At 35.1% G+C, this 144179-nt stretch overlaps 1 protein-coding gene across 1 annotated transcript; it reads right to left on the bottom strand.

Moving 5' to 3' along the window:
• Positions 1 to 32315: 32315 nt before the first annotated feature.
• On the bottom strand, positions 32316 to 141015 carry LOC132370183 (putative heat shock protein HSP 90-beta-3). Its single transcript, XM_059929926.1, is given in 3 exon segments — positions 32316 to 32644; positions 32647 to 32910; positions 140919 to 141015. Coding segments are annotated over 3 exon segments (414 nt in total). The 3' UTR covers positions 32316 to 32591.
• Between the last annotated feature and the right edge of the window lie 3164 nt (positions 141016 to 144179).

Here is a 144179-nt window from a genome sequence, read left to right as displayed (position 1 = left end):
GGCAGGTGGAAACTTCAAGTTTTGCTTTTTGGAACTTTCTGGAATTAAAAAAAAATATTTATGATTCTTTGTTAGTTGAATCCACTGATGCAGAACCCACAGATACAGAGGACCAACTGTGGTATCCTTTCTGTTACCAATTTCTGTATTTGTCAGCTTTGCTGCAGTCACAAAGAATTCCAAAGTCACAGTGGCTTACAACAACAAACATTTGTTTCTCAGTCATGGGTCTTCAGGTTGGCTGTGGCTGTGCTTGATTCTTTTTGGCCACATGTCATTTCAATCTGTGATCCAGGTTGAGGGAGCAGCCCCTATCCGGGACATGCTGTTCTCATAGCAGAGGCCAGGAGTACAAAAGGCTGAACTAAACTATGTAGGTGCAAATAAAGCTTCCCTAAGGATATGGCATATGTCACATCTTCTCATATTGCATTGGCCAAGACACTTGTCCAACCCTGACAATGGGGCAGGAAATACACTCTACCTACTGGGAGGCACTGGAAATCACATGTCAAAAAGTGGGAACAGGTAGTTGGGACCGTAATATAACCATCCACAGTAGGATTTCTACACGTTAGATTTCTTTTGCCTTCAGTACTTCTCTTTCCATTCAGGATTGCTGAGCAGGTATAAAATACAATACATCTGGGAGAGGTAATAGATTAATTTAATTTCACTCGGGGTAGAACTGTTACCTACTTTTCTCAGAGCAGAGTCCAGCTGACGGTACAATGGCAACAACAAAGAATAAAGAAAACAGTTAAGTATCAGGAAGTGTGTTGGATCCATGCAGATTGAATATGGTTCCCAGAAAGCATTGGGGAAAACTTTTTGTCTTGGAAATGTAATTTTATGATGCTGTCAGGTTTCCAGGATTCTAAAATGAAATGGCTGTGGCAGTGACCCTTTCTTTTTGACTAATTGCCTAGGTTGACTTTTTTTTTTTTACCCTCCTCAGTGCTCTAGGAATTTTTATGAGCCTCTTTAAAGTAACTGAGATTCCAGTCAGGATACTTGCAATGAACAGGTGATATCTGTAGTCTAGTTGTTGTCCCTGAGTGAAAAGTCCCTTTGGCTACTGGAGCTTCTTCTTTGGATTGGCATCCACTGTACTTGGGAATGAAAGCTCATTAAAAAAGTGTTTTATCTATTACATAACCTGCCAAAGTTTCCTTTCCCTACATTTATGCATGTCTATGGGGGTCAGAGTATCTTAGAAGGTGTCTGGGGAAAACTTAAACTTAATGCCATATTTAAATCATTCTTTGACCTTAATTTCTCTTCTCTGTCTCTATTTTCTTGTCACTTAAAAAATATCTGAGTCTTATTTTAAGTAAACTTGATATAGGAGAAAATGCATTAACTTTCAGATAAATTAGTACATTTTAAATTTAGTATCATATCATGAAATTTGGAAGAGAAGTTTTCTTTAAGAAGTTTAGCCTATTGAATAGAATGTGGAAGACATGATTTAATGATAAGTTAGGTTTTTTAATCCTACTCACTGAAAATGAAAGCTTATTTATGTTATTTCTCTTCTTTGATCCTCATTTTCTCAAAACCCGGCAAGTGGAGGAGATCGATAGCCCTCCCTCCTTTTCTTACTGGGATATGTACTAGTAGATCTGAAAACATCTTGCCTTCAGAAGAAATGTGCAGGAATTCCCTGGCGGTCCAGTGGTTAGGACTCTGAGTTTCCACTGCAGGGGGCACAGGTTCAATCCCTGGTTGGATCCCACAAGCCGTTTGGTGCGTGCCCCCCCAAAAAAGTAGAAAGGTGCACAAGAATTCCATTAGTGATATAAGTATAAAGGTGAGGTCTGCTTGGATATGAATACATTTTGCCTTCAGTGATGAATTTACTTTCCAGTCCAGCTTTTGAAATATAATGACTTATGTTCATTAATTGAGTTCAAGAAATAGAGAGGGTTTTTTGGAAAGACAGATACACTTCTTTTGCCATGAAACATGATTATTGAAAAAGTTACTGTTGTATTTTTGAAAATAAAGGACATAAGTACAGCTTTTAAAGTTTTTTTTTGTTTATTTTTAAAACAGTTGCCAATAATTGAAGAAGATGAGATATATATTATGATCTGACACACAGTAGCAAATATTTCCCTCGGTTCATCATAGGAATGTGTTTTTATTCTTTCCTTAGCTATGATTTTTTTCTGGGTGAAGTTTGTTTATGTAATGCTTCCATATTTAAATTCAAAAGATATATTACAGAGCTCCTGATACGCAGAGCACTCTTCTAGGCTTTGCATGTAAAATTAAAATGAATGAGACAAGTTTTCTCCCCTTGATGAACTTACAGCCTAGTGAAAGAGACAACAGATATTGCATAAATTATTGCAATATAAAGCAAAACTTATGTGTCCAAGCAAAATATATAGCCAATGACATCAGCATGCTGAGGAATGAGAGATTAACTCCAGTTGGAAAACTTAACTCTCAGGAGGACTTCATGGAGGAAGTAGCATTTGAATTCAACAGGTAGAGGTGGAGGGGAGTGGAATTCCACTTGTTTTGAGGAAAGAATATGAACAAAGGCCTGAAGGTGGGAAAATGCAATTCACTTTGGGAAAGCAGGAAACAATCCTTTTTTAACTGAAGTTTTGCCCGTGCTCAAGATGATGAAGCTGTGAAGGAAATTGGGGCCAGATTTATGAAGGCCTTGAATGGGATAGCAAAGATTTTGGTCTTTATGCTGAGGGGTAAAGTGGAGCCAAATAGATTTTGAGCATAGTAGTGATGTGATCATATCTTTATTTAAGGGAGATAACTGAAAAGATTAGGGATGGAGTAAGCAATGAATTAATAGGAAAAGAGACTGGAATTAGATATCTCAGTTAGGGTGCTTAGAAGTTCAGATGAGAGACAATAAGGACTTAGTCGAGGGCTGTGAGAGAGAGTAGGAAGGAGTTAAAAAAATTAGAGAATCACTTTGGAGATGACATAAATAATGATAAATATTTCATTTGGAAATGAAATAATTTAATGACAGATTAGTTTCCAGACTCAAGATGCATTTTGTAGATAGAATTCCGATGATCTGGTAACCAGTTGTTATTCAGGAATAATTTTAACATGCTTTTTAAAGTTAATTCAGTCACAGTAGCAATTATTTTCTTCAGTCTTCTGTGATCCCTGGGTATCTGATGTGGCCATCAGTTTAAGTTCTAGTACTGCAGGTGTGATCTATCTGGGTGTAAAATCTGTAGGTTACCTACAAGGTCTATTGAAACTGCTTTGCTAGTATGTCTGGCTCTTCCTAAAGTTCATGTGAGAATGAAAGTAAAAGTACTATTCTGAGTGGTTATAACAATATCTTGATTGAAGAACTCTATATTTTTAAAGAATTTTCATTCTTTTATCATATCCCATTCTTTCAACAATGTTGACACAATAAATATTACATATTACACATTTTAGAAGCTTGGGAAAACTGAGAAACAATAAGATTAAGTGACACTTCTAAGATTACACAGAGCTAGTATAGAGAAAGGAAGAGAGTGCCCGACTTTGGACTAATAGCCACTATTATGTGACAATGTTACTCTGCTTTTACTGGTTTCCCTTTTGTGTGACCTAGTTTTAGTAAAATAACTGTGCATAGATATCCCAGATAACTCCTCCATTCCCTCCAATTCAATTAAATAACATGAGTGTATCAATAGTGCACTTTCGGCATTTAAAAAAAAAAACCCACAATTTTTTACCAACAGTTTGCAGTCTTACATTTAGATGGAATTTTGCTTTTACATTAAAAATCTTTGTGTGCTGATTAGGAGATGTGAAACTCTCAATCAGGTTCGAGTCTCATCCTTTTTTATTTGTGGAATAAAGATCATTCCTTCAAACCAATTGACATTGTATTTTGCTATAATGTTCTAGTGACGTTCTTGTTGGAATCACAGTTCTGGGCATTGCCTGGCCTCATCAGAAGTCTATCTTTCCCTGACTTTACATGAGAATTTATAGGTTGTTTTACGTTCGTTATCCTTTTCACTCTGTTGAGAGGATCCTTCCCCTTGCACTGTTATATTTTATCTCTAATGTCCCTCTTTTTTGTGTGTGTGTATGTATTTCAAAGTCCTAGGACTTTGCTTTCTTTCTTTTTTACTTATCTGTTTCTTCCATGACCTCATGTACATTTCCTGGTTACAGGATCAGAAATACTACCAGACACTGCCAGGATACCTCTGAGTGTGACGTTACACAAATGCTTATATCTGTCTCTGTCACTTTCTAACCTAACAACGTAGTTTTTCTAGTGAGTTTTTCTTCTGCTATGTAGAGTGCTTCTGGTTTACTTTTCTCAGGTTGTCTCAGCACTTTCATCTCACATTTTTCCTTTTTGGATTGCATATGTATTTCGAGGCACTGACTTATTTGGCACTGACATTGAGACTATTGATTTTGCTCACAGTAATCTTGGAGTCATTCCCTGCCTGTGGACCAAGTTTATTCAGACACTGGGTGGAAAAGTGCGTTTTCAGATACTTTCATTATTTTCCTTTACTTATCAACAGTGATTTGCTTTTATTTACTTGAGTCATGTGTATTCATAAGTAAGAAGGCTCTAAGGCTCTAAGCCAGAAGTTCTCAAATTTTCTTGGTTCATGGTGTCTTTAGTGTGTCAGTAATTTTTTCAAGATGGCTCTGGTCCAAAAGAAATACCTAACAGTTCTCTTCAGTACTTAGTTTGGATCAAACAGCTTAAGTTTTTATGTACTAAAAACTTAGCAGACTTTTGAAAAAATAATACAGATAAATTGAAAGTAAAAACACTACTTCAATTTCATTTTTAAATGATCACAATTGCTAATGATATGTGTCAATCAACAGATGTCGTGTAGAGCTGTGTTTCTCTTAAAAAGTTAAAATATGTTAGTATTTCTATGAGTTCTCTATGGTGCGTTGGGATACCTTGGTGCATAATGTAGGAACTATATAGCCTTTGGTACTTTTCTTTTGTCTACCATGACAACATGTTTTTCTGGTATATGTTAAAGTGTCTGGAAGGTGGTAGGCACTTATTAAATTTTGGTTGTTTCCATTGTCCTTAGGCAAGCAGTTGTTTCACAGAAGCTGGGACAAAAAAGAACATAGGTACAATCTGAAGTTCTGGTGTAAGACATTTTAAGGCGCAATACTTTGCTGAGTTATGTTTTGCCATGCTTCTTGCTTTCCTCTTGAATGAATTCTGACAACTGTAAGACGCTCATATGGGCTTGTCAGAGGCATAGTTGAAAACCTTAATCTCCTCCCATTTGTTTTTAATGTGAGGAACTCATCTTAGACATCTGTTCTAAGGAAAACAATTAGAGAGAAATTATGATGCAGTGGTCTTATCTTGAATGTTATTTTGCAACTTGGCTAGCTCCTGTGCTTTTAAGTTTTAGTAGCATAATAGCCTTATTTCAAGGTAAACACTAGGAGGCAAGTACAGCTTCAAATTTCTCGTCGTTAGTTGAATGAGTCACCTTGTTCTGATTCACCACTGCAGACAACCAAATTGGGAATAAGAATTTAGATGGAGGATGCAGGGGGTAACATCTGCTTTGCCAGCATTCTACTCACCGAATATACTGTTTGTAGAGTTCAGGTACTGCAATCAAAGAAACAGGTAAATTCTGAGCATATAAAGATATCCTTTCGAGGTTTTGATACATTACAATTCTGTTTTGACTTGGCTGGAATTTTTTTTGCTTAAAAAAATTGGTTTAATCTTCCCTAGAGTGTTAAGTGCTAACTCAATGTTTTACTGATTATGCAGAAGGAACATCAGATGGTTTCTGAGGATGACACTGTATAGGTGGGAGCACTGGTGACTGAAACTGTGGTAAACTTTGTAGCTCCATAGTCATCATCATCCATAGCAACATGTGCTTTTGTGACAGAGGAACAGACATGTAAAATTTTAAGGAAAAAAAATACTTTTAGTTCTGAGGAAAAAGTTTAGGTAGCTTGTAAACTACTACGCAGTAAGGAGGTATCATTTAGAATGAAGCCCCTGTTGTATTATATTCATCAAAGAAATATATTTGTATATATTTCCTTGGAAACTTATTTTTTTTTCCTCTTACCATCCTTTTCCCTGAAAATCATCTCAAACTGTTAATTTATTTTTTTATTCAACGGAAACAGAATCTTAACTGAGATACATTTTTTTTTCTGGGTTTTGTTATATTTTCCTTCAGTTAACCTGCAAGAAGGATTGGTTACTGTCCCCCCCTCCTGATCCGTTTACTTACACTGAAAAATGGAGAAATAAAATTAATTGCTATATCAGAAATATCTCTGTAATGGATCTCAAATCTAAGACAATGGTGATACTAGTCTCCAAGATGTGATGACATATAACAACAATTATGACAACATATAAGTTCAGAATAATCTACCCTATAAGGGTATCTTATTGGAAACAAGAGCCAGGGTGTTAATAATCATTATTTTCCATAAAAAGATGAGTTCTTATTAAAATGAACTTTGATTAGTAGATTGATATATATAAAAATATTTCTTTTCACCAAGTAGGTTAACTAAATTGTCCTTTGCTTTTTACAATGTCGCATAATGAAAAATAAATTATTGAAGACTCGGTACTAAGATAGTGTATAATGTACAAAAGGAAAGAGAAAATACTGGTTTACCCTTAAGAGATTTACAGTCTGAAGAAGTGCATATTAAAACAATTTAAGAGTAGCTCTGTTCATGTAGACCAGGATCAGGTGCTTAATACATGTTGAAGGAAAAAAATAACAGTTGTACATAGGATTAAGATAAATAAGGCCATTGACTCCAACCAGTTCAGAGTAATAGAGCTTTGATTTGAAGAAACAAGTAAATAAGTAACTAACTGTAGGGTTAAATGTGAATTCAGGAGCTTGTAGTCTTTAAAGCTTGTGAGCAAGTGGGTCAGAACCATGCTGCAGTCTACTGATTTGAAAATTAACAACTTCCGAATTTTGAGATTGGCAACTTTTTCCTTTCTCAGACGTCATTCATTCCTATTTGTTCTGATGTGACATGAGATTGGTAAATCTTTCATACTGTCCATGATTGTACTCAAAATGAGGTCTGTAGATAGTTGAATTAGCTTAAAAGACAGACATGAGATAAACTGAAATGAAAGAGACACTCATAAAATACACAATAAAGTTAGATTCAAGAATATTAAAACGAAATGTCCTGTTTAAATGATCTAGGGTGCTGCCATGTTCATTGAGTTGTTTTCACAGAGAAAGGGGTCAAGTTGAAGTGAATGATCTGCTTGAGTCAACCCATTTTACAGCAGTCATTTTACTTTTGCATAAATGGTTAAGTCAGCTGGAAGAAAGAATTATTTCTCAAGTTTGTCCAGTTAATATAAAATAAAAAATTATTAAAAAGAGGGAGTATATATTTAGTGGACCTGTCTGGGCATAGACACAACTTGTTCTCCTGTCATTTATATGATCTTGTTCTATAGTGTTTACTCTGGTATTCATTAGTACAAGACTAAAATACCCCTCATCCTTGCTTTGCTTAACAATATTTTGTAGTATATTTAAAAAGCAGTGTGTAATCTTAAAGGCACTTCCATATGTTGAGATCATTATACCAGGATGATAAATTGCAAAACTTCATTCAGCTGTACTGACTCCAGGGATATAAAAGATGTTTGTAGCTAATATACTAACTGTGCATAAGATAGCATACTTTACAAATAAAGCCTTGCCAGGTAATCTTTATATCTTATTATTAGTCACAAGATTAGACACTTATTATATGTGAGGGACTGTGAGTACTTGTGTGAAATTCAGTTCCAAAATAAATATATTTATTTATTTAAATAGGTCTTCTGTATATATGGTACAAATTTATAAAAGTACATAAGGTGTAGAGTAAAAGGTTGATCTCCTACTTATTTCCTGCAAGTTCCTCAGTTTCTCAGGTTCCCTCCCTGAAAGCCATGTCTATAACCAATTTCCTATGTATCCATCTAGAGATATACTATGAAATGCTTTTTTAACACAAATGGTATTCTTAACACAAGTAGTATTATACATATTTGTCTGTATCTTGCTGTTTTCATTTCCACAATATATATATCAAGACACATAGAGCTTTCTCATTCCTTTTAACTGACTACATAATATTTCAATATATTAGTGTGCTATAACATTTAATCCTTGTCTTAAATGGACTTTTTGGTTGGTTCTAATCTTTTGTAGAGTTAAGTAGATGCAACAGAGATCATATGGCCCTCAAAGCTTAAATTATTTACTCTCTGGCCTTTTATAGAAAAAGTTTGCTGATCCCTGTTAATAAATGCCAAAGAAAATGTTGAGCACTTACTACTTTGTGAGGTCAACATGTTTGTTACATATTTTATATAGGTCATCCCATTTAGTTATTCTAAAAATCTTTTGAGGTAGGTTATATGATTATTATTATTTTACAGATGAGAAAACGAAGCTGCAGAGAAATTAAATAATTGACCATGGTCACACATCTAATAAGTTACAGGGCAAGGTCTGAACCTAGGTCTGCCTCCTAGCCTTCATTCTTTCTCACTATACAAGACTACCTCTGGTTCCTGTTGTTCTAGCGGAGTGTGAATTAATGGAATAAATAGTAAGGAAGGTTAAAAAACTCATACTGTGCAATGATTGTTACTCTGGGAGGTTAGCTATGCAAGAACATGATTTTCTTTTATTTTGAAGTTCTGTGTGCTTACAATTACTTGAGCACAGGAATAGTAAATATATTCTTTTAAAAGTCTACATTTTCAGAATAAGGTTTAAGTAAGTAACTTCCCATATACAAATTTTGTATTTTTCATACACTCTTACTATTTTAAGTTGATTCTGATACTTAAATCTTCATTTTTAATTAAAAAAATATCCTTCTTTCACTCCGATTAGTCTTTCATAGAGTTTATCCTAATAGAAAGGAGAGAGTAAGTAAATATTTTAAGGGCAACCATGCTCATAATAGTAATAATTGCTACCATTTGTTGAGTACAATAAGTGCCAGGAGACTGTACTAATTGATTTACACTTATTATCTCATTTAATGTTAGCAATAAATCCGTGAGGCAGTATAATATTATTATGTGCATTTTATAGATGTGGAAACTGAAGTTACTTATCAAGGAAAAAGTAGTTTATCTTATTCCATACTTCACAGGAATATTACTGATTCAAAGGAAGTTAGAGAATTCTATTGGCTAAATTAAAACTTTATTATACAGTAGAGTGGATGTGTGCCACGTGAGTATTTTCCCATGCTGTTAACTAGGATTCTAAGTGAAAGTTTTAATTAACACATAATATTATGCCTGGTAATTGGCTACATTTAACTTAAACTTTCCCTTATTTTTGGATATAGGATATAGAATTCACATTACTAATTAAGGAGATTTACTTGTATACTAATTACAGTTCAGAAAAAACTCTTTGAAAGTTGGTCAAGATAGTGACATTTGAAGGTGTGAACTCTGTATAAAATAGACTTGTATACTTTTTTCCTGCTTAATTAATTTTTTCCACTTAAAAATGTTGAAAATTTATAAAAGTACAAAAAGTAGAAAGAAAGGAAAGAATTTCCCCTTAGTCCTATACCCAGTGGCAGTCTTTGTTACAGCTTAATATTTCCTCACAGTTGTTTTCTTAAGCGTCGGCTTTTTTTTTTTAGAAGTATGTATATATAATTTTTATTCCTTTTTTTACTTCACGTTATGACATAAGTATTTTCCCGTGCTATTACCCAGGGTTCTAAATAAAAATTTTAAGAACCACATAATGTTATGCCTAGTGAGTGGATGATATCTTACTTAGACATTCTCTTATTTTTAGATATAAGTTGCTTCAAATTATTATTATTATTTTTGCCATTTTATCTCTTTTATTCTTTTGCATTTTAAATGATAAAAGTAATCATGCTCATGACAAAAATTCAAATATGGAAACGTGTAAAGTGAAAAATCAAGATCTTTGTTCCACCATGAAGAATTTTCTGGGTATCCCTTTAGAATTTTACTATGCCTATTATGTAAGCACATTTATATCTATCCTTATTTTACCTAAATAGAATCTATAACCTGCCTCTTTTGTTTTGCTCTTTTAAATAATACTGGAATAAATATATTTGTACAAAAATTATTTTTGTGTTTATGACTAATTCCTTAAGATAGATTTCTAGAAGTGGAGCTGGGTCAAAGTGATGGACATTTTGAAGGAAAGCTCTAACTAAATTTGCCAATTTAAAACACTGCTGTTTTAGGAAGAGTATGCTAATATCACCAAGTAATAGATCATGCTATTGTTATGGATGTAACATATTTACATACATTATTTGTGCATGTAAAATATGTATATATTTACATACACTGAATTTTTTTAACCAGGGTAGATCTAGTCATTTTCCATCTACAGTAGATTTAAACCTACCATTTTAGATTTAGCATTGTTATTCTTACTGGTATTAGTTAGGATTATCTTTTTTTTTTTTAAACATCTTTATTGAAGTATAATTGCCTTACAATGGTGTGTTAGCTTCTGCTTTATAACAAAGTGAATCAGTTATACATATACAATATGTTCCCATATCTCTTCCCTCTTGCATCTCCCTCCCTCCCACCCTCCCCATCCCACAGGATTATCTTTTTCAGCATGGTTTTTTAGGGTTATAGTTTGGTATAAAAAAAAAATTTGTGTTTGAATATTAATTAAATCTTTACCTCATTTTAAATTTATTTAAAAATAAAAATCCTTTCTTTTCTGATTATACAAAAAAAGAATGTCAAGGCATATAAAAAATTCAGAAAATAAGGAAATGAATAGAGAAAAAAAGAAAATTTCAATGATAATCTCAGAATTCATTAATAATCTTTTGCTGCATATCCTTTCTTTTTTAACTTATGCACATATATAAGTATAGATATAGATATGAACACTCATAAATAACATTTTGCTGTATATCCTTTTTTTGTGTCATATGCGTACATACCCATATAATACTTTATATGTTTTTATACAATTGGAAGAAAGTAATGTGCTTCTTCAGCCTTTTTTTCACTCAGTAACAATATGCTGTGGGTATCTTTCTTCTTTATAAATATGCATTTTTGTAATGACTGCATTGTACTCTATTTTGTGGTTATACCCTAGTTATTTGAATATTGATTAATCATTGGTTGTCTCCAGCTCCTTCCTATTATAAACAACACTTCAGCGAACAGTTTTGTACATATGCTCTTTACCCACTTGTCCAATAATTTCCTTAGGATAAAATAGAACTAGAATTCTTGTATCAAAGGACATGTACATTTAAAATTTGGATGCATTGGAAAGAATATCTTTTACTTTTTTCTTATGCTTTTCCATATTGTTTGAATTTTTTCTATAAATGATACAGGGAATGCAGAATTGTCAAACTGCCTTCCAGAAAGGTTGTGCTGTATTACATTCTCACCAGTGAATGAGAGTGCCCAATTCCTCATGCTCATGAACATTACATATTACTAATATTTTAAATCTTTGTTATCTTGTATTGAGATATGAATCAATGTGTTACTTAACGTTTTAAAGATTAATTGTGATATTGAATCATTTTTTAGCTTATTTTCTTTTTCCATTCTCTCATTTGCAAATATTCTATTCTATTTTTTTGTGGCCTATTTTTCTATTTTTTTCTTATTGATTTGATGTTCCCATTTGTCATACCATACCAAAAATATACTTTTTTTTTTTTTTTCTGGTTTGTGGTCTGTCTTCTAACTTTGTTAATGGTCTTTTTTTTTTTTAAATACAGAAGTTTAAAATTTTCAGTGTAGTCAGTTTTACTAATCTTTTCCTTGTTTTAATGTCATTTTTCTTTTTAGTTTTTACATTTAAAAAATCCATCTGGAATTTACTTTAGTGTAAAGTGGAGGTAGAGATTCAATATTATTTTTTCCAGATGTCTACTCATTCCCAGCATCATTTGTTGAATAGTTTATCATTTCTCCACTGATTTGAAGTGTCACTTATATCATAGACTAAATTTTTCTACAAATTGTCATCTATTTCTAGATTTTCTGTTGTTTATTGATCTGCCTATTATTCCTGTGCCAATAATATACTGTTTGAACTCTTGTACTTTACATTACACATTTTGAACCTAAAATTTATTTAGATTATTTTATTATTGGAAAGGAATTGAGCATGTATACTTAATTTTCAAAACCATCTCAAATTTAAATTATTTATTTAATGTACAAAATAGTATCACTGACCTTAGAATATTTCTCTTTCAGTTTTGGAAGTTTCCTTATTGTGTGTGATAGATATGCTAAATATTTCCTTTTTTTTTTTTTTTAGAAGAAAGACTCCTCTGTCCAGTAAAATTGTTCTGGGAAGCTACCCTGGAGTAGAGAATGCAAGAAAGAGGCTTTGAATTATAGGCTGATGTGTGGACTTGGCATAGTGCCTGTCCCAGAGAAATATGGTGGTTGAAGGGCAGGAGTAGGATCAATGTATGGAAATGGTGGGATTTAGAATCTTTTAAACGAAGCTCTTTTAGCATCAGAACCAATAAGTTTTGAAAGGATCTGAAATATTAAGGAATGCTACTTAAATGAAACATGGAAAGTACACTAGCTTTGGAACCAGAGATTGTGAATTTGAGTGCCAACCGTGCCACTTACCACCTTTGTAAATATTTAATCCCAGTGAGTTTCAGTTTTTTCTTTTTTTTAAAATGAGGATAGTAATCCCATCACAAAGTAATTATGATGATTTAATAAGAAAATAAATATCAACTTATTGCTTAATAATGCCTAGTCTTTTTTTATTGTGAATTCTGCAGAAACAGCATTGATAGGGATGAAATTTAGGGCTGGGATTTGAGTATTGGAGAGCGCTGTGCATTTCTTCCATCTTCTCACATTAAAAAGGCAATGGTTTTTGTCCCAGTGGTGGCACGAGAGCAGTAATGTAGGGAAATGAGAATTATGTCTTGTGTAGCAGAGTATTTTTCCTAAGTGTATCTACACACGTGTAGACACAGACACAGACACACATACACACAGTCCCATCAATCTCATTGTGAATCAGAAAAAAAAAAAAAAAAAGGGAAATTAGGAAAATTCCAGGACAAGAAGTATACAGGAACTGGTGGTTTATTGGAGTTGGGGGAAATGGGAAGGTACTAGCACCAGAGAAATATATTTCACCCCAGGTATTTAACCCCTTTCCATTTTATGAAGTGTCTTTTTTCAAATGAGTTAAGTGTGAAGGCAAAGTAGTGAAACTGACATGGTATGAGAGAAGTGAATGCTAACTATCCCATTTTACAGATGAAGTAACAGGAGACATTTATGTTCCTCATAGAATAGACATGAGCTCAGTAATTGGAAACTCTGACTTAAAGTGAAAGCTCTGTCACCAACTTGTCATGTGGTCCTAAGTGAGTTATGTGCCTGTAAACTTGGGTACATCTCATCCTGGTATTCCTATTTTTCACTTAGTAAGTGAGGCACTCTGAGAGATGCCAGGCCAGATCTTGTCTGGACTTCACAGTGAAATCTTTAAATTGTTGTGAAAGACATACAGTAAAAGGATAAGCAGGATCTCTCTACATGATTCTCTTCATTTGTTTCTGTGTTTTTGAAAGTGAGCAAAAGATTTAATTACGTCTGGGAAGGACTAATCCATGGTGTATGACTGAGCTCCCTGAGGACATGCAGTGTGTCCAGTTATTGAGTGTGATGATGGGGTAGCATTGCCAAGGTCATATACCCTTAAGACATTCTTCTTTAAAAAGTGAGTAGTTATATTAGCCACCAGGTCATCTGTGTAAGTTGTGACTTGGGCACATTTCAACGAAATCTCAGGGAAAAAGCAAAAAGGGAAGTACATTTATAGAAGACATACGCCATCTAGGAAGCACTTTCTTATCGCTAATCCTCACAAAAACCTTGGGAGTTAAGTGGCAGCATCCCCATTTTCTACACATATTCTTTATTTCAGAAAATTGGATTACATAGTTTTATAATTTTTCTTCATCTAATGTATTTCACACAAAGCTGTAATTATTTGTCTCTTTTACTAGGTTGTGAACTCCTTGAAGTCACCAACTCTATGTCGTTCATTTTTGTTTTTCCAGTGCTTAACACAGAGCAAACATTCAGTAAATGATGAGCTGTTGATAATGCAGCTGTTATTTTTATAATCTCATCCTAAGTACATATTTGCACAACAGGCGGTGTCAGTTCATCTAAGTAACTTGGTGTTATTTGCCTGATACTTTAAATTACAGAGCTCCATTACTGAAGTCATTATTTGTGGTTAAGAGGGAGTGGTACAGAGAGTGGTAACAAGAAGAGTATCTTAAAATGAGTATCAAAACAGATCCTCTTTAGATGTCTTTAAATTTATCTTGATTTAATTACCTAGAACAAGTATAAAGAACAACCCCATCCTTTTGCCTATCAACTTACCCTATAGAAAATAGTAGATTTATTAAAAAAATTTATGGTCTTAAAAAATCAGTACTTATTTACAAACTTTTGTTAAATGATTGCTTTAAAAATGTTCTGCCACTTTATTTTGTGAGCAGAGTTCAGGGAGAAAAAACTCAGCAGGGATGGAATCCTCTCCTTATTCCAGATATGATAATGCAACTGCAAATGTTGAGACTATTCTAAATATAATATTTATCTCACAGTGAATCCAAATTGTCAGTTGCTGGAGATTTGGGATTGTGCTTTGTTGTTCTGAATCCCCAGAGATTCCAATTCATGTTATGTATCCTGTGGGCTCTCAAAAATGTTAATTGTATTGCTGGAGAATTGCATGTATCATTCTCAAAAAAAAAAAAACCACTCTACAATAACTAAGGCTTAATTTTTAAGTTAAATTCTAGTTTCTAATTCATCCTTACATTAAACAAATATTTTATTAAAAAAATAAGAAATCCAAAAGCATTGAGAATCTTTTTAGTAAGATAAAACATTTTATAGAATTATTAAAAAAATTCTTTTTGCGCAGAATTTTTTGTGAGCTTATCCTCATTTAACACAGTTGCCCTTTAGCCCAGCAGTTATTGAACTTTAGTGTGCACAGGAATCACCTGGGGGCTATGCTTTAAAATAAATTCCTAGGCCATGCTTTTGGAATTACAGAATCAATAGGAATGAGTGGGGCCTCTTTTAAAAATTTTTTGTTTTAATAAGGAACCTGGTACTTCTGAAATAAGGGGTCTGAGGATTATGTTTTGATGATCACTTTTTTCTCCAGTCCTTCTCACACAAGACCTTCTCTAACTTTTGTTATTAAGCTGATATCATATATGTCTGAAATCAGTCAGGCTGCAAGAAAAAAAGGAATATTAAAAAATACATTAATAGGTGTTATTTCCAAGAAGTATGTTTTGCTAAGAAAGCAGGAGAAGAAAGAAGAAATAAAAGAGAACAAGTTTATTGAGTGAAAAGTTACAAAATATATTGCAAATTTTTTTTTGGCCTATTGCTAAATTTTTGTTTGATTCTGGTAAAGTGGACAAGTTGCCTTATGTTGTGTTTATGAAGTATATGAAATTTTTCTGTAATCAAGACCTCAAGATACAAGAGTTTTGGGGATTAAGTCACATGGTAGTAATTCTATAAATAGGTTTTGGAAGTTTGTGATCTATATTTTGGTCTTGGTATATAGCAATAAGCTGCCTTTGTAAAGTGGAAGGCACGTTGTCTTCTCAATAATCTCATTCATTTTTCATGTAGGTACTATTTTTATACTGACCATTCTTTTTTTTTTTATGGGTTTTCTCAGTTATGAATACGTATCAAACTTAGTCAATTCTATCTCTGATTTACTATTCTGCTACATACGCTGGCAGAGGTGAACTCGCAGGCCTAGGAAATGCAACATTAATTCCTCCTCCTCTGACCCAGAAATACCTTGATCCTGACCATCTATAATGTGTTAAAGTAGGCTTAGGAAATGTTACATTAAAGTGTAAGGGTATACTTCCAGTGGGTGTGGATAAAATATAAAATTGTAGAATGTTGAAGTGGTAGTGACTTTAGAGGTGAACTGGTACAGCAGTTCTTGAACACCATCTGAAGCTAGGTGGGCTTTAACAGTCACCTCAGGAGCTTTCAAAAAACTGGAAACTCTCGGCCCACTCAAGGAGATTCCGGTTTAGTAGGTTTTGGGGTGGGGCCTAGAAATTCAAATTTTATAAAAGCTTTCTAAGTGATTATATAATCAGTTAAGTTTTGATACAACTTTAAACTTAGGGTAAGAATTCTTTCTACAGCATCCCTGGCAAAGAGTCATCCAGCCTTAACTTTGACAAACTCCAGGAACAGATCTCTTTTTTGTGAGGCAACTTATTGTATTGCTTTTGAAGATTTGTCTGGACTGAGCTAAAATTCACTACCTTGTAATTCCCACCCACTAGTGTTATTTTTTATTTTGGAAAGAAGAAAGAGTAACTTTCAATCACATTACACTCACTGTGCTAGATATTACCTTTCCTTTGTCGGCTTGAAAATATTAAACTAGATAGTTTCCTTAGCTGCAAAATGGATTATCAGAGTAGATAAGCAGTTATCAAAATGAGGTCTGTATGGGGACCCCTGAGACCCTTTCAAGGGGTCTAAAAAATCAAAACTATTTTCATCATAATACTAAGATGCTATTTGCCTTTTTCAGTGTGTTGCCATTTACACTGAGGATGCAAAGCAATTTTGGGCAGGCCTGCTGGTGCCTTAGCACAGATCAAGGCAATGGCACCAAATTTTGTTAGTAGTCATTGCATTTTTTAAAATAATCACCATTCACAGAAAAAAAATCTAGTTTTGCTTAAGAATGTTGCAGATGAAGCAGTACAAATTATTGATTTTATTAATTCTTGACCCTTAAGTATATTTTTAATAGTCTGTGATGAAATGGGAAGTATGAATAAAGCACTTATGCTACCTACTCAAGTACTGTAGTTACCTTGAGAAAAAATCAGTTGCATGATTGAGTTTCAAGCTGAACTGTTTTTTTCACAGAACGTCACTTTTACTTGAAAGAATGACTAACAGACACACAATGGTTATTCAAACTGTGGATACTTGACAGATATATTCTCAAAAATGAGCAAAGTGAGCCTCCCATTTTAGGAAAATCAACTGACACTATTTGTTGTCAATAATAAAATTTGAGCTTTCAAGAGAAAATAAGTTGTTTGGAAAACTTGTATCCACTACCATGAGCTTGATGGCTTTCCAATATTTAAAAACTTTTCTAAGATTGGTGGTGATATTAACAAATGTGATTTTTTAAAATATTGAATAATGAAATACATCAACGTTTTGAAGATCTGCACAACTCAAGTGAACCAATATTCTCCAAATGAACCAATGTATGATGTTGCAAAAACATGCATGGGTAAAAGATGCATTTAAAGACCAGTGGTTTTTTTTTTTTAATGGTTTAGTGCACTGTAGGTAGCAAGGGATTTTTTAAAAAATTAATTAATTAATTAATTTTTTATGGCTGTGTTGGGTCTTCGTTTCTGCGCGAGGGCTTTCTCTAGTTGCGGCGAGCGGGGGCCACTCTTCATCGCGGTGCGCGGGCCTGTCACTATCGCGGCCTCTCTTGTTGCGGAGCACGGGCTCCAGACGCACAGGCTCCAGACGCGCAGGCTCAGCAATTGTGGCTCACGGGCCCAGTTGCTCCGCGGCATGTGGGATCCTCCTAGACCAGGGCTCGAACCCGTGTCCCCTGCATTGGCAGACAGATTCTCAACCACTGCGCCACCAGGGAAGCCCAGACCAGTGGTTTTTAAAGTAACAGAATATAAAAAGTTCATTGATATTCAGGTTTCAGATTCCATATTGCACTTAACCTTTGAGAAACTATTACTTGTCAAATTTTGATATAGTATTAAAGAAGAATAGCTACAATTATCTTGAAAGGCTGTTAAAAAATCTGCCTCTTTCCAACTTCATATCTGTGTGAAGATGGATATTTTTCACATACTTCTGTCAAACCAACATATCACAACAGATTGAATGCAGTAGCACCTATGAGAATCCAGCTGTCTTTTATTGAACCAGGCATTTGAGATATTTAAAAATGCAAAACAATGCCAGTCTTCTAATTTTTTTGTTTTGTAAAATATGCTTGTATTTTAAAATTATGTTATTTATGTTACCGTGTAATAGGTTCATCACTAAATGATTATTACTTAATCATTTATTTTATTTTATTTTATTTATTTATTTATTTATTTTTGGCTGTGTTGGGTCTTCGTTTCTGTGCGAGGGCTTTCTCTAGTTGCAGCAAGCGGGGACCACTCTTCATCGCGGTGCGCGGGCCTCTCACTATCATGGCCTCTCTTGTTGCAGAGCACAGGCTCCAGACGCGCAGGCTCAGTAGTTGTGGCTCACGGGCCTAGTTGCTCCGTGGCATGTGGGATCTTCCCAGACCAGGGCTCGAACCCGTGTCCCCTGCATTGGCAGGCAGATTCTCAACCACTGCGCCATCAGGGAAGCCCCATTTATTTTATTTTAAATGAATTAATAACTATTTAAATTTTTTCTTAGCTTTAGTTTCAGATATAATAACTATTGATAAATATAGCCATAGCTCTTTGCGACTCTGAATAATTTTTAGAAATGTAAAGGAGTCCTGAGACCAAAGAGTTTGAGGATCACTGGATTAGATGATCTCCAAAGTTCAGTCCAACTAACCACCTTTAGAACATGCAACCATTTTAATGTAACATGTTTCCTCTGAGATTTCTTAGCCATTCTCTTATGAATGCTTGTCAACATCCTTTCTAAACTGTGGCCCTTCATACTGGAATCATATTGAAGATGTAGGTTGAGCAGCATAGAATATATAAGTAGGCAACTAGCAGTATGCCTCAGTAGTAACTATCTTTGGAGATTTTTTAAAATAGGGGAAACTCCTATTTCTTTGAGGAAATAGATTTTTGTTCCAGGAAAGCGGAGTGTTATACTAGGTAGCATCTAAGTTGTCTTCCCTGATACATCAGAAATACTCTTACTTTTGCCTTAGAAGATGTAAATATCAATAAGTGAAACATCATTTTCCCCTTCACTATTGTGATATTCTTAATTATTAGCAATTGCATTTTTAAAAAATTGTGCATTAGCTTAGTATCAGTTCCTTTGCAAGATGAATTTCACATTTCATTTTCACGTTTCATAGTTCAAATTCTACATAATTTAGTATAATTATTAAGAGGAAAAGGAAAGCTAAGAATGATGGAGTTCAAGAAACATGGCTTCAGCCTAGCAATGCTATAAAGAGCAAAAGATAATATTATGGAGGGTTTTGCATTTTTTTAAATTGATGCAACTTGGGAGAGAATAGTTTTAATGCAAAAATCACATCTGCAGGAAAACTCATTTGTATTTGCATACAGGATATTTTTTAATGTCTCTCTAATTTTTATTTTGATGTATGAAAGACCAGGCATTGATATCTTTCCAAAAGTTAGTTGAGAAAATAAATGCTTTAAATGTAGTTGTTTTAACTCAGTGGCTCATTATGTATAACATAACATTATTAAACCAACGAATCAATCCTTGACTTGAGTGTTAAACATGTGATGCTACAATTTAATATAAAGGTGGACAAAATTTTGTTACAGGTGTTTTTGGAAGCATTTTGGTACTTTAAAAAATGCCTTAGGTTATTGACTCTCAGAGTTGGAAGGTCATTTAATCCAACCACCCACTTGAACCTTCTTGCTTAGAAAAAAAAAAAGAAGGGATGGGGATTAAAAAGAGAAATGGGTGTGGTTTAGAGACAGCTTTAAGCAGGATTTAAAATTTTAGCTTGAAAGCTTTTAAAGTCTAATTAAGCAGGATTTAAAATTTTAGCTTGAAAGCTTTTAAAGTCTAATTATACAGGGAGGCGGCAGTGTTTTTATTTGCTGTTTACCTCTGCTCTGTTACCTATTTTTGATAGAGGGGGACATACTTTGTGAAAATCTTTATGGCTTCTTCATTTGATGTCAAGATACTTGTTTGAAGTTGCCTTGTAATTCAGAGGTTTTTCTTTTTGTAACTAATATTAATATTTGGCTTTTGCTGCTAGATTAATAATAGCACGTTAGTCTGGATTTGGTGACTACTTTTGAATGTATAAGTGATATAGTGAATTTTAGAAATAGCTTTTTTGTTTTGGGACAAATTAGACATGTTAAGGATAAAAAAAATCTAAATAACACCAACTCATAAGAATAAAAAAGTAAAAATAAGCCCATATCTCACTCAGTGTTAACATTTTTGTTAAATTGTAGTTTACTGTCTGTGCATGTGTGTATATACACATTTGATTTTCTATAAATTAGCTCTTATTATACATGTTTTTTTTTTATTCAACAATATTTTGTGGCCATCTTTTAATGTCATTCAATATAGATTTATATCATGATTTTTAATGATTACAGAGTAGTGTCATATATAGGTACCATAATTTACTTAGGCAGTTAGTGGGTTATTTCCAATTTTGGGCTGTTAGAAAAATGCTGTAATGAACATGCATATTACATGTATATGTCTTTTAACATTTTTGTGATTAGTTCCTTAGGATAATTTTTGGAAATAGCCTTTCAAGCTCAAAGGATATTGATGTTAAAAATATTAACACTTTCTGTCAAATTACCATTCAGAAAAGTTGTACCCAATTTATAATCCCATGAATGGTAGCTGAAAGTGTTTATTTTTCCACATCCTCATAAATGCTAGTTTTTGTCCAGTTTACAAGATATTTTGCCAATATTTTAGGTGAAAATACTTTATTTACATTTACTTGATTATTAGGGAGACTGTGCATATTTTTGTTATTGGACATTTGTATTTCTTCATTTGTAAATTTACTCTTTATATTCTTTGTGCATTTTTATATTGAAGAGTTTGTAGCAATGCACTTTTTTTTTTAACATCTTTATTGGAGTATAATTGCTTTACAATGGTGTGTTAGTTTCTGCTCTATAGCAAAGTGAATCAGCTATACATATACATATATCCCCATATCTCTTCCCTCTTGCATCTCCCTCCCTACCACCCTCCCTATCCCACCCCTCTAGGTGGTCACAAAGCACCGAGCTGATCTCCCTGTGCTATGTGGCTACTTCCCACTAGCTACAATGCACTTTTTATTAAGAATTAAGAATGTGCAAAAGATTTGATAACCAAATAATATGGAGGATGTCAGCACCATGGTCAGACGTAATAGTCTGTTGTCCAGGTTGGATTATTATTTTTTAAAAACATTTATTATTTATTTATTAATTTTTATTTATTTATTTATTTTTGGCTGCAACAGATCTTAGTTGCGGCATGTGGGATCTTTGTTGAGGCATGTGGGATCTTCGCTGAGGCATGCAGGATCTTTTCATTGCAGCCCGTGGGTTTCTCTGTAGTTGTGGCTTGCCAGTTCCAGAGCTCTGTAGTTTGCTGCAGGCAAGCTCAGTACTTGTGGCACGTGGGCTTAGTTGTCCCATGGCATGTGGGATCTTAGTTCCCTCACCAGGGATTGAACCCGTGTCCCCTGCATTGTAAGGTGGGTCCTCTACTACTGAACCACCAGGGAAGTCCCCACGGTTGGATTACTGATTGTATGAAAAGTCTTTTAGGACAAAGGCCATTATTTTAAAATATTTATTTATTTATAAATTGAGATGTAATTGACATATAGCATTGTATTAGTTTTAGGTGTACAACGTAATGATTTTATTTATTTAAAAAATTTGTGATCATATTGTCCAGTGAAATCTTTAACCCATGATCAATATTTGCTGAATGAATGAATGAACTAGTAGAGGAGTGGAACAATCAATGGTGATTGGGTATTCTGAAGATTCATTTTACTAAACATATTGTGATTTTCCAGATGAGATGGTATTTCCTTCTCTATCTTCTTACTTTTGTGCTGCCCTCAGGACCAAAGTCGCCAATTTTATTTTGGAAATGTTTTCCTCAGGGTAAACTTTTCTGGTTCTTGAAGAAGTAGCTTACTTCAAGTTGTGTTTTAATTCTTGTGAGTTGATTCTTAATTCTTTGCCCATCATAAAATGTTGCTTGTTTATTCCTAAATTCTCTACAGGAGGAAGTATGCATTAAAGACTTTTTTTTTTTAATTTTAATTTTATTGGAGTATAGTTAATTTACAATGTTGTGTTAGTTTCAGGTGTACAGCAAAGTGATTCAGTTATAGATATACATATATTCATTCTTTTTTAGATTCTTTTCTCATATAGGTTATCACAGAATATTGAGTAGAGTTCCCTGTGCTATACAGTAGGTCCTTGTTGGTTATCTGTCTTATACATAGTAGTGTGTGTGTGTTCATCCCAAGCTCCTGATTTATCCCTCCCCCAACCTTTCCCCTTTGGTAGCCCCAAGTTTGTTCTCGATATCTGTAAGTCTGTTTCTGTTTTGTAAATAAGTTCATTTGTATCTTTATTGTTTTTAAATTGGATTCCACATATGAGTGATATCATATGATATTTGTCTTTCTCTGTCTGACTTCACTTAGTGTGATTTTTTGTTTTTTTATAATAGTGAACTGTGATTTTAGAAGCTTATACTTTTAAACTTGTTTGCTGCAAAATTCCCCAATAGTATAAATCAGTTGATAATGAGATTCAGAGTTGCTTTTAAAATATGCAGCAAGACTGGACTTATATGACAAATGAGATTTATTGACTTCATATTGACGAATGTTAAAATACTATTTGCCCTAAATCTCTGGAATCTGACTTATTCTAAATTTAAAATATCTCCAGAGTTAGAGATCTTAACTGAAAAAGATGAGACATACGTCAGTCACAATATTATCTGGATGCCTTTTATTTTGTCCTCCATTGTTTAAATGCAAGTGAAGAAATGGGATGTATTGTATATATTGCATAATTCCAATTCATGCTTTTAAAAGAATAGTTGTTAGAAAGACAAGGTGAGATCTTTCTCTCTCTTTTTTTAAAATTTAAATTCCTGTATTTTTATTTGTTAATTATGGCAACCCTACCTCTTATCTCCCACCACTCCTGTGGCTGGCAGAGTAAGCTTTTTTTTTTTTTTTTTTTTTTTTTTTTAATTTTATTTATTTATTTATTTATTTATGGCTGTGTTAGGTCTTCGTTTCTGTGCGAGGGCTTTCTCTAGTTGTGGCAAGCGGGAGCCACTCTTCATCGCGGTGCGCGGGCCTCTCACTATCGCGGCCTCTCTTGTTGCGGAGCACAGGCTCCAGACGCGCAGGCTCAGTAATTGTGGCTCACGGGCCCAGTTGCTCCGCGGCATGTGGGATCTTCCCAGACCAGGGCTCAAACCCGTGTCCCCTGCATTGGCAGGCAGACTCTCAACCACTGCGCCACCAGGGAAGCCCCAGGTGAGATCCTTTTAAAAGTATGTGAGCACTTAAGAACACTTTTAGATTCTTCCAGACTTTAGGCTTTTGGATGTACAGCATTTTGCTAGAGATTTACTTTATGGATAACTTCAGTTATAATTTTTAATTGAGGGTCAGATAAAATGTGAGAATAGCTTATATCAGAACCAGAATTCTTTTCTGGCTTTGACTAGTACACAGAGTGTGTCCACATTGGGTTGTGTGGTGTCCCAGGTAAAATTGCTCTACTGAATCCCAAAACATCAGAAAGCCATGAGGAGGTAAAGCGTATAATACCAAAAATAAATGACAGAGCTACCTTCCTCAGGGCGGACTCTCTTGTACTTCTCGCATCCATAGAAGTAGCCATTGCAGAGTTGCTAGAAACTGGTGAAATTGGATTGGGGAAGCCTGAGGCACCATTTCCTACAGAGAGAAAGAGGTCTGGTGAGGAAACCTATGGATACTTAAAGCTGTCCAAATGCCCAGGACTTTATTATCTATCAATCCTGACTAGAAAATAGAATAAATTATACGGGTCACTTAGGCAAAAGCATGTTATAGGAGCTGGGGAAGGGCTGAGTTGTATATTTATTTCATATCTCAACTTAATTTCAGAGGCCAATACCTAATCTATTATGGCCATTTGTGCTATAAATGCAATATTGGGAGTAGTAGTTCCTATAAATGATGTTGAACAAGACCTGTTTTTTTCAAAATGAATTTTATTTAAATCTAGTTAGCTAACTAACTAGGTTAGTTAACTAACCTAGATGTTTACTGGCTGTATTTAACATATGTGGATTGAATCAAACCAATCCCCAGAGTCTAGGAAAGTTTCTGACCTAAATTAGGAACCCAAGCTCCATTATTATTTTCACTTGAACACTACTCATAGCCATCCTAACTTTTTGGAAAGAGTACGGCCTTTGCAACAAAGTTTCTTTGTTTTCATGGAACCAAAAATGTGCTGTATTTAGACCAAACAATAAAAATAAACTACCAAACTACTTTCTAATGCATGGGGGTTCTGGAGAGAGGAAACCATAGATATTTAGAGGCATAAAGTGAGTCATTGTGCTAGTCAAAACTTTTTACAAGGCTAGCTCTGTATGTTTGAGTTGCATCTGTTACCTCTTCAGCCAGAACTAAAGTGTGTGCAAGGAAAAGAATTTTGAATTGAATTGTGGCTCATACAGAATGCATTGTATATAGCCTAAGCATCTAAATGGATTCCACATCTTGGGCAGAACTAAAACTGCATCTTTTCATATTTAGTCTACCTTCAAGGTATTCCTGTTGGACATATCCAAGATATTTTCTGTGAAGCTAATTCGTTTTAACTTGCAGACATAAATTAAACAGTTTTTCAAATGTTAACTTGTAAGGCTTTATTCCCTTAAAATTTTTCTTGCTTTTGTTTTACTTATTCATATTTTTAAACACCACTTTATTACTGACAGTATTTTAAAAGCCATAATGGATGGAAATGTTGTATTCTTCGATGAGGAACAATGAACAAATTGTTTTTTTTGGTATTATCATCTTGAAAAAGTTGTTAGACAACTGACCAAGTTAAAATATAGTATAATTTGTAGCCAGAATGTATTCTTTAATAAAGCAAGTAAGTGCAATTTACTAATCCTTTTTCATTTTCTTTTTTGTCTAAACTTTCAGGTCACTTTCATGAATTCAAAGGCAATTTACCAGTGATTTCTGGGTGCTGGAGCTGAATTTTTTGTGCGTATTTGTAAGTATTGGTTTATTTATTACTCTTACTACTCTTCTCATTGTGTGATGAGAACAGTTACAGTGTTTTTAAAGTGTTATTAGTTTTTTGTAAGTGTTTTCTTAAAAGGAATATAGAAAAATATCAGAGGGTGAAAAAAGCCTCTGTTGTGATTTCCAGTGAAATAACACAATGGCAGGGCCAATTACAAGAGGCTGAAACAATAAATATCTTACTTTTTGAAGATGGGGCTCAATTGTAGGAATGGATTACCTTAAAGGGGCTAGTCTATCTGCATATGAATAATTTACCTTGATAACTTCTTATAGTCTTCTGGTTGTCTGGACTTGAAAAGTTCTATGTGCCTGTGCTCATTGAAAAGATGTGAGATGATACAGAATTCAAAGAGCTGTCAGTACTTGAGGAGATTATGTACTAAGGAACCAAAGACTCATTTAGTGAATGTATAATGTATATCAAAATCGGGGTATTCCTGTCTTCTTCACCATCCTCAAAATGCTATTATATTTTAAATGGTATTTTGGAGAACAAAGATAATTTTTCTCAGGAAAGAAGGTCAATTTCAAGAAAAAATATTGAATGAACTTTAATGATCAATGAAAATACTTTAAATTATTATGTATTTATTAATATAAAAGTAGTTTAGAGTATGTGGCAGGTATTAAAAATGTTTGTGTATATATAAGACCATATTTAAGTAACTTGAGTTTAAGATATATTTATATGTGTACATTGTACCAAACCATTGATATCTAAGGTGATCTTTACATTCGATAACCACAAAGACAGAGGTAACTTTTCCTCTGTTAGTGTATTACTATAAAGGAATTTTAGGGAATAAACTTCTAGGAAAGTATTTGAAAAAAAAGTAACATTATAAATTGGAGTTTAAGTGATTCAGTATTTAAACAGAGAGCAGTGAAAATTTATTTAAAACCAGCTTTACCTTTCTTTTAGTAGTAGCATTGATTGGGGCAGGTATTTTGAACCATCTTAAAAAAAGATGTGAATATTTAATATAGCTTAACACATTTCGTATATTTTTTAATGTTTTAAGAATGAATAAGATGTTATTTTTATGAGACTATCAATTCACATTGTATTATTTGAAGACTGAATTCTTATGTAAAACACAAAATATTAAACTCCATGGTTCATTTGGATTAAATATAAGCTTTTAATTTGTGCAAGGTATCACAGTGAGGATTAGGAGGCAAAGAAGATGGAGAAAGAAATGTAAAGTATCTTTGAAGGGCTCTTGAGAAAAAGGATGGTTCCAAGGAGCTGAGCTTATCCTATTAGAAATCTGTGTGAAGGGAAATAATTTTTAACTGTCCAAATCTTGTCTTTGTTGCTTTATCCTTTCTTTTACTTCCTATCTCTCTTCTCGCGTATCATTCAGTCATTCCCTATAGTAAGTTTTTAGGATGATTAATGTTTTTAAACTACAAATACAAGATAATTACCAGCATTTCAACCAAGATGGCCTTAATCAAAATATAGTCTACATTTCTCATCACCCAAAGACTCTGTTTCCTGAATTTTTCTCTTCTCTACCGCCCCCTGCCCCCCAGCAATCCAGCAATACCCCAACCAGATATATACATAGACTAGCTTTGAACAGAGGTGATCCAATTAGCTGAATTTTTTTTCTTGTGACCTGACAAAGAGAGAGGCTAAAAAATAGAAGGGGCACTGTGGGTGTAGTTTTCATAGGGTTATTTCTGGAGTTCAACTTAAAAAAACCCAAAAAGCTCTAGTCAGATTTTGTCTAATCACTTAGGTGGAAGTCATAGTAATCACACAGGCCTAAAGTAATTGTTTTCCAGACTTGAGAATTTCCATATGATAGTTTAGGGTGTGGAGTTTGTTGTTCCTTTGGTCAGTGGTCTCAAGTTTTGTTCCAGCCATCTCCTGACTATGGAACCTTCTTATTAAAGAAATGTAGCAGGATACTATGACTAAGATAAGTCAAATAAAATTAACATGGCATCCAGAATGCTTGCATTCTCACTTCTTTTAATTATTGCAGAAACTGTCTGCCGCTTACACTGAATGATGAGGCAGCTAAAACAGTAGAAATATTCATCTAGTCTAGCCTAAAAACAGGCAAATGAGATCAGTGACAATGGCTTCTTTTAGGAACTTTAATTTCCATGTTTTGGAACTGCTTATTTGCTACATGATCTAAGGCAGAAAGTTATACCTCATGGCCACGGGAAGGTTTCTTAGTAAGGTATGCAGAAGCCGGTCTGTGAGATAAGGAGGTGGGATATTGTTTTGCACATCCATAATGAATAGGCCACACCAAAGGTGTGTGAGAACCGATTGGAATCTTACCTACTTACATCAACTACCTAGGTCAGAGTAGGAAAACACTGTGAAGGAAAATGGTTATCTTTTCAGAAGCTGAAAGCATCTTATTCTAGCTTTTTTTTTTCTTTTTAAAAAATAAAACTACCTTTTTTCTTTTCCCAAAGTAGGCATTGTATAAGAAGACCTTGTTTTGCATGTTAATAGCCCACATTTAATTTTTTATCTCTAATTAAAATGTAATTAATTAATTCTGTCCTTTCAGTTTTACCAGGGCAGTAAATGATTGGTTAAAAACAATGACAATAACAACAACAAAACAGAGAATTAGATAGCCTGCTTTTTCAGGTTCCCAAGCCTTTTTAGAAATTTGATAATGAATTCCCTTTTATAAAATTCTGTCTCTGTTTATGGTCTCTAATAGCAGTTTTTTCTCTGAAAAAGTCCGGAAGTATTTTATTGTCTGGTACAAAAATGATTATTGCTTAGCTCCATGCTTGAGTTAATAATGACAACAATATCTTAATTCAGCATAACACTTGCTTTTGCAGACATTAAACTGGCTGAATTTCATAAAACTCTGTGAGATGAGTAGGAATTATCCTTACTTTTGCAGAGTGGCAGGACTCAAACCAAGGGATTCAAAGTATAAATTCCATGCTCTTTCCATAACACCAATCTGTCTTCTCTCAGAGAATATTTTAGCTCTCTTTCTTTTGTTGTCTGATCACTATCTCAGTCTCTACTTGGTTGCTGTACAAATATTTTTGAAAAGTTTAGGTAGAGTAAGTCAGGCAGGAGATTTTGGAGAACCTTCTACCACTTTATTTCCTCATGTTCCTCGATCATTTGCTCCTCCCTGACATTCTCCTATCCCCCTATTTCCAAACTCCACATGTCATGCTTCAGCTGAAATTTTTTGAATTGCATAGATTTTTAGGAAACAAACAAAAAGAATCATGAAATCATCTCTTTGTGGTATTTTAAAATGGAGAGAAATTTGTTTCAAACTGAGCGTAGCCCAGACCAAAGCTCCCTCAGTGAGAACATCTGTGATTTTAAGGACAAGTAGGTCTAAGTGCATTATCTTTAAAAAATATTATTCCAGGCTAATCTTGACATAGAGCAGGTAAATAAAAAAGATGAGCTGTGAAAATCCACAAATAGGGCTTGAATGCCATTTTCCATGACAACGGGAGCTGCCCCATGAAAGCATTAATGCTGGGAATGTAAGGAATTTAAAATTGTGTCTTCTCAGTTTTACAGTTGTGTGCTCATGTTAATTAGAGATATACTGACATTTGAAGTATCTACATTAATACACACAGCTACTATACATTTGTGAACTGTGGCCAGAAATCTACTTTAATTGAAAGCAGTTTGCTAATCTGAATGTGTATATCCGTTACATTTTAAGCTTTTAAATTTTAATACTAGTGCCCTTAGATACTTGTTCTTTTTGCTCTCTCCACTTTCTGTTTCTAATTTATACCTGAAAGGACAGCCTGGCCTATTTTTAATCTCCTAGTGGTGTTTTGGAGCAATATTGATGGAATTTTGAGAAAAAAAAAATGTTTTTTAATAGTGTCCTTTTATTTGCTGTTTACTCTCTATTTCTTTTTACTCTCTGACTTTCTAAATTGTTGGTTTTTCTTGCAAACCTTTAAGATGGCCTGCCACCGAAATAAGGTAGGGTTTAGGTTTATGGAATTTGCTTCACTGGCTATATTTAAGTACTAAAGAGCTACTCTTCACAGTCATACTATGGTTTTAGCCAGAAAAGCCCAGTATTAGAGACCTTGATGAGATGAGCAGTGAAGAGGCATTCTGATTTTTTTAGTATAGCTGAATTTCAACCTTCCCTCTTGATGTCAAGCCATGTATCTTAATTTTTGATTTGCATATATATTCCCAATAGCTTGATGACTTCTTGAGTCATGTTTAGCCCTAGAGTTTTTGCTTTGCCTGTCTTAAAGGAAGACTTTACATCTATTTTTTGCAAGTTTGTGTTTCTTAAGAATCTGCCTGTCAGGATTTTTAACCTAATTGTTTTGTCCTTTTTTGTCTAATGAAACTCCCACACTTACTTTTTGAACTAATCCCTGTGTATTACACAAGACCAGTTAGAAAGAAGCTTCCTTTTTGTAGCACCAGAATAAACTGCTCTAAAAATTTGTAATATTCTGGACTTATTTCATTAAACCATTTTACTGGCACCATTAAACTACTAAGACCTGGGACCATTAAAACTTACTCAGTACTATTATTATTATGGCCTATTTTACCCTTTATTAATTTTTTTTCACTGTACTAAGTTCCTCTGCTCTTTATTTTTTCATGTTGCTTACTACATATTGTGCCATCACAGCACATTTGGTAATTTCAAGTTAATTGCTCAATTATCAGTGATAGTCATGAAGCACTTGAAACATGCGCAGTGGAGGATTTAAAAAATTTCGAAATAAGTTGGTGTGTCATAATCTTAAATGTGAAACATGCCAATATCTGCAGGCATAAAAATACACTGCCTGAGCTAGGCATTTCAGGGAAGGCAAAAACCTACTCTTAAAATCAGGGCTTTTGTCTGGCACTGAAGTGTTTCATCTTTGCTAATTTCAAACAACGTATCTAAATTTGATCTTGGTTTCCTTTTCAACTCTAAAAACTTGGTCGTGGTAATAAGGGAAAAGGGAAGTAAAACTGTATTGATTCTGTTGGAATGTTTAACCGGAACCTTACAGTCACGATATTCACTGTAAAGTGGAATTTGGTGTGAGGTGGATCCATATTGGATGCCAGTCAAGGAAGTTGACTTACTAAAGAAGCAGAATGGTCTCTTTATAATGTTTCTGCACGCATTAAGGCAATCCTCTAATCAGAGGACAGTGTTTCAGTGAAGATAGTATGTTGATGATTTATTTATATCGAAAAACCTCATGAGAACAATGACACTTTGGGGACTTTTTCTGTATCTTACACAGTAATAGTCTCAGATGCCTTCAAGATAACTTATACATTATGGCAAAATACTTATTGTAACTCTTTTGGCAACTAGGCAAACTATCATTAAATTTTGCATTAGTATTCAGTTTAAGGTTTTTTTCTAAACTAATATAGTGCCAACAGCTCTTTTTTAGATGCTATTATGGTTCTTTCATATTTTTATAGTACTGTAGTAAAGCTGAATTTACTGGCTACATTTGAAGGTGTAGTAGAGCAGCACAAGAGTCAACATTAAAGTGATTCAGTGCCCGTTGGAGAAAAATTCTTCTTGAGATTGGAAACAATGTGGGGCTTGAGGGCAGTTTGCTAAGAACAGCTAATAAATTTGAATATTCCCCCCAAAAGCTGCTCTCTGAACTTGTTTTTAACCAAGAAGATAGGCTTAATCATTTTCCAGTATTCTTACATAAATTTTATTAATATTTAAAGGAATTAAATGCATATAGAGAAGGGGAAATAAAGCCATAATTTGAACTGAGTGGTGGTCTCAAATACAGGGAAATGAGGGAGTGTCCATAAATGTACTAATTATGCACATCTAGCTATTATTTTGTAATATAATAATCTATAAAATGTGAAATATAGTCTGTTTATAATTCAGGAAAAAATAAAGTCATTGATTTACTCAAGCATTTAGATAGAAATATTTTTAGTAACTATTCAGTTTATAAAGATTGTTTGAATAATCAACAAAATCTAGTGCATTTTGTTGTATGCTTGTCTCTACACATCACTTTCAGCACATAGTTTTATCTGAAGTACATATTTTATGTTATCTTGGGGTATGGGTATAAATGCTTATCATTTCACCAAATTTTTGCCATCTCCTAACATTAAAATGTGAGTTAAGTATTTCCAGTAAAGATAAAAACATTTTCTGCATTCTCCTCTTCTTTCTCCCTCTCTTCGTCTCTCCTTCCCTTTTGCCCTACTCTCTCTCTCTCTCTCTCTGTCTGTCTCTCTTCATATTTCATACTGGAGTTTTTCAAAGATGCAGGGCAATTATTGTGTAAAAAGATTAATTTCCTAAGCATTATCTTCCATTGATGACTGGCAAAAAAGGCTTATTTTTAATGTTTAATTAGTCAAAAAGTTTGTCCACATGATGTAATTCCTGTTTTTATTATTATTTGCTTAGCAAGTGCTTGCAAGAGAAAAAAAGATGGTCCCTAACCTAAGGGTTTAAAAATTGATTTGTTACTAGAGAGTTTATGTGGGTGGAGTTTTCTTTGGATACAAGCTGTACTGGAGTTAGCTCTTTCTCTTTCTTTTCAGCTCACACAGTTTCATATAAACTTAAGTGAATGAATTCATTAATCAAAGCAGATTTTCTATTTTTATTTCACCTTTGGGCTCTTTGATACCTTTGGAAAATACAAATACAACAAAAAGGTATGTTTGACAGTTAATTACTATTTTTACCTTTTTGACCCACGTATAGTAGATAATTAAGCAATAGCATCAATGGAATCCAGGTCTGCACCCCTGTAACTGCCTACATTAGGCAGAATATAGATTATTTTTTTTCTTCAAGCTATGGCAGCTGGTAACAAGCCTATGACTTGGTTTTTAATTATTACCACTAGTGTTCTGAGTTTCATTGAACATAGTACAAAAGAAATACAGGTGTTATTCCTCTTGTGAATATTATTTTTCTGCCAATTATTACATATATATGGCATCATCAATTAGAATGGGTTGTTTTAAGGTGAGATTGGTTGCACATAATTTGATATCTGATACAGCATCAAGTGCACTCTCACTGAATGGTTGACAGCTTTAAGGAATGGAAACATTTTGGGCTTTGTCCCTGGTAGTGGCAGTATGTGGAATCCACTGTTGATTTTTTTTTTTTTTTAATAAAAAACCTGCATCATCTTTATTTTGCATACTTTAATTTCAGAACAAAACAAACAAAAAAACACAATACACAACATTCAAACCCCTTGTCAAATGTGGAAAGGAATAGGGCTTGAGGCCCTTATATCCTGCCTTAGACAGAAGGACAGAAATAAAACCACTAGACATCAGCCGAAGGAACCAAGTGGGCCAAGGCCACTGGGGCTGCTGCTGGGGGAGCCATGGGGACACTGTACAGAGGGAACAAAGTCTGCAGGTAGAAATTCCTAATCTACTTCTTCCATGCGAGAGGCATCCTCATCACCCTCAAGGGGGGGATCTCATCAGGAACAGCAGTACTGGGCTCCTCTGCTGTCACTTCATCTTCATCAGTGCCCAAGCCTAGCTTGATCATGCGGTAGATGCGGCTGGAGTGGGTCTGGGGATCCTCAAGCGAGAAGCCGGAAGAGAGCAGTGCAGTTTCGAACAGCAGCACCACCAGGTCCTTGACAGCCTTGTCATTCTTGTCTGCCTCTGCCTTCTGCCGCAGGGTCTCCACAATGGGGTGGTCAGGATTGATCTCCAGGTGCTTTTTGGATTTTGTGACTAGTTACAGAGAATTTTTCCCTGGACTTGCAGTCACAGAATAGATAGCTGCAAGGCAATATCTGGCGGACGGCTGAGAAAGTAAAGCATGAAAAATGTGGGTGTAAACGAGAGAGCTGAGTGTCAGAAAACCTTGAGCACCTGGAGCTTTCTGAGGGGAAGATATGGTTGAACAAATGGAAGAAATACCTGTCCCTCCAATTTCACTGCAGTAATTGAGAAGAGGAGACAAAAAGGAGAGAAATTATTGAAATAGGAAATGACTGAAATAGGAGATTTTTGTAAAATCACAAAATGGATTTGAGGACGGTTTTTTAAGATGTGGAAATACTTGTTTGGGTCTGACAATAGTAATTTAAAAGGAGTTCTATAGTTTTTTTTTTCTTTTTTCCCTAATCTGTTTCAATTTTATTGATTTCAATTCAATGCATTCTAAGGACAACTGTAGGAATTTTAGGAAATGGGTACCTCCCTGGTAAAAAACCAGTGAGAATAATTTTGCTTTATTTGGGTAAAGATTAATATAGAAATATATGAGAATAATCATCTATGTATCACACTCTATATTTTACATGGGATACCTTTAGAAAGGTCTCATTGTAACCGTGACCAAGTAGCATCCTTATATCTTCTAGAACATGGAATCATATGAATTAGGTTTCAATTATGGTATATGATGTTTTTAGTTTTGGAGGTTGGAAAGCTCTTTGAAATCACATTTCTATAAAGTGATTTTTTAGTGTGATGTATCTTCCTTCCTTTCCTTTCTCCCTCTACTTCCCTTTCTTCCTTTCCTTCCTTTCCCTCCATCCTTTCTGTCCTTTCTTTCATTTAGAGATTGTTTTCAATTAGTATGCATGCTGCTTGCCAAGCTGTAAAGTAATACCTAACATGTGTTCCTTAAGTTGTATGCAGGGTCACCTTTTTGATTAAGGACTAAAGAGTCCTCATTGGGTTTCTTATATGAACTAAGAGCACTCTCAGCCATTTTATGCAATCAAAGAAACTGAGGAAATTTGGAATTAGTTTTACTCTTGTGAGGTGATGAAGATAAGATAATTGGAAAGAAATTATAATCTTTATTGACCCAGCAGTTTGCTAAACGTGAATTAGGATTTGTCAAATTTTAAGGCTTGTTGAGTGTTTGCTCACTAAGAACAAGATAGAGGAATAATCATGGTCTAAAAGGAGAACTTTTAAGTTTTCAGAAAGACTTCCTGCAGTGAGATATTCTATGAAACCGTATACTCACAACCTTAAGGGAGGTCCTTAGTTGTGTTCTTCTGGCAAGTCTTCCACATTGAGTGAATTCGTCTCATTTCTTGACGTGGGTTGTTTCTTGAGAATAGTTTGACTTAGCGTTAAAGGGGGTTAATATCCTATGCAACCAAAAGGGGAGAATTTATAAATTAACTCAAGGATACTAAGCAGGAGATGAAACCCAGATATGCCTGAATGAAAGTTGTGGATTGGTCAAGGTTATGATTATATAGAACACTGATAGAACAACAAGCTATGCATCAGTTTGCAGTGTCTGGAGCGAATAGACTGCCGCTCTCCCCCAACAGCACCTACCAGTGCTTTAATACTTCCCAGTTTCTCTGTCAAGAGACGAAGGTGAGGGAATCAAGTGTCTATATTTGGCAGAGAGAAGTTAAATATAGCTGTTGCTTGTGTTGAACACCTGTATGTTCTAGGCATTGGGCAAGGCACTTTTACCTTGTTATTTTTAATCCTTTTAACAAATCCCCCAAATCCCTGGTTATTTTCTATAAATTCTGATTTATTTTTTACCTTCATAGCACTTAAAATGATTAGTAGTTATCCTGTATTTGTATGTTTATGTAATGTCTATTTTCTTCACTAAACTAAAAGCCCTGTCAGGGTAGAGACCAAGACTATTTTGTTCAAACCTATATACCCAGTTTCTAGCACAGTGCATGACATGTACTAAGTTCCTAGTAGATATTTGTTGAATAAATAAACAAATGAACAACAACAAAAACAAAAGATAAAGGAAAGAAGGAAGGAATGCAAAGAAAAAAAAGGCAGAGCTGGGATTCAAACACAGTCTGTTTGATTTCAGATCACATCTCTTCCCACTCTAGAACACCAGCACAGTTTCACTTCATTTAGAGTATTCTTGATTATATACTTAACTGATAAAATTTCCCTAAGTTCAGCTGTCTTAGAGCCCCTCAAATCTGTTTACATCTTATTCTGAGAACTCTTACATCTTACCCTGAGACTGAATGCCATGAAAAAGGCTGTCCCATCTTTTTGTCATCCTGTTGGAATATTGCAACCATTTTATGCTAACAGTTCTCTCCAGAAATACAGATTTCATATTCTAGATTTTGGGGTTTCTGTTTCTCCTACACAAAGAGAGTGTACTTCTTTCTTTCCTTCTCTGAGTTTGACCCTTAATTTAGATCGTTGTGCTGCTAAATTGACTTTCAGTAATGAGCAGAGTGATTGTTGCATGCCCTGCTGAGTTTTTTGCTTGAGGAGATGTGTGTCACTCTTACTTAGAGAGAGCCTGTGGGAGGAGTCAGGCCAACCCAAGGGGCTCTTATCCTGGCAGGTGCCAGGCACTGGGGCTTGGTTTGGTTATTCGGCAGTGACTTCTTTCCATTTACTTCATTTTTACTGCTTGAATTTTTCCTTGACAAATATCATTGTCAAGAAGTTTTTTGTTTTAATATTGGTTTTTGCATGACGCTATCAACCATTTCATTTCCTTTTATTCCTGGTGTCATCTTTTAAAAAAGCCTTACTGTGTTTTTCCATTCTATTTCCCAGGATGGGAGGAAATGTAAGAATGTAGAGAGTAAATGCAAGGTTCATAGTGTGGAAAGGTGTCATTGTAGTTAGGCTTCCAGCGATGCTATGTAGCCTTGAAAGCGTACATTTTTATGGCTGTATAGATGTGGTTAGTTCAAACAGGAATTGTGTATCTCCCAGGTATATTGAATGGATACATATTTAAATCTTGATGTCAACTTAAAAGAGTCCTATTTAAATTCCCAAGAGGGTACAAGAAACAGATTTTTGTGATGTGAAGCAATAACCATCTTTTCTGGACCAAATGACGATTTTGGAAGCTCTGGCCATCTGGGAATCTATCATTTGAAGCAGCCTGGCCTACTTGGAAGTTAGTATCTTAGTGAGGAGTGATCTGAGCCATTAAGGTCTTCACATTGGATGGTGTAATCAGTGGTCAATCTGACCTCCAAGTTGCCCTCTGAAAACTATTTAAAGATGTGTGTATCTGTTTTGCAGTTATGGTAAATCCTTTTTTGGTAGCAAATATTTTCTTCCAAGGAGAGGGCTTAGCATCTGTTGGAAATTAATTCAACTCCACAAATATATACTGGGTGCTGAGTGTATTCACAACAGAACATTAGATGCTGCATTGGAAACAAATGCAAGTGTACAGAGTTCCTGCCATCAAGAACCTTAGAATCTAGACATAATTATTAAACTCTCTTATTCCTTTTTGTGTCCCTGTGTCTAACTCAGTGTGTGGCTCAAAGGAGGGATTAATAAATGTTAATTAAGTTGAATTGATTATTGCAGAGGAGATAAGCAGAGGAGATATGTAATTCCCTATGCAGAATATGTTAAATGCCTTAGTAAAATAAAAAATTGTATCTAGGGAGTTCGTAAGAATTAAAGATACATCCCTTAAGAAGGACCTTAATTTAGGAAGCAGACTTTTTGATATTCTTTGAAAGTTGAATAGAATTTTATCAGTGGAATAGGAGATACAGAGAGAGGTGCATCCTGGTAGTGAGAGGACTAGCACAAGCATGGGTATGGGACAGATGGAAGGAAACAGGGAAGTATGGGATAGAGAACAATGAGAAGTCCAGTTTGACTGAGGTATAGGGTATCTATAAGCTAGAAAACTTAGTGTGATCATATCATTGTGGTCCATAAGGCTAAGCTAAGGTATTTGGTAGATCTTAGGGGGCCATCAAACCAAATAGCTGAGCGGTATAGCAAGAGCTTTGCTTTTGAAAAATTTTTGAAAAATTAGTTCAGCCAGCAGTTTGTAGAGTAGATTAGAGGAAAAACAAAAGACTTTAACTAGAGAAACACCTTGTAAGATACTTCAAGCAGGAGGTAAGAGGTTTAAACAGGAGTGAAGAGTGGGTATTTTGAGAACAGAATGTTAGGAACAGAAAGAAGAGACTTTGCCAGTGTGGCATCAGTAAGACTAGATTATATGTGGTGGGGAGCATGAGGAAAAGAAAGGAGTCAAAATTACTCATTGCTTTTTCCTGTTCCTGTTATTCATCACAGCACTGAATTTTTGAAAAGGCAGAGGGAAAATATCTTGCTAATTATCTCTTGTCAACGCTCAAATCCCTTGCATCTCATTGGTTAGATTCCCACTGAAAATTGAGGATATTTTTTCTTCCCATGGAGGCCTGGAAGGAAGATGTGTTTTTAAAAGAATGAGAATATACTTAAAGATAAAATTACTTTGATGATTTAAAGGCATAACATAAACACAGAAGATATTAACACTAGGAGCTCAATCAAGTGCACAGGCAGGGCCTTGTTGATTTCAGGGGCATAAGGTAAAACTTGGCTACCATGAGTGAGAAAAGTGAAGATACTGGAGATTATGGCATTCCTATCAGGTGGCTTTCACGTAGGGATTAGTACCTGACATCTGTGAGGAATAAAACGGGTATGCACAGATAAAATGATGAGTACAACTCCCTGGTTATATTGCTACATTCTGTCCTCCACAGAAGGTATAGTCACAGCAAATATCATGCTTTGGATATAGGCCCTCTCTACTTGTCTCTTTCAAGGGAAAAGGAAATAGTGCAGGAAAATACACTCATGAGTAAGAAAAGACATTGAAATAAGATTTAAAAAATAGACTTTTTCAAGGAAATGGGATAAAGTCAAGTTGATTTTGAAAAGGATCCTTATCATTCTCATTACCTTATCATTCAGACTAACACTAATATGCAGTAATTAATTTATTCATTCACTCAATAAGAATATGAATTCAGGACTCTTCTGGACATGAGGTGGAATTTAAAATGGTAAACAAAGAATTAGTCATCAGGAATTTATAATCTATTGTAGGAGGAGATGAAATATACATATATGAAAAAGAGCAAAAAAGTAACTGATAAAAAACCTAGTAATTCATCTCTGGGAAGTGCTTTGCCCATTGTTTCTTCTTGGAGACCTATGGTAGCTGTTCCTGTCCATTCAACTGTCTGTACCTTAGCCTGCTGACAAACTGAGCCCCTTGCCAGTACATCATCGAAGGGTGCTCTTTCATAACCTGTGTATGACTTAAATATCTGTCTCATTTGTGCCTAGCAAGTTGTTCATATTTTGTAGCACATAATAGGTTCCAGTAAAATGCTTTTTGAATGAATAACAGAAACTCTACCTCTTCTACATTCTATCAATTAAGATATTTTGGGTTAAAAAATCTTCTTTAAAAATTTATATATCCTATGGGAAAGTTAAAATCTATTACTTTTTCACATCTTAAGCTTTTTATATGCCTTTAAATTTTAAAACTCCAAAACAACTTTTGAGTGCCTTCTGTGAATCAGAACTGTATTAGTTACTTCATATTAGTTTAAAAATATACCATGTGGAATTCCTGCCACCCCTGGATACTGCTGTGTAATAGCTGTGATCTTAGGCAAATCATATAGCCTCTTGGAGCCTTAGCTTCCTCACCTGTAAAGTGAGAATATTACCTACTGCATGTTTTTTTAATCGCTTTCTTGAGATATAATTGGCATATAATAAACTGCATATATTTAAAGTGTTTAATTTGATGTTTTGATGTACATATACACCAGTGAAGCCATTTCCACAGTCAAGGTAATTTACATATCCATAACCCCTAATGGTTTCTTAATGCCCCTTCAGAGTCCCTTACTCCTACCCCTCCTTGATCTGTTTTCAGCCTCATCCCCAGGCAATCACTGATCTGTTGCCACTATAGATTGCATTAAAAGTTTTGGTTTATGTAAGTGGAATCATACATTATGTACTCTTTTTTGTCTAGTTTCTTTCATTCGGCATAATTATTTTGAGATTCACTCATGTGCATGTCAATAACTTATTTTTAAAATTGAGGAGTAGTATTTCATTGTATGGATATACCACAATTTGATTATCCATTTAGGTTCTTTCTAGTTTTTGGCTATTACAAATGAAGCTGCTTTGAACATTTGTCTTTGAATGGACATATGCTTTCTTTTCTTTTGGGTAAATACGTAGAAATGGAATGGCTAGTTTACCTAGGTGCATGTTTAACTTTATAAGAACTGCTGATTTTTCCAAAGTGGTTTACCATTTTACATTCCTACTAGCAATGTGTAAAAGTTCCAGCTGTCCCACATTCTTAACGACACTTTGTATGTTTAGTCTTCAATTTTAGCTATTCAAGTGGTTTGTAGTGGTGGCTCATTGTGGTTTTAATTTTAATTGCCCTAATGGCTGATGATGTTGAGCTCTTTTCATGTGCTTGTTTGTCATCCATGTATCTACTTTGTTGAAGTGCATTTTACATCTTGCTGTTTTTTTAAATTGGGGTTGTCTTCTTTTTTATTGAGTTGTAAGAGTATTTTTTTATATTTTTTTAAAATACAAGTTATTTATCCGATAATGTTTTGTATATATTTTTTACTGGCCTGTGGCTTGCCTTTTAATTTTAAGTGTCCTTTGAGAGCAGTGTTTTAAATTTTGACAAAGTCCAATTTATTGCTTTTCTTTTCTTTTTTTTTTTTAACGTCTTTATTGGAGTATAATTGCTTTACGATGGTGTGTTAGTTTCTGCTTTATAACAAAGTGAATCAGCTATACATATACATATATCCCGATATCTCCTCCCTCTTGCGGCTCCCTCCTACCCTCCCTATCCCACCACTCTAGGTGGTCAAAAAGCACTGAGCTGATCTCTCTGTGCCATATGGCTGCTTCCCGCTAGCTAGCTATTTTACATTTGGTAGTGTATAAATGTCCATGCCACTCTCTCACTTCGTGCCAGCTTACCCTTCCCCCTCCCTGTGTCCTCAAGTCCATTCTCTATGTTTGCATCTTTATTCCTGTCCTGCCCCTAGGTTCTCCAGAACCATTTTTTTTTTTTTTTTTAGATTCCATATATATGTATTAGCATACGGTATTTGTTTTTCCCTTTCTGACTTACTTCACTCTGTATGACAGACTCTAGGTCCATCCACCTCACTACAAATAACTCAATTTCATTTCTTTTTATGGCTGAGTAATATTCCATTGTATATATGTGCCACATCTTCTTTATCCATTCATCTGTTGATGGACACTTAGGTTGCTTCCATGTCCTGGCTATTGTAAATAGAGCTGCAATGAACATTGGGCTATATGACTCTTTTTGAATTATGTTTTTCTTAGGGTATATGCCCAGTAGTGGGATTACTGGGTTGTATGGTAGTTCTATTTTTAGTTTTTTAAGGAACCTCCATACTGTTCTCCATAGTGGCTGTATCAATTTACATTCCCACCAGCAGTGCAAGAGGGTTCCCTTTGCTCCACACCCTCCCCAGCATTTATTGTTTGTAGATTTTGGATGATGGCCATTCTGACTGGTGTGAGGTGATACCTCATTGTAGTTTTGATTTGCATTTCTCTAATGATTAGTGATGTTGAGCATCCTTTCATGTGTTTGTTGGCAATCTGTATATTTTCTTTGGAGAAATGTCTATTTAGGTCTTCTGCCCATGTTTGGATTGGGTTGTATGTTTTTGATATTGAGTTGCATGAGCTGCTTGTAAATTTTGGAGATTAATCCTTTGTCAGTTGCTTCATTTGCAAATATTTTCTCCCATTCTGAGGGTTGTCTTTTCGTCTTGTTTATGTTTTCCTTTGCTGTGCAAAGCTTTTGTTTCATTAGGTCCCATTTGTTTATTTTTGTTTTTATTTCCATTTCTTTAGGAGGTGGGTCAAAAAGGATCTTGTTGTGTTTTACGTCGTAGAGTGTTCTGCCTATGTTTTCCTCTAAGAGTTTTATAGTGTCTAGCCTTACATTTAGGTTTTAACCCACTTTGAGTTTATTTTTGTGCATGGTGTTAGGGAGTGTTCTAATTTCATTCTTCTACATGTAGCTGTCCAGTTTTCCCAGCACCACTTACTGAAGAGGCTGTCTTTTTCCATTGTATATTCTAGCCTCCTTTGCCAAAAATAAGGTGACCATATGTGTGTGGGTTTATCTCTGGGCTTTCTATCCTGTTCCATTGATCTATATTTCTGTTTTTGTGCCAGTACCATACTGTTTTGAGTACTGTAGCTTTGTAGTATAGTCTGAAGTCCAGGAGCCTGATTCCTCCAGCTCTGTTTTTCTTTCTCAAGATTGCTTTGGCTATTCGGGGTCTTTTGTGTTTCCATACAAATTGTGAAAGTTTTTGTTCTAGTTCTGTGAAAAATGCCATTGGTAGTTTGATAAGGATTGCATTGAATCTGTAGATTGCTTTGGGTAGTACAGTCATTTTCACAATGTTAATTTTTCCAATCTAAGAGCGTGGTATATCTTTTCATCTGTTTGTATCATCTTCAATTTCTTTCATCAGTGTCTTATAGTTTTCTGCACACAGTATTTTTGTCTCCTTAGGTAGGTTTATTCCTAGGTATTTTATTCTTTTTGTTACAATGGTAAATGGGAGTGTTTCCTTAATTTCTCTTTCAGATTTTTCATCGTTAGTGTATAGGAATGCAAGAGATTTCTGAGCATTAATTTTGTATCCTGCTACTTTACCAAATTCATTGATTAGCTCTAGTAGTATTCTGGTAGCATCTTTAGGATTCTCTATGTATAGTATCATGTCATCTGCAAACAGTGACAGCTTCACTTCTTCTTTTCCGATTTGGATTCCTTTTATTTCTTTTTCTTCTCTGATTGCTGTGGTTAAAACTTCCAAAACTATGTTGAATAATAGTGGTGAGAGTGGACAACCTTGTCTTCTTCCTGATCTTAGAGGAAATCTTTTCAGTTTTTCACCATTGAGAACAATGTTGGCTGTGGGTTTGTAATATATGGCCTTTATTATGTTGAAGTAAGTTCCCTCTCTGCCTACTTTCCAGAGGTTTTTTTTCATAAATGGGTGTTGAATTTTGTTGAAAGCTTTTTCTGCATCTATTGAGATGATCATATGGTGTTTCTCCTTCAATTTGTTAATATGGTTTATCACATTGGTTGATTTGCATATATTGAAGAATCTTTGCATTCCTGGGATAAACCCCACTTGATCATGGTGTATGATCCTTTTAATGTGCTGTTGGATTCTGTTTGTTAGTATTTTCTAAGGATTTTTGCATCTATGTTCATCAGTAATATTGGCCTGTAGTTTTTGTTCTTTGTGACATCTTTGTCTGGTTTTGGTCTCAGGGTGATGGTGGCCTCATAGAATGAGTTTGGGAGTGTTCCTCCCTCTGCTATATTTTGGAAGAGTTTGAGAAGGATAGGTGTTAGCTCTTCTCTAAATGTTTGATAGAATTCGCCTGTGAAGCCATCTGGTCCTGAGCTTTTGTTTGTTGGAAGATTTTTAATCACAGTTTCAATTTCAGTGCTTCTGATTGGTCTGTTTATATTTTCTATTTCTTCCTGGTTCAGTCTCGGAAGGTTGTGCTTTTCTAAGAATTTGTCCATTTCTTCCAAGTTGTTCATTTTATTGGCATATAGTTGCTTGTAGTAATCTCTCATGATCCTTTGTATTTCTGCAGTGTCAGTTGTTACTTCTCCTTTTTCATTTCTAATTCTATTGATTTGAGTCTTCTCCCTTTTTTTCTTGATGAGTCTGGCTAATGGTTTATCAATTTTGTTTCTCTTCTCAAAGAACCAGCTTTTAGTTTTATTGATCTTTGCTATTGTTTCCTTCATTTCTTTTTCATTTATTTCTGATCTGATCTTTATGATTCGTTTCCTCTGATCTTTATGATTTGTTTCCTCTGCCAACTTTGGGGTTTTTTTGTTCTTCTTTCTCTAATTGCTTTAGGTATCAGGTTAGCTTGTTTATTTGAGGTGTTTTTTGTTTCTTGAGGTAAGATTGTATTGCTATAAACTTCCCTGTTAGAACTGCTTTTGCTGCATCCCATAGGTTTTGGGTCGTCGTGTTTTCATTGTCATTTATTTCTAGGTTTTTTTTGATTTCCTCTTTGATTTCTTCAGTGATCTCTTGGTTATTTAGTAGTGTACTGTTTAGCCTCCATGTGTTTGTATTTTTTACAGATTTTTTCCTGTAATTGATATCTAGTCTCATAGTGCTGTGTTTGGAAAAGAAACTTGATACAATTTAAATTTTCTTAAATTAACCAAGGCTTGATTTGTGACCCAAGATGTGATCTATCCTGGAGAATGTTCCATGAGCACATGAAAAGAAAGTGCATTCTGTTGTTTTGGATGGAATGTCCTATAAATATCGATTAAGTCCAATTTGTTTAATGTGTCATTTAAAGCTTGTGTTTCCTTATTTATTTTCATTTTGGATGACCTGTCCATTGGTGAAAGTGGGGTGTTAAAGTCCCCTACTATTATTGTGTTACTGTTGATTTCCCCTTTTATGGCTGTTAGCATTTGCATTATGTATTGAGGTGCTCCTATGTTGGGTACATAAATATTTACCATTGTCATATCTTCTTCTTGGATTGATCCCTTGATTATTATGTAGTGTCCTTCTTTGTCTCTTGTAATAGTCTTTATTTTAAAGTCTATTTTGTCTAATATGAGAATTGCTACTCCAGCTTTCTTTTGATTTTCATTTGCATGGAATATCTTTTTCCATCCCCTCACTTTCAGTCTGTATGTGTCCCTAAGTCTGAAGTGGGTCTCTTGTAGACAGCATAGATACGGGTCTTGTTTTTGTATCCATTCAGCCAGTCTGTGTCTTTTGGTTGTAGTATTTAATCCAATTACATTTAAGGTGGTTATCAATATGTATGTTCCTATTACCATTTTTTAAATTGTTTTGGGCTTGTTATTTTAGGTCTTCTCCTTCTCTTGTGCTTCCTGCCTAGAGTAGTTATTTTAGCATTTGTTGTAATGCTGGTTTGGTGATGCTGAATTCTCTTAGCTTTTGCTTGCCTGTAAAGGTTTTAATTTCTCTGTCGAATCTGAATGAGATCCTTGCTGGGTAGAGTAATCTTGGTTGTAGTTTTTTTACCTTTCATCACTTTAAATATGTCCTGCTACTCCCTTCCGGCTTGCAGAGTTTCTGCTGAAAGGTCACCCATTAACCTTATGGAGATTCCCTTGTATGTTATTTGTTGTTTTTCCCTTGCTGCTTTTAATATTTTTTTCTTTGTATTTAATTTTTGATAGTTTGATTAATATGTGTCTTGGTGTGTTTTTCCTTGGATTTATCTTGTATGGGACTCTCTGCTCTTCCTGGACTTGATTGACTATTTCCTTTCCCATATTAGGGAAGGTTTCAACTATAATCTCTTCAAATATTTTCTCAGTCCGTTGTTTTTTTTTTTTCTCTTCTTCTTCTGGGACCCCTATAATTCGAATGTTGGTGCATTTAGTGTTGTCCCAGAGGTCTCTGAGACTGTCCTCAATTCTTTTCATTCTTTATTCTGCTCTGCAGTAGTTATTTCCACTATTTTATCTTCCAGGTCACTTATCCGTTCTTCTGCCTCAGTTATTCTGCTATTGATCCCTTCTAGAGAATTTTTCATTTATTGTGTTGGTCATCATTGTTTGCTCTTTAGTTCTTCTAGGTTCTTGTTAAACATTTCTTGTATTTTCTCTATTCTATTTCCAAGATTTTGGATCATCTTTACTATCATTATTCTGAATTCTTTTTCAGGTAGACTGCCTATTTCCTCTTCATTTGTTAGGTCTGGTGGGTTTTTACCTTGCTCCTTCATCTGCTGTGTGCTTCTCTGTCTTCTCATTTTGCTTAACTTACTGTGTTTGGGGTCTCCTTTTCACAGGCTACAGGTTCATAGTTCCTGTTGTTTTTGGTATCTGCGACCAGTAGGTAAGGTTGATTCAGTGGGTTGTGCAGGCTTCCTGGTGGAGGGGACTGGTGCCTGTGTTCTGGTGGATGAGGCTGGATCTCGTCTTTCTGGAGGGCAGGACCACATCCAGTGGTGTGTTTTGGGGTGTCTGTGACCTTATTATGATTTTAGGCAGCCTCTCTGCTAATGGGTGGGGTTGTGTTCTTGTCTTGCTAGTTGTTTGGCATAGGGTGTCCAGCAGTGTAGCTTGCTGGTCGTTGAATGGAGCTGGGTCTTAGCGTTGAGATGGAGATCTCTTGGAGAACTTTCGCCATTTGATATTATGTGGAGCCAGGAGGTCTCTGGTGGTCCAATGTCCTGAACTCTGCTCTCCCAACTTAGAGGCTTAGGCCTGACACCCGGCCGGAGCACCAAGACCCTGTCAGCCCCATGGCTCAGAAGAAAAGGGAGAAAAAAAGAAGAAAAGAAAAGAAAAGAAAGAAAGAAGGAAAGAAAGAAAGAAAGAGTTATTAAAATAAAAAAAATAAAAGGAAATTATTAAAAATAAAAAATTAAAAAGTAATAAAAAAAAAGAAAAAATACGAAAGAAGAGAGCAACCAAACAAAAAAACAGATCCACCAGTGATAATAAGCGCTGAAAACTATACTAAAACCAAAATACAAAGAACAAAAAACGGACAGACAAAACCCTAGGACAAATGGTAAAAGCAAAGCTACACAGACAAACTCACACAAAAAAGCATACACATACACACTCACAAAAAGAGAAAAAGGAAAAAATATATATATCTATATATAAAAAAAAGTAAGAGAGCAACCAAATCAATAAACAAATCGACCGATGATAATATACTCTAAATACTAAACTAAGATAAACATAAAACCAGAATCAAATTAGATGCAGAAAGCAAACCCCAAGTCTACATTTGCTCCCAAAGTCCACTGCCTCAATTTTGGGATGAGTTGTTGTCTATTCAGTTATTCCACAGATGCAGGGTACATCAAGTTGATTGTGGAGATTTAATCCACTGCTCCTGAGGCTGCTGGGAGAGATTTCCCTTTCTCTTCTTTGTTCGCACAGCTCCTGGGGTTCAGCTGTGGATTTGGCCCCACATCTGCGTGTAGGTCGCCTGAGGGCGTCTGTTCTTCGCCCAGACAGGACGGGGTTAAAGTAGCAGCTGATTAGGGGGCTCTGGCTCCCTCAGGCCCGGGGGAGGGAGGGGTACAGAATGCAGGGTGAGCTTGTGGTGGCAGAGGCCGGCGTGACGTTGCAACAGGCTGAGGCGCGCCGTGTGTTGTCCCAAGGAAGTTGTCCCTGGATCATGGGACCCTGGCAGTGGCGGGCTGCACAGGCTCCCATGAGGGGCGGTGTGGATAGTGACCTGTGCCTGCACACAGGCTTCTTGGTGGTGGCAGCAGCAGCCTTAGCGTTTCATGCTCGTCTCTGGTGTCCACGCTGATAGCCGTGGCTCACGCCCGTCTCTGGAGCTTGTTTAGGCGGTGCTCTGAATCCCCTCTCCTCGTGCACCCAGAAACAATGGTCTCTTGCCTCTTAGGCAGTTCCAGACTTTTTCCCGGACTCCCTCCCGGCTAGCTGTGGTGCATTAGCCCCCTTCAGGCTGTGTTCACACAGCCAACCCCAGTCCTCTCCCTGGGATCTCACCTCCGAAGCCCGAGCCTCAGCTCCCAGCCCCAACCCGCTCGGGCTGGTGAGCAGGCAAACATCTCAGGCTGGTGAGTGCTGGTCGGCGCTGATCCTCTGTGCAGGAATCTCTCCGCTTTGCCCTCTGCACCCCCGTTGCTGTGCTCTCCTCTGTGGCTCCGAAGCTTCCCCCACCGCCACCCCCTGTCTCCACAAGTGAAGGGGCTTCCTAGTGTGTGGAAACTTTTCCTCCTTCACAGCTCCCTCCCAGATGTGCAGGTCCTGTCCCTATTCTTTTGTCTCTGTTTCTTTTTTTTTCTTTTGCCCTACCCAGGTATGTGGGGAGTTTCTTGCCTTTTGGGAAGTCTGGGGTCTTCTGCCAGTGTTCAGTAGGTGTTCTGTAGGAGTTGTTCTACATGTAGATGTATTTCTGATGTATTTGTGGGGAGGATGGTGATCTCCACGTCTTACTCCTCCATCATCTTTAAGGTCTCCCCCTCTTGCTTTTGTTTTATATTTCATGCTTTTTATGTTACATTCAAGAAATTTTTGCAAAACCAAATGTTACTAAGATTTTTTTCTATGCATTCCATTAGAAGTTTTATAGTTTTAGCTTTTAATTTAGATGTATGATTCGTTTTGAGGTAATTTTTGTAATAGGGTGAGGTGAAGTTTGTGGTATATATTTTGGCTTATGGCTCTCCAATTGTTCTAGTGCCATTGTCTGAAAAGATTATCTTTTTCCCCATTAAATTGCCTTGGCACTTTTGTTGAAAATAAGTTGACCATATATATATAGGTTTATTTCTGCAGTCTGTATTCTGTTCCATTGATCTATTTGTCTATTTTTTGATGCCATTATCTTGATTACTTGATTACTGTAGCCTTATATTGATACAATGAGTTGTGAAGTATTACCTTCTATACAATTTTCTGGAAGAATTTGTGTACAGTAGGTATTATTACTTTTTATTTTATTTTACTTTATTTTATTTTATTTTTTTTTTTACTGTGAGCAAGGACTTTTATTCAGAATAACCCTTTAAAATACTCAAAAATATTGACATGCAGAGCTGTGATTTATTACTTTTTAAATACTTGAAAGACTTCACTAATGAAACCATCTGAACTTGGAGTTTTCTTTTGGGGAAGGTTTTTAACTACAAAAACAGTTTTAAAAAATAGATATAGGGCTATTGAGGTTAGCTATTTCATCTAAGTTATGTGGTTTATTTAAGTGCATTTTATCTAAATTTTTTAATCTATTGGCATAGATTTGTTCATAATACATATCTTTTAATATTTGTAGAATATTTATTGATGTCGCCTCTCATTTATGCTATCTGAATGTAAATACATCAAATTTAATATTGCTTTCCTTTTTTCTATTTTATTGATTTCTGCTTTTAATCTTATTATTTCATTTTTTCCTGTATATTTTGGGTTTATGTTGCCCTTCTTTTTCTAGTTTCTTAAGGTGAAAGCTGAGATCATTGATTTGAGACCCCCTTTTTCAATATAGGTTTTAGTGCTATAAAATTTACTTCTAAATACTGCTTTAGCTGTGTTCCATAAATTTTAATATGTGGTGTTTACATTTTTATTCAATTCAAAATACTTTCTAATTTCCCTTTTGATTTCTTCTTTGATCCGTGTGTCATTTAGAAGTGTTATTTCCTAATATTTACAGATTTTCAAGATATCTTTCTGTTATTGAATTACTAGTTCTTTTGTTGGTTGGCAAGTTCTATCAATGTAAACTAGGTAAAGTTTGTTGACAGTGCTGTCCAGGTCTTCAATATCCTTACTGATTTTTTTGGTTTACGTGTTCTACCCTTAATTGAGGGAGAGAGATTTTGAGAACTCTGATTAAAATTCTTCCTGAAATTTTATTAGTTTTTCTGTATTTTGAAGCTCTATTAGGTGGATACATGTTTAAGGTCATTATGTCCTCCTACTGAGTTGACACCCTTATCATTGTATAAAAATCCCTTTATCCATAGTAATATTCTTGGCTTTGAAATCTACTTTGTCTGGTAGCCCTGCAGGTTTCTTTTTATTAGTGGTACCATGGTATATATTTTCCATCCTTTCACTTTTAAAGTATTGTGTCTTCATTTAAAAGTGGATTTCTTGTAGCCAGCATGCAGTTGAGTCTTGCTTTTTTATCCAGTATGACAATCTCTCCCTTTTAATTTGGGTGTTTAGACCATCTACATTTAATGTGATTATTGACATGGTTGAGTTTAAATATATGATATGCTCTTTGTTTCTTGTTTGTACCATCTGTTCATCATCCTGTTTCCCCTTTTTCTTGTTTTCCTTTTAATTTATTGAGAATTTTTATGATTTCATTTAAAATCCCATATTGGCTTCTTAATTTTTTTGTTTTAATATATTTTAGTGGTTGCTTTAGTAGTTATAGCAACCCTATACAACTTATCACAGTCGTACTTCAAGTAATATTATCCCACATCACACATGGGATGAGAATCTTACAATAGCATACTTCCGTCTCTCCCTCCTAGCCTCTGTGCTATTGTCATACACATTACTTCTACATATGTTAAATCTAAAGATAATTTTTATTATTTTTGCTTTGAATAGTCAATATTTTAAAGATATTTAAAAAATAAAAATAGTCTTTCATACTTACCCACATATTTACCATTTTCAATGTACTTTATTTCTTTGTGTATATTCAGATTTCCATTTGGTAAATTACCTTCTGCTTGAAGGACCTCTTTAATATTTCTTGTAGATTATGTCTGCTGGTGAGATGGTGATACTTCCATCACCTTTTATATTTCTGAAAAATCTTTATTTTGCTAGGTATAGCCTTTTAGATTAACTTTTCGTGGTTCAGTAATTTAAAAAATTGATCCATTGTCTTTTGGCTTGCATTGTTTTCAGAAAGAAGTCTGCCTTAATTTTTATTATGTTTCTCTGTGTATGATGTGTCATTTTCCTCTGGCTGCTTCTAAGATTTTCTCTTTTTACATTGGTTGTAAGCAACATGATTACTATGTGCCTTAGTGTAGTTTTCATAATGTTTCTTGAGCTTGGGTTTTTTGAGATTCTTGTATCTGTAGGCTTATAGTTTTTGTCACATCTGAAAAATTTTCAGCCATTATTACTTCAGAATTTTTTTTTTAACTCCCATTCTTCGTGGAATCCAATTACACACATATTAGGCAGCTTGAAGTTGTTCTTCAGTTCTCTGATTCTGTTCACATTTTTTCATCTTTTTCCCCCCCATCCTGTTTCATTTTGCATTGTTTCTATTGATAAGCCTTCAAGTTTACTTGTCTTTGTCCTGCAGTGTCAAATCTGCTTTTAATTCCACCCCTGTGATTTTTCATCCCAGACGTATTTTTTATCTCTAGAAGTTATAGTTGGGTCTATATTGTATATTTGATATCTCTACTTAGTATGTTCAGTCTATTTTAGTTTCATGAACAAATAGAATGCAACTAATAACTATTTTAATATCCTTGTCTACTAATTCTATCATCTGTGTCATTTCTGGACAAGTTGCAATTGATTGCTTTTTCTCTTCATAATGAGTGGTATTTTTCTGCTTCTTTGCATGACTGGTGATTTGTTATTAGATGCTAGAAATTGTGTGAATTTTACCTTGTTGAGTGCTGAATCTTTCAGTATTTCTATAAATATTTTTTGATGTTTTTTCTGGTATGTAGTTAAGATACTTGGAAACAGTTTGATCCTTTCAATACTTGCTTTTAAGCACTGTCAGTTGGAACCAGTGCAGCCTATAGTGTAAGGCTAAGTTTCTGCACTGCTGAGGCAATACTCTTTTGAGTATTCTGTCCAGTGCCCCTGGCATTGTGAAGTTTTACACTTTGATGATGGGAAATTGAATTATTCCTGGATTTGTGTGAGCTCTGGGGATTGACTTCTCTGCTCCTTTTTAGGTATATCTTTCCCTAACTTTGGTTAGTTTCCTCACACATGTGTGCTTATCAGTAATTGTGAGGGATTCTCTGCAGACCTCTGGAAGTTTATGTGCAGGTCTTTCTCCTCTGTTACTTTGCCCTACCAACTATATCCACCTTGGCCTCCCTAGACTCCCAGCTTCGTCTTCTTAACTCAGTGAGGCCATTAGGATTTGCCTCTGTACACTGCAGTTGGTAATTTCTTTCTTGAGGCAGTAAGCTGGGACAACTGTAGAGATGACCTCATTTGTTTTTCCTTTCTCAGGAATCACTTCTTCATTGCTTGATGTCCAGTTTCTGAAAACTGTTGTTTTTATATATTTCATCCAGTTTTTTTTAGTTGTTTAACCCAAGAAGAATCCAGTCCCTGTTAGTCCGCCCTGGTCAGGAACAGAAATGTCTACATATGTGAAGAAAATACATGATATATATTAAACATGCAGTATATTGAGTGCTTCACACATAGAAAGTATTCAATAATCAGTCACTATTGCTATTTCTTCACCTGCATCCTGTTCAATAATGAAGCTTTATTTTATATACCACCTTCCATATGAAGGCTTCCAGATGAATTATTACTCTTTATTCTTTGTACTCACATCACTTTTTTTTACATACTTTCATGATGACATGGATCTACATTATAAATTTTGGTTTACTTGTTTGTATTTTGTGGTAGATTGTAAGCTCTTAGACAAATAAGATCTATCTTGTTTATCTATCATTAGTTTCCAGCATATAGTAACTGCTTAGATCTTTGTTGCATAAATGAATAGTTGAGAGTATCTCACACCTTTTATGAAATATTCAAGAGTAGAATTTTTGGTTGGGAAGGAAAGAGAGATGGTTTAGTGGATGAGAATATTTGAGCAGAATGAAAGTGTAGAGGAGTTCCAGAGAGCAGCATGAGAGCAAAAGGTGGTTGGCTGAGGTTGATAATATATAATAATGATAATGATAATGACAATCGTACTAGTAAATACTACTACTACTACTTCTAAAGTTATTGTGAAGCTGAGAGAGGATAGAGGAGTATAGAATGGAGACTAGGAAAGACTTATTGTAGTATGTCAATGCAACCATTTTGTGATACCTTCAGCACCTTGGTGAATATAGATGGTAACGTTGGTAACATTTCATAAATGTATATTGTGTGAATCAGTGTAACTTGAATTGTTGTAAAAGAGGCTTTTAAACAAAGTGCTGAGAGAACACAGTATACTTTTTGGAGTATACTTGTGAACCTTGGAAGGAAGTGATAGGGATGGATTAACTGAGAAGAAGCAGAAAGAAATTCTATATAGTGGAGAATAGCATAAACACAAAAAATACTATAGGCGATAAATAAGCATAATATAACAGAAAGAACAAATGGACCTTGGAGCTGGGTTCAGTAGGGCTTCACTTTTATCTCTGTCACTGGTGTAACTCTGGAAAATTACCTAGCCTGTCTGAGACTCAATTCCCTCATCTGTAAAATGGGTGTGGTTGTTGGGAAGATTATATAATGCATAGAGTAAATTTATTTTATGTTGCAGATAGTGGGTCCAATAACTATTAGTTTCTTCTTTTTAGACATTCTATATCTTCTGATGAGGAAAGAAAAATGCTTCAAGAAGGACTTTGTGACCCCTCATCACTTTGTATAAGAGCCCAGGTATAATATATAATTTATGAGTATAACTAATGTTCCCATTTATTTCCTATTAATAAATGAGGATTTATGGCAAATGAGGATTGCATTGCATTTTTGTGGTCTAATACTAAGACCTAAGTAACTTTAACACCCAGTTGCTTTACATCTTCTAGTTTTAACTTATGTTTATAACTATTAGGATTATTGGCTAAACTTTACATACAAATGAAACAATTTTACTACCACAATTCAATATTTTTCAGAAATGTTTCTATTTATAGGGAATATATCTACTGAATGAAAGATTGGAAAGATGAGTGTCAGAAATCCTAAAATTTTTCAAGTCTGGAAACTACTTGTATTCTTTTAAATTATTTGTTTTATGAATAAAATCAGTTTTGATATTAATTTACCATCATGGAAATCATATAATACAAGGTACAGAGTAAAGTTTAGAAACTTTTGACTTTTAAAAAGTAATCATACTTTAAATTTCCAATTGGTTTATAAAAAAAAATTGTTAATGTGCACTTACAAAAATATTTTGGATACATGGAGATTTTAAAAGGAGTTCTAGCATAACTAAAACAGAGTAATCTTTTATTTTTTTCACTGAAGGAAAAATTCAGGACTCTTCCAGTTAAGTAACTCTGTCCTTGGTTTAGAGAACTGAAGAATTTGCATAGTCAATAGAATAAAAATTGATAAGCCATAGCAGTTTTGGAGCCAATTTTCAGCACTGTTTTTGGTTCTTGAATACTTGCATTGACATGTACAACTCATAGGTATAGTGCATAATGTTGCTGATCCTGCCAAGTGAAGAACCACCTTTAGTCATCTACCTAGTATCTCAACTGCTGGGTGCTGAGTTGGCAAGGATCTGGCATGTGGTAGCACCTGACTTCATCTGCTGTCTTCACTATAGACTGGTTCTTTGCATTTATGAATCTTAGTCTGGCCTTGATGACAGTTTGCTTGGTTGAAAGTCACCTTATTTTTAGTTTAAGACGTGTTGCCTCCATGATACTTGTAAACATGTTGAGAGGCTGAGTTTTGATGAATCTCACAAAACTCCTCAACAGGGCATGAACTGAAACCAAGGAGCTGACAATATTAATAATTCAGCATTTGGCAGTATTGTGGATATTAATGCATTCATAGTTCATCTTGACAAACCTGGGCCCAATCACATGTGAAAATGAGTTTAGTCATCTAATTTTAGTTTCTGGTGAGTATTTTTATACTTTTCTTTCAAACTGTAGATGAAATGAAGAAAATATTAGTCACTTCTTAGAAATGCAAGGTTCATAGCCCACATGACTATGTGTTGTGAAATAAAAAACGCTTTACAATAAATTACCATCTTGATTTAATGAAATAATGCATAAGAATTCTTATAGTGCATTATGGCTGATTTGTGATATTTTAAATTGCCCATTTATTCATAATTTCAGAGTGAAGTACCTGTTTTGGTATTTCAGCTAAACATGTAACTCTTAACTTTAAATAACCAGTAAATTTACGTAATCTATGCAGGTAAACTATATAAAGCATTTATCATAAAATTTAAAACATGCTAATAATAATACATGTAATAGCTAAGTATATTCAGTATTTAGGACTTAAAGTTATTTTACAAATATTGCTTTCATGGGGAAATAAATGTATCTTCTTGTAATCTTCTTGTAATAAAATGCCACAGGAGTGACACAATTTTATTTAATTATTAGTAACTCCAGGACACACCGCATAATATGTGGGGCCTAGAAATAATACGGCAATGACTGAAGTGGAAAGATCTTGCTCCTTAAAATTTGGTGGCTTGTTGAGCTGTCTGAATCATCTATGTCCTTCTCACACATACCCAAATACATTTTATGATCACAAAAGAATTATTTTTAGGTCTCTAAACTAGCCTCTTTCAGGCTAATATAACCACTTTGTTGTAAGATTTCTTCTTTTAAAGGGTATAAATGAAGAATTTAAATTTTCATGTGAAGAAAAAGGATATTATTTGGTCCTTGAAGTATTTGGGTCCATATTTCTACCTAGAAATCCTAACTATTATAGTCAAGTTGAACTACAGGGGAAAAAGCTTATAAATTAAGCTTTTTTTAAAAAAGGGCCATTTATTTATTTATTTATTTTTATTTTATTTTTGGCTGCGTTGGGTCTTTGTTGCTATTTGGTGAAACACATTGACTTAAAACTGGAAGGAAATAAATCAAATGGGCACTATTTTGTTTTGGATGCTTATAAGCTTTTAATAAATTTCAATATAGTCAGGCTTATGTCTCAATATTATATTTTCATTCACATCTTCAAATGGGCAATTATGTCCACATGATAAATATGTGGGGTTAATGATGGTAATTTGCCACCTGTGTCATGAAGCAGCTCCTTTTCATCCTTAGGTAAAAATTTCCATAGTTTTCTTGGTAATTCTTTAGAGTATAAAAAATCTGAATTAAAAGGAAAAAATTTTACACTATAAAAATCTCACTCTTGCCAAGAAATGAATTATACATAAGGTCTGAAAATAAGTAGAGTAGAAAAGAAGTAGAAATATATTTTAGACAGCAGATTGGATCCATTCAAAGAATTTGCAGGAATGCTTTCATTTTGCTATGGTAGTAATAAATGGTATTGTGCTACAAACTTTGTAATAAAAATGGAATAGGTTTTAAACCAAAAGCTTGTTTGGTAACTTTGGCTCAATTTCTTGCCACTTCTGTATCCCTTGCAAAGGAGAATGCACTACATCTTTGTGAACAACCTGAATTTCTCTTGCCCTGGAAAACCATACAGTCCAACTTGGCTTTTGACACAGTCTAAACTACTCCGATTAGGTAAAGCTGATCTTAAGAGAAAAATTGGATACTCAGCAAACCCCAGCAGATATTTTGACACAATCTTGGAGCTGATAAGTCATCATAAATTTGAATATTACCTTTCCTAGCACAGAAACCTCACTAGTAAATGGTTTTGAATATTTTATGAATGACTGAGCACCCTACTTTGCTAATAAGTTCTCTGGAAAGCTATGACTTTTTGGGGATGGTTTTACTTCTGGAGGAAGGAGTGTTGAAGAGAAGGTACTGATGAGGTGTCATATAATTTTACAAGTTGCATAACTGCTTTTAACTACAAAACTATCTCTGATTAAAATAACAATTGAGCTTGTAATTTTTTCTGAACAGCTGCTGCTACAGGGGGTCATTACCTTGGAGAGCTCGAAAATAATCGTACTCTTGGTACATGAGTTATGTAGTCTTGTGTTTTACAGCAAAGCACAAAGTTTAAAGCCTATGGAAGAATGTTATTTGAAAGCTGTCAAACCATGTTAAAAAAGACTGCATCGTCAAAAGGCCCTGGTGGCCACGATTCTGCATGTAGCCTTGTCTTATTCATTACAAAATGCATGTTTATAAAGTTCCACAGAGCATCCAATTCCCAGTTCACTTATATCAGCAAGACTTAACTTGCTCATTAATCTAAATTCTTTTGCAACTTTAATCTACATGTTTAATTAATCATAAAATGAGGCGGTAAGTAATTTCAGCAATGTGTGGCTTGTTATCAGATGCATTTAATCACTCTTCTGTGAGCTCATTTGGAAACACCTGAAGATGTCGAGTGCAGTCTGAATAAGCATAAATTATTCTTTGTCAGTGTACTTCACTCAACTAATAAGACATTAATTTAAAAGGCACTGTTTGTCATTTTTAGATCTTTACCAATATTTTTAGCTTAGCAATATAGCTCTAATTGTATATATGATTCACAACTAGTGCCCGACATAGGAAAGGGTAAGAGTTTAATTCATTTTTCTTATTTACATGTAATTATGTCATGTAATCTTAGTTTTTAATGAGGATTAACCATCTTGTAAGTATTCATATGTTTTTGGAATAAGGTACTAATGAATTATAGTTGGAAAAATTATTTGTTGGTACAAAGGCTTGTGATTTCTTGTTGTTGCCTAGGTTAGGTCTGAAAAGACATGAGGTTTGGGAGAGCGCTTTGATTTGAGGATACAGGTATTGCATAGAGATTATATGATGCAGATGTTAACCTTAAAAAAATTCAAGTAAAACAATTATATTCAGCTATCCCACATAATAACATATGTAATCCTTCATAGGACGAGGTAGCCTAAGATAATGGCAGTCCCATTTTTTCCCCCTAGTGTCTTAAGAGTATTGCACAGTTGATGACAGCATTTTTTAAAAAAAGACAAGAAACAAGAACAACAATAAAAGCAAAAACTCACTCATAGCTTCAGAGCAAAAAAATATTCATGAGGGCTGAATGAGTTATATATCTCAATGCTGACATCGAGATATATTTTTATAGGAATAAAAATTGCATTTTATAGGATGTCATCACCTGTCCTGTTCATGCCATGAGAGCAGTGACACATGGTAAGAATAATTATCTCAGTGGAAACAAATTTATTTACCCGCCGTGGAACATCCCTGTTTATCTTACGAACTTATCTCACTCATATGCTATCTATGGATTGTCAGCAGTGAGCCAGAGGGGATGGTTCCTGAAAAGGGAATATTGGTTTGAGCTGAAATACAGCCATATTCTCCATTTTTATTTGATGTGCACATCTCCTGGGTTTCTTCCCTTTCTTCAGGGATCCTTTACACTTAGCTAACGGTTATTTATATGTCCATTTCTTGCCTTATGCCTTATCACTGTGTAAGAATTCTCCTTCCTGTTTTCCTTTCTAAGGGAAAACAAAATCCCAGGAAATCTCATTTGTACTGTTCAAGTCATATAGGCCATCGCAGCACATTGCAATGAAATGCCACTTACCCTTATTTCACTTAAAGCACTATAAATTGTTTTCTTAGAACCACTGATGAAAACTTCAAATCTTCTTTAGAGTCATTCTTGAGAAACAATATTTCATTTGAACTTAACTTTCTTGGTAAGAATACTTTTCTCATTCCTGTAAAATCTTAGTGGATAGACATATACAGTCTAATATGAAGGCTTGCTGTCAGTTTTTCTTGATAAGAAACCTCAAACTTCCCTAACTCCCCTTCCCTTGGCAAAACCTGAGATAATTTTTTCCAGACAGATTTATTTTCTAACTTGTTGTTTTGGTGCAGAGAAAGAACACAGTGTTCCCCCCTCTCATCCCAACTGATGTGCAAGAGGCCTGCCCTATCGTCCTGTTAAGTTCCTCTACACAAATACAATGATTTATTTTATAAAATGCTATATATTAACTGCAGCTATTTGTCTGTATTATGTACTTCAAGAGGAAAATGATAAATTCAGTTCCATGCAGCTCTATACCCTCAGATGTTTGGATATATGCTGATGCAGCTATATATATATATATATATATATACATACACACACACATATATATATACACATTCACAATGTTACCCAAAACACACATACACTGACACTTTTGCCCAGTCACAAACAACAAGGACATACCACTTAAACATGCTTCTTCAATGGAGACCTCACAGTTGTTTAGAATGCACAGTACCCAGAATGAGGAACTACTCCAGTGGGTGCAACTGAATGAGTGGATCTTCCATATCCAGCTGAACTGACAGAGATGTTTAGCAAGGCTCTGATTTTAATGCACAACTTCTGTGGCTGAAGGACAGCATGCTGGTAAAGAAAGTGATTACTGGTGGCAGAGAGGGGTGGGTGAAGAATGAGTTCGGAGCTTGTTCATTGTGGTGTCCACTAGCAGTGTGCTCAGGGGGAGGGTTTGGAAGTCATGAGTCATCAAAGTCTTCAGCTGCAGTGGGACTTCAGGCTCAGCAGATGAATGAGAATGTCACAGTGCAGTTGGTTACAGGCAATACTTCTGACTTCATACTGCAAGTCTCAATATCTTATTTATGTTAAACGTAAGAGAGCAATGATGTATTCAGTTATGCTTTGTGCTACCTCAGGAGAAGGCCTAATATCTCCCTCTCTCCTCCCTCCCCCCAGTTTCTTAAACAAATAAAATTCCATTCTGATTTTTACCAAAAAATCCATGTGTTATTTCCTATAAACACTTACATAATTTATGCCCACCCATCTTTCCTTTGAATCCAGGTTTTGTCTGTGAACATTGCTTGCATTTTTATAGCAGGCTCGTTTTTCTTACTCATTTGAAATTGGCTTTTATTAGAAGATCATTTAGGCATATCAGTACAATACATTTGGTGGCTTTATAAGAAGTTCTGATGCTAGATGTTCAAAGCTCTGCTCAGATGACATTTTTATGGATCCATACAGCCTTGCTCATATATGAAAAGAAGGTATTGAGTTATACAGATGATTAAGTTATTTCTCTCAAATTTTTATGAGAATGGGTTGACTTGAAGTTGTGTTACTTTCCTAGTGCCCTCAGCTTAGAAACTTTGTGTATTTTTTTAGGCAGCATCTGCATCACTTATATTCAGGAGAACATAATAATACATACAGTTTTAGAAACTGTCTGTATTTTCCCCATTACCCATAATTCATAGGATTGGCATGATTACAGCTCTTGTTGTCATCATATTAACAATGTGTTATAGCCACTAATAATCATTTTTCATGCATACTTCCAAGTACTGTATTTGAAAATCCCAGACTTCATATATAGTAAATGAGGAAGTAATTTATAACTTTCACATTGAATTCTTGCTTTTTCAAATTTGTGCTTACCCTTTTGTAAAGCATATGACCTACTTAAAAAAGGCTAATAGTCAGTTACCTGTTTTTTATTATTTTTAAATCTATATCACAAAAAGACTTCTTTGAAGTATACACAAGGATGTATTTGTAGGCAATTTCCAACTAACTAATGGGAGAAGTTCAGAAAGTTTGTTGTTTGGAATTTGGAATGGATATTTTTATAGAAAATATGTTATAGATGGTGATTTGATTACTTGTGCAACCTACTGAAACCCATTTAACCTTATAATATGGCTGAATTATACTATTGAGAGTACTATAGTAGCTAACTACTGCCTGTTGAGTGGTTTTGGTATGAAATCTCATTTTGAAATCTAACCTCAGTAACATTCCTTTGACCAATTTTTGATGGTGGGATTTGACATTTCCTACTTCCGCTCTGCCAGTGCCCAACAGTGGAAATGAAACACTCCTTGAAACAGAATTTGGGAGGACTTCCTGTTGTCCCTAGCTATGGAAAGAAAGTAACTGGGTATTCTGGCTGAAGTAAGAGGGAATGGATGGCCCTGGCATGAAGATGTGTATCTGTTTACAAATAAAGGGCATCCTACTGGAGGTTTATATATTTTGAGAATGAAGAAGGAGCATTTCCTAATTTTACACTGATGAACCAAAAGGGTGGAGAAGGTCAATACTTCTGCTCATTCACTATGCTTTACAGTGTATTCCAAGTATTTTCATTGTATATCTTCTACTTTCTCCCCCACCCCACTCCCATAATTTTGGCTTTTGGTTTTTAAATGGTAGCACTGGTGATAGTAGTTCAGTTTCTAATATCAGAACAGTTTTGGAATGTATTATTAATTAGGTTTATATAAGATGAAGTGATATATGCATATAGGAAGCAGCTGAGGTTGACTCAAAATTAAATACAGGTGGCTCTCCTTATCCGAGGATTCTGCATCCGCAGATTCAACCAACTGGAGATCGAAAATATTTGGAAAAAGAAATTCCAAAAAGTTCCAAAAAGCAAAACCTGAATTTGCCACGCACTGGCAACTGTTTACATAACATTACTGTTTAACTACATTATGTCCTTTGAGAGTATCCGAAGAAAGTCATATGAAAGTGCAAATAGGTAATGGAAAGTTTATTTGGTCACATGTAAAACATCATCTTGAATCTCAGCAGTTGAATTATATTCATCCCTTTACTTCAAATCTGGCAAACTGTATGTATTTTTTGATTGCCAAGGGGAAAGTATGAAAAAAGGAGAGTAGTGGGGAGGAAATGAGAGAAGTGGTATTTTAAAAGGCTCTAAAGATTTAAGTTGTCAGAGAAAACAGTTTGATGAATTATGGGTAAAATAGAATTTAGTTTCCCAAAGAAATACATGGCTCAAAGTGTAGGGGGAAAGTGCTTGGCAATACAAACCATGTATTTTTCTTAACCTGGGAAGTTTGAAAAAAAAAAAAAAAAGACACATTTGGCAAAGTGAAAACTCAGCTGACTTCATGCCTACTAAGTGAAAAATCTGATTCTTTATCATCCAAGCACATAGTTGGGTAACTCACAAACAGAGCTACCCAGTGTATAGGTTGCAATGGCAAGAAGCCAACAGTGAAATCAAACTCATAAGCACCCTATAGAAAACCCCTCAAATTACTGCTGTGCTGTTGCCAGCTGTATTGCCAGAGAACAAGAGCTGTACAGATTTCTATGGAATGACTGGGTTACTTAACACCGCTTGATTGGCTCTGTTCCTGCCCCTGTTCTCTTTGGCTGACAGCTGACCACCATACTGGTTTGGTCTGAAATAAGACTGAAGTGAACACAACCACTTATATGCACCTTCCTCTTGAACACTTCTCTCCCTTCCTGCCACCCAAAACCCACACATACCCTATATATCTTGCAAAAAGAGAGATAAATATTACTGAGTTTATTTAAGTAAAGTGTACTGGGTGGCACTATGCTGTCCAGTTATTCTACAAATCCATCAGATTTTTAGGAGAAGAGCCATTTCCTCGATCTTTTATTTGTAAGTGCCTGAATTTATCGAATGTGAAAAATATCTTAAATCCTTTAATTTTACTAACTTTTTTTCATTTTACATCATTGCATGCTTCATGAGTCTAGAGCTAGACTGGTTATCCAGAAGCCATATAATCTTACCCTCTTGCCCTTGGCTAATCTCTGATAGGTAGCTACTTCTGTCTATAGTATTTCAAATAAGAAGATATCACAAGATACCCAGAAGGGCACTAGATGGCTTCATTTGCTACACTGCATGAATTAGAGAAACCTTTGAATGAGCAAGGTGGTTGGTTGGCCCTTTTCCTGTTATACAAAAGCTCATGGATTCACATGTCCTAGTTTCCATTAAGTTAGCAGGCTTTTAAACTTTTTTGACTGTGATTCAGAGTAAGAAGTGAATTTCTAATCTGACCCAGTATGCAATCTAATATAACCAAAGTAAAAAGTTTACATGAACAATACTTATCCTTAATATGTGCAATGTGTTTTCTTTTCTCTTTTCTTCCCTATCCTTGCCTCTTTTTCTGTTGCTTCCTCTCTCCTCAGTTCCCTTGTCTCCTTTTTAATAAAAAATGCTGATTCGTACTCAGAAAATTGACTTTATCACTCATTCAATCCATAGTTTGAAAAACATTGCATTAAAGTAAGCACTTTTAAAAAAAGTCTTGATCTGCATGTTCTTTGGTCTAAGATTTTTTTTTTTTAATTGAAGCATAGTTGATGTACAGGTCTACCATTGTAGACCTGCGTCTTCACCTGAGTCTCCTACACAAGATACTAATTCCATTGCCTGTTTATCATTAGAAAGATAAATTTTGTACTCCACAACTACTGAAGCCTGCATGCCTAGAGCCCATGCTCCACAACAAGAGAAGCCACCGCAATGAGAAACCTGTGCACTGAAACGAAGAGTAGCCCTCGCTCGCCGCAACTAGAGAAAGCCCACACGCAGCAACAAAGACCCAACGCAGCCAATAATAAATTAATTAATTAAATAGATTAAAAAAATAAATATCTGCAGAGTGGAAGCAAATTGTGCACATAGTGTCAGCATGGTTCCATAGCAGTCTGCTTTAGGATGTGTTCTCAGAGTTGTAGGTGTTTCAGGGGAGGAGGAACGAAAGAGAAGTAACATTTATTGAGTACCTACAGATATGTTATCTCAATTATTACAGGAACTCTGAGGTGACAATTACATTTAGATAAACTATTTGGAATCAGCAAGCAACCCCGTTAAAAACGCAAAACTGCCAGATTCTTAGTTAAAGGACAATACTTTAAGAAAATGCCAACTTATTGTTGTCATTATAATGGGCTGAAATGAGAAATAAATGAGATATAAAAATACAAGTGAGAAATGTGAATCATGAGATATGAACCGTCACCATTTGCCTCACCTCCATAGTGAATTATTGGAAATAATGCATCTAAAAGAGGAAATGGCTCTGTAATTAGTATGACTTTATAACAAGTATCTCAGAAAAGACAAAGATTCATTCTTCTGCTCAAGTGAGGCAAGGCTTCTTGTTCTAATTTACTTTCATGTGTATTGTCTAGATAGGGGAGTCTCGGTAGAACCACAGGCATCAACTATTTTTAACATGTTCATTTAATTTGACTCTTGGGAAAGGGATCATTTGAGGCAAAGGGTCTTTGATGACAAATGATATCCTAAAATCCTAAAGTTTCTACTTCTTGCTGTCCCACTCCAAGTTTCATTAGATAATCATTACCAATTTTTAAACAAAATACTAGAAAAATAGATGAGGTTACATATTTAAAAATATAGAGGAGCTATCTTTTTTTTAACTTAAAAAATTTGTGGAGATTTCATCAAGCATCTAGCACTGTGGTTGATTTATAACAGATGCTCAATAAATATTATTGAAATGAAATGTGGAAATAAATATGTGCATGTTCATTTATTCATTCTTTGTTTAATCAACAGACATTTACTGAGGGCTTAATATGTCCCAGATAGATATGTTTGAGATTTAAATGTGAATAGCATACTAAAGCCCAGCCGTTAAGTAGCTTAAAAATCTAATGGAGAGACAGGTAAAAAGAGAAATTATAATAACATATTAGACTTAGAATTGAGATATAAATGAAATAAGATAGACAAAAATTTGAAATTTGCCAGGGAGAGTTGGGGGGAGGCTTCATTGAGTAGGCTAACATTTGAGCTGCTTCTTAAAGGCATAATAGGGAGTTACTTAGAGGGGATGTGGAGATAGAATATTCTAAGCTGAGGGCATAGCATTTGTAAAAGCACCTAGACATTGAAAGGGCCTGATATGTTTTAATAATTGTAAGAGTTCAATATCATTGCCACATATGGGGCAGAAGGGATAGGGAAAGGGATTAGGTTGAAAATAAGAGTCTTTGGTGGCGCAGTTGATTATTTGCTGATATAACGTGGAAAATGTTTTATTTCAACTAATTTCAGTAAGATGGGCATTTTTCTAGGAAATTACCCATTTTATTAGACTCTCCATGATATACCTTTTAGTGCCTTTTATATAGCAAATGAGATATTAAGCTATTAAAGTGATGAAGTTGTGCAGAGTGTGATATGATACAAAAGGAGTTTGGAATGATGTATTGAAAAAATTACTAGTCACCTTTCCTTAAAGTAGTCCTTTCTGAGTTGCTTTTTGAACTTACCTATACTTTATCAGCCAGTTAATTTGCTAGACAACTTATAGGTCAGTCAAATAGTTCTAAATCCTAAGAAGTAAAAGCACTGAGTGGTAACGTAAATACACTTTATTTATGGTTAATAGTTTTTATTTCTAATTTTAAGAGAAAAAGAATATGCAAAACATGTGAATGCATATCATCTCTCTAGCTTCAGGAAAATGTTAGCTGGGTATATTTTTGGTTTCCTCATTTCTGTGAGCTACTTATGATGTACACTTTTATGACTTTATTCTAGATGTGGGTTTCATTTTCACATAAGGAGAAGGTCAGGCTTTACAATGTTTGTCATTAAAAAAAAAATTTTTTTTTCTTCCAGAGAAACATCTCAGAGGTTCCAGGCTTCATTTTAGAGAAATTATAGTTCTTTTAACTTTAAATTGCTTCGGTAGGTCACTGCTAGATTATAGAGAGCATGATGTGCTTTACAAGTTGAAAAGTTTTCCACCAAGTAATAGCAGCAGTGAAAATTGTCAGAGAAACAACTAATTAATCTCTGCTCCTTTACAGCTGTTTAATGCAATGCATAACTAAAAGTCCTGTTAAATTAATTAATGATTTCAATTATGAACTTTTCTCCAAAATGTTATGATTCGTATCAGGCTGATAATGCAGTGACCTGAGAGTGTGAAATCTGTGTTATGAAGAGAGTCGCCAGTTAATTGATTCACAAATTATTTAAAGTTTGTTGCACCCAAGGGAGTGCTCAGTTTCATGACAGTCATTTCTTAAAGTGTACAAACTCCTTTTTCACCTTAAGAATGTCTGCAGTTATTAAGCATGATAAAATGCCAACATGTTTCTGGGCCTGTGAGTAATCTTAACATTTATGATTGAGAATCTGTAGGTGAATATGTGGAGATTAAATCTATGTTGGAAGGAGAGAAAAGTTAGCTAAATTATCAATGACTCTTGTGGCAGTTTTTTCATTGCTTTTGATTTAGTAATTTTAAATAGTTTTCTAAACATCACTCCATAATTTTTTTTTTGCATTTGCTATACATGGAGCATATTTTATGTTGAAAGACAATATAGTTATTATTTTAAAGAAATTTTGAATGGGTAAATAACACAGTATAAGTTGTTTTGATGATTGGTGTCTGAAGCATTTGGATTTCTGTTAGGTCTAAAATGCCAGCCTTAAATGTTAGAAAAGGTGCTGACTTCTCAATGCAAGAAAATAAATATCTATAGGGCACCTTGAGTCTTTTTTATAGTATACAGGAAAATAAAGAGAATCATATGTACTTTCTTCTAGTCTGGTTATTTTACCCATAACTTAAATAACAAATAAAAGTGTACATATGTTCAAGGAGAAGGGAGGGAATCAATAATATCATTAATATTTTATAATACATTTATTAAAGTTTTATTGATGTTTGTATACTGGGCTTAGGCTGATTTCAGAGTGGAAGATATGACCATAGTGAGAATCTTTTCTTGACTGCCCATGGTGAGCTAAGGTGGAAGGGGGAGAGAGGTGATACTTGAGGAAAGATTCTTAAGCAGGAGTAGGTAGCAGAGAGGTCTCTGGCCATGAGTAGTAGCTCTCTTATTAGTGGGCTCTACAATCCTTTCTGTTCCATACACATATTTGGGCTTAATGAATAGCTAAAAAGTCTAGTGCTTTTAGAGTGTTTGAACAATATCCTTAGCAGTTTCACTCCAATTTGATAGGCAGTGTAAGAAAGACATTTTTAATTTAACATGAAAAACAAAGATTTCTTTAGAGAAATTTGCCTCTCAGCTCTGAATTGGTAGCTGTATTTACAGTATGGAGCAGGAAGCTTGTATTTTGGACAAACACTATGTTTGTAAATTTCACTTATCCTGGTGACTCTTCTGTTTTACTTTTCTCATTTTTTCTGCCCAAGAAAATTACCCAAAGAAAAGACAAATAGAGAAACAGTATTATTAAAAATAAGTTTATCTCCGTTAAACTTGCTGCAGGGCAAAAAGAAATGGACTTGAAAGGGAAGTAAATTTATACTAATTTTTGCATTGTAGGAAATGTACTATTTCAGACATTGACTGACTGCTTCTGTTTTCTAAAATTAAGGAGCCTATAATCTCAGCACCATTAACAAGTGCTGTCATTCAGATACACAGTGTCTGGCTGATTTAAATAAAATGAAATGAAGATAGTTGTTTCTGGTCCCTTGGCTTCACTCATTGCCATAAACATATGCTCTGCGTCCCGCTTCTTTCCATCTTATTTATGACTTTAATTTGTTGTGTGGGCTGTGCTAGAAATTAAATTTAATATAATTCTCCAAGGGACCCTGTCATATAATAACATGGTAATTTCTGTGTATCCTTTTGAAAAATGAGGAAATTAATTCTTCCTGACATGTTCTAATTATTCCAGTGTGAATGGCAAATCCGTTTTTCCTAGCCCCTGAAGTGTTATAGGCAAGTGGCTGGTGTTCAAAGCTGGGGTGCTAATGCTGACCAGCAGTGCGTTTAATTTGAAACATGAGCAGACACCTTTCAACACACCTTTGTAATATTGGAGTACTTTACAGAAATTAATTCACTACTTATTTGGCAGCTTAGCCTTGGGGTTATGTTTTTTTGTTCATCAATACTATAGTCATGTTAACATAATGTTTCCTGTTTCCTTCAGTGCTTGGTGTCTATGTATGGAACTTAAAGTGTGCCATGGATAGTTCAACTGTATGAATGAAAGAGAATCCACACACTTCAGAAATACCAGTTTGTGTTTACACTTTATAGAGAAGTGTAGTAAAGTCTTGAATGTTAACTTAATTATAGCCTGTGGTTAGCAGCTTTAACTGAAATTACATAGGGTAGGAATTATTGGGACAATCTTGCTGTGAAAAGACTACTATACACTCTGCTGGTCTAAATTTCAGTTGTGAAAATTCAACTTATAATATGGGGAATGATAGCATGAAAAGTCAGTTTGTGAATAAAATTTATGGAATAGGAATCTCACATTCTGAACTCTGCCTGGAAGGAAGTAGCTATACCTTGAGAAATAAAGGATTAAAGCCATTTTTTGGTACTGTTGGCCATGAGAGGTGTGTGACTTACTTATTTGGATCATTTGGACTTATTCATAGAGGGTCTATGTAGTATTTTTTAGAGAATAACAAAAAATAACTTTCTGATAGTTGGTCCTTTATCTGCAATCTTTATTGTAAAACTAGCTATTATATACATTTCTCTAATCAGGGTCAATCATTTGTGTCAGCTCTGATACAGTTCCTTTGTTTCAGTAAGCCGTTGATAAATACCATTATATATTGGACATTTATTGTTATAATTAACAAGAAAAATGAATGCGTGAGATCCTACTTAAAATAGAAGATAGAAATACAATTAAACTTAAATAAAAGAAGTAGAATTGTGTTTGGAGTGGCTGTAATCAAGGCTCTCTGTTTATCTACTTTTGTATCTATTACATTCTCTTTAAATTTTAACTTACATAAGAGAAATGGGAATGGTAGTAAATAATTATTATGATAAATAGCACTAATAATACCCATATTTTTTGCTGACCATTCAGCTGCTAGATAGAATTTTATTCTTTCCATCTATCTACTGGGGCTGCTGTCAGATTTAGATTATGGACAGGAATGAACATACTTAAGACTTCTCTGTCTTAGCTTTTCGTTATACTAGACTGATGGAAAAAGTGGGCTTCTTTTTTCTGGAAACTGGGGAGAAAAGACTTGGTTGTTCTAGCTTAGACCGTAGACTATACAGGTTGCTAAAGATGACTCCAATTTCTGCCTTTATCATCCTGTGGTATTCTCCCTGTGTCTCTGTGTCTTCACATGTCTGTCTACTTGTAAGGACACCAATTATATCTGATTAGGAGCCCACTCTACTCCAGTATGAACTCATCTTCATTTAATTAATTTTTATCTGTAACTATGGTCAAATAAAGTTGCATTCTGAGGTACTGGCGGTTAGGACTTCATATCTTTTTTGGGGGGGGGCACAATTCAACCCAACAGTAAGTATTTTTGGATTACTTTATCTTTTAAGCCTATTACAGCTCTGAGGTACTTTTTAAGCACATTTCTTCTACTATAGTATTATTCATTCACTAATTTTGCAAATGAAACGCTGATAACTTGGAGTCTTTGGTATATCAAACTAACATTTGTCATGCTGTGTCTAGTTGAGGCCTGTCACCTACTTTGTTCACTTAGTCTCCCAATGCAAACAATGTGCTCCATGTGCTATTATTATGTTAATTCAAGAAATATTTGTTGAGTACCTTCAGTAGCCTAGAACCATGATAGGGACTGTGGGACACAGCTTCCTAACTAGTGTGCTGTGCAGAGTTTGTACTTTGGGTTACAAATGTTTCAAGGTATTTATTCCTCTAGGCTTTAGGGTGTCAACAGAGTCTGCGGTACCTGGAGCATGGACCAAGGACCTCTAGCCACCATTATCCTTCAGAGCTTCCTCCAGCATGCCATACAGATATTAATATTTTATCTGTGTGCTATGGAGTATAAAAGATGGGGAGCACTTCTGGGTTTACAGAGAAGCATAAATTGTCCCTGCGTCAAGGAGATGATAATCTGGCTGGAAACTAAGGTCAATATATGAATGATTTAGAATGGAAGCCAGTGTGTGATAAATGCCAAACATGAGATCAAAGGAGACTTTAAGGGATAGGTTGAATTTGATGTGGGCTATGAAGTCTTGGTAAGTTTTTTATAAGGGATGACTAAACATTTTAGGCAGGAAGTAAGGCATGACTAGACTTACGGGCATGCAGAACAGAAATACAAGGTATTCTCACGAGTGTAGAGTAGGGCATTGTTTTTAAGAGAAGAGATTTTATATAGGAAAGTTATGAAGGACTTAGAAAGATGGTTTGGGGTCAGCTACTGCAAATGGCTTAAGGACTGGGATTATGTCTCAAATATTTTTGGTCACCTACAATGCCTAGGGAAGTGCTTGCATGTATTAAGTGTGCCGTAAAATAATTTTGATTGGCTGATTGAAGCTTTAAAACTGGGGAATGGTAAAATCAAAAAAGGAAGGCAAAAATAGCGTATTTTAATTTAGCTCTAGTATGATTAGTGGTTATTTCAATGATCCAGAGGTTGCTTATTACCTGTTGTTTTCATGGTTATTTTAAATATTTTATGGTTCTCTTTCTTATTGTGTGCCTTTGGCTTGTTTAGTTTAGTAATAACAAAAGCTGAGTAATCAATAGATCTTGAACTAGTCTGACAACTAAATTATTTTATTGAGGTATGAGGGAAGAGAACAATGACAAATGTTTTAAAAGACTTTTTTTTTGTTTTTCTGGCAGTGGGGGTTGGGTGGACTCACTGACAACTAAAATGCTAACAAAAATGCTAATTATCTCACCTTTTCAACACCAAATTTCTTCATCATTAAAATGAAGGTGTCGAAAAGATTTCCTGCTTGGGCGCTTCTAGATCTAAAATTCTATGATTCTACAACTAATAGACTGTATTGTTACATAGTTCATATTCTTAAAGGGAAACTTGCATACAGATATTATGCTTTGGCTGTTAGCCTACAAGTTGGTATTTTATGTGTATATCATTATATAAAGACAATTTAAAGATAATTTGGAATTTGCAAAATATATAAAAGCAATCAATTAAAAAAGTGTAAAGCGGGCTTCTAAGTTTAACTTTTCAGTTCTTAAAGCCATAACCCTCTTCAGAAGTAATTAAATTTGATTACATTTAAAATCATGTGATTTTAACAGAAATAAATATTTATACAAATTATTTGTACTCTGCACCATTATTGGTATTCATATGTCTTCATTTTTAATCAATAGTTATTTTTTTTCCTATTGCAATAGAACACTGAAGAAGTAATTCTTGTAATTTCATCAGCTGTGCAGATGAATTCTCAATAATAACTTTAAGTTTCAACTATGATGAATACTGTTTTTTATCTTACATACTGGACAGCGGGGCTCTATAATAGTTATATACTTACGGAAGCTGGTTCAAAAATGTAAGTTAGATTGTTATTGTCTAATGTTTAATGTAATATCTAATATAACCTGAACACTAAAAAGCACCCAGCTAAGATGTAAATGTAACTTTAAACATTTGTGACTACTGCTTTTTCTGTGACTAATTTTTATACATTAAACTACAATACTTTTCTTTCAAGTATTTTTAATGTTTAATTTATATAGACTATATATAAATATAATCTGGCACCTCAGGCAAATATTTGATGTAGTTTTCTATTAACTCACTCACTCACAAAACATTTCTTGAGTACTTGCTTATGAACCAAGTGTTCTGCTAAATGCTAGGGATACATATCTAAACAGGAAAGACTTCTTTATGTCAAAAAGCTTCATAGGTTAGAGGGGGAGATGAGATAGGTACATAAACAATTATAGTACAATACGATAGGCAATGATAAAGGTTTATATAAAGTGCTATGAGCAAACAGAAGAAATTAATTTTACAAGAAGAGGTGTAAAGGAAATTTCTTATCAAAGAGGTGACTTATAGTCAGGTATTGATAGAAAAGTAGGAATTCAAAGAAAGTAAGCCCCATAATGACTAAATCTTTGTCTTGCTCACTATTCTATCTCTTGTGCCTAGAACAATGCCAGACCCAAAATGAGCATTTTAATACTTATTTTTGAATGTTGAATCAATCTGGGGGGATAAGATTTAAAAAGGACATTCCCAGAAGCAGGAACAACATGGGCAAAAGCATGAAGACATGGAAGGTCATGGCATATGTGAAGACTTATGATGTAGTTTATTATGGCTGGAATGACGGGGTATGAAGAGGATGTGCTAATATCCAGTGACTAAGAGCATGTACTTTGGAGTCAAACAGACCAGAATTTGAATCTTGGCTACATCTTATGTGACTTTTATGAACATGGGTAAAATGCTAAGCCTCAGTTTTCTTACTTTAAAATATAACTAATAGTATTTATTTATAGTGTTAGCACACAAATTGCCTGGCAATAGTGCCTGGCAAATGGAAAGCATCAAATAAGTTATTAAACCATTATTACTTTTTTTGGGGAAGTGGTAGGTCCTAAGACTGAAAGGACATATATGGTGAAAATCTTGACTTTGTGTCATATTAAGGGGTTTAGACTATCCTGTAGGTGATTGGGACTTATTAAATTTTAGTTTGCAATTGAACTTTAGCCACAACATATATACAAGGCACTTTGGATGAGGGCATTTAATAGCTTATAAACTTTACTTTATCCTCTTCAAAATATTCTATTACTGTTACGCAATTTCAACATTTTCCATCCTGCTCATATTGCTCAATGATTTGATGCGTACTCCAAATGGGGAATAGACAGCATAAATTTTTTAACTTGGTTAAGCAAAATGACTTTTCTTAAGTCTCCTGAGGTTAGGAGGTGGGTGAAATAGCACATAACAAGAAACCAAAAATTTTTAAAAATATAATAAAATAATTCAATTGGATAGATGTTATGTATTTATAGAACTAATATAGCAATGACTCAAAATATAACTAGAAGTGGCAAGTGGATGATCCATTGGTTGATAGTTGAAAGTTCATTTCATTTTTATAAGTCATGTTCCAAGTCAGGCTGACCCAATAAAGTCTTTTAATATACCATAAGTTCTAGAGTTCATCCCTATATCAAAACCTTCTTGTGTGATGTCTTACATATCATATATTCACAATTATATTTACTGTTCAGTGTTATAATTTGTATTTCAGTTGATGTAGTCAGTGTTCACACTTTTAAAAACTGTCTTGAAGGGCAAACAGAGTGGAAAAATGAGTGGATGTGTTTTGTTAATGAAAAAAAGCATTTGCTATTGTTAACATTTTCAGGGTGGAAGAGGGCAAAAATATCACCTCTCTCTTATTTCAAATGAAATGAATACTGCTAGTCTGAAAATTTTAATTAGTCTAGCTCTGGCAGATCAACCTATCTCAACGAGGTTTCTATAGGGAGAGAATGATTATTTTTAAAGGCCTTGATGTGTCGTTTTTGAATCCTGAAGCAGAAATCATGTAGTCCTATAAGACTTATAATACTACATTATAGCTGGCCATATGGCAGGCCCTCACAGAATACCTACTGAATAAATGGTTTTAATATTTGAATTATGGATGTAAAATGAAATGTACTGGGCTCTAGAATTCATGGGAGAAGAGTAGTCTGTTAAAAATTGGTAGAAAATAGCTACTACCGAGGCTTTCTAGATCAGTATTTCTCTAAGTATGATTTGAGCACCATTAACTGGATTAACTAACTGGATAAATAACTAGATTAACAATGCAGTTTCTTGATGCCCTTCCCCAAACTGTTGAATTAGAATCTCTAGAAGCCCAGGTATCTTCATTTAAACAAATTCTAGAGAGGATTCTAATCACTGCAAAGATTGAGAACCACTGTCCTAGAAAAATAACTTGGTAAAAAGCTGAGATTTAAAAAAAAATAAGGCAAGTATAAAACTGGATTTCTGATTAAGGCAGTTTGTATCATGAGTACGTCTAAAATAACTCTGATATTAAAGACTGAACTTTTAAATTCATTTGTTTTAAATTTAAAACTCTTCAGAGTAACAACATGTAAACAGCTAATTTGTACATTATTTCAGTTTGATTTATAAATTACTTTTGTGTCCTTTGGCTTAAAGAGAGAAAATTCCATAAATCTACTTTTGACTATAGTTAACTTGGCATATGCTTTTGAGTTAAAAACTGGAGTTCTGAACTCTAAATTTAAAGAACTTTTAAAATGGTACTGATGTCTTTTCATTGTTCCTAAGTCACTGGGTGGAGCCCGAATATTTGTCATAAATGATGTGGTGCTAATTAAATATTGTTATTCATCTCTACCAATCAACTGAAGATAACTGTATTTGTGACTTGGTAGAAGTGGAGGGATGGAAAATGAAGGAGGTGACATGAAACTCTATGAAATGAGTGCCAGTTGAATGCAGAGAAAGTATTATTAATAAGATTTGGTGGTAATTATTTTGCCAGGGGACTTCTGGGGAAAATCCCTAAACAGCACTATTTCCTTGTTTCTGAATATAATATGGTTTTATTTTCCCTCCTTTTTATGATCTCACACCTTATTCTTATAGAGAACTTAATGGTTACTAGAATGTAGGAAATGCTTGATACTAACTGGGGAGGACCATTAATATTTTTAATAATATTAAAACTTAATATTAAAAATATTAAAAGCCAGCAAAAAATATGATAATGCCTTATATAACTCAGCAGACTGTAAGAAATTGGGAGTTATCTATGATGAATACGTCACATGAAATCTGAGCCATAGTGAGCCAAGTAAAACACTAGGCATTTAGTAATTTTAAGTCAACAATAATAATTAACATTAATATGCCTCCTAGTGAAAAATGTGCATTCTTTTTTCTTTTATAATCTCTTGTTCCATTTTGCTCTTCTTCATGTTTTCTTCATCTAATTTATAAATTTGAATATTTGCACTTTTTTTTTTTTTACCTTTTATCTTCTTTTTTAAACTATAGTTTAGAATAAAATTCCCAAAGGGCATTGGGATTTTGCCTAGTTATTATGAGATGACTTGAACTTTTACTTAAAAAATTTTCCAGCTGTATAAATTGCTTATTTTAGAAAACTGTCTGGTTTGTTTTATGGCAATTATCATCTTAGATATAGTGTCTACTATGTCCCAGTTACTGTTGGAGAAAATGAAGATGTAACAGTGAATAAAACAAAATCCCTCCTCTTATTAAGTTTATATTCTAGTGGTATTGGTGGGGAATATACTCAAAAGTAAAAATAAGCAAGTAAAATATAGTATGTCAGGAGGTGATAAACACTATGCAGAGACATCAGACAGGATAAGAAGATAGGGAGTGCTGAGGTGGGGAATTTGCTGTTTTATCATGTAAAATACTATAAGGCTTCATAGATAAGGTGATCAGAAGGAAGTGAAGGAGAAAATAATGCAGATATATAGGGTAAGAGAATTCTAGGAAGCGAGAACTCGTGTCCTGATTTAGAGGAGTAAACTTGATGAATTCGAGGAATAGTAGTAAGGAGGCCAGTGTAACTGTCTGGTGTGATTGATGAGAGGGTGAAGGATTTAAGTCACTGCAAGGGCTTTGGTTTTTACCCTGAGGAAGATGTGAAACCATTGGAGGTTTCTCAGCCAAAAAGTGATATAATCTGACTTCCATTTTAAAAGATTTTACTCTGGCTGCTGTGTTGAGTATAGACTATATCAGGGAGACTAGTTAGGAGATCTTTACAGTAATCCAAGTAAAAGATGACGGGGTCTTGGATGAATGAATGAACAACTAAATAAACAGTGATTGTATGTGATTCTGAAAAAATGTAGTTAAAATTGACCTAGTTAGGTAAGTCTTCCCTGAGGAAGATTGAGCTACGATTTTTTTTTTTAATTCAGTTTTTTTTGGCTGCATTGGGTCTTCGTTGCTGTGCGCAGGCTTTCTCTAGTTGTGGCGAGTGGGGGCTACTCTTTGTTGTGGTGCGCAGGCTTCTCATTGCAGTGGCTTCTCTTGTCGCAGAGCGTGGGCTCTAGGTGCATGGGCTTCAGTAGTTGCAGAATGTGGGCTCAGTAGCTGCAGCATGCGGGCCCTAGAGTGTGCGGGCTTCAGTAGTTGTGATGCATGGGCTCAGTAGTTGCAGCATGTGGGCTCTAGGGTGTACAGGCTTCAGTAGTTGTGGCTCATGGGTTCAGAAGTTATGGCTCACGGGCTCTAGAGTGCAGGCTTGGTAGTTGTGGCGCACAGGCTTAGTTGCTCCGTGGCATGTGGGATCTTCCTGGACCAGGGATCGAACCTGTGTCCCCTGCATTGGCAGGTGGATTCTTAACCACTGAGCCACGAGGGAAGTCCCTGAGCTAAGATTTTAAAGAATAATAGATAATGATAAAATAAAAGGGATGGACAGCAAAGGAAGCCATAAACCAAACAAAAGACAACCTACAGAATGGGAGAACATATTTGCAAACAATGCAACTGACAAGGGATTAATCTCCAAAATATGCAAACAGCTCATACAGCTGGATATCAAAAAAACAAATAAACCCAATCAAAAAATGGGCAGAAGATCTAAAAAGACATTTCTCCAAAGAAGACATACAGATAGCCAAAAGGCACATGAAAAGATGCTCAACATTGCTGATTATTAGAGAAATGTAAATCAAAACTGCAATGAGGTATCACCTCACACCAGTCAGAATGGCCAACATCAAAAAGTCTACAAATAATAAAGGTTGGAGAGGGTGTGGAGAAAAAGGAACCCTCCAACACTGTTGGTGGAAGTGTAAATTGGTACAACCACTATGGAGAACATAATAGAGGTTCCTTAAAAAACTAAAAATAGAGCTATCATATGATCTTGCAATCCCACTCCTGGGCATATATCTGGAGAAAAATATAATTCAAAAAGATACATGAACCCCAGTGTTCATTGCAGCACTCTTTACAATAGCCAAGACATGGAACCAACCTAAGTGTCCAGTCGACAGATGAATGGATAAAGAAGATGTGGCATATATATATATATATATATATACATACACACACACACACACACACACACACACACACACACATATATACTCACAATGGAATATTACTCAGCCATAAAAAAGAATGAAATAATGCCATTTACAGCAACATGGATGGACCTAGAGATGATCATACTAAGTGAATTAAGCCAGACAGAGAAAGACAAATATCATATGATATCATTTATATGTGGAATCTAAAAAAATGATACAAATGAACTTATTTACAAAACCGAAATAGAGTCACAGACATAGAAAACAAATTTATGGTTACCAAAGGGGAAGGGAGGACAATGGAAGAGAATGTTAAAAAAGAACATATATGTTTATATATATGTGTAACTGAATCATTTTGCTGTATACCTGAAGCTAACACAACATTGTAAATCAACTATATTTCAATAAAAATTAAAAAGAATAAATAAAAGAGCTGGGTTTGGGGGGAATGAAGTAAAATATTTTAGTCAAAGGAAGAGCATATGCAAAGGTCGGGTGGTTGGAGGGTGCATGTTGTATTCCAGGAACTGGAAGATTGCCTGTGATGCCAGAGCTGAGAGAGCTAACATTTATATGCAAATTATTTTATTTCTCAAAATAGTCTTTTTTTTTTTTTTTTCTTGTTTTCATGTCCATTTATTATTTTTGGGTGGAGAAAAGCAATTGGCTTTTTTTTTTTTTTTTAATGTCTGAAACATTTATATTAACATATTTCCATACAAATAAGCCAATGAAAGTTTAGTATTAGTTGTTTTGTTTGTTTGTTTGTTTATACTGCAGGTTCTTATTAGGCATCAATTTTATACACATCAGTGTATACATGTCAATCCCAATCGCCCAATTCAGCACACCACCATCCCCACCCCACCGCAGTTTTCCCCCCTTGGTGTCCGTATGTCCATTCTCTACATTTGTGTCTCAAAATAGTCTTAAGTAGTTTTTATTGTTTCCATTTTACAGTTGAGGAAATTGGAGCTTAGAGAAGTGAAGTGACTTGCCCAGGATCAGATTACTAAGAAACAGCAGAGCTTATTTGTTTATTACAGTCTCTCTCCCCATCCCCATTACCACTCCCACCAGAATATAGGTTCAGTGAGGGCAGAAACTTTATTTTGTTTGAAGCTGTATTCTCAACAACTAGAACAGTGCCTGGCACTTGGTAGATGCTCAGTAAATACTTGCTGAATGAATGAATGAGAGAATGAATTAGAATCAAAGTGCATCTAACTCCAAAGTCCATGTTCTTAACCACATCCTGTATACTCAGATGCAAATTAGAGCTCAGATTGTTTCTTAGAGATGGTTTTGATAAGGGACCAAGCCTTTAGCCAGTGCAGTTCGAGGGGCTGGGAAGGGGGATGAAGAAAAAACATTACGGAAGGGGAAATAGAGCTCAGAAAGAACAGACTAAGTGGTTAAAAAATTTTTGCTATAAACTAGAATAGGTAAAAAGGAGAAAAAGAAGGCTCTGACTCTAAAACTGGCTGGTTAACTTCCACAGCAGCTTTCACTACAACCTGGGCCTGGAAATTTTCTTGCATTGCATATTGCCTTGACTTAGCAAGTCTGTTTCCTGGGAAACAGAATACAGTCAGTATGCCCTACATCTTCTTTTCCAGCTTTGTCCTGAGCTTTTGTTCTGACTATTTAGCTCTATATAACTGCTTTCAAGGATCTTGTTTCTAGTAGTTTGCTTTCATTCATTCATTTACTCAATATTTATTGAGAGTGATGAGATGCTATTTTATATAGGGTTGTCAGAGAAGGCTTCTCTGATGTGGAGACATTTGATCAGAAACCTAAATAAGGTGAGGGAGCAAGCCATGCAAATTATTGGGGGAAGAACTTTCAGGCAGAGGAAAAAAATGTGCAGAAAGGCCTTTAAGTGGGAGGTACTTGACTGTTCAAAGAAAAGTTGCTACCAATAGTGTGACTAGATCCAAGTGAGTGAGTAAAAGGGAAGTTGGAGATAATGTTAGGGAGATTGTTGGTGGCCTCTAGACCATGGTGAAGATTCTGGCTTTTATCTAAGAGAAATGGGAAGCCATTGGAGGGTTTATAAGAGAAGCAAGATGATTTCCATTGTTAAAAGAATCACTCTGCTATGAGAAGAATAGGCTAGAAAAGCAGGTATGGAAGCAGAGATACTAGTTAGGAGGCTAGTACAAAGGTGTTCTGATGAGAGATGGTAATGGCTTGGATTAGAGTGGTAGCAGCAGAAAATGATACATGCTATGAATGAGTAACTTAGAAAAAAGAGCCTTCCCAGGGAAGATGTAGCCTTTCTTGGTAGCATGGCTTGGGGAGTTGGTGGAACCTTTCGTCTTAGGTGCCTTTTCCTTAGATAGTTAAACCCTATGCCAGGGTACATGTAGTATTAGTTGTCATTTGAGAGGCTGATTGTTTCAATGTACCTGGGTTTGTTTTAATGGCTGATACCAGCTGCAAGAAAAGTGACAAAATACTTGATGTTTTTCATATGTGCCTATTTCAATAACTCAGCAGTATCATGAAATGGCCTGGTGTGGAGGATGAGGCAAGTCTAGGGACTGCTGCCAAGTCCTGCATGGCAGCAACATGGAAGTAGTTTAGTCAGTTTCAGTAAAAGTTTGAAATCTACTGTATTAGAGGCAAGTGCAGAAGCTGTGTTAATTGCTAGCTTATTTTCCATATGGTTCTGTTTTAATGAAGCATATTTGATGCAGATGGTTGGAAAGTAAGTTGGATAATGTCTAAACTGGTCTAACTAATTCCCACAGTGCTTGCACTCCAATAACTTAACAGTGCCTTTGTAAAGTTTCTTCATTTACAGCTTTTTTGTTTTTTTTTTTAGTTGAAATGTGACCTAAGATAACTGAAAACTATTCTTCTTTCTTTAAACTTGACCCTGAAAAGAATAGGAAGTCATTTCACCCATCATTCCAGGTCAAAACCACACTCCAACTTGGTTTCTTTAGTATTATGGGGTTCTCTTCATCATTATTATGGCTTTCTAATATATTTAGTTGAGGAAGTGGGCATCATGAAGGATCATATATAGGAACTGAAGTGATTTTACCAAACGCTGAAGTTAGCTTTGTTAACAAGACAATACTTTGACCTCTTCAGGGATATGAAATAGAACAGCCTAGAATATTAATAACTATCTCTTGTTTATACATTCTCTGTATCTTATGTAATTAAGTTAGACTTGCTAGATAGATATTAATGTTAAGTTTGAAATGAGATTAAGGATAAATTGTCCAGCAATACTGCAAAAATCTTTCCATTTCCTTTTTTTCCTTCTATGAGACTAGAATACCAACATATAGTCATTGTGTTTTTCTTAAATCTTTATCGAGAGTTCAGATATGTTATCTTACTTACAAATAATATGCTGATTTCCTCTAAGTATTTTATTTTGGTGTACTTGTTGCTAAATATGTACATTTGTCTTCATATTTGCTCAAGGATATAGATAACGTCCTTGTTAGACTTGAGGTTGAGTTCTGCAGAGCAAAAAGGGAGACATGGTTCATGGGTTTGTATCCATTTTGCTGGGTTTTTTTTTTTCTCACATTGTCACTAAAATATTCTCTTTATTATCTGAATAGGACATCTGCTGACTAGCCTGACCCTCTTCACCTGATTGTGTGAAAAGTCTTGGTTGAATCTGTTAGGCCTTGGAGGCCCAGGAATCTGCTAAGTGCTTTTGTGCTTGAAAGATACACTGTCCTTGGTCTGTTTTGTCTTTTTCATTTATGGACACCTTTGATAAATAACCGTGATGTAGGTATGGGGTAAGCCAAACATGCAGTCTTCTGAGCAGTCATTGACCCAAAGGACTAATTACCTCTTAATAAGCACTGGACTTTTTCTCATATTCTGGAGAGGTTCAAAAATGCAATACAAAAATTAATTTTTCACCCAACTTAGTTGTGTTAATACAGGGAGTCCTAACACTGAAGAGAGATAATTAAAAAAAAAAAAAAAAACTAGTTTGTGAGAAATCTTCTAGAATCACAATCTTGCTTTTATCTACCTCCTTTCCCCAGTTGTCTTTCACTAGAGGAGGTTAACACTAGACTAGACAGTTCTGCCAAGATGTACTTGCATATATCTGGGGAGTTGCATTGAACATACCCCTTTGCCACAGAAACAATTCATCTTTAGATGTCAACTTCAGTGTTGAAATTTTATGAGAATGGAAAGGAATACACGTTTTCATTTATTTTAGACTTCCCTTTGGAAAATGTAGTTTGCTGCTGCTGTTTCAAGTTGGAAGGGTTTACAAAGTTTTTCTCAAATACTCATGGAAAGCAAATGCAATCCTGAATTAGACTAAAAGAAAAAAAACCTTCCTTTAAAAATTTTAATAATTGTAGCATATCAGTCTTAGTCATTTTTTTGACCTTTTCCTCAATTTATATTCACCATGGGGTAAAAGAATTAATTTCTTCTTTTTTCCTCCCTCCCTCTCTTCCTTCCTTCCAAAATTCTTTTGTCTTGCTTTTTGTTGTTGTTGTTGTTGTTGTTGTTGTTTGAGCATGGTTTAACTTTTCACTAGAGCAAGAGCCTAAAAACATCAGAGTAAGAAGAGAACAATTACCTTTGTGACAACTGTCAATTATTCAAGATAGAATACGTTATTTCCCAAATCATGTTTAAAATCAGAATTGGAGAATTACTCTTGAGTTTGATTCACATTGAGAAATCTCAGAAAAAATTTAGAGATCCATTCTGTCACTTTTTTTCTGTAATGTAAAAATGCTTCTCAAACCGAAAGAGAATATCTCTTTGGGATGCTCTCTGCCTTTGAACTGTGTGAAAACCACTTACAAGATCTGGGGGAGCCCGATGTTGAATTAGGCAGCTAGAGATCAGCTATTACTATGGTACTGATAGTAAGTATGGGAGAGGGTCTGGAAATGAGGTTTAAAATATCAGATTGCTCCAAACAGCAGTTTAATAACAAGAAAAATTCAACTATTGTTTTTTTCATCATTATTGTGTAGACGTTAGGTACTTGGGAAGGTTTTTTTTATTTTCTTTTCAGAGAAACAGTACTCTTATTCTAGAGATAAAGCAAGATATTTAGTTAGGCTTTGAGTTAGTTAGGCTTTAGGCTTTAATTAGGCTTTACAATTTTTTATTTTAAAAATTTCTCACTATGGTTTTCAGGTCTAATTCTTGAACCGTGTCTCTTTTGGTCTTGACTTTGTTTTCAGAGAAATAGCAAGCTAAGCTTTTCATTTAATTGTAATAAAATACTGCCCTAAAGAAGAACGAAATATGATTTTTTTTTACTGGTTTATATAAAAAAGCATATAACTGTAATAATATTTTAACTATAGTTTGTATAGACGATACTCATTTAAACTCTATGCAAATCTTTGTTACTTCAGGGCAAATAAGCTGCAAAACCATAATGTGTGGTGTGGTGAGCACACACCGTAAATTTGATAATCATACTTTTGAATTCATCCTATTTTATATAGGAGATTGCCATAGCATTATGAATAGTAATGTGCAAATGACGTGAAAAAAATGTTGCCACACTCTTGCATGTTTAGTGATTTGAATGCTACTGTATTATTTCACTCTGTGCCAAGTTGCACTGAATGAAAAGTGAAGATATTAAAGTAGCAGAAATTTTACATTGGCTTTAATGTGTGAAGCTTCTATAATTCCCCATGAATCTGGAATGTTAATATAAATACTCCTTTTGTGGGGTGGCAGGAAACATGCTGTCCAGACTACACATGTTCCCCAGCTAGGCCTGCCTCTACTGTTTAGAGAAATAGAAGTGGGAGGCTGTCTTAAGTGAAAGTGAAAAAAGGCATTTGTTTAGCTGCATGGCAACACAAATATTTCACTTAGTGAGGACTGACAATGCATCTCATTATGTGAGCGGGTGCCAGCTTGTAAAAAATTTCTGTTTAACTTTCCATATTAGTTGAAGGTGCCTCGGCTTAACTCTTTGAAGCCTGGCATCCAGGTCTCCTTCTTCCCTAACCTGCAATACACACTTTTTGTCTACCAGTGTTTGTTTTTTTATCCTAAAGTAATAGATGAGAGAGAGCCAAGGATATGTGGCACACTGAATGCTATTAGGAATATGTGAGGAAGCCTGCCAGATTCAAGTCAGCTTCAGGCAAGACATTTGTCACTTCTTCCCATTTCTCTTATTCCTGATGCATTTTTCTTAACACTAATTGTTATATTCTGCCTTGATGGTGGAAACATTCGATGGTATTTGTTTTAAGTTTACAGTTACCTTGTGGTGCTACCATTGCCTGAGTAGCAGTTCCAGGTTCTCAAGATCATAATTCTTGATCTTAAATTCTCCAGTCTCCTCTTACAGTGCATTTGGATCCTAGGCTATTTTTGCTTCTTATTGTGTTAGAAAGCAGAGGAAAATAAATTAATGATAACTACCACATCACTTGTTTAGAATTATTTATTTTGTGGATTTTGATTTGAAGGAGGTAGAGAAATACTTTCTACTTCAGGAGTATTTGAAATCAAATCTCTTTTGTTCTCATTGGCGTGATCCCTATCTTTTGGGCATCAGTTTTAATAGCTTTACTAGGATATGATGGTGTAAGGGGAGGGCAAAATACATTTTTAGATATCTGTGACTGTAACATACAAATGGAAGATTCTCAGCATTTACAAGCATAGAAGGATGTGCAAGGACCAACTGGATGAATATTCCAGGAAATGCACATTTTTTTTCATAATTTCATCATACGTTTTAAAGCTGTGGCATCAGGAATTTCAGTTTGTTTAGAGAACATTTCAAAATGTTTTACCCAGTGAGTGAGTGCTTATTGCAGAATAAACTAAGAGAAATAATTTATAATGGGCAAAGCACTTAAAAATTATATAAACCAAGAGAGTTAAAAGCAGAGGTCACTTTGAATTAAAAAATTGAAAACGCATTCCAATTTTTGGCAATTTCTTTGTACTAGTATCTGCGTAAGTTTAGGGGATCGTGCTTTGTGGGTATACTTATGTCTATCTTATAAAAGTGGTTGGGGCATTTAAATTTTTAAAAATAAGAAATATATTCAGATATGAGAATTAGAAGTGTTTTCTAAAACGGAATCTTTTTTTTTTTTCCTCTAAATTAAGTTGCTGAAAATTTGTAGTAAAATATTTTCCTCCTCCTTCTTCCTTCTGCTGTATTCTGGTTCTTATCCTATTCCATCTCTCTCTATTTTTAGTGTAGACTTTAGTCCTCTTGGAGAAGAGAATCCTTTTAAGTCCCCCAAACTGTGGCATCATCTGTTAGGCAGAAGCCTGAACTGGCTGGTGATTGTAAATGCCTGCCAAGGATCTTTCTGACCTCTTTCCTACTTACTACCTCCATAGTAGTTGTGGATATTTGCTGAATTAGTCACATTCTAGCCCTGTGTCTGGGTCTTTCAGATAGGGAACACAATATGCCACTGGTTGAGGAGATGGGCCAGGAGTGTGGATGTGCTAGGAAGCAATGCATACATTCTGGATGGAACCCAAAGTAAATATTTTGCCATTAGCTTTCTCATCAATTAGTCATTGTTAGCCTCAAAGAGCCAATATGTAGATTTTTTAAAAGCACATTTGGATTTTTCAGTTCTGTGTCTTATTACTTAGCTCCTTCTCATCAAAAGCAGCTCACTTCCTCTCTTCAAGCAGAACAATGCTTCAGCTTTCCCAGCAAGTCTTGCTTTATTTAGAGTAGGTGATTTGGTCCAGTATCAAGAACACAATATGGGTCATCAAATTTACGTAAGTGGTTCTGACGCTTCATTCTGTGGTTCAGAATGAGAGGCAGAAGGCATTGTTTCTATAACATCTTTGTCTCCGTGTCTCCCACCCTGCCCATCCAATTACTAGCTCAGATTTAGAGTACTTGGTTAGTGGCTCTCTGGGACCCTACTGTTCTGTCACAAATTCCATAGCCCCCAAAGAAAAAAAATACCTCTGGTTCCTTGTCACTTACTGTGCTTGGCAGATAGATAATAAGCATACAATAAATATTTATTGAATGAGTAATTGAGTAGATCAGTGAGAATGTAGAAACTTTGACAAGAGAAGAAGGGTATAAAGTTCTTGAAAGATGCAGTCAGAATGATTTGGTGTTGTGGACGCTTGAAGCTCAAATTCTGGGTTTAACTGGAAACATGTAGAAATGAGGAGTCCATAATTTGAAAAATTTTGGACATATTTTTACTTTTCTAGCTGGACAAATCAGCCATCAGTTGTTTCCAAGAATTGTCAGGTAGCATTCAGGTTTCCAAATTTGATATTTTGGAAGGCAATGAGATCCTCTAAAATGTCATACTTGGAAAACTGCCTAGGATGCTGAATAAATAATTTTTATAGTACCAGAGAGATTAGAAGATATCTTGGAAAATTCTCTACCTACCTGTAGTTTTATACTTCCTTTGCTAAGGAATAATGCTAGAAGCATGAGGCTGACCAGTGGGAAAAGTTGGCATGTCAGTCCACAGGGAGCTTGGTAAGAGTCTCTTTTTCTGGACATGGATTTTCTTTCTATTAAAGTCTGATTATGAATTCTAGTCTGCACTTGGTTCTAAATGTGAAGGTGGATTTTTCAAGCTGACCACATTACACATGACAGAGTGTCTCTAGTTCTGCTTTAACTAACTGTTGTGCTAATGACTTAATGGAGGAAGCTTTGTGATCATGTTCACTGCAGGAAGAGGTAGGCTAGTGGAGTGAGTATGTATTCTTTAAATAGCTACATATTGGGGAAAATCCCTTGGGAAGTCACATGTGCTAAACTTTATGTTTTATATTTAAAATCAAGGGACTATCCCAAAATCCCATTAGTATTCCTCAAGCCTTTACTCTTTTAACTCAGGAATTTATATTGTCAGGAGACATTATTTTTTTCCTAGGTTCTCTTTACTATTATTTTGCCCAATGCCATGCCATTTATATTGCCAGATAATCTTGAGGTTTGCTGGTATCCCTCATGATCAATCACTTATTCTGCCTGTGTAGTTAATGGTGCATTTGTGCAAATGGTATGTATTTTATTTGCTGGCCACAAGATAACAAAGGCCCAATTGTTTTTTATTGTGAAGAGATAAAGATTTTACTTGCCCAATTAGGAAGGTAATTTTTACAAGTCTGGCCTCTCAAATATTAAAATGTACTTCCTATTAGGTGTGGGAGGCTCACTTCATATTTTATTGCTCATTTGCTAAAAAGTAAATAATAAAAAATTGAGCATGTATCTTGGGTATCTTTGCCATATAATGCCTGACACAGTACATGAAGAGTCTCATTCTCTTTACATTGTGAACATGATGACTGCCAAAGTATTCTAGCATGCATTATTTATAACTCTCAAGATCTTTTAATTTTAATAATACAATGTATTAAAAAGGTAGGATATTAAAAGATAGCTTGTATGAATAGGATATCTTCATCTAAAATTATCTGGATACTTTTGAACTGATCGGTATAGAAGCAGTTTGTATTTTTCTGTATGAAATTTATATTTCATATATATTTTCCGTATGAATATTATATTTCATACTATTCCCTCTGTGTGAAATACTTCTAACAAACATACTTACCTGTAGGATTTCTTTCCATCTTTTAAGGCCCCACTCCTGTAGTCTTCTCTGATCTCACTTCATTTGAACTCCCATAGTATTTTGCATTTCTCTTTTTGTACTTTTCACAATTTGTCATTTTAGTAGTTTCTGTGGACAGTCCTTAGCTTCTGATCAAAAGTGGGTTTTGGGGGCAAGGATATCAAGTCAAATCCATCTTAAATAACTTACATGACCATATAGTACCTACTATTCAGTAAGCACTCAGTATATAATTATTGAGTTAATTAAAAATTCTCAAAATCTCCACACTCTCAGTCCTTTTCATAAATTACCTAATATGCATTGCTCTTCTTACATTTAGCTTCTCTTATATGTGTTGATTCCTTTTACTGCTTCCACGTTATCCTGAGAGTTAGGGAAGAAGTAGTTTCTTGACTTTGCAAATGAGCTGAATAAAACATTAAAAAATGTGAAGTTAGTTATTTATTGTCAGACCCTGAGCAAACTCTGGAGCATGTGATGGGGTAGGGAAAGAACTGACGCGTCACCCTCACCATTACTGCCCATGTTTCTTCTGTCCCACTTTGGAGTGGGGACTATGCCATGTTTCTTTGTATCATCGCCAGTACAGTAGTTTGCTCATAGTCTGTGATCTAAACATATGCGTAAAATGAATGTGTGAATGAATTTGACATCAATGAATATTGCCTTTGATGCTTCAGCCACTCTTTGCCCTTCCATTCTCTCCAGGCTTTCTGTGCATTTATGCTTTCCTTCCGTTTTCTCATATAAAATCCTTTCACGAAAGCATTCAATGATAAAATTCAACCCAAGATACAAATGGACAATAATAGTTTAATATGCTGTTCTTTTGTAGCATATGCATTTAAAAATGTAGACATCTTTTCAAATAAAAATTATGATAAATGAGTTAAGTTATATGGGACCTACGTTTAAAATAAAGGTGTTTGTTTACTTGACCTCATAAAGAAACGTGTTTATACCTGGGCTCCAAAGCAGTGTTTGTAGTGCTTGGGGACCCATGAATAGAAATTTTTAGAGACAGTAGCTGAAGATAGGCCTCTATAAATCTTTGCAAGTGTTCTAAGAATTTAAACTTAACAATAGCTAAGGATAGAAAAAGGATAGGAAGAGTATTTTGGGATAGCTGGCTCTGAAGTGAGGGAATGGAACTAAAGTTATCAAAAGAAAAATTCTTTTTTTCTCACTTGTCTTAAGAATGGCTAGAATCATAGTTTTTGTTCCTCTTTTGGGACTGCTAGAAACAATTCAAAGAAATCTTGGCTGTGCAACTACTATTACAATGAAGAGTTTGCAGTTTTTTATTTTTTTCCCTGAAGTTACCTCCCTGTAATAATTATTGGAAAAAGAAACTCGTGAATTATAGATAGACTGCTTACTGCATTCCCTGTCCAGCATTTTTTTTTTTTTTCCGGATAAAATCACTCTTATTTTCTTTTAGGGAACAACTTTATTTCACTTTCGGTAAATGTGGTTGGGGTAAAGCTGCCATTACCTTCCCAAGTCATAGGGAGCGGGCATTCCATATGCCTGGCCACAGCGATTTGTTCAGAAATAAGCATGTTATCCAAGCCATGCCAGTGAGACTTAATCTGGGGTCTTTTCTGGAATTACTGGGAAGGAACCAGAGTTATTTTACTGTGATTGCTAACTTGGGGTTTCTGATAGTCATCTTTGCCCTTGAAGGGGGAGAACCTGCCTGAGAAATGAAGAGAGACCAACTCCTAATTACATCATCATAGCACTGAATCCAGCTGTGTCAGAAGCCAGGCCTTTCAGTTAGGTAGAACCAATAAATTATTTTGGTATAGCTACTTCGAGTTGGTTTTAATCACTTACAACTAAAAGTGTTCTAACAAATGCAACCAGAATTGCACAACTGACGCACAACTCATATGTTAGATAGATATGTGTGATTTGGAGAAATATTTTGATATCCATTGTCTCATCCAATATGTGCAATTTGTTTGTTTCACTTTAACTTCCATGAGTGCGAACGAGCATGGGTGGTATGATGAAAGTCGTTTAAACATGAATAGTCTGTACTGAAATAATTTTAGTATTGTCAAAGAATAAAGTGCAAATGAAGTGGTATAGCTAGATAAGTTCCAGACTTTAAGTTTATATTGTTTTGAAAATAGAATAAGTTTATGGATTTTTTATAGGTTAAAACATAGTTTTGCTTTTTCCTAAATAAAGGAAGTTGAAATTTGTTTATATTTTAAATATTCACTTGTCTATTGCAGTTAGATGCAGAACTTGGGCAGGAGTTGGAGCGAGTACTTTACCTATGCTCTGAAGAAATATCCTCTGCTTGTTACATTTTCATATGTTAATCCTATTCCTTAATATATAATTCTATTTAAGATAAACTTTAATGGATTTACTCCAAATTAGAGATCTTCTCACTAGTTTGGAAATCACAAAACAGAAATGGATATTGTAGTACAAATTTTGCTGTTTTCTTAGAAAAAATTAATCTGAATTTGGAAGAAAATTTATCCTCCAAATATAGTTATGCGAATTCTACTTGACTTTGGTAAATCACATTTAAATGGGCAATGTTTTTAATTTATATTTGTTACATAGCCTTTTAGGAGGTCTCCACTTTACCTGTCTTTCACATTGTTTGGAATATGTATGTAAAGAGTAGGTTGATATTTGATCATCTCTCTTAGAAACATGCTGGACCATTTTATAGTATGATTTTATTCCTTAGGAAAAAAAACCCATTAAAATAAGATTCTTGGTCTTCTTTTTTCCCCCCTGCCACTCAAGGATGCATATTCGCAATCAAATTTGGTCTTTCTACTTGACAAACCTTAAGTGCCAAGGTCTTAAGTTGGCACTGTTTTCTCCCTAATTCTTATAGATTACAGATGTGTCCCTCAGATTTAAAAGCCTCAGATCTAAGTCCCTTGGGTATTGATTTTCTCATTAGGAAATTATCATGTTCAGAAGTTAGGATGCTAACTAGTTCATGAGGGTAAGGCCTTCATTAGAACCATTTTAAGATCAAGCCAAAGTTGCAGAAGCTTTAACCTTTAAGAGTTCGTGCTGACAATAGCATATTTGGAATGGCATGTGCACTTAGTTATATGGATGGATTTCTCAGAGGTAGTGGATTTTGAAGTTTTATTATCTGTCATTATGTAGGATTTCCCCTTTCCTCTAATGACCTCCAAGTTTGCAACCTATACCAAATAAAATTTAAAATGGATAAAATTTCCAGGAAGATCTTGTTTCTAATAGCCATTCCTTTCTTCTTATTATAAACTTTCTATGTGGTGATCTCTCTTTCTTTTCAGTCACTCATTGTCTATTTATTTCCCCTACCCAAACCTGCTCACAGGATAGTATACTGTAGTGGTCACATACACCTTCATTATTATTATTATTATTATTATTATTATTATTATTATTTGGTTAAATTTAAAAATCACATTTATGTTAAAACAACAAGGAAAAAAGATAAGGTCTCATACACAATTTCACAATTTGTCATATGTTTTTATTTGTATCTGCTTATTTTCAGTCCTCATCCATATTAAGAAAATAATTTAACATAACTGTAATCAGAGCATAGATGTCATTCTGTGTTGTTTTTCATTTAATGTTATATAATAAACGATTTCCCACCACAAAGAGCTTGCCATGACCCATACAGACACTTAGGGAAGCCCTGGTGTGTCTTACCTTCTTTGTGTAAGAGCTGCCGTTAGTCTTCCTCCTGGTCTTGAGATACTGCATTCACAGTTAGCCTGAAGCTCTTACTGAGGGAAGACATCCTTTTTGTCTTTTGTGGGAATGCATCATAATATCTCACCAATAACTATGAAGTTTTCTGTAGGTTTCTGCTGCATCTCTGGCATCTACTGAGATGTTCATAGAATTTTTCTTCTTTAATCTGTGAATATGTGGTGTTATTGGCAGATTTTCTGAACCATCTAGCATTATGAGTATTAAAACCTACTTATTCTTGATGGATTTTCATTTACACTATAGATTAACATTTAATGGAGTCTTGCATTTGTGTTCATAAATGAGATGTCTTTAATTTTCCCCTTTTTATAATATCTTTATTTTGTTTTGGAACCAGGGATATTCTGGCTTTATAAAATGAGTTGGACATCATATACATCTTAGTGTGAAAGGAACTCATGGTGTTACCTCCCCTAGAGGCATCTAAGTTTAAATTCTAACTAGGAGGAAAAATATTTGTATCCTTAAAATATTTTGAAACATCAGCCTAAGATAGCTGTTTTTTGGCGGGGAGGGTTGTGAGCTGGTGGGGGATGTTACGGATAGAGAAAACGCTGGTGCAGCACAGAGGTTGCTGCTCTAGTCTGTGTCATAGCAGTGCAATTAACTTTGGTGTTTATCTCTGAATATATTTTGGCAGACCTGTGGTGTGATCACTGGGATTAAGAGGAGAGCAGGTTGATGACGTTGGTTATGGAAGATATTATCAGAGAAGGCATCAACTGAACATTGAAAAAGGCTCCTGAACCAAAATTGGAGCTGAACATGAACTGAGATTTAAATACATTCCAATTAGTCTGTTTATGTCCCTAATGCCCTTTAAAAGGCAAAGTGATAGAGCTTCTCTTTCAGGCTCCACAATTACCCATTGGTTGCATTAAGCCATTAATGACATTTTTCTTCCTCCAGGTTTCTCCTTGGGGTTAATTTTAGTAAGATTTTTATCTCTATAAAAAAGTCTGAGAAGTTAGGTGTGGCTCCACACATAATTTGAGCTACGTTTTGTCTCATTTTATCCTATAAAAATAGTTCAACCAAATGTTAGAAACTCTTTTAAGTTTGGGCTTCCTGAGTATCTGGTATGACTACCAATGCAATTTCTTACAACAGAGGTGCTTACTTTCTTCTGTCCGTATCTATTCTTCTAAATGTATCACAATTTAATTAAACACAGAGCTTTTGGGCACCTACTGTGTACCAGGTACTAGATATTCAAAGATGGTGCTCTTAAGGAGTTCGAGCTTTGCTTTTTCATCCTTGTTCTCTAAGGCCCTTTGCTTTTCTGATACCCAGGTGCTTTTGTTTCTCTTTCTTTTTGCCTTTCTGTCAAAGCAAAGAGACTTTAAAAGGAACTTTTGAGTTAAACTGAAGCTACTTCTGTTGAGAAGGATTAGTACAGCTCTCTGAACTTGGGCCTATTGTTTATTTAGAACCCAGTGTTAATGAGGGCACAATGCTTGTCTTGATTCTTATATGGGCCTATTAGCTTTGCTGTGTTCCATGGCCTTGGATCACTGCTCTAATGATTGATACTTGCTGAAGACCAGGTGAGAAGATTTGGTTGATCAAAACATTACAGAACCGGTGCAAACTGCATTCTTGCCAGGTATCATCCTTGTTTATAAAGGCAAACCATAATTTAGGGCATCACTCTTAAACAAAATTATTACTGAAATAAGTTGTAAAGGAATGTGGAAAAGTAAAAGGGACTTAAAAAGCATTTTATCATGCTGTTTTTTTTTCTGTTCTTCATTAATTGGGTAATTCTTAGGCTAGTTTTCTCCATGTCATTTAGTTTCCTTTTTAATATCTTTAGATGCAAGATTGAGCTTTGCTGGCCTTTTCTTTCTTGTTCTTTGGGTGTTTGTGCCAGCTTTGGCAGCACTCATTGTCAGTGCTGGCTCAAATGAAGGAATGGCTGAAGGCTCCTTTTGGAGACCCACTTCACTGGTTATTTTAATTGCTCACAGGGATAATTGTTGAGTGGTACTATATAGGATAGTATTTCCCTTGCCACAGGGGTTAGGAATTCTGTCCGGTAATCACTCCTACTCCTAATGGATGAGAGTTTCTGAGTGGAAAGACTGGTAACTGGCTCTAGGTATCTCTCTAGAACTATGTGTAGGGCCCCTGACAGATTAACTCTGGGAAATCTGTGCAGCCACCATGAATACTTTTCCTCATTGATCTTTTGCTTCATATGGTCAGAAACAGAGAATTTGTAGAGTTTAAAATTAGGTTCTTAATCATCTTATTCTAGGACATGCTCTGTCACACAGCCCTGTGAGAGCAAAGATTTTCTTTGCTTTCCTTTTTCACAGTCAGAGATATTAGAAAAACAATAGGGATATGAGTGCTAAGGGCCCGGCTTAAGGAAAAACAATTTTTTAAAAAACACTGCTATTGTGACTATGTCTGCTGTGGTGAAGGACTGTGATATACTGTATGCTGGTATTCTGTGAAATGGAACTGTCTATACTTTCTGACATGTAGTGATGAAGAAAATTCTGGATACAGCATCCATTAGATATATCCTCAGACTTAGCTGCTTCTCTGGATGGAAGTGAGGCTTCTGAGGTACAAAGGTTTGTAGTTTTCAAACTTTTTATCAAGGAATAACTGAGTCACAGCAAGTTAGTAAACAAAAAAAAAATGGTGAACTTGTAAAAGTCATGTATTATTTATTTTATTTTTTTAAAGATTTATTATTTTTTTTTTTATAAATTCGTTTTATTTATTTTTGGCTGCGTTGGGTCTTCGTTGCTGCACGCGGGCTTTCTCTAGTTGCAGCGAGTGGAGGCTACTCTTCATTGCAGTGCACGTGCTTCTCATTGTGGTGGCTTCTCTTGTTGCGGAGCACGGGCTCGCGGAGCACGGGCTCTAGGCGCACGGGCTTCAGTAGTTGTGGCACGCAGGCTCTGGAGTTGTGGCTCGCGGGCTCTGGAGTGCAGGCTCAGTAGTTGTGGCGCATGGGCTTAGTTGCTCTGCGGCATGTGGGATCTTCCTGAACCAGGGATCGAATCCGTGTCCCTTTCATTGGCAGCCGGATTCTTAACCACTGCGCCACCAGGGAAGTCCCAAGATTTATTTATTTTATTTTATTTATTTTTGGCTGCGTCGGGTCTTAGTTGCGGCACGTGGGATTTTCTTTGAGGCGTGTGGGATCTTCTTCGTTGCAGCGTGCGGGCTTCTCTCTAGTTGTGGCATGCGGGTTTGCCTCTTCTCTAGTTGTGGCGCGTGGGTTCCAGAGCGCGTGGGCTCTGTAGTTTGCGGCACGCAGGCTTTCTCGTTGAGGCGCGTGAGCTCAGTAGTGGTGGTGTGCAGGCTTAGTTGCCCTGCAGCATGTGGGATCAAACCCACGTCCTCTGCATTGTAAGGCAGATTGTCTACCACTGGACCACCAGGGACATCCCAAGGTCATGTTTTAGAATTAGCTTTATAGTTGTAGTTTTTAAATTGTAAATCAGTGGAAATAAGTGGGGTGGGGTTGTTTGTCAATTGTTTTGTTTTAAAAAGTTTTTGTTACTTATTGAAATAAAAATGAGATCAATGTTGAGTAGCCATCTAGACTAAATTAGTTAAAATGGAACAAAACAGAAACTTCTACTACTTTGGGAATCATCAAAATGGCCTCGACTTCTTTGCTAATATTGATTGCCTTAAACGCCCCATTTCTTCTTCATCCTTCCTTATATCTATGACCTTTGCCATGAAACTGTAGAGTGCCCTTCCCACTCTGGATAGGGCATTCTGTCTCACCTCTTGCCTCTGGGATCCATCATTTAGTTTGCTTTGGCCAATGAGATGTTAGCAAATGTGACACAAGTAGAGGCTTGTAAAAGCACTTGTGCATTTCTGTTCACACCCTTGTCCTTTTCTGTCACCATGAGAAGAACAAGCCTGGGCTAGTATGCCAGAGGATGAGATATACGGTGCAGAGTCGAATTAGTCTAGCTGTCCTATCCAAGGCCATCCTAGATCAGCCAAAAGCCAGCCAACTGTAAGACACGTTGGTGGCCTCAGTTAAAGCCAGAAGAAGCGCCCAGCTGACCTGCAAACATATGAACTAAATAAATGCTTATTGTTTTAAGCCACTGAGCTTTGGGGTGGTTGAACCCGCAGCATTCTTGTGGCCATAGATAATTGAAACAACCTCAGGTAACCTCTTTTTAAAAAGACTCAAATGGGCAGATGTCACAGATGATCCTGAGTGATTTCTTGTTGTTCCAAAAACAATATACATTTCACATTGATTTCAGGAAATTCCTTGATCCAACCACTCAGTGATACTTGGGTGAGATTTGATTTAAAGTGGAAGATGTTTTCTTTGTGGGTTGATTTTAGGAACTCTGGAGATAACTCCCCACCTAGTCTATATATTCAGCAAATGTATGTTAACCTTACAGGGCACAGAATCATTCAGTCCATCAAGAAAGACAAGGCAGAAAATGGAAGTAGTGCAAGTAATTGAGTTAAATTCATATGGTAAGAAATACAAATGCCAATATATCCATTGTCAAGAACAAATTTTGACTAGGGAACGGTGGTGCTGGGTAGAGTCAGTAAAATAGAAGGGAAGAATGAGGTTAGGAAAAGGGAAACTGGATTTTCTTTGGGCCAGTTAAAGACAACATAGTATAAAAATAAATGTTGTGATTGAAGACTGAGCTTTAAAATCTTAACTCCATTTATACTCTGCAAGTGCAACATATTAGAGTGAGAGAAAGATTGGATGAAAAGAGCAAAGAGGTAGTTTTGTTAGGGGCATGGTACTTTAATTCTTTGTGCTTTGAAATCAAATGACTATTGTCTTTTCTATTTTCAGACTCTCTGTATAGTATTGCTATTTCATTCACTTTCTTTTGTGGTAGAAAGAAGTCTGCTTTTTAATGAATATATAAAAAGTAGCTGGCTGAGAATCAGAGGCTCCTAGACTGAGGCAGGGCATTACTGAACACATCTTAACAGTTATGGCCCTGCATTCATCTGGACCTGTATTCAGAGAAGGGGTGCGGCTGCATGGGGGATCTGTACTTGGTTAATTCATCATATTACTTGGAAAGGTCCTTATTATTTTGCACAGCAGTGTGGTCACCTGGCGGTAGGTCATTAGCATTTTAGTCTTCTTTTCTGCACAACAATGTACAACATGCTAATTAGAGGGCTCTGAAAGCTAAGTAACCTGTTTTAAAATCAGACATTTTAATTTGAAGCTTTAATGGCTGTTTTTATAATAACTGGCTTTATTGGGGGTAAAAGCACTTCTCATGTTCCACTAGCAAGGCAGAGTATAACAGAAGCTGACAAAATTAAAAACCTCATAATGCGACCTTTGCCTGGGATAAAAGGCTGTTTCATAACAATTTCCTTTTGTTCTTTGTTTAAGCCATTACTCTAAAAGGAGCCTCCGATTAATCTAAGTAAATGCATCATTACAGTACTAATCCATGTCCTTCTGTCAGTGTCTGTTTTAATTAAATAAGAAATGCTAGCAGAAAGATATCACGCACAAAGCTGTGATTGGAGAAAGCAGCACTGGTTGATCAGGGAAAGATTAAAAAGGGCTTTACTGTTTTGTCCATTTGCATAGCTCCAGATGCCACAGTGTTTCAGGTTGAAAGAAAACTTACAAAAGAGTTTAACACATTTCACTCTTATAGATTTAAAATAATGGGATTTACCAATGAAATTCTAATCATCCAATTTATCACACGTTAGACATTCCAAAGCAAGGAGCAGAACAGCTTGGGGTGTGTCTTTAAAACCTTTCATGCAATGTTGTGTTGTACCTGTGAAAACATACCTGCCCAATTTGCATGTGTTTCTTCTTATTTTGGGTGAATTGATGGTGAAACCTGATTGTGGATATACAATGTGATTTTTTTCCCTCTTTTTATTGTATCTTACAACTTCTACTGTAGGTTTTTTTTTTATGGTTTTCTATTGTTAATATGTTAGGAATTTGGGTGCTTAATTGGTTGTTAACAATGAAAAGTAAGCTTAATAAATGCTTATAAAATGAATGTATCTAGTTAATATTGCTGCACTGATACACAGAAACTCTTCTTAGCAGTAGAGTTGCAGAATTCCCATGGTGAGGGCTTTCTCCGTATATGGGCCATTATTTGATGTAATGAAAAGAGAAAGTGTGCAACAGTGAGATTGTTAATTAATTTAGCCTAACAAGATGAAGATAAATGAAGCAAAGAACAGATTGAATGAAGCAAGAGGTCTTATTTACAATTTAATACATTTTTATATAATGCAGATTTCACTTGATAAAAAACAAACAGACCCCACCCCAAATACCTACAAACAAAAAAGTATACTCCCTCCCACCACAGTTCAGCACTAAAATCCTGACCTGACTTTACAGAATACATGTACCGTGGCTCCATATAGAAGACATTTTTACAGTGTGTAAACAGTGCTTTTCTACTGCTAAAAATTTTACACTAGTTAACCTTTAACTTCAGTATTTTATTATTCTTGCTATAGGCTGGGATGACCATAAGAACAATTATCCGGAAAACTTCGGGTTTCTTCTTCCCCATGTTATCCTGAGACATCTTGTGACAGTTATTTAATAATCATTTTATTTTAATCCTCTTTTTACCAAAGGAAGGAAGCCCAAAAGTGTTAAAAAAAAAAAAAAAAAGGAGCTGTGAGCCTTCTTACATGTGCTTGAATCTGTAGCAATTGTGCAGAATTCTTAAATTAGCATTATTTTTTAAAGTCTTTCTTTCAGAGATTAATGAGCTTTACCCAGTATTTGACCTTTTATCATTCTTGCTTTCTGCTCAGAAGTACTTCCTTCCTTCCTACAGTAGCTAGAAAAGACCGTCTCTTATCTTATGTTACTGTAGGCAGTGGTAACAGGGCTCTCTACAAATGGTGTTATTATGGTCACTGTGTTTTTATCTCAGGGGTCAGGAACAAATCCATGCAACTGCTTCTAAGGATTTCAATAAATAGAACTTTTTATCCAGACAATCGCCTTTTATGTTACTTTTAAACAAAACTACTAGTCCATCAAGAGTTTCAAAAGAAAACAATTCTACAGAGTGCCGGTATGGCCGCACAGACCAATCATCATGGCACCCATTCTCCAGTCCTTTATTTTTCAAGTCCACAACAATAGGTTGTTGATTCAATGGACAAGACCAGAACAATTAAGTTCTCTGTTTAGCAGCAGTGCAGCATTTTAATGCCCTTCTCTAATAATGGTCTCATTATTGTTATTCTAAGACTGGGCCTCAGGAGGAGGAATATTTGCTGGAGGTACGTCATTATTTTGCAAATTTCGATTAGCTCATCATGTTGTCTGTAGTGTGAAAATCGTAGCTAATTAGGGCAGCCAGTTAGACTACCAGCTTTTGAGCTTATGAGTTAAAAGGTAGCATACTTGATAGGCCAGTGATGTGAAAAAGGTGGTAAAAAGGAGGATTAGAGCAGTTGCCTTAGTAACTCCAACTTCCATCTGTGAGGGAACAATGGACTTGTGTTTCTCCCCCACCTTGGTGTAAAAATTGGTTTTGTTTTGAAAGGACAGAGTTCTTTTTATGACAATCTGGAATTTAGCCCAACTGAGTGTAGTTTTAGTTGTTAGGAGAGACCATTGAGGATAGGAAAGATGAAAGGTCATGGTGAGCTTCAAGGACATGAAAGGTTGTTGTCTCATGTAACAATGGTAGATTGTTTTTTTTCTGATATTTCTAGCCAGCCCCTAAGTCAGGTGATGGAACAAATACCTACGGTTTAGTCAGGTGAAACAGGAAAGAGCAGGGGAAGGAAAGGAGAAAAATGGTGTAAGAGAGAGTTTGTACTTTGTTAAAGAAAAAGGGGTAACTTCAATTTGCTTTTATTAAACGAAGTGATATTTCTTTGTCACTATCTCTGAGATTCCAGTGTGCTTTGGATGGTTTGCCTCTGTGGGCCATCACATCTCTGGGAAGCTCTCCAATGTGTTAGGAAATGTGATTTAAGCTTTCTTCCTGAACTCCCAGGAGGACCAGTGATGCGATACTTAACAATAAATTTAGTTGTTGTAGCTTTCTCACATTATTGGTGTTCTTAAAAGGTTTTCCTTCAAAATGCACACTGAATAAAATGAATGATAAATATGAAAGAAATTTGTTATACCACTTTACAGGGTTTTATCATAAATCCTATGACTTCCATCACAGAAAGTTTACAGGAAACTGTTTAGATGTTGCTGCAATAGCAACACAAATTTTTCTCTCTGTACATAAGAAAATGCCACAATTTTAAGAGCTATTGGAGGTTTTGTATTACAGAGGAGGCGATAGAAAAGGATTGAATACGGCGCTGTTTCTTAAAAACCCTCAAAACCAAATCACTCTCTCTGGATTTGAAATACCTTTATTTCAGCAAAATAAGTGACTTCTATTTTTCTTCCATATCAATATTAAAACATTTGGTTGTGGTTGTTGTGTGTGTGCTTGTGTGCAAGCTCCTGTGTGTGTGTGTGTGTGTGTGTGTGTATATGTTTTTAGAATCAGAGAGAGTATAGGAATACTAATTTTTTAAGCAGAAAGATCATCTTTTGATGATCAAAGGAACCTTCATATTTCTCCCTCTCTATTGTCCCCAAACAACCCTTGTGTAATTGAAGCTGGACTTGGTCCAGGGGGTTAGGGAGATTTTCAAATTCTCTTTTAATCCCAGGTCTTTGTTTTCTTACTTTTTCTAGCCAACTATCCTTATTGCTGTAGCCTTTCTTTTTCTGAGAAGCTGCGTTCATTTAATTTATTGTAGGTACTTCATAGACTTGAAATAATAATATTACGAAATTCTAGAGCTTAAGGACTTTTGAGATCATCTAGTCCAATTCTTGTGTTTGAAAAATAAGAAAAGTGAGACCAGAATGTTGAAATGACTTGCCCAAGGTAACTCAACTAGTTGAGGTAGACAAATAGATGCCGTTTGCTATACTATTTAAATATAAAAACTTGAACCAAAGGAAGAATGAAGAAACATTATAGGAACATGTTGAACTTCTTTACTGGTCTTCTTTTTTTTAAATTTATTTATTTATTTATTTATGGCTGTGTTGGGTCTTCGTTTCTGTGCGAGGGCTTTCTCTAGTTGTGGCAAGCGGGGGCCCCTCTTCATCGCGGTGCGCCGGCCTCTCACTGTCGCGGCCTCTCTTGTTGCGGAGCACAGGCTCCAGATGCGCAGGCTCAGTAATTGTGGCTCACGGGCCCAGTTGCTCCGCGGCATGTGGGATCTTCCCAGACCAGGGTTCGAACCCGTGTCCCCTGCATTGGCAGGCAGATTCTCAACCACGGCGCCACCAGGGAAGCCCTACTGGTCTTTTTAGTTGCTGAGGGGAGATGGAATCAAGCTAACATCTGGTGTTGGGGTTACGATTCAGATTAGATTTTTTTTATAACTATTAAAGTTCCATTTTAAATAAATGAAACTTTTTCATGACAACACCCCCCCCCCCGACACACACACACAAAATCCCCGGCATAACTGGGGAGAGATGTACCCTAAAGTACTCGCATAGCACTCAGAATCAGCAGACTTTGTTGATTCAGGCACTGTGTGAAATACTTTCATACACGTTATTATAATTTAGAATTGAAACACTTTTTCTTTCCAGTGTGGCAAATTAGTTAACTGTTCTGTTTCTTAGTTTTTGCAACTGTAGGAAGGGACTTGATGTTATTCAACTTCATTAGCTGTGTGAGACATAAAAATCAGTGTATGATTGAAAAATGCAGTATACATTTGACAGATACTGTAAGAGTGTAAATTAGTGCTTTATCCAAGCAGATATCCTGAGGAAAATATGAACCATAATATTTAGATCAAAGAATATGACATATGTTATTTTTGGAACAGTTTAGAACATATTTAGAAAATTTGGACTATAGAGGATAAATAAAATAATCTGTTATTTCACCTTATTATTTCATAATTAAAAAATGTACTCCTAGTAACATTTTGGTATATTTCATTTCAGTCTTTTATCTACGTGTGTATGAGAAGAAAGAACATGTCTAGCTTGTTTACTGCCCTCTCTTCAGTGCCCAGAACAGTACGTGGCACTTGAAAAACAGTTGTTGGGTAAATTTTTTAAAAAGGCAAAATTGCATCATACTGTAGATACATTTTTGTATTTAAGAAATAATTTTATTGGATTTTATTGGATTTTCCCATGTCTTCAAAAATATGATTTTTAGTGACTGTATCATATACCATCGTATGTTTGTACCACAATTTGTTTTACCATTAAGTTATCAATTTCTAACTTTTCACTATTATAATGTGAAAGTTAATTTATAAGGATATCTTCCACTTATTATTAAAGTGGTAAAATTTAAAAATTGATGATAAAAGTCCTTTATGATCATAGAACCCCACCAAGCCCCATCACCTCTTTCAAGTCTTAGCTTAGATGTCATATTCTCAGTTGAGGTCTACTTTGACCACCCTATTTTAAAATTGTAACTTTCCAAACATTCCTCATCTCCCTAATGCAGGTCTATTTGTTTCCATAGGCTTTATCAACTTTTAACATACTATATAATTTGCATGTCTGTTAAATTTATTTGCCATTTTCTCCTTTTATTTCCTATAATATAAGCTCTAGATAGTGGCGAAATTTTGACTGTTTTTGTCAGTTATATTCCCCAGTGTCTTGCACAGTGCCTAGAATATAGTAGATGTGCAACAATATTTGTTGAATGCATTTATTGAAACTTGAAAAAATGGAAGTGTCTATCTTTTAAAGTCAAGAATCAATCTCTTTCTTTTTTCACATGGGCAACTCTCATCAACCTATTTGTGCACTGGCCAAGGACTTCTGTTTTCTCAATTTTCATTTATACACGTTATTCAGTTAAATTAAATCATAGCACTTGACTGAATCTTGGATAGGCCATGTTGGATACAGACTAAATGTCTTGCAACAAATGCTCCAAGCTCTTGCCACTTGAAGTCACTGTGAACTCTAGCTTTAGGGAGATAGTTCTGGACGAGAAATGTCACCAGTGTCATGCCAAATGATCTTTTTCCTTGTCTAGAAGTCCTTTTGGTAAGACTCTTAAGGTTTAGGTCTGACCTGGGCAAACTCAGGTTAACCTGATTACTTACATTTTGGGATGATTTTACCTTATTCTGCTCCTAACTGATATTGGTCCTATTCTTGAAATATTCTTAGGAAAGACATTTAACAAGCTCCTGTTTACTTCTTTCACTGTATATGGTTTATACTTTCCTTTAAAAATAATATAAAACAAAAAAATCACCATTTTATGTCCTTTGTGGGTAAGTGTTAATTATAATCTTTATATAATAGCAATTTATATAGCTACAATAATCCCTTAAATTTATATGATCTTTATAGTTTTAAAGCTCTTTAATAAATATGATCCTGTTTAATTATCAAAATAATCTTAGATGCACAGGGCATGTTTGTTACACCCATTTAGGGACCAAGGCACAGAAAACTTCAGAGACTTAATCTAGATCATAAATCTAGGAAGTGGTAAAGAGGCCACTAGAATCCAAGTCTTCTGAGTTCTACTAGTCCAGTACTATTTTTCTTTTAATCATTTTACCTTCTCCCCAGGTTAAATAATCATTGTTTTGTTGACATTTCTTAATAGATTTCATGAAAATAAAAACAAATGATTAGAATTACACATTTTTTCACTTTATTTTACCTGCTTTACTATTCCAATTCTCAAGGACTTTCCTCTTTTTCCATAGTCATTGTCTTTTCCCTTATTCTGACTATTAACATGGGCTTTTGTAACAACTTGTGAAACCACAGGCTGCCATGTCTGTCTTTTCACCTTTTAGCTACTTGTTCATTTCACACCTCTAGATAAGACTAAGCAAGTTCTGCTGATTGTAATAGGTATCGGGCAGACTGATAGGGGTCCACTGGGATGCAGACAGCCTTGGGAGAAAGTTAATGTAGTAGACAGTACATTAGGTAAAAGATTGGACAATGCACACTAACAAGCGTAGTTCATGTATATAGAAGAGAGGTATAAAACAAGAGATAAAAGTGTTTCATAAAGCAGACAAAGCAAGAAAAGTCTGGGAGCAAGTGGTAAGATATTTAGGAAGCTAGGCCACAGTATGGCCATAGACGTCAAGTGGAGTTAAAGGACAGATTCCAGTTTCTGAGTAGTCTGCAAGTGAAAGGTTATCAAATTCACAGAAAGGTCATGGTCTTAGATGGACTAGTGCACTCAGGTATAGGAAAACAAGTAGAATCCTAGTATTGGAATCAAAACAAAAAGTCAGGGTCAAACTAGCAGCAAGAGTAATTAATGTCATTCTGAGTCCCAGGGAATTGTGTTGGAACCTCTTTAGGATGAGATCAGAAACAGTCCTAGAGCAGTGGCTCTCAAATTTTTAATGTACATAAGTGTCACCTGGGGTGCTTTGGATTTCTGAAGTGGGGCCCAGGTGTCTGTATTTTTAACGAGAGCTCCACATTTTTCTGATGCAAGTTTCTACTGATCACATTTGGAGAAAATCTCCATAAAGCCTGAGGTGGCACCTATAGTAGGATAAGGGACCAAGTAATCACAAATCTTGAGAAAGGAGGCATTTAGAGGTTGAAAGTCAGACCTTTCTACTAAGAGAAAAATGTATCTGTTTTTCTCAGAGCTGATTTGTATTTATTTGCATGTCAGAAGGCAGAAAACATGGGCTGATATGTACTCGGCTGGTGTGTTGTAAGACTACTATGTTTTTCTCCTTATGTATATTGTATATTGAGTGCTTTTGTAATATCCAACATAAAGATTTGTACGTTTTAGTGTAAAAAAAAAAGGAAGACTGATTGTTCTTTTGTGCCTAATCTAAACTGTCTCTCATTTTTGCTTTCCATTTGTTATCTGCATAATTGAATTTCCCCTTTTCCTTCCCACGTCATAAATTGATTAGCATGAGTTGGGCAGACTGCTGTAATGCTAAGGGTTAACCAGAAGAGAATTACAAATGAACTATCTAGAAAGTTGATTATTAATCCAGCTAGAGAAGAAATATGCTTTTACTTAGCAAGAATGAGTATCCGAAGAGCTGATAATATTGTTCAGGCAGCGAGGTGGAATGGCAGAGCTTGGTAAGTAAAACAAAACTTGGGATTAATCTTTTATATCAGTTTTTTAAAATGCCTAGAATGTTGATATATTTAAACAGCTAAATCTAATATGAATTTACAAGCTGCCGGAACAAATCTAAAAAGTTCCAAATGTGTTTGTTAATGAGATCCCCACATAGACTATCGGTAAAAGTTAACTGAAAAGTATTTACGTAAGTAGATAAATATATTTAATTTTGAATATTTATAAAAATACGTGATTAGATTTGTGATTAAGAACCAGGAAGTGGGCATGGAGGAACGATTTCTGTAGCAATCTAAGTCCAAACCTCTAACTGAAGAATATTGAGTGACATGTTGTTGTTTTTTCACAAGAGCAAGTTCTGGATTCTTAGATATGAAAATGAAAATATAATTTAAAATATAATATTTGCATAAAGATTCAGTGAGATATTTTTCAGACTTCTAGGTGACAAAAATTGTCATAAGTTCTCTTATTTTCTGGGTCCTAGTACTCATTTCATCCTGATGTTTAATTTAAGGACCTTTCTAAAGACAGCTTTTATTGTATTTGTGAATTGGAAGGAAAGAGAAATGAGAGGATCTGTGCTATTTGTACAAAGAAAATTAAGTGAAAAGATATGATTTTAATAATGTTCTTCCATCAAAGACTGCTCCTCCTGTTGCAGAAGAAATTTGATGTCAATAGTCAATTCTATAAGATTGAATTTTTCCATAAATTACTTGATATTACAAAAATGAGCCTTTTAAACATAGTATGGACCATACTGAATGTTATTGCAGCTTTATGCAATAATAAATCATTCCAATGTAGCATTGTACTTAGAAGTTAGTAAACTTATTAAAATCGTGCACCATGAAATGCAGAATTTTAACCTTTTCTTTAAAGGTATTTCTTTAGTGGCAATAAAAAGGCCTCAAATTAACATTTTGTTATTTAATGCTTACATGAGCACAGAAAGAGTGTGTTTTTAAAAAACTATAAATATTGGAAGTATATGTTATATGTGTGCATGTGTTTGTGAATATATATAGTGTATATAGATAGATAGATAGATAGATAGATAGATAGATAGATAGACAGATAGATTCAAAATACCAGAGCACCATTTGGCCATATACACTCAGCTTTTTTTAAGTTCTAATGTTCTGGCTCATATTTAGGACTGGGAATATAAACTATAGTAAGTGAAATAATAAAGACAGTAGTTAAAATTTATTGAGCGCTTGTGTGCTAAATGTTATGTTAAATGCTTTATCTCATTTAATCCTCATATTAACTCTGTGGTTGTTGGAAAGCTACAGGGATTATAGTGTATGCTACAACAAAGGGTAAGCTAATTAAAGAACCTTTAACATCTGATGCTAAAAGTCTAGAAAATAAAGGCCCATGAAACAAAGTGTATAAGAGGGGAGATCCCTAAATTCTGTGCGCTTGTCTTTCTCAAAATTAAGAAGATTTAATATGAGCCTGGGAAAGAAAAATAGAAGGAAATGAGCCAGTGATTCTTAGCAATCATTAATTTTTTAAAAAAATTTTTATTATGAAAATTTTAGTCATACTAAAATGTATGAAGAATAGGTTAAAATACCTATATAGTTATAAGAAATGAAACATTACTAATACAGTCAAAGCCTCCTGTGAAGCGTTCTTCAAATTTGAAGCATTCTTCAAATTCAAGGTAAGCATTCTCTTGAATTTGGTGTTTATCATTCCCATGCTTTTCTTTATACTTATATTTAAATTCCATATTCATTATATATAGAGGGAAAACTCTACTTACCATTCTCTGAGATCTAAGAAAGACCTTTTCTTGGCTTCCTGTTACACTTTAAATAAAACAAAATCCTTAACACAATCTGCAAAACCCCGGCCCTGTAAAATGTGGCCCTTGCATTATCAGGCTCAGCTCTTGCCTTTCTCCTAATGACTCTTTCTGGAATAGCTACTATACTGATCTACACCCTCCAAGTTTTTTCCTGCTCTAAGGTCTTCATGTTTTGCTGTCTTCTCAACTGGAATACACTTCTCCCCACTCTTCTTCAGAATGATTCCTACTCATCCTTCAGATCTCTGTTTAAATGTCATTTCTTCAGAGAAGCCTTCCCTGATCCTTCCAATTCAAATCTTGTTTGCCTGAAGAGATCTTGCTTCCCACCCTTCAATAAGAGCAGATATTTCAATTTTAAATTGTGTGTTTATTTGTGTGATTTTTGTTTAATGTCTGTCCTTCACTCTGGACTCACTTGTTTTATTCTCAGATGTTTTCCCTAGTATTTAGCAACATGTTCTTGTACATTACAGGCATTCAATAAATATTTGTTGTTATCAGGGAGAGGAATGTAGTGAATGAGAAAGAAGAAGAAAGGGAGATTGAGAGAAAGAAAACTACACATTAATGGAGTCTGTGGCTTAGTTTGTATATACTGTTTAGATTAAATTATGCAGCTTGAATCTAGCTAAGATTGGGGTGAGGGAGGTGGTAGGGACCTTGTTTGTTTCTCACAGTCTAGCTGCAGAACGGATTTATCCATTGTTGCTTCTTGTTTTTCAGTGCAATCTTTGACTTTTGTGTTCTCATTTTGGGGACTCTGCATTCCTAAACTGAGCTTTCAAATTGTAAACTTATAGAGCAGTCCCAGTGTCTATAATCTTAATGTGGAGACACAATAATGGGCTCTAAAAATCTGGAAATTTTTTTTTTTATGAATTTATTTATTTATTTATTGTTGGCTGTTTTGGGTCTTCATTGCTGCACATGGGCTTTCTCTAGTTGTGGTGATGGGGGGCTACTCTTTGTTGTGGTGCATGGGCTTCACATTGCGGTGGCTTCTCTTGTTGTGGAGCACGGGCCCTAGGCATGTGGGCTTCAGTAGTTGTGGTGCACGGGCCTAGTTGCTCCACGGCATCCCGGACCAGGGCTCGAACCTGTGTCCCCTGCACTGGCAGACAGATTCTTAACCGCTGTGCCACCAGGGAAGCCCAAAAATCTGGAAAAATTTTGGACACACATTTGAGGAAATACATATGGTACTTTTGCATAAGAAAGCCATGAGGCCACTTATAAGAGTTTTGAGGTGGGTAACTATAACTAAAATATTCATAGTGGTGAAGGTTGCTGTAATATTGATAGGCAGTTTCATTTTTTTAGGGGAATATAGAAAAGGTTATAAGAAAGGAAAAAAGAAAATGAAATCAGTCTGAGAGGAGGGCTAGGGTTTTCAAAATGTCAGAATATACTTATGTTGTACTCTATGTAAATCTTTGCTGGCATTTGTAATTAAAGTCCAAGGCCAAAAGATTATGCTGAAACATTGGTTTTGTTGTTTTTTCTTTTTGGTTGTTGGTGTGGAAAAAAGAGATAAAAAAGAGAATTTAATTAAAATGTTTTAGGGTTAAGAGGAGGGGATTTGTATGTGTCTCTTTGTGGTCACAGAAGGTGCCATTATTATTAATAATATTGTACCTTACATTTTTATTTTTATTACTCCTTATATTTTTAAATGAGCTTTTTCATATATTATCTTATACATTTCTTATATTAACCCTGTGAGATAGTTAAAGCGGGGGTCTTATTATCTTCATTTTATAACTAGGAAAACTGGGAACAACAATCAGAAGCCAGGACTAAGACTTAAAAAAAAAAATTCCTAGGTATAGTTTTGTAGACAAGACTAATATTCACTCTACTTCTGCCCCTCCAAAAAAGATTGGAGGGTATAATTAGGTTCTTTTAAAGACCCGGATGATTAGGTGGATGTCCTTTGTATGTTTTCTACACTTAAACGTGTTATTTTTTCTAATTTCCTAAAGTTGCAACGTAGTTAACCATCTCCAGCAAATAGAACTGAGATGGTTAAATGCGTATAGTTAATAGATACACTGCAAAGCCTATTCTAAGTTAAGGCTTATTGGATGAAGTTTAATGGGCCCAGTCCTTGCCTGATATCTTAGAGCTCCAAGAATAAGGAGAAATAGGCGTGAATTTATAAGAATGAAATATCATAAAATTTGGAGTAAATAAACTGTAGCTTAAATAAAAACATGTGATAAATCAAGTAGAGGGTACAAGCCCCTTGGATGGAAACCCAAGTCACATGGACTGAGGATGGGCACCTTTTGGTACTCATTTAAAATATTGTTTTTAAAAGAACAAGTGGAAGGCAGTGTGTATGTTGCATATATACATGTGTGCAGGCAAATGGAGGGGTATTTCTTTGAGAACAAAGAAATGCCAGGAGGTATTTGTAGTGATTAGCCAAGAAGGCTGTTTGCTGCATTTAAGGTAAAAGCCAAATCTTGTATTTTTCAATTGGACAAATATCCTGGTTGCAGAGAAATTCAATTTTTCACTCTTTCTGGGCCAGTAGGCACTAGATTCCCTTAGGTTAAAAGAACCAGGCATATTGACTCTGAAGAATGGAAGCCTTATGAGAATCTGATATCTATCCTGAAATGGCTAAATTTCTGTTATAGGGAAAGAGTGTGAACTGTGGAGGGCCAAACCCAAGTTAGCAGGTGAAAGTCACAGTGAGCCAGAATCACAGGAACAGCAGAAGAAACGCTTTTGTAACAGCTATAGTTGTCCAAAAATGGAATGAACTTCTTTGTGGATGTAGTGAAGGCCTCGTTACTAGGAGGAATTAGGGAGGAAGGTTAAAGTGTTGGGTTATATCAAGATGTTTCAGTCTTGAAGTTTATAAGAAGATATCCTCTATGTTAACTGTTAAGACAAGGATGTGAGTCAACATAACAAAGATATATTCTTATGTGAAGACAAGGATCAATGTCATGAAGGCCAGGTTTACTTTCTGGGTTGCTCAGCCATACTTACTCTAGTATGTCAATTAAAAAATTGGTGGATTTTTATCTGTAGGCAGCCATTTGATGCCTGAAATTATCCCAAGTAAGACCTTTAGTCTTCACCAGTTATTCCCAAATCTCAGAAGAACTGGTGTTAAGAAAATGGAATTGTATTATAAGGGGGAAAAGAGAAATCAGTTAGTTTCTCCACTGGGTCCAGATCTGGAGAAGAAGAATTTAATATGATTTAGGGAGAACAGATTTTAAAATAACACTAAATTCACTTAATTACCTTTAAAAGGCTCCTGAGCTGTGGTACACTAATAAGATAAATGATCACATTTTTAAGCACCTTAGAGATTTTCTGTTATTTCAGTTTCTCCTTATTCAGGTAATACTTTCATTTCAACAACTAAAAATATTTGAAAATTACAGAAGTAATACACAAATACATTCTTGCTGTAGAGTAGTGCCTGGCATATAGCAGGCAATCATTAGATATTACTTTAATGAATAATTATTGAAAAAAAAAGCAAAGGGAATTTTCCTTAATATCTCTCCCCACCCTGAATTCTATTTCTCTCCCCGAATATATTTACTATTTTCAATCTGGTTTATATCCTTCCAGACCTCTTTCTATATAATAATATACATATATACACAATTATATAGAAATAGGCAGTTTTGTTTTGTGTGAGGGTAACACTCTCCCCTTTTACAGATATTGCTTTATACGTTACATATCCTTTTTTTTTTCATTAAAATTCTGACTTGTCAGAATTTGTCATCTGTCATTTTAAAAAGCTTCACTTTGTTTTCTTCTATGTAGTATTTTATACTATGTATATATCATTGTTATAATGATAGATATCTAGGTTAGTTACAAGTTAAGTATTCTTAGTTGAAATTTTAGGTATTTAAAACTTAGGGGATGGCAAAATGTGATATATTCTTTTAAAATACATAAAATGGGCATAGGAAGTTTCTACCTGATGGGATTATGAGAATTAGGGACACTGAAAGCAAAAGATTAGAATGTGTAAAGGCATAGAAGAGTGAAAAAGCATGATATCATTTACTCCTTCATTAAGGCGACACAAGAAGTCAGAGGATAATTGGTAGTGAGAGAGAAAAGGCCACTTTTATCCATTTAAAAATTGAGTGGGGATAGTGAGGTTAAACTCTGGACAAAACACGAAAAACAACTATCTGAAGATACTGGAGAGCAATCCAAAGCAGGCTAAATCTTGAGAGGAGAGGACATTTGGAAGAAGGGATACTGGGTAAGTTTGTCATTTTCAAGGTTTCCAGTATGAGGGCAGGCCTCAGTCTATAGAACTCCGGTAGAAAAATCAGCAGTCTTTCTGGTCTGGAGAACCAGGAGAGCAGACTTTGGGGAAACCACAACTCCTGGGAAGTGAGGAGGTAATCCTGGAAAAGAAAGAGTCACAGAAAGTGAGTCCCAAGTTCTATGTATAAACTTTGCTCCAATCTCTGACTGATCCCCAAACTATGCATGCTCAGAACAGGCTTTAAGCAGCCCACATAAGGCTAAAAGAACTAAACAGTTATTTGAGCTGCTGCCCACTGCAGGCGAGACAGAATATACAGTTTAAGTCTAAGCAAGTAAGCTTTTTGCTAAAACAAACAAACAAAAAAGTGATACTCTTTAGAGCACTATAAAAGAATCCAGAGTCTCCATGACATAATGGTCATGATGTTTGAGATATAACCCCAAATTACTCAACAAATGAAGAATCAGGCAAATGTGAAAAAATAGGGTATTTCAGCAGAGAGATAGACATTACCAAAAGAACCAAATAGAAACTTAAAACTGAAAGATATGGTATCTGAAATAAGAAAATAACTTGATGGGCAAGTCAGTAGAATAAAGATGACAGAGGAAAAAGCCAGTGAAACTGAAAATAGATCAATATAAATGATCCGATTTAAAGAACACAGAGAGAAAAAAAATTAGAAAAGAAATGAATATAACATTAGGGATATGTAAAACATTATTAAAAGTTCTACAGCAAGATCCTTTTTGACCCAGTTCCTAGAGAAATGGAAATAAAAACAAAAATAAACAAATGGGACCTAATGAAACTTAAAAGCTTTTGCACAGCAAAGGAAACTATAAACAAGACCAAAAGACAACCCTCAGAATGGGAGAAAATATTTGCAAATGAAGCAACTGACAAAGGATTAATCTCCAAAATTTATAAGCAGCTGATGCAGCTCATTATCAAAAAAACCAACAACCGAATCCAAAAATGGGCAGAAGACCTAAACAGGCATTTCTCCAAAGAAGATATACAGATTGCCAACAAACACATGAAAGAATGCTCAACATCATTAATCATTAGAGAAATGCAAATCAAAACTACAATGAGATATCATCTCACACTTGTCAGAATGGCCATCATCAAAAAATCTAGAAACAATAAATGCTGGAGAGGGTGTGGAGAAAAGGCAACCCTCTTGCACTGTTGGTGGGAATGTAAATTGATACAGCCACTATGGAGAACAGTATGGAGATTCCTTAAAAAACTAAAAATAGAACTACCATACGACCCAGCAATCCCACTACTGGGTGTATACCCTGAGAAAACCATAATTCAAAAAGAGTCATGTACCAAAATGTTCATTGCAGCTCTATTTACAATAGCCAGGACATGGAAGCAACCTAAGTGTCCATCATCGGCTGAATGGATAAAGAAGATGTGGCACATATATACAATGGAATATTACTCAGCCATAAAAAGCAACGAAATGGAGGTATTTGCAGTGAGGTGGATGGAGTTAGTGTCTGTCATACAGAGTGAAGTAAGTCAGAAAGAGAAAAACAAATACAGTATGCTAACACATATATATGGAATCTAAGGGGAAAAAAAAAAAGGCCATGAAGAACCTAGTGGCAAGACGGGAATAAAGACACAGACCTACTAGAGAATGGACTTGAGGATATGGGGAGGGGGAAGGGTAAGATGTGACAAAGAGAGAGAGTGGCATGGACATATATACACTACCAAACGTAAAATAGATAGCTAGTGGGAAGCAACCGCATAGCACAGGGAGATCAGCTCTGTGCTTTATGACCACCTAGAGGTGTGGGATAGGGAGGGTGGGAGGGAGGGAGATGCAAGAGGGAAGAGATATGGGAACATATGTATATGTATAACTAATTCACTTTGTTATAAAGCAGAAACTAACACACCATTGTAAAGCAATTATACTCCAATAAAGATGTTAAAAAAAAAAAAAAAAAGTTCTAACATATATAAGTCCCAGAAAAAAAGGAGAGTGATATTAGGGCAGAAAAAAGTACTTGAAGAAATAGTGCTTCCAAATTTCTCAAATTTGGTGAAAGATATAAATTTACAGATTTAAGAAGTTCAGTGAACTTCAAGTAGGATAATTGCAAAGAAAAATACACCTAGGCCTATTAAAATAAACTACTGAAAGCAAGAAAAATGTATAGGTAAAAGTTTTTGATAAAGACCAAGAAAAAAGAGAACATGAGTTACCAATATCGGGAATGAAAGAGGAATTCTCAGCGAAGAATTAATAGAGATTAAACAGACGATAGGGAATGTTATGAATATCTTATGCCAAAAAAAATACAGGCATATTTTGGAGATATTGTACATTCAGTTCCAGACCACTGCAATAAAGTGAATATTGCAATAGTCACACAAATTTTTTGGTTTCCCAGTGCATATAAAAGTTATGTTTACCCTACAGTGTAGTCTATTAAGTGTGCGATAGCATTAAAAATACTTTATTGCTAAAAAAAATGCTAATCATCATCTGACAATGCAGGGTTGCCTCAAAACATCAATTTGTAGAAAACACGATATCTGCAAAATGTGGTAAAGGGAAGTGCAGTAAAATGAGGTATACTTGTACTACTTAGAAGAAATGGATAAATTCCTTGAAAAATACAGTTTACTAAAATTGATACAAGATGAAACAGAAAACCTAAATAGCACTTTATTTATAAAAGACATGGAATTTTTAAATTAAATAAAACTTTTAATAAAGAAAACTATGGGCCCAAACGGTTTCACTGGTGAATTCTATCAAATATTTAAGAAATAACATCAATCTTACATAAACTCTTTCAAAAAATAGAGGAAGGAGGAACAATTCCAACCTCACAAGGCTAGTATAACCCTAATACCAAACCTGAAAAAACATTACAAAACCGGAAAATTTTAGGCCTATATCCTTCATGGTCATAGGGGCAAAAATCCTTAACAAAACTTCAGCAAATTCAGTCCAGCAATATAAAAAAAAGAATAGTATATCATGATCAAGTAGGGATTAGGCCAGAAATGCAAGGTTGATTTAGCATTTGGAAAATCTCACCATATTAACAGAATAAATGAAAAATATCATATGATCATTTTAATATATACAGAAAAAGTATTTGACAACAATAATTTATAATTAAAAACTCTCAGCATACTAGGAGTAGAAAATAACTTCCTTAATCTGAAAAGGACATCTGTGAAAAACCTACAATTAACATCATGTTTAATGGTAAAATATTGAATGTACTCTTTCCACAATGGAGAACAAGATAATTAATGCCTATGCTCATTAATCCTATTTTACATTTGTATTGGAGGCCCTAACCATTGTAATGAGGTAAGAAAAAGAAACAGTATGAAAATACGAAAGGAAAAAAGTAGAACTGTCTCTGTCTGAACCTTTGGCAAGATCACGTGAACACAAGGTCCTTTGTATTTTAATATACTAATGGATGGGGATCAAAATTTTGTAGTAAATAATGGGGAAATTATATTATTTTGACTCAATCTTAAAAATTAAAACTAACAAACACATGAAAGAATGCTCAACATGATTAATCATTAGAGAAATGCAAATCAAAACTAAAATGCGATATCATCTCACACCGGTCAGAATGGCCATCATCAAAAAATCTACAAACAATAAATGCTGGAGAGGGTGTGGAGAAAAGGGAAACCTCATACATTGTTGGTGGGAATGTAAATTGATACAGCCACTGTGGAGAACAGTATGGAGGTTCCTTAAAAAACTAAAAATAGAACTACCATACGACCCAGCAACCCCACTACTGGGCATATACCCTGAGAAAACCATAATTCAAAGAGAGACATGTACCACAATGTTCATTGCAGCTCTATTTACAATAGCCAGGACATGGAAGCAACCTAAGTGTCCATCGACAGATGAATGGATAAAGAAGATGTGGCACATATATACAATGGACTATTACTCAGCCATGAAAAGAAATGAAATTGAGTTATTTGTAGTGAGGTGGATGGACCTAGAATCTGTCATACAGAGTGAAGTAAGTCAGAAAGAGAAAAACAAATACCGTATGCTAACACATATATATGGCATCTAAAAATAAAAAATGGTCATGAAGAACCTAGGGGCAAGACGGGAATAAAGATGCAGACCTACTAGAGAATGGACTTGAGGACACAGGGAGGGGGAAGGGTAAGCTGGGAAAAAGTGAGAGAAGAGCATTTAATGTTTGTAGATTGTTTTGATGATGGCCATTCTGACTGGTGTGAGGTGATACCCCATTGTAGTTTTGATTTGCATTTCTCTAATGATTACATTCTTTCATGTGTTTGTTGGCAATCTGTATATCTTCTTTGGAGAAATGTCTATTTAGGTCTTCTGCCCATTTTTGGATTGGGTTGTTTGGTTTTTTCATATTGAGCTGCATGAGCTGCTTGTATAGTTTGGAGATTAATCCTTTGTCAGTTGCTTTGTTTGCAAATATTTTCTCCCATTCCGAGGGTTGTCTTTTCGTCTTGTTTATGGTTTCCTTTGCTTTCTTTTAAGTTTCATTAGGTCCCATTTGTTTATTTTTGTTTTTGTTTCCATTTCTTTAGGAGGTGGGTCAAAAAGGATCTTGCTGTGATTTATGTCATAGAGTGTTCTGCCTATGTTTTCCTCTAAGAGTTTTATAGTGTCTGGCCTTACATTTAGGTCTTTAATCCATTTGAGTTTATTTTTGTGTATGGTGTTAGGGAGTGTTCTAATTTCATTCTTTTACATGTAGCTGTCCAGTTTTCCCAGCACCACTTATTGAAGAGGCTGTCTTTTCTCCATTGTGTATGCTTGCCTCCTTTATCAAAAATAAGGTGACCGTATGTGCGTGGGTTCATCTCTGGGCTTTCTATCCTGTTCCGTTGATCTATATTTCTGTTTTTGTGCCAGTACCATACTGTCTTGATTACTGTAGCTTTGTAGTATAGTCAGAAGTCCAGGAGCCTGATTCCTCCAGCTCCGTTATTCTTTCTCAAGGTTGCTTTGGCTCTTTGGGGTCTTTTGTGTTTCCATACAAATTGTGAAATATTTGTTCTAGTTCTGTGAAAAATGCCATTGGTAGTTTGATAGGGATTGCATTGAATCTGTAGATTGCTTTGGGTAGTATATTCATTTTCACAATGTTGATTCTTCCAATCCAAGAACATGGTATATCTCTCCATCTGTTTGTATCGTCTTTAATTTCTTTCATCACTGTTTTATAGTTTTCTGCATACAGGTCTTTTGTCTCCTTAGGTAGGTTTACTCCTAGGTATTTTATTCTTTTTGTTGCAATGGTAAATGGGAGTGTTTCCTTAATTTCTCTTTCAGATTTTTCATCATTAGTGTATAGGAATGCAAGAGATTTCTGAGCATTAATTTTGTATCCTGCTACTTTACCAAATTCATTGATTAGCTCTAGTAGTTTTCTGGTAGAGTCTTTAGGATTCTCTATGTATAGTATCATGTCATCTGCAAACAGTGACAGCTTTACTTCTTCTTTTCCTATTTGGATTCCTTTTATTTCTTTTTCTTCTCTGATTGCTGTGGCTAAAAACTCCAAAACTATGTTGAATAATAGTGGTGAGAGTGGGCAACCTTGTCTTGTTCCTGATCTTAGTGGAAATGATTTCAGTTTTTGAGAACAATGTTGGCTGTGGGCTTGTCATATATGGCCTCTATTATGTTGAGGTAAGTTCCCTCTGTGCCTACTTTCTGGAGGGTTTTTGTCATAAATGGATGTTGAATTTTGTCAAAAGCTTTTTCTGCATCTGTTGAGATGATCATGTGGTTTTTATCCTTCAATTTGTTAATATGGTGTATCACACTGATTGATTTGCATATATTGAAGAATCCTTGCATTCTTGGGATAAACCCCAGTTGATCATGGTTTATGATCCTTTCAGTGTGCTGTTGAATTCTGTTTGCTAGTATTTTGTTGAGGATTTTTGCATCTGTGTTCATCAGTGATATTGGACTGTAGTTTTGTTTCTTTGTGACATCTTTGTCTGGTTTTGGTATCAGGGTGATGGTGGTCTTGTAGAATGAGTTTGGTCTCGTAGAATGAGTCTGCTATATTTTGGAAGAGTTTGAGAAGGACAGGTGTTAGCTCTTCTCTAAATTTTTGATGGAATTCGCCTGTGAAGCCATCTGGTCCTGGGCTTTTGTTTGTTGGAAGATTTTTAATCACAGTCTCAATTTCAGTGCTTGTGATTAGTCTGTTTATATTTTCTATTTTTTTTTAAGTGTTTATTTATTTATTTATGGCTGTGTTGGGTCTTCGTTTCTGTGCGAGGGCTTTCTCTAGTTGTGGCAAGCGGGAACCACTCTTCATCGCGGTGCGCGGGCCTCTCACTATCGCGGCCTCTCTTGTTGCGGAGCACAGGCTCCAGACGCGCAGGCTCAGTAATTGTGGCTCATGGGCCCAGCTGCTCCGCGGCACTTGGGATCTTCCCAGACCAGGGCTCGAACCCGTGTCCCCTGCATTGGCAGGCAGATTCTCAACCACTGCACCACTAGGGAAGCCCTATATTTTCTATTTTTTCCTGGTTCAGTCTTGGAACGTTGTGCTTTTCTAAGAACTTGTCCATTTCTTCCAGGTTGTCCATTTTATTGGCATATAGTTGCTTGTAGCAATCTCTTATGATCTTTTGTATTTCTGCAGTGTCAGTTGTTACTTCTCCTTTTATATTTCTAATTCTATTGATTTGAGTCTTCTTCCTTTTTTTCTTGATGAGTCTGGCTAATGGTTTATCAATTTTGTTTATCTTCTCAAAGAACCAGCTTTTAGTTTTTTGATCTTTGCTATTGTTTCCTTCATTTCTTTTTCATTTATTTCTGATCTGATCTTTATGATTTCTTTCCTTCTGCCAACTTTGTGTGTTTTTTGTTCTTCTTTCTCTAATTGCTTTAGGTGTAAGATTAGGTTATTTATTCCAGATGTTTCTTGTTCCTTGAGGTAGGATTGTATTGCTATAAACTTCCGTCTTAGAACTGCTTTTGCTACATCCCATAGGTTTTGGGTCATCGTGTTTTCATTGTCATTTGTTTCTAGGTATTTTTTCATTTCCTCTTTGCTTTCTTCAGTGATCTCTTGGTTATTAAGTAGTGTATTGTTTAGCCTCCATGTGTTTGTATTTTTTACAGATTTTTTCCTGTAATTGATATCTAGAGTCATAGCGTTGTGGTCAGAAAAGATACTTGATACGATTTCAATTTTCTTAAATTTACCAAGGCTTCTTTTGTGACCCAAGATATGATCTATCCTGGAGAATGTTCCATGAGCACTTGAGAAGAAAGTGTATTCTGTTGTTTTTGGATGGAATGTCCTATAAATATCAATTAAGACCATCTTGTTTAATGTATCACGTAAAGCTTGTGTTTCCTTATTTATTGTCATTTTGGATGATCTGTCCTCTTTCTGTTTTTTAAGAATAATTTTTCAGGTCAGATATTATGATAGCGCAATCACTTTTGACATTGTGGTACCATTTTTGCAGAGAACATTTTCTAAGGACTTTGCCTAATCTTTTTATATTCAAATCATTCTCTTTTGAATAATCTACCATGTCAACTATCATTCTTGCCAGTTTTTGTTTCTTCAGTTTCTATCTTGGCTAACTGCAAATTCTTGATATGTGAATAATTTGAGCTGGTCTTCAACACTATATTTCTCACGAGTTCCTGCTTCTTTTACAGGATTTGCAATTTCACTTTGAATTCATTTTACATTTTTATTTTGAATATTATTTACAATATTCTACAATGCAATATCCATCAGTCAGCTTAGCTTGAGTCTCAATCTTTTTTTTTTTAAAATTAATTAATTAATTAATTAATTAATTAATTTATGGCTGTGTTGGGTCTTCGTTTCTGTGCGAGGGCTTTCACCAGTTGCGGCAGGCGGGGGCCACTCCTCATCGCAGTGCGCAGGCCTCTCACTACCGTGGCCTCTCCGGTTGCGGAGCACAGGCTCCAGACACGCAGGCTCAGTAGTTGTGGCTCACGGGCCCAGCTGCTCCGCGGCATGTGGGATCCTCCCAGACCAGGGCTCGAACCCGTGTCCCCTGCTTTGCCAGGCAGACTCTCAACCACTGCGCCACCAGGGAAGCCCTTGAGTCTCAATCTTGACTGAAAAAAATTATCTGGCAATTTTTAAAAGTATTCCTATTCTTAGCCTGCACTTCAATCAGTTAAATCAGTCTTTGGGAATGGGACCCAGGCATCAATATTTTCTGAAGGCTCCATGTCACTACAATATGCAGACAAGTTGGAAGTCACTGGGCAGTGATTATCAAAGATACAAAGAAATTTATCTAAATGGGTGAGATACAGTTAAATTAATCTGTGAGAGATGTTTGAGTGAAGACTAATTTTAAAAATGTTAAGTTCTTTAGTGAATATTTTTACATTTTGATGCCTTTTACTTCCTATGTAATTTTGGAGACTCACATAATGAATTTTGAATAATAAGAGTATCTTCTATATCCAATGAATGTCAAGTATGTATGAGCTAGGAATACAGCAATGAACTAAAATGTATGTTGTCCCTTTTCTTGAAGAGTTTACAGTCCAAAAAAGAGGAAGACATTAAATAAATGTTTTATTATAAGGTAATAAATACTGTGAAGGGAAAGGGAGACCTAACCTGGGCTTGGGATCAAGGATGGTGACTCTGCATTAGTGATCTTAAAGCTGAGGTGTAAAAGGTGAGATGAGTAAGAGATAATTTGGTGAAGAGGAGACGTAAGAGGGAACAGAGTTTTTGGAAGGCCATAAATTGGGAAGAAGCTTGCAAGCTCTAGAAACAGAAATCAGGTAAAGATGACTAAGAACAATCAACAGAGAACAGAGAAGGTCTAAGTTGCTGTGTGTGTGTGTGTGTGTGTGTGTGTGTGTGTGTGTGTATGAAGATAAGGTTAGAAAGATGGTTTGGAATCTGATACAATCTGTAGGTTGTGAGGAAGTAACAAAGGTTTTTAAGCAGGATATTGACATGATCGGATATTATGTTTTAGGACCACAATTCAGGTAGCAAAAAAAAAGATTTCCCAATGTGGTGTCCTCAACTTAGAAAAGTAAGCTTTTCTTTGTTTTGCTTTTCCTGCATTGCAATACAATTATTAAGGTAGTATGGATTTCTCCTCCAACTCTCAATATTCTCCCATTCCCCAAGCTAAATGCAAAACCACATGTAAGAGGGAAAAAAAAAAACTCCGCTAGCATTCCTCAAGAGCTGTATGTATACCAATACAAGCAGAGTATTCCTGTGAGTTTTTGAATTTGCCAAAGACAGCTTTGAAATAAGTCCAGGAGCTTGAGAGCCATACTCAAGGGATTGACCCCACAGAACAATATGGCTCCAGCAACCACAGATCTCTGAAGGTACTAAAGTGGCCTGAGGCAATTAATTTGATAGCAACAAATGTGAAACTGTCCTTTTAGTTTGGATGACTGTTAGCTAGTAGGAAGTGGGAGAGAAAAAAATGAAAATTTTAATTAAATAATGTTTTACATGTTTTTTTCCTTTGGACTCAGTTCAGTCACAAATGATATAGCAGTTGCCTAGGATTTCCACACATTAATTAATTCAAAAGAGCAGAAAATGAATCAGAACCAGAAACTTATGTATTATGCCCTTTCCTTTAAGTACCAGGAAAAACTCGGTGTCTCTTGTGATCATAGGAGTTTGCATTTCTAAGACTTGGCTGTATCCAATTTAAAAATGGATTAAAATATGCTCCCAAACATATTAATAAAGGAAAGATATTTGTTTTATTTTTCTTTACTTGTCTATTGAAAGTAAACAGTGATGGAAATAGTTAATATTTATTTGTGCATTTAAGTGATGGAAAGAAGACGTGAAAGCAATGACACTACTGAGAGTAAAAACACACCTAAAGAACATTTTTGTTTTGTTTTCCAAAGATAAAATGCCCTTAACAAAACAATTTACAGGCATGATTTAGACTTACCCTCATTTTATTACAAAATATAAACGTCTCTGATATTAATGATGTCCATTGCCTTTAGGCCACTGACAATTGGAGTCCAAGAAAAGAAACGAAATCGTCACAGCTCTATCAGCTAAAGAGCCAATTATAATAGATCTGGAGATAGCAAGTTTTACAGGAAATTATGCAAAAGGAGAATTGAATATTAATTGTAATTGGGAAGCACAAAATCTAAATTCTAGTTCTGACTATGCCACAGATTAACTGTGTGACTGTGTTTCATTTAGTCCATCTCAAATCTGTACTAGCACTGTACTATTAATACTACTGATAATAATAACCAATATTGAAAGTAATTGAGAGTTTTCAGTGTCCCAGTACTTTGTGCCTGTTTATTCTTCTGCCTTTGTCTCTTTTAAAATTGAAGCTCTAGTTAGTGAAGAAACAGGAAAATGATTTATATTTCTGGGAAGAAGCACTTTTTCTAAATGAAAAAGTCCTCTAGGATCTGCTGTATGTGCTGCTGTCTGGCATGTTTGCTAATTCTACATGGTATTCAGTGGGACAGTTCCAAAGAGAGATACACATTCTGGATCAGAAAGAAAAAAAATTGCTGTACGTTCATTCTGATATGTTAATTTTCTTTTTATGCTGCCACCTTTTCTTTCTTTTTCAACTGTGCAGAGTCAGTGATTGCTCAGTAATAGCTAAATTGCCTAAAGCAGTCTAACTTTTATTTTAGAAGGTAAAGTGCATTTCACTTATGACTGTGCTGCTTGAAATTTTGTCCATTTTATCAGTTTATTTTGCTGTTTCCCTAGAGTTTTTTAGACATTTTTTACCCTAAAAATGAGGGTGTGTCAGAATTGTTGCAAGCAAAGATAGAGGTAATCATATGCGGTTCCTGTTATAAGCTTTGTGTTGATACTGACTGCTATTTAAAATGGAACCTCTAAGATGAATCTACTTCTAGCATTTTTTGCTTTTTCAAGTTAATTTATTGTGCAACATGTAATCAATTTTTTCATAATAATTACATTTTTTTATACCTTTATTGTTCAAGGATCAATTTGGCTATTTGAACAAGGAACTCAACACAGAATGAGTTAATCCCTCTAATACACATTCATGTGTTTCTTAAATTTCTAAAGACTGCCTCTTTAAGCACCAACATTATTTTTATGTTACCTATACATTCTGATTTCCTAAATACTTTGTTGTTTAGAAAATATTTAAAAAAATGAAGAAGGGGATATTTAAAATCACCCATAAGTCCATTACCAGAGATAACCCCTGTTAAAATTTTTCGGTAATGTATATATAGTTAAGCTTATATCCAGTTTTAAATTATAATTTAAAAATTTAATTACCTAGCAGCTTGCCTTTGTGGCTCAGAGTCATCATGATGCACTTCTTTTTTTTTTTTTTTTTACTTGAACAAGCCTTTATTTCCTCTTTGATTTCTTCAGTGATCTCTTGGTTATTTAGTAACGTATTGTTTAGCCTCCATGTGTTTGTGTTTTTTACGTTTTTTTCCCTGTAATACATTTCTTTTTTTTTTTTTTTTTTTTTTTCACACACACACACTGTATTTTATTTTTACAAGAGATAAATCGACTGACACCAAGCATTGTACATGGATGACCACAACAAAAGCAACAATGATTGCAATTACCAAACATGAAACACACTCATACTATGTCATAGTATTGACATTCAGTCCAGTAATCCTCCACTGTAACAGCTCCTTTACTTTGCAGTGAAAATTGATTTGTATATTCTTTGCCTCTGAGTCCTTGTGGAATTTTTTTTTTTTTTAAAATTCAGACAGAAAGTCACAAAAATTATACTCATCCTCATCAGTTCACTCAGTCCCATGTAATTAATTTTTTTTTTTCATCTTGATCTTTTGTTAGCACTTTTATGAGTTCATCAGTTTTTCATTAGAGTTCTGAAAATGCTTATTCATTCAGTTCAGCAGTACAGTCCGCTACCAGAAACCTGTACTTGTCAGAGTCTTTTCCATGTATTTCTTGAAGATGAAACCCTTTTATAGGAACATATTTGCCATGATGCACTTCTGATTCCTGAACTGCTTCTTGAATTGAATTGTCTATTAAGGCTACCTATCTCTATGTTGAGCGGGCCCCCAAACTGCTGTGCTTTTTGAGTTCTGGTATCTGCATTTTGGATTTTCTGTCTTTGCCTTTGTTTCCAGACTGTAAAATGTCATTTCTTGGTAATTAGTGTTTTTGCCTCTAGTAATATTAATCCTTCTTCCATACTCCTATGAACTGCTATTTCTATTTGGCTGCGGGCTGTTAAATTAGATAAGAAGAGGGGGAAACTAGCATTTTATAAAGTTCCTTTCTGTTGTACAGCACTAATACAGGTGCTTTCACATAAATTATGCTATTTAATTTTCACAGTGAGTCCCTGGATTATTGTTAGTTCAATTTTCTTAGACAACAGAGAACCATTTATGAGTGCTTACTATATGCGAGGCACTGTGCTAAGAACTTTACATATACTATGGCAATTGGGTTTATTTCTGCAACAGTCCAGTGAGGTGGACTGTTTTACAGATAGAAATACCTAGATTCAGAGAAGCTGAATAACTTGCGCAAGATCATAATACTAGTAAGTAGCAGAATCAGGGTTTGAACCCAGGAGTGTCCCTCAAGTAATTAAAAGCACTATAATTTTATCTGAAGTAAAAGTAAATAGATTCTGAGCTCCAGAATTCTTCTTTAAGAAAAGTAAATGAGCTTTAGTGTATTACTTTGACATCTGTTTTGGCTTTTGCTTCCTTTCTAATTCTCCTCATTGCTCTGTTATAAGGATGTTGCTGTATAAATGATCTATGGAGAAACGTGGGTGTCTAAGGAACTCAATATTCAGGGCAAATTAATCCTAAAAGAATGAAGTTTAAAAAATTTACCAAAGAAGGAGCAATTCTTATTGTTGTTAAATAAGCCCATCATTCATAATTCATAGAATCATGAGTGTATTCTCTGCTAAATTTCCTATATCAAAAGGTACTGATTTATGGATTTACATAGAAGTTAATACAGTAATTAACCAAAACACCATTGTATTGATTGTCCATAGCTATCCTTCTTGAGGAAACGGGTTTTAATCTCAATGTATATTTCTAATTCTACATGAAATGAAGGAGTAATTCCAAGGAAAAAGCCTCATTAGATTATTTTATGGTAGTTCAGAGGTTAGGTGGTGGTTAAGAACTTGGTCTTTAAAGTTTGTCTGCCTAGATTAAAATCCTGACTTGACCATTACTAGCATAATCTTGGACAAGTTAATTTATATGTGCCTACTTTCTCATATGTAAAATGGGGATAGTGATAATAATATCTACATACTACTAATACCTACTCCAATATGTGTTGTTTGTTTTGTGGACTAAATAAGTTAATATATGTAAAATAACTACAATGATGCTTGTACAATAAGTGCTTTACAAGTGTTACTATTATTATTTTAATTTGAACTATTTTTCAAACCTCTGAGTTCTGTAAAAACTAACAATCTTAAGTCTTTGCCTATGAAAACAGTATATTTTTCACTTCAAAAATAACCTAAGTAGTGTCTTCCATTATTCCCTCTCTCCTTCCTTAAGATCTGCCCTGAAGTTGACAATGACCTCACAGTGAATTTTGTAACTTCATTTTAGATTATTTCTTAGACCTAAGCACAGAAACATCCAAAGTTACAGTATTTTATTCGGAATGGACACAAGCTTCATGTGAGGTATCAAATATAGCATCTCTTTACCTTCATATAATTTCTTCCCAGGTTGTGAGATTTTTTTTTCTGCCATTTGAAAATATGATACATTAGGCAATTAGGTTAACAGTGGAGTCCAGCAGCTGACTTGAGTGTTGAATGTGCATTGGTATCCTATAATGGAGAGGACTCCTTGTTTATTTGCTATTTTATTTTTGAAAGAAAGTTGCAAATGGCAATTTACTCTACCCCCCCCCCCACTATGGTGTACATGTGCAAGACAAAGATAAAAACTATGTTTCCTTCGTGGAAGGGTGTGGAGGTAGAGGATGATTTCAAATTAGAAATAATGACAGCAATAGAGGCTTCCAATGAAGATACTGTGGCCACCAAAGGATAAAGGGGAGAAGCTAATTTCTGAAGTTGAGGTATTTGATTAAACATTTAGGTTGCTCTTTATGTGTACAGGTGCCAGGTATGTTGTTATTTATGAGCTGAAGAGACAGTGTGTTTGACAAAGGTGTTTATTGGATGGTTTGATGATGGTTGGGAGAGAAGCAATATTGAGATATCCAGAAAACCTGTAATAAGTAAAAAATATTTTGATAGGTAAAGACTTTTGCTTTTTAAGGCTTTTGCTTTTCTTTTATAATGATTAACTGTGAGAATTGGCTTATTGTAATGGTGGTTTATTATCTTGGATAATAACATTGACTTAGAGAAAAAAAAATTACCAGATTTTGATTAGAATGTCTAATGCTTTCTTTTATTACTTAAACGAACTTTCTTTTTTTTTTGAAAGAGCTTACAACTTTGTCAACCTCAGGTGACTTTATGTTTGAATGTTTATTTTTTAAAGTCTAGCATTCTGCCTGTGTGTGCCTCTGTGTGTGTTTGTTTGTGTGTTTGTGTGTGTGTGTATTTGGACTGGAGGAGGAAATGGGGAGGAAGGTGAAATTTTAAGGAGATGGAAAGTCAGTGAAAGTTGACATAAGGGACTAGAGTTTTGTATTGAAAAATAAAAGATTTCAAGCATGTTTTCTCCCTTAGCAAGAAAAATGAAACTGACTTATGCATATTTCCATGAAGAATGTAAATACCATATGCAAAATTACAGGAACAAGCAAACTTTCTAAGAAATGGAAGAAAATATATATGACTTAATAAAATTTTAGCAGAGGTAAAGAGAAACTTTTTTTGAACATACTTTTAAATATAGTGTCCAACTGGGATAAAGTTTCAACAGAACAGGCTGGGCCATTTATAGATTACAACACTTTTAATTTTCTCAATGTTACAAAGTGTTGATTTTGATAAAGAATTTGTTGATGCTATATCAGCTTCTCCATGTGGAGGAGTGCTACTGGGTGATTAGTTAAACTTGGGGCTTGTGGCCAAAATTCAGCAGTTTGGTCCCCAGTTCTTCTGGCCTTCTGAAAATGGGAAAAAGCTAGTAAGTTTTTCTGAGTCTTGATTCCCTGTGAAAGTTCTTCAAGGGTGTCTGCTTTTTCCTCTTTCTTTATCTTCTTTCTTTCCTTTTTTTTTTCTTTTTTTTCGAAATTCTCTTTTTGTCTCATGTTGTTACCATCTTCATCTATATTTAATTAAATAGATACTAATTTTGGAGGTACTCCAGGTTTTATATTAGCTTAGTTATATGAAAATTCTTTATATTTCTATCCATTTTTACTGTGATTTTAAAGCCAAAGAGTCTAATTTTTCACTGTAAGTTTAAAGCTGAGGAATCTAAAACTTGATGAGATTAGTTGATTTGCTCAAGATCACATATTTAGGAATCCAGATCAGGACTGTTGGTAATGCTACACTGCCAAATAATTGATCCCTATTCAATTTGTTTGTTTTGCCATATTGATGACCAGTGTCAACGTTTATTTTGTTTTAAATCAAACGTTTAACCATGTGCAGTTATTTTAATTTACTATATCTACCTGTCTATCAACAGATGGACACGTATCAAGGAGATTTACTTCATTGCTTTGTAGGGCTCATTTGCAACTTGATATAGTACTTTTAGAGTTTCATCATTTTAAATACAATTTCTAATTGGATAGAATATACTAATACATTTATGAGATTTGCTTTTTGAAGAGAAACTATCACATCTTTTTGTGTCTGTTTTGACAATAAGAAGGCATATGTTATTTTTTGCTTTTCCATAAATTATAGGCTTGTTTAACAATTAGAATGGATTTGGAGAAAAGGGTAAAATATAGTCTTTTTCATTGCTTTTCTTTTTTCTGATTAAAAAACAAACCATGGTTATTGGAGAAAATTTGGAAAATATAAAAAAGAAACTAAAAAAAACTTCCATAATGACATCTAGAGATACCTCAAAAATGCTTATACTGGTTATATCCTTCAAGTTCTTCTACTTAGATACACATATTTTTTAAAAGAAAAATGGTATCTTATTGCACATGCTGTTTTTGCAAGCTACTTTTTAAAAGTTAACATACCATGATGATTTTCCCCATGTCATTAAATATAATCCTGCATACCTTTTCTTTTTAAAATGAACTGTTATTTAGTACAAAAGTAACAGTTACTGCATATAAGAAATTTAGGAAACACATATAAAGATAAAAAGAAGAAAAAACTGCATTTCCTTGTCCAGATATAATCATTATAATATCAAGGTTATATACATCCAGTATTAAAATTTTATGTTTCTCTCTCTAATGTTTATATCTATATCTCCTTTTTAAACAAAAATGGAATCACATGGTAACAAATGCTTTATATTCTGCTTTTTTATTTAATAATATATATCATATCGTTTATATTTTCCTATGAACCACTATTATTTTACATCATTATTTTTAATGGTTGCCTACTATTCTATTTTTGGACATTCCATAGTTTAACTGATCATCTATAGTTATTTTAAAAATTTTTACTATTATTAACAACATTGCAATAAACTCTTTTGTAGCTCAATCTTTGCACACATCTCTGATGATTTCTTTAGTTCAAATTTTTAGAAATGAATTGTCAGTTAGTCACTTTTTAAAAGCATTTGATACATATTGCCAAAATGCCCTCTAGAAAAGTTGAACCGGTTTACTTTTACTAGCAGTGTACGAGAGTACTCATCTTGCCACATATTGCTTATAATATTACTGTCATTATTTTCAACCATTGCTAATATGACAGGTAGAAAATGGCAGCTTATTTTTAGTATAATTGTATTTCTTTGATTAGTTGTGAAATGAAATATTTCTTCATTTGTTTATTGCTCATTTGCATTTCATTTCTTTCTTTTCTTTTTTAAAAAATAAATTTCTTACTCATATCCTTTGAGAAGTAGCTTCAATTTTAGAGTCAGACTGTTGGTGACAGTATTTGAATCTTGGCTCTACCATCACTACTTACCAACTCTGTAACCTTGGGTGTTTACTTAATCTCTTGGTGCCTCAGTTTCCTTATCTGTAAAAGTTTTCTGTGTGTCATAGGGCTGTTGCAAGGATCAAATGAATGAACATATATAAAATATTTAGAATAGTCCAGCACAAAGTAATGCACATTATTATAATCGGCAGTTAATACTTATTCATTTGTAAGAGGTCTTTATATGCTGAAAATATTAATCCTTTATCTTATATGATGCAGATTCTTTTCCAACTTTGTTATTTTGTCTTTCAGTTAAAGTTTTTAGAAAATCAATTCTCTCTCATCAAATCTAAACTTTTATTTTTTTTCCTTTTGAGTTTCTGCCTTTGGTGTCATTTTTAGGAATGTCTTTTCCACCCAACATTATGTAAATATTCACTTGTATTTTATTATAACATTATGTTTTTTTTTACATTTAATTTTTTAATACATCTGACATTTATTTTGTTGCATGATATGCTATTAAGATATAAAGAACCAATTTTCCCAGCAATATTAGTCATATAATCCATCTTTTAAACACTACAGTTATCCTAGACAAAATTCTTAGAGATACTTGGGTCCATTTTTAACTTCTTTTATTAATAATCAATCTGGCCATCCATTTGGCACACTTTTAGTTAGTGATATTTTATATTTTTTAATTGAATTATGTTTCTTTTTCAGATTATCTGTGTTATTCTCAAGCATTTGTTTTTCCAGATAAAGTTTAGAGTAATTTTATCATTTCTTCCCCCACCCACCAAAAAAACTCTGTTTGTGATTTTTATAGAAGTATACTAAATTTATAAAACAGTTTGGGATCATATGATTTTTAAACTGATACATTATATTTTACTTTAAGGATACATTTTAAATTTAATCCACTGTGCTTAGCACATAGTAGGCAGTCAACACAAGTTGTTTAATGTTAAATATGTTAATACTAACTGCTGAAATTTAGGTAGTTTTAATTTTTCTCTATCATAAGCAGTACTTCAGTGAACATATTTAACATATAAATCTTTGAATACCACCATGATTGGTTCTGTGGAATAAATTCCTAGACATCTAAAATATAGTTCAAAGAGTATTTTTAATGATTTTGATATACTGCCAAATCACTTTCTAGAAAGGATGCACTGATTCATACTCCCCTCAGCAGTTTGAAATCATACTGTTGTGATCAGCTCCATATGTGTCTCCCCATTGTAAGCTGAAATACCAATTTCTAATAAGCTTAAAATTAATATTTCATGGTAAAAGAAACATTTTTACTTTTTAAGTGCTTGTTTATATTTTCTGAGTGTAAAGGAGAGGCACATTAAACTTGTTGAATTTAGAGTAAAATACATGTCTCCTATTCTATAGGATAATAAACCAACTAATGTAGATATAAATCCATATGCCTGGGCAGAGTCACATGTGCAAGAAACCTGATGATGGTAATAGTAATAATAGCAATAATAATAATACAGTAAATATTATTTTAAGATAATGTCTTCAAGTGGCTTTTTTCCCTATTCCAAATTGTATTTCTTCTTTATACTGTAAAATCACTTCTCCCTCTCTTCTGATAAAAGGAAATCCTGTTCACTTAGTTTGAGTGTTTATCCAACTTTAGCTCTTTTAATAGTGACAGAATATTTTCACCATTACCTTGCATGGACAGTGCCACTCCTATGACCAACTGGCTTTAAGTTGCAATTTTTGTTGGAGGAAAAAATTCATTTTTATTTTGTTTTGTTCTTGCATACCTGGGAACTGAGATTTAAACAAGAAAGTAAACTAACATTACAGTTTTGAGTAGTTGGTTGGAAAGAAGCTAATAAACAAAGGGCTTTAAGTACCCTGGTTCCTTTAGTTTTCTTTTCTTTAATTAATTAATTTATTTGTTTTTATTTTTGGCTGTGTTGGGTCTTCGTTGGTGTGCACAGCTTTCTCTAGTTGTGGCGAGCAGGGGCTATTCTTCGTTGCAGTGCATGGGCTTCTCATTGTCATGGCTTCTGTTGCTGTGGAGCACGGGCTCTAGGCACGTGGGCTTCAGTAGTTGTGGCATGCAGTCTCAGTAGTTGTGTCTCGCAGGCTGTAGAGCGCAGGCTCAGTAGTTGTGGCGCATGGGCTTAGTTGCTCCGCGGCATGTGGGATCTTCCTGGACCAGGGCTCGAACCCATGTCCCCTGAATTGGCAGGCGGATTCTTAACCACTGCGCCACCAGGGAAGCCCCCTTTAGTTTTTATTGATCTATTTATTTATTTTCATTCTTCCTCTTTATCTCTCTTGATGCAGTACACATTACCACAAAAAGAGAGTAAGGCTCAATCAATTGCGATGGTATAGCTATTACTACTGTATTTTAAAAGTTGAAGTCCTCTTTGCTTAGAAACAAATGCCAATAACTTGAATATCTCTGTAACCACACCTTTTTTTATATATAAAAGGTTTCTTTGTAGTTTGAGTTTTTAGTGTTCTGAAGAATAATACCCCTTAACACTTTCTTATTTTTCTTTTTCTCTCCTTTTCTCTTTCCTACCTTCTCTCCATCTCTCCTACCCACTCTGGTCCCTCCGTTCCCCCCCACCCTTCCCTTCTTTCCATCAGGGTTAAGTTTAGTTAGAGATAACAACAGTCAGCTCTGGAGTCTGAAATGTTCCATCAGTAGTGCATTGTTTTCCCCATTTTCAACAGTTGCCTGGGGAGATATAAGTTGCTCTATGCTTGGTCTATAGAATGTAATCACGGGCTTCAATGATGATCATGAAGAATTCTTCCCTTATTGTCTTCACTTTAACCTCATAGAGACCATATGAAACTCTTACCCTTAGCAAGAGTGCAGTGATTTTAAAATCCAATTTCCTCAACTTTTCCCATATTCCCAGTAACCATCTTTTGAAAAGAGGTTTTAGCCATTTAAAGGCAGGAGTGTAGAGGAAGCAGGTGAAAGATTCTGCTTATAATTATAGCTAACTCTATCAAACATGCATGGATTATGTCTTGAACATTAAGTACAACAGTTTTTTAATCCTGGGATGACTTTCCCTTAACAGCCAGCATGTTTCTCTTTCTCTGTTTCAACTCTTGTCTCTACTGTCACTCCTTGCCAGTTTTGGGGGGATTTCTAGTTTATTTTAATATTGGCCTTGAATCAATGTAATTCAGAAGGTATCGATCCAGGAGGAAAAAAAGTCACATTATGTATTCCAGAACTATACATAAATGACTTGAGATTAACCAAATTGTTTTCTGAATATACTCTTTGTATTAGATATTGCCTCCATTACTATAATCATATATCATTCATCAGAGAATTATGCAACTATAGGTTTTTAGTGAGTTCTTTAGGACCAGAGCCATTTCCTTTGTCTTTTGTATACGGTGCTCAGTGCTTTGAAGTTTGGATGTCTGTATTCTAGTCCCAATCTTCTTTGGTGCTTTGGAGTTTGGAGAACTGGATTCCAGTCTGAACTCTCTCTGCTACTAATTAACAACTAGTTACTTGCTTGAGCAAGTTGTTTAAGCTTTCTAGACCTCTTTCCTTTCAGTTGTAACAGTCTTTGGTTCAGTGATGCAAACTATCTAATCTCATCTGGAGAGATTAGGTTTGATGAGTAAAAAATGTCATTACTCTGTTTTATAATGTGTATAACTTCTGTTTGAGTGAGTAGGCCAAAAAGTAATTGGTGTGGACTAGTAAAGTTTGAAAAGGATTTAAGAAGTGTTAGTTAAAAATAGTGAGCTTTTGAGATTTTTTTAAAAATGTAAGTTGATGAAGTTGTAACTATTTCTCATATCTTTTCCCTAATGGCAGTAGTCATTTTTTGGTTAGATAACCCTTTAAGTTCCATTTAAAAAATTGCTAATAGGCATAATGTTAGCATTAAGTTTAACTTTCATACTTTCACCCTGTGGTTTTTGACTTGGTTGTTTCCTTTTCTTAAAACAGTGATACAACGTGGCACAGCCTCAGTAATTACAGAAATAAAGAGAAGGGGGAAAAGTGTAGAAAATGTGAGAGAAAGAGAGGGAGGGAGGGAAGGAGGGAAAAGGGAGGGAGGGAGAGGAGAGGGAGAGAGAGAAAAAGAGAAAGGAATGAATATGAAAGGAATAACAATGAATCGGGTCATTCCTTTCTAAGTATTTTTCTGGCCTTCAAAAGCAATTTTACTTTACTATTTCTTGTATTTTGCAGGGGATAAGTCATCTCCTGTTTTTTAATTTTAATTATTTAAAATATTTGGGTCACATTATGGCACGTGTTTAAGCAGAGATTAGGACATAAGTCTAGTGCTAGATAGGAGAAAATGATAAAAAGCAACCTAAACGTCCATCAACAGAGGAATGGGTACAGAAGATGTGGTATATATATACAATGGAGTATTACTCAGCCATAAAAAGAATGAAATAATGCCATTTGCAGCAACATGGATGGACATAGAGATTATCATACTAAGTGAAGCTAGTCAGGCAAAGACAAATATCATATGACATCACTCATATGTGGAATCTAATTTTAAAAAATGATACAAGGGAATTTATTTACAAAACAGAAACAGATGCACATATTTCGAAAACAAACCTATGGTTACCAAAGGGGAAACATGGGTGGAGGGATAAATTAGGAGTTTGAGATTAACATACACACACTTACTACATATAAAATAGATAACTAACAGGGACCTACTGTGTAGCACAGGGAACTCTACTCAATATTCTATAATAACCTATATGGGTAAAGAATCTGAAAAAGAATGAATATGTGTATATGTATAACTGAAGCACTTTGCTGTACACCTGAAACTAACACGACATTGTAAATCAACTATACTCCAATGAAATTTTTTAAAAAACAGAAAAAGGAGAAAATGGTAAAGACATTAATACTAAGTTATCATTTTTTTCTATTTTAAAATGCATTCCACATGTGATATTTGAAATACCATTTGTATTGCTGGAAAAGTTAATTTTTAGAGTGAGTTTGAAATACATTGTCATTATTTTACCTGCACAACGCTAAGAAGACAGAAGGGTTGGAAACAAAAGCTACAAACCTGTGAATTAGTGATAGCATACCTCAGAGTGCCTATATAATATGATTAGTAGAGATTCTAATGAACTGAAAAAAAAAGGAGTTCCTGACAATGAAAATATTCTGAATAGGGTTTGCAGATTTTCTGATTTTGGGGGTAGACTTTTCTGTAGGACTTTACATGTTTTATAATAGGTAGTTCCCAGGTATGTGCATGTACAGTTCAGGATGTTCTGAGTGATGAAGAGGCATTGTCTTAGTCCGTTGGGCTGCTATAACAAAATAACCATAGATAGTTTATAAATAATAGAAATTTATTTCTCACAGTTCTGGAGGCTAGAAATCTGATATCAGGGTGCTGGCATGGTCAGGTGAGGGCTCTCTTCTGGCTCACAGACTTCTTGTTATATGGTGGAAGGGACTAGGGAGCTCTTTGGGATCTCTTTTATAAGAGCACTAATCACATTCATGAGGGCTCTACCCTTATGACCTAATCACTTCCCAGTGGCCCCACTACTAATACCTTCACCTTTGGGGGTTATGATTTCAACACATGAATTTTGGGGAAGACACAAACATTCAGACCAGAGCAGGCATAGGGAGCTCAGAGAAAGATTTGGCTTTATGATTTAGGTAATTATGGTGCAGTGTAATATTGTGAGATGATATCTGCATAGAAGCTGTAATTGTATTGAGTTAAAGATGGGTCAAAATGCGTAATCTTCAGTATTTATTAAATATACCAAGGGCTTAGAGGCTGTATTAGCAATGACAGGTAATTTAGTCTCTTCCTTTCTTCCTTTCTCTCTTTCTTTCTTTCTCATGGTTATTATCTAATAATGCTCAGGGTATATGATATATATATATATATATGTTTATTAAACATATTGTTATATACTTTAATTTCTTAAAGACTACAGAGTTAAGCACATGTAAACCATAAAACCACAAACTCTTGCAATAAAATTTGGGTAATGCCTGGGTATGACTGTACCCACCAATTAAATTCTCAGGCGTGATGCCACACCATTTGCTCGCAAGAGTCACTGTTTCCAGAGCAGTAGGGGAAGATGTTGTAAATGACAAGAACTATCTAATAGAATAGGAGGCTAAGCTTATTTGGCAGTGAAAAAGTAACTCAAAGAAGGAAGTTGGACCTAAGGGAAAAGAATAAAATATGAAAGGAGGAGTGTGTGAAAGGAGGAGACTTCAATCAGTGGTGCAGAAACTGAAGAAGAGCCCATATGCTTGGATTGACTACTGACACGTTTCTGTTTTAGGCGAATGTTGAGAATTTATTTCTCTACGTTTTGTAGAAGTGCAGAACTGCACATTGTGAACTGTCCTTTGTGGTTGTCTGAATTATGAAAACATGTTAGGGACATAAAGCTGAATTATGAAAACATGTTAGGGACATAAAGCTCAAATAGTTTGTGTCACAACTATAGTTTAATGATGAAATTATATTTCTTTTGTGCACTGGTGTTCATAGATGTGCACATTCACAGACTAACGTGCTACTGTGAATAATTTTCTGCACAATGTCATTTTCTTCTCCCATTGTTCTTGATAAATAAATCTACACACTATGACATTACATTTTTGAAGAGTTAAAAAATGGTTGTGTCATATGACCATCGCCAGTTCTGAACATAGTTCACATTAACTAATGTGGGATTTTATAGCATCAGAAAAAAATAATAAAATGTCATAAAAATGATGGGTAGGGGTTCACAGAAAATGAAAGAAAATTTATATATCAGAACTTAACTTAAAATTTTAATTAAGGATCTTTCCATTCCAGTTATTCCAGCCAGGTGTTCAGCCAGTGATGGCAAACACCGGCTTTGTCCATCATTTCAAAGATGGTTAATAATTTTATTCTTCTATTACTTTGCTTTTATTTTAATTTTTCTGCAGTTCTCCTTCTGTGAAAGATGTTCAGCTTCTTGTTCAGCTTCTTTCAGAGGTTAACTGCATACTTCTTTTGGCATCAGTTATTATTGCCCTCACTCAACTGGGCTTATCTTTGTGTGACCTTTTGAAGAAGTAGCCTTTCCAACAAAGTCCTACTCTTAGCTGTCAACCTGAGTCTTTGTTAGTGCTCTGTTCTCTCTTACGACTCACATAGTCTTGATTGGTTGGCTCCTCAACTTAAAGCCTGCCATCTGTCTCTACTTTCCCTTTCTTTTTGCCTTTTCTTCCTATGCCATTAATTTGTCATTCTTTCTTTTTGAGGTATAATTGATATATAGCACTGTGTAAGTTTAAACTGCACATCGTAATGTTTTGGCTTACGTTTAGTGTGAAATGATTACCACAATAAGTTTACTTAACATATCATTATTTCTTTTCTTCTAGAAAAATCTGTGTTTCTCTACTGTACAAGTTTTAAAAAGTCTTTAGTATACTTACTAAAAAGTCTTTAGTATGCTTTAGCATATTTTAACATCACACATAAGTGTGATAAAATGAGGAGTCAGAACTGATGAACTTGTGTTTCTTCTCCATTGTTACTTATTTTGGTCATTTTGACTAACCTGGCTTTTGTAACCTATATTTTTAGTAGGTTTAATAATGTATATATCACCAATTAATCAGTAAATCAGCCAATTATTTATTGAATTACTATGTTAAGTACTATGGTAGACATAAAAGAAGTATAAAATGATTCTCACTTTCAGTAAGCCTGCAATATAAATAAATTCAGGCAGTATTTAATGTTGAATTTCAGAGCATTTACTTGTCTTTCAACAAATATTAAGTGCCTTATAGAATAATAATAATAATTAACATACACTGAATATTGTCTATGGGCCAGGCATTGTGCTAAGTGCTTTAAATATATTATATAATTTAATCCTTTACATAATTTCTATGAGCTAGGTTTTATTATTACTACCGTTACTATTTTATAATGAAGAAAATAAGGCACAGAGGTCAAGTAACTTGCCTAGGGTCACAGAGTTACTAGATATTGCAAGAATAATATAAGCCAGGCAGGCTGACTGTTAAACACTGTGCTAGGGAGCCTTCATATATTATGTGGTAGGATTATAAATGCATTTTGAGATTTTGATAGAAAAGTCTAAGTAATTTTGGTATAGTACTTACTATAGTATTAGAGTTTATAATACAGTTTCATTCTTCCGAATACGGTAAATATTGATCATATATACATATGCACATATATGTCACACTGTATTTCTATGTGTGTTTTATATTTATTCATTCCTTGGTGCTTTGGAGTTTGGAGTTTCACTTAACAAATGTTTACTGAGTACTTACTAGGTACCAGGCACCATATGGTCATTAAAGATACATCAGTGAACAAAACAGAAATTCCTGCCCTCAAAGAGCTTACGTTATAGTGAAAGGAGAAGGGCAATATAAAAAATAAATTATTATATAGTAAGTCAAAAGATAAATGCCATGGAGAAAAATAAAATAAGGAAGGGGAATAGGGAGTGCCCAGTGTGGAAATGTGTCCAGGTTTAAGTAGGATGGTCAGAGAAGGTCTCATTGAGGTGAAAATCTTTCCTCACAGACTTAAAATAACAGCAAAGGAACCATGCATATACCTAGGAAGGAGTGTTGCAGGCAGAGGGAGTGACCAGTGCAGAGACTCTAAAGTTGAAATGTGCCTGGATGTTAAAGCAACTGGAAAGAAACCAGAATGGCTGGAGACAAATGAGTGAAAGGGAAATAATAGGAGATGAAGTCAGAGAAGTAATAGGAGCCAGATCATATAGGAACTGGTATATCATTGTGAGGATTTTGGCTTTTACTGTGTGTGAGATGGGATGTCACAGGAACATTTTGAGCAGAGGAGTAACATGGTTTGTCTTATGTTTTAAAAGGATCATTTAGGTAGTTTCTGGGAATAAATTTTAGGGATACAAAAGAGTGGGAGCAGAATGACCACTTAAAAGGCTACTACAATGATCCGGGTGAGAGTTATTGGTGGCTTGGAGTAGCAGTGGAGATGGTGAGAAGTGGTTATATTCTGAATATAGTTTGAATGAAGAACTAGCACTTTCTAATATGTTGGATATGGAGGATGAGAGAAAGAAAGGAGTCAAGGATGACTCCAGGATTCTGGCCTAGAAGCTATAAGGATAGAGTTGCCATTAAGTCGGGTGGGAAAGGCTTTGGGAGGAACAGGTTTTAGGAAATATAAGACACTCAGTTTTGGACATGTTAAATTTGAGATGCATGCTAGATATCCAAATGGATATGTGGAATGGGCAGGAGAGAGGAGTGGGCTGGAGATGAAAATTTATGACTCTATGAGAGTATACAGATATGAGTATAGTACTTCTAGATCTTAGTCTATTATTTGTTCTATTTGAAAGGCCTATTTTCTCATTCTTTGCTTAAGATAGTATGAAAAGATATATATTATGTTTAATTCTGAGTGGTAAAATATAAATTTATTCTGTTGTCTATCTTCTGCTCTGCCTGAAGTTTTATACTATACCAAGTATAGTCACATCTAGTCAGGAGAACAAAAACCATGATAAATAGTTACAGTGGATGGGATTTCCTTGAGGATCCTTGTTACGCAGGTATTGGAAACTTGAAAAAGCAAAAAGAAGCTGAGGCAACCCAGATATAACTGTAGGGAGCAGTTACCAGCCATTAGGTTGGTGGAACAAAATGGAAGAACATGGGTTCCTTGAACTTAGGAACTTGGAAAAGATTATGACTGGGGCTTGGACTTCTGGGGAGAGGGTGTGCTGTGTGGCTTGTGCTCAGACAACTGAGGGAAACATGGCATGGCTTACGCTCTAATCACTAAGAGGAGTGTGGCCAGCTGGTGTTGGTATCTTTGAGGGGGTTAGGCAGCTGGTATTGGGAGTGCTAAAAGAAGCCATTGCTGGTGGGAATGTAAAATGGTGCAGCTATAAGTGTATTTTGCTGCTGGAGGGATGCTGTCACCTTCGAGTTTCCCACTAGTCCCTCTCATTGGCAGAGCCTAGTAGGAAGCCAGCTGGCAAGGGAGCCTGGGAAATATAGTGCCCCAGCATCACAGAGCAGAGTACTGAAGGGTGATGTGAGAGTCAGGAGACAGTAAGTAAATAACTGGCACATGTACTGTGAATGTTAAGATATGAATAAAGTTTTAAGACCTCATTCCATTGAAATGTTCAGCAAAGTGGGACACTTTATATTTTAAGCCATAGTACTTTGGTTATTTGTTGATAACAAATGGGAGATAATATTTGGTGTTGAAGAGGATAATAACTGATTAATTTTAAGAATTATTTGGTTTTCAAAATTTTAAGCTACTTTCTGTCTCTAGGCAAGAAATTAGTTCACTCATTCAGCAAATGTTTATTAAGCATTCATCATGTGATAGGTACTATTCTTGCACTTAAAATATATTAGTGAATACAACAAATAATTTTAGTTCTCATAGAGCTTATATTATAGATGGGGGAGACAGATAACAATAAGCATGATAAGTAAGTAAATTATATAGTGTATTAGAAGTGTATAAGGGCTTTTGGAAAAAAAATATAGAGTACAATAAGGTGAATTGATAATGAAAGGAAGTGGTTTTAAATAGGATGATCAAAGTAGGAGTCATTGAGAACATGACATTTGAGCAAAGACTTGAAGAAGGTAAAGGAGTAAGCCGTAGGAGGGGAAATTGTTATTTTCCATTTTTTTGGATAATAGCCTGCCTAGTGGATGTGATGTTGTATTTCATTGTGGCTTTGATTTGCATTTGCTTAACGACTGATGATGTTGAACATCTTTACATATATTTATTGGCCATTTGTAGGTCTTTGGAGAAATGTTTATTTAAATCCCTTGCTCATTTTTTAATTGGGTTTGAAGTTGTTGTTATTGAATTGTAGCAGTTCTCTATGTATTCTGGATATTAATCTCTTATAAGATATATGATTTGAAAATTTTTTCTCCCTTTCTCTGTGTTGTCTTTTCACTCTCCTGGTAGTGTCCTTTGATGCACATAAGTTAATTTGATGAAGTCCAATTTATCTATTTTTCTTTTTTTTTTTTTAAATATATTTATTTATTTATTTATTTTTGGCTGTGTTGGGTCTTCGTTTCTGTGCGTGGGCTTTCTCCAGTTGCGGAGAGCGGGGGCCACTCTTCATCGTGGTGCGCGGGCCTCACGCCTCTCCCGTTGTAGAGCACAGGCTCCAGACGCGCAGGCTCAGTAGTTGTGGCTCACGGGCCTAGTTGCTCCGCGGCATGTGGGATCTTCCCAGACCAGGGCTCGAACCCGTGTCCCCTGCATTGGCAGGCAGATTCTCAACCACTGCACCACCAGGGAAGCCCATCTACTTTTCTTTTGTTGCCTGTGCTTTTGTGTCATATCCAAGCAGTCATTGCAAATCCAATGTCATGAAGACTTCCCCTATGTCTTCTAAGGGTTTTGAGGTTTTAGTTTTTAAGTTTACGTCTTTGATCCATTTTGAGTTAATTTTTGTGTATAGTGTAAGGTTAGCGTTCAACTCCATTGTTTGTGTAGATATCCAGTTTTCTCAGCACCATTTGTTGAAAAGACACCAATTTACTTTTTATCCGAACTTTTTATGAATTTAGATATTGGGGAAAAAGAGATTAGAGATTTATTGTTTTTCATAATTGTCTAGTGTTCAACACTCTTTTTGCTATGTCTCTGTTGCCTGCTGTCCTTTGCAAAACATAATAAAAATTCTAGTTAATTGAAGAGTTATTTTGTGGCCAATATATGGTTAAAAGAATACTATATTAGCTGTAATATTTTCTAGGAAAGTTACTTTTATAATGTGCATAGGCTTTATGTTTGTGTATATATATTACCTTGAAGTGCTAGACAACATTTTTTCTGTACACTAATATCAGTGTTTAGTCCATTGGAAATGTGGCCATTATAACTTTTCCATCCATACTTTTGTGCCTATAAGTTCCTAGTATTTTTAATCATTCACTTTCATTTTGTGATGTGTCTAAACTGAGGGTGAGATTGAAAGTTGTGTTCCATGGTGATTTCTAATTGCTTGGGATAATTATCTGAGATTAACCTCATACTTCACTGGGATGTTCTCTCTTTTTCTTTTGCCTTGTGCTGTGGTTACACATTACTGACTGTGGTTTGAGAGCCAGTTCTTTTCTTTAAACCCCAAGGGAGAAAATGTGGTTGCTATCTGTGTCATAACTGTGTGAATGGCTTGAGCTCTTGGGGGCATCATTAGGGATCTCAGTGGAGAGCATGCTGTCTCTTTTAGCCTATCATGAATCTGGCATGGTGTGAGGGAGGGTACATTTGGAACATTGTTCTTTCCTCTGCTCTTGTTTTCCTGAATATAGTTCTCATGTTGGGCCCAATAGAAAACTGGAGTTATATTTAGCCTGACAGTAACAATTGCAAAAAAGAAAAAAAAAAAAAGGACAATACAATGTACTTCAAATAAGGAACTTTACTTCTGTTTCAGAAACAAAGCAAAACCAAAATCAGAACACACATAGATGCAAAAGGTGCTTCATCAAAATCCATACTATACCTTAAATCTAGTCTGAGGAGGTAGACTGCAGATTCAGATTTCCCTTCTCTACTTATTACACTTGAATAAATTTCACTTAAATGAACTAGTTATTCTAGCAAACTTCTGACTTCTGCACCATCTTTTGAGGAGTTATTATTTAATTTTTGCTGACCCAGTAGGGCCAACTCACTTTGATGAAAACTTGTAGGTGTGTTGATGGTTTTACACTCTGACACCTTTCCTGTGATGTTTGTATTTGGGTTACAAATTTGGGATTTGACCTTATCTGTTAGGTATGGAAAAGAAATGAAAGAACTAGATAGAAATTTATAAATTGTGACACTGATGTGTGTAAGAAATAGTTCTATGTTCAGTAGTGATTCATTTTGAATACTACATTTACCTAGTATATTTGTATACGTCTTAGTGCAGAAAGAAAGAAATGATAATAGGCCAAGGGTTATCAATTAATTTATTCTCTGTGGCAGTTGTTGAACAGCAAAAGCATGGGATTTGGACCTGGATTTAAATCATTGTTCTGCAATTTACTTGTAGTATCCTTAAGCCTTTCTCATCAGTTTCTCATCAATAAATTGGGGATAATATTACTATAATTGTCAGAAACTTTGGAAGGATTAAATGAGGTATTATTTGCATCTCTTTTTCTACTTGAAATAGTTCTCTATAGTACAAAAGGCATTTCTCTGTGTGTGTGATTTGATTTAATTGTATGTAGATAATTTTATAATTCACTCCCTTTTCAGGGATGTCAGAATGCAAGAAGAACTGGAGTCCTTTCTAGCCAGTCCCTAGCAGCTGATTAAACACTGTATAGGAGAACTGGGAAATATGAAAGATGGCAAATGAAATCCTGGCAGAGAGAATAGTCTAATCCCAAAGGACATTTTCAACAATAGCCTGGGCCCTATGCCTAGTACTTAGAGGGGCCTATGGTACGACACTCCTGCCCCTCACTGTACCATTCCCAGAATCTTATTTGTTAATGCTTGGCTTTATTAATAAAGTCTTGACCACTTGTTCGGCACTGCATATGGTTGGTTGTGATTTCCAGCTGCCCTTTGGGCTAAAGTGTAAACAGTAAGTAGATTGTTATGTTCTTCTATTAAGCTTAAAGCTGTGATCTCATGTCTGTACCACATATGTCTGCAACCAGAAATATATCCTTTTCCTGGTCTCATGGAAGAGAAGCAGCACTGTGTCTGAAAAGAATCTGAATTCATTAGTCTAAGAGCTTTCAACTTTTCTTTTTACTGAAACCAAAGAACAAAATAAAGGCATAAAAAGTCATGAGCATCATCAGTAGGATGTCAACATGACACCAAACAGCATAATATATTGTCAAGATGAACGTTTAATCTGGTGACTGAAATTTCTATACATTTGGCATTTTTGCAGAAGACAGAATGCAGGCAATAATCCAACAGTCCAGTCACAAAGAGAGTCTCAGTGCAGTGGATTTGAAATAAACACAACAGTTTGTCTGAGTGACTGAAAAAATACCCATTGATAGAACTGGCTCCTAAATTCTGGCCCAATTGCTAGTGTGCTAGGTTAATTAGCATCAATTTTTTTGCTTTAATATGTTGATCAGGGATGCTATTGTTATTGTTTGGTGGTGATTTTTTCTTTTTCTTTATTTTTTAATTTATTTTTTCTTTTTAAATCAGTTTCAACTACTTGACATTACAGATGTTTCAACTGTTCCCATGGTGTGAATGCTAGCTAAAACCCTGAAGTTCTAAGCTCTCTGGAAGAGGAAATTTATAATAATACCATTTTATACCATACAAACAAGATGCTTTTAGATGTATATTTGTAAATATTTGTTACTTATTCTTCACAGTAGTAGTGTCCCCCATTTTCAGATGACGAAACTGTTTAAGTTTGTTTAAACAACTTGTCAAGGTCACAGAGTCCGGATTCATACCTACAGCCAACTCCATTCTTGGCATCTTCCAGCTATGTCATGCTGCTTCTGCCTCTTTATAACTGATTTTATAAGATAGCTTTTGGCCTCTAAAATATGCAGTATTTCTGAGAAATAATACTAATAATTAATTTCACTATCTTTTATTTGCGTGGTGCTTTATACTTTTCAAATTGATATTATGGCCATTAGTTCATATATTCTACCTGACTACCATTTGAGGTAATCAGGATAAGTATTATTATCCCTATTTTACAGATGAGTCAAATAACCCCAGAGAGGATAATGATTTTGCCTACTGTCAAATAATTTATTAGTGACAGAACCTGAACAAGAGTTAAAGTCTTCTTGCTCCCAATTTAATGTTCCTGTGAAATCTCTGACTTCCTTAAGGGAGGCCTGACTGCAGAGCAGATCGTTTTTGCAAGTGCAGCTCAGGAAAATTCCTCTTCAGCTAGGGCAGTAGGTAAAGTTTTTCTTTCTCTGCAAATGCAAGTCTTTAGGCCACCCAATTATTTTCTAGCAAAACTCACTGGGGAAGGGCTTGTCCTGTAAGTCCTGACATTTTTTTCAGGGAAAGAATATTAGCATAGGGTTATTTTTGCTGTGTATTGAGCTTAGCTAATTTCTGCTGGAGTCTTTTAGCTCAGGGTCTTGGTCCAGAAGCTGTTAAAACTTCTCTGGTCTAACTGGAATAGAGAAATTTCATGGAGGAGGAAAAGTTGGGTTTGAAAACAAAATTTTCTTAATAGCTAATTTGTTGGGTAATGTGGTATGCCAGTAGCACCATATGGTAGGTGTGGTTTCTGAGTGTTGGTAGAAATACAAAAAACATTTAATAATTCTTCTTACCATCAAGGAACCCAGGAGAGACAGTGTGGTGATGGAAAAGAACACTGGGCTTGGTTAGCAGAAGAGCTGGGTTTTGGTGCTAATTCTCCTATGACTCGCTGTGGGATTTGGGGCAAATTTCTACCCTTCCCGATCAGTTCCCTCATCTGAAAAGTAAGGAGAAAGAACTAGATAACTTTTAAGGGTAACTTCATCCCTAAACTCTTTCAAATCTTATCTCTTGACCCCATTACAGAAAAATTAAGTGTTAAATTGTCTGGTACTAATAAGTTCAGAGGTAAGCAAAGACGCAGAGACTCACTGTTGGGGAGCTGACTTTAATAACTGAATAGTCCTTAAAAATAAAGTCCTCATTGGATTCATGAAAATTATTGGGTGTACCTAGACTAGTACTAGGTCAGGGCACAGTTCTTAGCTCTACCACTTACCATTTGTTTAACCGTAGGTAATTTATTTCACCATCCTGAATCTCAGTTTCCATATCTTTAATATAGCAATTACCTCCATTCACTTATAAACCTTTAATGAGCATTAAGCATTTTGCTAGATGCTGAGGCTATAAGGTGGTCTTTTTCCTTTAGGTGCTCAAAGTGTCTCTCTGCCAGGGACATTTGCAATTGAATTTTCTCTAGTAATGGAACCACATAATCTTAGAGGTGGAAGAAATCTCGGATTTGGATTTGGAGTGTGAGTTTATGAGGGCAGAAACTTTACTTTGTTCACTGCTTTATCCCAAGAATCTACAACTGTGTCAGGCATGTACATATACATGCTGAATGAATTAATAAAAGAAGAATAGTGAGAAAAATAATATTTGGGTTACATAGAGCCTTCCTTACCTGGAACCATGTGTTTACGTGTTAGACTGGCGATGTGCCACTGCTTATGGGCACCTCTATGACTAGAGAGGTAAACAGGGATATCCTCTGTGGGCATAATCACACTGACTGCCTCTGCAGTGAAATGTCTGTCATTCCTTGCATATGAATGTTGAAAGAATTTCATGTGTTAGTTCTGAGAAAGGGTGGATTTGTTTGTTGATCTCTGCTCCCCAGGAAGTTGTAGAGCTCTGAAGCAGCAGTTCCCTTTACTTTGTGGCATAGAGTTCTTCAGCCATAACAAACTCTAGATAGACTTACCTGCTTTTTAAATTTTTTCTTCCATTTTCAGACCCTAGCTGCCCCCACATCCTCGCCACCATGCACACAGCACACCGCACAGTGCTTCTACATAGTCACCCTTTGTTTTACTTTGTTCTGCAGAATTATGCTGTGCTGTATGGGGAAATTGCTTTATTTTCAGGGTTCTAGATTTTGTCTGGTTTTCCTTTGGCATTTCCCTGAACAGAATCATGGGGCTTGTTTTTCATGTGTCTGTGACACCACTGTGGTGTTGTACCGTTACAGAGATTGTTACACTGCCCAGATCCAGGGAGGAGGAGTAAAGTTAGGGAACATGGAGGTGGAAAGCAACCAAGAGGGCTTTTTTCATTACTTATTATTTTACTTTCAAGAGGGAGATGTGAAGTTTCCTTAAAAGAGCAGAGAGAAATGAGACCTGTCATTCTTATGCTTCAGTCATTGTCTATTTTGCAATCACTATTACCTTTTTTTCCTCTATAACACAAGAGGCTCTTCTTTTTATTTGTTTGTTTTAAGAGAAAACCATATGATACAAAGAAAGGAGCTTTGTTTTAGAGGACCTGGCCTTTAGTCCTGGCTTCTCCACTTCCTAGCTAAATAACTATAGAAAGTTATCTTCTCTGAGCCTTATTTGCAGAGGCTGATTTTGTAGAGATGATAATGCTACTGATTTCACCAAGTTGTTGTATGAGTTAAAAGAAATAATGTACAGGAAAATGCTTCATAAATTATAAATTATGAATTATATGCAAACCTACATCTCTTGCCTCCACTTTCTCCATCATCTCTAAATTATCAAGAATTTCTTGTTGCCTTTTTAAAGTAGAAATATAACTTGTATTTTTCTCCCTGACTTTTGCAATAGCCTAATCAAGTTTGAAAGATTTGGAAATCAACATTCTGTTTTCCACTGTTTCCTCGGGATCTTCATCAGGCCATTTCTCTGACACACTGAACAGCTGTTGTGTGTGTCAGTCCAGAGGTGGTTGCATTTCACTGGTTCAAGATTACATGATTCTGGTGTAGAGTTGCAGAGCTTTTGCTAATAGTGGTTGCTTGCTCTGACGTATGCTATATAATTTGGTGTATTAATGAGAGAAAGTCAGGATGGATGCTTTACAAATCACAGAGACTTTGTGAAAATGGCACAACTGGCACACTCTAATTTTTTTCTAAAGAGAAATGCTTCTCAATTTTCTTTTCTTCTTATTTTTCCAGCAGTTTTGTATCTGCTGCTCAGGGGGTTTTTTCTACTATATGCAGACAAACTTCTTTCCATATCTCCTTTATTCAGTGTTTACAGCAGAAGACACGTGTGAGTTTTATAATTTTTTTAAGGTGTGAGAGTTGTTTAATCTTAGAACAACATCTATTGAGTGAAGGTAGTATTTTTAAAGTAGTCAAGGGAATGCTGACTCTGAATTGAAACCACATGTATTTGGATCCTGACTCGGCTACTTATTAGCTGTGTGACCTTATGACAAGTCACTTAACTTTTTTGCTCCTCAGTTTCCTCTGTAAAATGGGTGTAACATTAGTACCTACATCATTGGTCGTTATGAGGATTGAATTTATACGTGTGTGTGTGTGTGTGTGTGTGTGTGTGTGTGTGTGTGTGTGTATATACATATATAGTGTTAGCTGTTATTGTTATTATTACTGAAGACTTCCTACTATTAATGTATATTGGAGCCAGTCAATACATTATGAAGCCCTAGTATGTGCTTAGGATTCTGCCAGTTATCTTGGGAATACATATTATATGACACAATTCCGTCCCCCCCTAGAGGCTTGGTCGAGAGTAATGTAAGACATATTTGGATGGTAGAAATTGCCTGAGCATTTGCTGCAGGGCTCTTAAATGGGTTGACTGATTGGGGACATAGAACATAAACAGAACAAGGAACTGACAAACACAAATCTGTCTTGATCAAGGTAAATGAGTGTTACAGAAATAATTGTAGTAGGAATGCAATGGTAGGCTGATATGTTCTTGAAAGGCTTTTGGAGGAGGTAAGATATTAGCTGAGCCTTGAGTGTGGAATCTGGAAATGAGAAGCAGTGTCACCGTGTGGGAGAAGGAGTAGGCAGTGGGAATAGGAACATCATAATGTCGTGGAAAGGGTGCAGCCAAACAGATCAGGGTTAAAGCTCTGGTGCTGCCTCTTACTGGCTTTGTGACCTTAGGTAAGTTACTTAATCTCCTAGAGCCTCAGTTTTCTGTACTATAAAATGGGGGTAATGATATTTACTTATTTAGGTTATTGTGGGTCTTAGAGCTAACCCGTGTAAAGCAGCTAGCATAGTTCTTGGCACATAGCATTCAGTAAGTGATGTAATTGGGAATAGAGTGTAAAAGTTAAATGTATGGGATTTAAAGTCAGGCAGGACAGGTTTGAGTCTTCTCTACCATTTACTAGCACTATAACCAAAGCCAAGTTACTCTGTGCTTCACTTAGCTCATCTGAAAATGGGGATAAATTAGTAGCTTCATTGTGGAATTTTTTGAAATTTAATGAGGTACTGTGAAGCATAAGTAACGAACATGGCACATAGTATGTACTCAATACCCATTAGCCATTATGTTATTTTTATTAGTATACTATCTCTCTTCTTCCTTCCAGGTATTTCTTTTGTGATTATTCATATTCTTTCATCCTTTCCTCCCCCTCTCTCTTCATTTACCTTCTTTCCACAGCATTTATCAGTGGTGGTTGTAGAGACTGAAAACAGAGACTTAAAGGAATGTGGAGGTAGAAAGTAACTGGTTAGCACCAGTCAGTACCACATGTCCAGCAGAGCACCAAGGACAAGATAAGAAAAGAGCAGCTAAGCACACATAAATACAAATGACAGGAGCATAAACATATATACAATCTTCTGGACGACTCATCCTTCTTAAAGTCACTGGAGATTTTTTTCTTAAGGGAAATTCAGATCACATTACTCCTTTCATTA

This window comes from Balaenoptera ricei, chromosome 8 (assembly GCF_028023285.1).
Source record: "Balaenoptera ricei isolate mBalRic1 chromosome 8, mBalRic1.hap2, whole genome shotgun sequence".
Taxonomy (NCBI): Eukaryota; Metazoa; Chordata; class Mammalia; order Artiodactyla; family Balaenopteridae; genus Balaenoptera; species Balaenoptera ricei.
Note: the sequence above shows the minus strand (reverse complement) of the source record. Positions and strands in the feature narration are given on the sequence as shown.